This window comes from Leopardus geoffroyi, chromosome D4 (genome assembly GCF_018350155.1).
Source record: "Leopardus geoffroyi isolate Oge1 chromosome D4, O.geoffroyi_Oge1_pat1.0, whole genome shotgun sequence".
Taxonomy (NCBI): domain Eukaryota; kingdom Metazoa; phylum Chordata; class Mammalia; order Carnivora; family Felidae; genus Leopardus; species Leopardus geoffroyi.
The window spans coordinates 15154756-15285634 of record NC_059342.1 but is presented as its reverse complement, the minus strand read 5'-3'; the positions used below and the strand labels follow the sequence as shown (position 1 = coordinate 15285634).

Here is a 130879-nt window from a genome sequence, read left to right as displayed (position 1 = left end):
ACATCAGATAAACTTTAGAATCTGATATTCAAAACTCCAGAATACAGATATTAACATACAATGATCTCTCAGGTAGTTTAGAAATGTGACTTTCCGGTTAATTTAGTACTTTGATTAACTGTATGGGAGAAGCTAATTAACTATATGGGACTCACTAATGGGAGAAAATACTTGCAAATCACATGCCTGACAAGGAATTAATATCCAGAATATATTTAAAAAACGTCTACAACTCAACAAAAACAACAATCCAAGAGAAAAAGATGGACAAAGGACTTGGATAGACCTTCTCCAAAGAAGACACACAAATGGCCAAAAAGCACGAGAGACATCCTCAACAGCATTAATTGTCAGAGACATGAAAATCAAAATAACAATATGGTATCACTTCACACCCATTAGGGCTGCTGTTACAAGAGCAGAACAAAAAATCCCAGGAAATGACACGTGTGGTCAAGGTTGTGGGGAAATTGGAACTTCCTGTGCATCACTGGTGGGAACATGAAACAGCGCCAGCAGCTGTGGAGGACAGAATAGCAGTTCCTAAAGAAATTGAGCATATGATTGAAAGATGCTCCTTGACCAAACGATAATTAGTCTCCCCTGAACCTTCTCTCTCTTTTTACTATTAAATTGAAAACATTAATTCTGGTGTCGTTGACATACAATGTTATGTTCGTTTCAGCAATATAGTGATTCAACAAGTCTGTACATTACACAGCGCTCACAGTGATACCTGTGCTCTTGATCCCCTGCACCTGTTTCACCCATCCCCCCACACCCCCCTCTGGTAACTGTCAGCTTGTTCTCTGTATTAAGACTCTGTGTTCTGGTTTGTCTCCTTTTTCTTTTGTTCCTTTGTTTTGCTTCTCATGAAATTCGACTTTGAGTGAAATCATGGGATATTTGTCTCTGACTTACTTCGCTTAGCGTTACACCCTCTAGCTTTGCAACATGTTGTTGCAAAGGGTAAGATTTCATTCTTTTTGTGGATGAATAATATTCCACTGGGATATATACCACATCTTCTTTATCTAGTCATCCATCCATGGACACTTGGGTCGATTCCACAATTTGTCTGCGATAAATAGTACTGCAATGAAACATAGGGGTGCAGATATCATTCCGAATGATGTGTTTTCATACTCTTTGGGTAAATAAATCCCTCATAGTGGAATTACTGGTTCATATGATAGGTTTTTTTTTAGTTTTTGAAGAACCTCCACGCTGTTTTTGAAAGTAGCTGCACCAGTATGCATTTCCATAAACAGTGCACAAATGTTCTTCACATCTTCTCAGAACCTTCTATTTGACCGGGCCTTGTCCTCAGCCCTGTCTTCATTTAGCATGGTACACTTGTAGCAAGAATCCTGCTAACTCAGGTAAGACAGAATCTTTTACCCTTGATATCTGTTAAAGTTCTTCGTCCCACTCTGTTGGTAACTGGTCACCATGGTCAGTCTTCAACAAGAGTCCTAGGTCAATTTAGCATGAATTCCCCTACCCTTGATGTGTTTTTCCATTCACTGACCCTCTCAATCTGCTCAATGGCCATAAATCTCTATCTGTCCTTGATGTGTTCCGAGTTGAACCCTATCTCTCTCCCCTACTGTGACAGTCTTGACCCCCTTCTGCAATAATCCTGAATAAAGTCTTTCTTACCGGCCTAACAAGTGCCAGAATAATTTTATCTTTAACATGATCCAAAAATTCACTTCTGGGTTTATACCCAAATAACCAAAAGTGGGTATTTGTACGGATATCTGTAACTCATGTTCATAGCAGTATTATTCTCACTATACACCAAAACATGGAAGCAACTCAAGTTTCCACTGGTGGGCAAATGGGTAAACAAGATATGATATATACATGTCATGGAATATTACTCCACCTTAAAAAAGAAGAAAATTCTAATTTCTATGCCACAATATGAATGAATGTTGAAGACATTATACTAAGTGAAATAAGCCAGCCACAAAAAGACAAATAGTGCATAGTTTCACTTATACGAGGTGCCTGGAGATGTCAGATTTGTAGAGATGAAAAGTAGAATGATGGTTTCCAGGGGGCTGGGGGATGGGGAAAATGAGGAGTTATTATTTGCTGAATATGCATAGTTTACAAAAATTAGTTTCAGTTTGGCAAAATCAAAAAGTTCTGGAGAAGCGTGGTTGTGAAGATTGAACAACAATGTGGAATGTACTTAATACCACTGAAGTGTATGCTTAGAAATGGTTAAAGTGGTAAATTTTATGTTATATGTATTTTACCACAATAAAAAAAAGCACCGTGATTGACATTCTCAAGTGAAAAAAATAGTTCTCGACACACCGAGCTTCTTGTTCAGTTCATAGTATCATAATACAGTTTCCACTTATTTATTATGTGTTTCTCATTCAGCTTATACCACGGCATGATTTTAAAAAAAAAACCTTGTAAAAAACATAAACCAAAAAACCAAGAAAATCAGAAACAGGTGCATAAATACAGAAAACAAAATGGCGGTTGCCACAGGGAATGGGGGAGGGGGGATGGAGAAAATAGGTGAAGGGGATGAAAGGTACAAATTTCCAGTTAGAAAATAAATTAGGAATAAAAAGTGCAGCATAGGGAATATACTCAAGACTGTAACAAATGAAGAGTGACAGATGGTAGCTACATTGATCCTAGTGAGCATTTCGTAATACATAAAATTGTTGAATCACTATGTTGTATATCTGAAACTAATATAAGATTATACGTTATCTATACTTCAGTTAAGGAAAATGTGGTCTAGATTTTCTTCCAAGTATCCCCTCTTACTGATTAAAATTCTTTTTTTAGTTTAAGCCTTTATTTTTGTATTCTTGCTAAAACATTTCAGAACTAGTTAGCTGGCATTCTTTTTTTTACCCTTTATTTTAAAATTGCAGTGATTGAATACTTGAAATTTTCTTAAATAAATATAAAAGCTGCTCTTTCTTTGTAAAAATAATTTTATTTTTTTATAAATTTTTTTTTTCAACGTTTATTTATTTTTTTGGGACAGAGAGAGACAGAGCATGAACGAGGGAGGGGCAGAGACAGAGGGAGACACAGAATCGGAAACAGGCTCCAGGCTCTGAGCCATCAGCCCAGAGCCCGACGCGGGGCTCGAACTCACGGACCGCGAGATCGTGACCTGGCTGAAGTCGGACGCTTAACCGACTGCGCCACCCAGGCGCCCCTGTAAAAATAATTTTAAAGAGTACTTGACCCAGCAGAGTAATTAGTATGACTGTATTAATAGGTCTGGATTTGACCCGAGACCTGATTTGACTGGATTTACTTCAGGGAACAAACCCATTTAAAGGGTTGAAAACAAACTCAAGAAGATATCTCGTCCGTTTGTTCTAAGGAGGACTCACCCATTCGCAGAAGGTGGCTCTTTATTATTCTATATTCACTTTTCTAAGACTTTGATTCAAAAGAATCTATTCTACTTCTTAATAATACTATTCCTGGTTCAAATTGCCTGTGTTTAACAATAGACTCTTTATAAAATGTATTCCCTCTTTTTCTTCCTACTTAGGAAAGAATATAGTCTGTTTCTCTAATGCGTGTGTCTGAAGGAGAAATGTGCCCCTATCTGTCAGGGGAATCGTGCCAGTTTAAAGAGGAAGTCAGTTTATTCAATTTGTCATTTCCCCTGGTACATTAATGTCTTCAAGTAAGTGGGACAAAATGTCTCTCAAAGAGAGAAATTATCCCTAAGGGGGGAAAAAACTTATATCTTACAAGAGCCTTTCTTGGTGGCTGGTTGAGTGGCCATGCTTTCTACACAGTAAGCTATTTGGTGAACAGAGAAGAATTTCCAAAAAATATTTACTCTCATTGTTTAAAACTATACAGTGGCTTGCTTAAGACGTCTATGACCTAAATCAATTTCTTGAAAACATTTTGTTTAAACCCCTCTCTTTTAAAAATCGAGATTGTCTTCAGTTCACCTCCCTGGGGAGGAATCCTGAGCTGAAAGGACAAGGCTGCAAATGGTGGAATGACCAGTGAACATTTAATTGTGCGGACATCTTATTAGGATTTTAATTATTTTCATTTGTGCTCTGCTTACAAATATATTTTCGGTGATCTGTTTCTAACCCTGGTTTTTGAGTAATCCTGTAGTTATTTACTTTAGCTGTTAGAGTTCTTCCTTCCATTGGTGATGATTCTAATTCCTTTCCTACTTGATACAATTTGCCTAAACAAGATGTAGATTATCTGATTTACTCACCATTATATGCTGAGTTCCTACCCCATAGTGTGAGCTCTATAAGCATCTGTTAAATACATAAATGGATGAGTGCAGACCCACTAGCAAGAGTGATCCTACCTTCCACTGTACGATGACCTTCCCAAATCATCCCTCCCTACCAAATTATTTAATCTGATCCTCACGGGACCAAAAGCATCCTTGACTGAGACTGTAAGAGATAAAGGAAACAGAAGAACCTCTTTTTGGTTGAGATTATAGTAGACCTGGGTGCCAATTATATCTGGCTAGGAAAAGTGTTTTGTTTGGTCCACACATTTCAATCAATGTCCTATATTTAGGTATTAGAAATTCTCACATAAAAGCTCAGCTTGTCTTAAAAGATCATAAGATCTGGCAACACTAGGTTCAGCGTTGGCTGGACCTGGAGTGGCTGACTGATTTCAGTGGGTCGTGTGTGTGTCTTTTCTTCTTGCTGGTCTTCCCTACCAGGTTGTGAGTCCCCCAGAGTCATCCTAGCATGTTTTCTTTATAGCTGGGACTCAGCAGCCATGTGCAGAAGAATGCATAAATTATCAATGGGCCACAGACAGTCCTTAAGGTCAATTTCGAGGAGGGTTGAAATAGTTATAAGGCTTAGTCCTCTGCTCTCTTCCTCACTGCATCCAAGCCCATGGCTTATCCAAGCCTATGGCTTAACTACCATGTCTACCTTAAAGCTGGGTTGAAAAGCTTAGCCTGCCTCCTGGACCGTAACTGGAAATCTCTAACTGTCCCTTAGCAACTCGGACTATGTCAAGAGCTTAACACATTGTCTAGTCAGAGAGTACTTTCCAGTTGACCACCCAGTTTTCTGTAACTCTTACCATTAGCCTCCCATCCGCATAACCTTGACATCTCAGCAAGTGTAGGTTCCTCCTCTCCTGACAGGCACATTCCACGAGTTGCCAGGTCTTGTTCATTCCTCAAAATAGTGAATGTCTCTTTTCTCTTTCCTTCCTCTCTTGGAGGTCACGTTTTGTTATCTTGATAAACATTTAATTGCTCTTCTTGACTCAAGTCTCTTGACTTCCAATATAGATTTATTCATAATGCCAACAAATATTTGTCAAATGTTCACCACCCTCTTAGGAGTTAAGGGTTGAGCAGTGAGCAAAAGTGAGTCTCTACCCTCATGCAATGTGTAGCCAGCAAATGCACGAACACGTACATAATCATACAATGCCAAAGGGTAATAAATTATATAAAGAAAAGCAGAGTAAAAGAATCGGTAGTGATGCAACACAGAGGTACAACTTTTTAAAAAAAATAATTCTTTTTTTTTTTAATTTTTTTTTTTCAACGTTTATTTATTTTTGGGACAGAGAGAGACAGAGCATGAACGGGGGAGGGGCAGAGAGAGAGGGAGACACAGAATCGGAAACAGGCTCCAGGCTCTGAGCCATCAGCCCAGAGCCCGACGCGGGGCTCGAACTCACGGACCGCGAGATTGTGACCTGGCTGAAGTCGGACGCTTAACCGACTGCGCCACCCAGGCGCCCCAAAAAAATAATTCTTTTAATGTTTACATTCCTATGCAATTAAAGGGAACTTATCGCATATAGCTGCCAGATTAAACTGCGTTTTTCTCTTGGTGACGCTGAGTCTATACCTGAGACAGAATCATCACTTGAAGAGTCCGCTTGAATGTGCCTTTATGTTCGCCTGCAAAGCAGTATGTCACAGTAATCCAAGCCCATCCTGTAGCATTTTGTGTCTGGGATGAAATGCTTTGCTCCATCAGGAGGTAGCTTTCTACACCTACCACAAGGGGGAGCAAGTCTTCTCCGGGATTTAAGACCATAATTCCATTCCACACTTGCCGCCCAGATAGTTTAGCTCCTCCGTGCTTGGTTCCCATGAATTTTTCTATTCTTGGTTTTTTGTTTTTGTTTTTGTTTTCTTTTAATCTCCTGCATGTCTTTCCCACAACAAAAGGGAAATTCCTTCTTCACCTTATGTATAGCCCCTTAGAGTTTGCTTGACTCTATTCCTCTAGCCACTATTTCTACCAGATTCTTAATTCTCTGTTTTTAAAGATCTGGATATCTAAAATGGCACCAGAGCTTGTGGAGAATATTTATTGGTACAAATAACAATTCAAGGGGAAACCGGAAATGGCCTTTCAGTCAGCAGCTTACATGGACGGCAGGTAACATATTTTTGTCCCTCAGTTTACCTGAATTATCAAATGCAGTTAGGTATTGGATACTTGCCAAATAGGAAAAGTTCTTTACTAAAACTGGGGGTTCCAATACTGTACGTATATACAGGCTGGCAGGAAGATTAGAGACAATCTGAACTCAAAATTTCCAGTTGGCCAATAAAGGCGTTAAATCACAGAGTGTCAGATGATGTTGGTGGTTCAGGAACTCGTTTATGTGCATTGTTCTTCCCATGAGGCCATGCCACCTCTCTTGGGATCAAGAGGCAAAATCTGAACTAAACTAGTTTTCTCACAAGTCTTGCAATATTCTGCTGATAATCATTATAAAAATGTTGCTTTGAGTTCTGAATACTTCAACGCATCTTATACCCACACATAATACTATCTATGTTAATTGAAGTAGGTCTATCTGTGCTGATTTGAGATGCAGACTGAGTGAAGGAAGCAAGTCAAACAATAATAATGAAGACAATGGAAATAAGAGTCATACCCCATAAGGATGACTTCTGTTTATATAAAGAAAACTGTGTATGTCAACACACGGATAATATTCTGGAAGTATGTACAGTCAAAACTGCTCACCGTGATATTCTAGACAGGAAAGAAAAAGGAGGAGGTGAAATGCCTTCCAAGGAGGCTTTCAATTTACACTGTGCTTACTTCCATACTGTTTGAGGTTTTGCAACAAACATGCATGACTTCTGAATTTATGACCCTTTAGGGAGGCAAAAATCAAAATCATAAAAGGAAACACCACAGGAACATTATTAGGGGAAGAAAATGGTACTTTTATGAAAGGCCCTTGAACTTGAAAAAACAAAGACATCTTTATTTTCCCACTGAAAATACAGTCAGTGACTAACCAACACAATAATAAGAACTCAAGATACAGGCCTAGTGGTGACTTATAGTGAATCGAATTATGACTAACAAAGAATGGACTTTTTTTGCAGAGGGGTTAAAAAATTCTCACGAGCTACGTCTGTGTACGTCAACTACACGGATTCTACTATTCACCACAGTGGATATCCAAAAGAGATAAAGACATCTAGGCTTTTTTACTGCTCAAAGTTCAGGCACAGAGGTGTTTCACCCTCCAATACTTGGCCTAAAAGAATGGCCAAACCCTGGGAAGTTACTACTAGGAAGCTTTCTATAAACTTCTGACTAGTGTCTTCTTATGTCCACTAATCCCCTGTTAGCTTTGCTTATAAAAATGTAATTATATTAATGAGTGTCTTTTATCTAAATTGAGCTCTATAGTTTCTCCTTTCCTAAAATTAGAACATAAGAAATAATTTTGAACCCTTTATATATTTCATGTCCTTTATGTAATATTCATATGTTTTATTAAAGGAACATTTATCCCACTCCTCTCCTGACTCCTCACATTGCCATAAGGAAAATGGTATTCAGTCTCAACCTCCAACTTAGAAAGGTATTAAAATAATACTTCTTGCTTTTAAAGAATGTACTCTTTTTTAATTTTTTTTTTTATTTTGGAAGAGAGAGAGAGAGAATGCATGAAAACAGGAGAGGGGCAGAGAGAGAGGGAGAGAGAGAATCCCATGCAACCTCTGTGCTGTCAGTGGGCAGCCTGGTACGAGCCCAAGAACTATGAGATCATCACCTGAGCTGAAATCAAGAGTTGGACACTTAACCGACTGAGCCACCCAGGTGCTCCTAAAATAAACATTTCTAATCCCTTTCTCTCCCTGGCCATTTCTCCCTTGGCTGAAGGAATGGCTTATCTGATTGGTGAGTTCAGTGAGAATCTGGCCTTCTTCAGTGCCAGCTTTCTCCATTGGCTGAGATGTTTCGTGTTGAAGTTCTTGTCCATGAATGGCCTTGCACCTCGTCTATTGTTCTTTTTCTCTTGGATCGTTCTGTTCTTAAATGGAACATGCTTTCATTCTGCTGCTCTTCAGTGCCCACTTGTCTGCCATTCTCTACTTTCTCCACCTTAGATTGGTGGGGTCAAATCCTAATGAAAGGAAGACCCACAATGTACCCAAATCCAGTATTATCAGAATAATCCTGATTCTGGACTTTGATCCTCATTTATCTCCTTGGGTTATCTCTAAGTTGTTTATGACCCATAGGAAGAGATGTGCGTGTACTTGGTAAGCTCGAGAACTACATATCCAAGTGTCTAATATGTATTTTCTCTTGGGGCATCTCAAAATAACCTAAAAAAGTTGGCACACTCAAAGCTAACTCATAATTTTCTCCCTTGGATGAAAATAAATTAGCAAAATAGTAAGTCCCTTTTGGGTATCCTCTGTCATAGCAAATGACATTAGCTTATTTCTAGTTGTACAAGCCAGAAACCAGAAGTCTTCCCTAACCTCTTTCTTGTTTCACATATCCAATGCTTACACTTCTCTCCATCTCTGTCCCCTCCGCCTTATTCTAAAACACCCTCATCCTTCACCTGAATTACTGCCATTGCCTCATAATTGGTCTGCCCACATGTTCTCTGGTCTCTGTTCAATGAGCTCACCATGTTATGGCCAGCAGCATCTTTTCCATGCCATCGATGGCATTTTATTTCTCTTTTAATAGACAAAACTCCTGGCATAGAAAGCAGTAGGAGTGAGCAAACTTTTCCCTCTAAGGGGCTAGATAATAATGTTTTAAGTTTTCTGGGCTATAATTTCTTTGTAATAACTTTTCAACAGTTATGGTAATGATCAAACAACTATGGACAATATGCAAACAGATAGGTGGCTGTAGTCCAAAAAGAGTTTACATATAAATCCAAGTGATGGGCTGAGTTTGACTCATAGGCTATCGTTTGCCAACCCCTGCCCTAGAATATTCTGCATATCACAACCTTATTTACCTCTCTGCCACCACCAATGCCACTCCAATTCACTTCCTTCATGCTTTTATTTTATTATTTTTTTAAAATGTTTATTTAAGAGACAGAAAGAGAACGTGTGAACGCATGAGCAGGGGAGGGGCAGAGAGAAAGGGAGAGACAGAATCTCAAGCAGGGATTGGTAGCACAGAGCCAGATGCAAGGCTTGAATTCACGAACTGTGACATCACGACCTGAGCCGTGATCAAGAGTGTGATGCTTAACCAACTGAGCCACCCAGGAACCCCAGGAATAGTGTCTTTCTATTTTTTTATCATCGCATCCCCTGGCCCTAATGCCTACTACATAGTTGGCACCATCTAAATTCTTGTTGACTGACTGAACACATGAATGAATCATGGGTGAATTGTCCCCACTCCACCACTAGCAGCCTCCAACGTCCTGTTGTAACCTGTGCCTCTATTCTCTAGCCTTCTCTTCATAAAGTGTTTCTAGTGATGTTTCTCTCTTCCTCTTTCCATATCAATCTCCCTTTTTCTGCATCGTTGGAGGACTTTCTATTGCTGTGAATATACCTCCATGTCCTTCGCACACATCTGTCTTCTCTGGTGAGTGTTCTACCTTTGGCTCCCAGATACTCATGCCACAGATTGGTCGAATCTCTCCAGCCTCCTGGAACACATTTGTAGTAGAACATGGTTGCTTTTATTCATGTGTTGCAATGTGAGAGAACGTGCACAATGAAAAGCCATAGGAACATCTCAGTAGAAGAGTGGTAAAAAAGGATGTAGAAGATTGGGGGAAATGTTTGGTAATTTGAAGGTAGAGTTCAAGGAAGCAGGGCTTTTGCTCTGGATTGGTTGCTGCTAGCAAGAAGTGAGAATAATTCTTTGATTGGCGGGCTTCTTACTTATTTTCTAGGAGGTAGGGAAGAATGCGGCACAGCTAATGCTGAGATTGGTGAAAAGACAGTGGCAGTGATATTAGCCAGATCAGGTATCTTGGGTCTTTTTAATCATTTGGACAAATGTTTCTCTTTTTATGTACTCAAGACATGATTACAAAAGGTTCTTGTTTTTGCTTTGATCCAGGAAGTTTACAGAATAGCCTTGTTTTGTTTTGTTATTCTCTGAACTTGTTTATGTTCAATAGAATACCATGGCCTACTTGTGAGTGGCAGGCCTGATCCCCATAGCATGAAGGTCTTAGCATAGTGGCAGCTCCTGATTTTCAGGGTTGCTGTTCTTTTCCTCAGAATGGGTCCTCTCAGGGAAGAGTGGGTGCCCATGAAGGATGCCCAAACACACAAAGCTTCTCTGTGCTTAGTTCTGTGTCTGGTGGTCTGGATCCAGGCAGGCTAACCTTGGCCAACATGTAATAGAATTTCAAGGCTGAATACTTTTGTTTATCGTTTTTCATTTTGTCCTAGTTAAAAAGTCACATTAAGTTATGAAGTTAGATAGATAAAATTCCCCACTTCTTGAAAACCGCATGGCATTCTTTGGCCTGTGCTCACTAGTATCACACAGATAAGATAAATACAACAGCCCTCAATAATCTCCCCCAGTATATAATTAAAAAAAAAAAATCTCTTGGAGCGCCTGCGTGACTCAGTCAGTTGAGGGTCAGACTCTTGGTTTCAGCTCAGATCATGGTCCCAGGATCATGGGATCAAGCCCCGCATTGGCTCTGTGCTGAGTGTGGAGCCTGCTTAAGATTCTCTCTCTCTCTCTCTCTCTCTCTCTCTCTCTCTCTGTCTCTCTCTCATTCTTCCTCTGCCCCCTCCACACTCTCACTCTATATAAAAAAAAAAAATCTCTTGAGTAATTTTGCCAAGATCATCTGTACGTTATCGACTGAGAAGGCAAACAACTGAATTTTGGAAAAGTGCCAATCTGCTAGCACCGATTAATGGCTGTAGCCACTGCCCACAAGTATGGCATGTCCAAAGGATTTATGAGAGGTCACGTGTAAGGCAGAGCCTGAGGACTGTAGTAAGGAAGGGTCTGCATTCTGGAGGCAGAATCATATTACTATTAAATAGTCCATTGACGCAAGAGTTACATAAACTTGGGGCACCTGGGAGCTCAGTCAGTTGAGCATCGACTTTGGCTTGGGTCATGACCTCAGGGTTTGTGAGTTCAAGCCCACATCTGGTTCACTGCTGTCAGCCTGTGAGCTCAGAGACTGCTTCAGCTCCTCTGTCCCCCTGTCTTTGCCCCTCCCTTGTTCACGTTCTCCCAAACATAAATAAATATATTTGTAAAAAGTTACATAAACATGCATCGGGAGGTAGGAAGGAAAAGCACTTCATTTACCCAAATCCCCCTGGAATCAGTAAAGCATGAGTTCTGGAAGTCTCCGTTCAGTACGTATTTTTGAGAGGAGACTTGATCCTATTTGAGGCTATGCAAAGTAAGTGACTGGTCACCAGGACAATACTGAGGCCATTAGACTTCGCTTCTTGGCTGGAGGAGGTGGTGTTGAATGTGAAAAAAAAACTTTGTGAATTTCAAGTACCACACACATATAGTGAATGCATATTAACGTTATTATTATTTATCATTTAATTGCATAAAGTAACCTACAAGTGTGTAAATATTAGCATGTGCATGATTATCTGGAAGAGACAACATTGGAAATATGGTTCCTGGGGCACCTGGGTCTGGCTTCAACTCAAGTCGTGATCTCACGGCTCGTGAGTTTGAGCCCCACATGGAGCTCTCTGCTGTCAGCGCGGAACTCACTTCGGTTTCTGTCTCCCTCTCTCCCTGCCCCTCCCCAGCCCTTGCTTTCTGTCTCAAAAAAAAAAAAAAAAAAAAAAACATTAAAAAACTAAAAAACTACATGGGTCCTGAGAGAAAACTACTCAGAAATAAAAGGATTTAAAATGAGACCTCAGGAATATATGGCATCTCTAGCATTCACACTACTTTTAATTCTTTATCTGTCCTTAACAAGGTCCCTATCCCATCCCCCCCATATTTGCCACTTTTCTTGAGTTCTAATATTTTCTTTTTTTTAGCAAATGTGCTGACCCTGAATTTCACACACTAAAATCACCAGGGATGATTACTCAACTCACCTACAATAAACAGGTCTGCAACCAGAGATATACACCCTCTCTTGGTGAGGAGTCCCTTCTGTCCATGGTAAATGCTTCTACTGTGTTACAAATTCTTCATCTCCCCACCTCCTCAAGGGACCTTTTTCATAAATCCTCCCTCTCTCTCTCGCTGTCTCTCTCTCTCTCTCTCTCTCTCTCTGTCACACACACACACACACACACTTCACTGTTTCCTCCTCTCTATAAGCTGTTTTATTTCAACACACAATATGATCAAGTCTCTCTTATTACAAAAAAATGCCTTCCAAGAGCCATATTTTTAAGAGCCATATTTTTATTAGTTATTCTCCATTTGGGAAACAAGATGTAGAGATATCTTGTCTCCCTAACAAAAATAAAAAATATTTTCAACAGTTACCTAAACTCGTTGCCTCTCCCGTTTAAATACCCATTTACTCATCGACCCACTGGCATTTTTCTCCTGTACCAATTATTTCTTGGACACCATTTTGACCCAGATCACCATTTATGTGTAGGTTATAATTGCATAGAAAATTACTCCAAAACTCAGTGGTTTAAAACAAGAATAACTTATTATCTCCTTTGGTTTCCGTTTGTCAGGAAGTTGGTCAGGACTGAATGGTCACAGCCTATCTCTGCTCCACGATGTCTGGAACGCTCAAGGCTGAAGGTTGGAATCATTGGAAGCCTTGTTCATGCACATGTCTGGAGGTTGATGATGCCTGGGATTTTAGCTGGGACTCTTCACTGGAACCCTTACGTGTGGCCTTTCCCTTCTTCATAACATGGTGGCTGGGTTCCAAAAGGCAAGCACCCTGAGAGAGAGAGAGCCCAGCGGAAACTTTATGACCAGGCTTTGGAAGTCACATAGCAACACTTGGTCCATTGGACAGACAGCCACAGATTCCCTCTCAGACTCACTTGTATCACCCTGTTTCTCGCACGTATCTCTGTCTTAACACAACATGGGAATAGGAACTTCCATGAAATTGAGTTCAAGGGGAAATACAAACAAATTTGCAACTTAGCTAAAAAACAATGATAATCAAATGAAACTAAGAATTAAATTAAAAATGATAACCAAGACACCTCATCTATGAGATGCAGTTAAGACAGTGCTTAGATGAAAATTTCATTGACCTTAAAGAAAAGCTAATTCCAATGGTATTAAACTGTGTCAGACCTTAGAAAAGTAAGGAAAATTTTCAAGTTTGTTTTGTGAAACAAGAATAACAATGATTTTCAAAATTTTATCTTTAATGGGTAAAAGAAGCCTATTTATATGTTATTATAATTGATATATTTAGTCTGAGTTCTATCCTTTTATATTACGTAGCCTGTAGACCTATCTATATATGATCTGTATTCTTTGCTCAGTTTTCAAAGTTCTTTAGATATTTTCTTATATTTTCTCATTTTCTTATATTTTCTAGTCTTCAGGTCTCAATTCAAACGTCCCCTTCCCAGAAAGGACTTGTCCAACTTGGCTGAGACCTTCCATACCACCACTCTGTTTTCCACTCCTCTTTAAGTTTCTTCATATCATAATCAGTACTTGAAGTTAACTCACTGGTTTATTACCTTAATACTGGTAGTTAAAAAAATTTTATGCCTGAATGTTATTTGAAACTGTATGGTTTTTTTTTTTTTATTTTAACTTGTACTCTTTCTAGTAATGCCTCACTCATTTTAAGCATTTGGTAAGTTTGTTACCGCTGGATTGAACGAGTGAGGACTATACCCTTATGTAAAATGTGAAATATAAATGGTGATGCTGATGATGAGAGCTAATATTTGTGGAACATTTACTATAATGCCAGGCACTGTTCTAAGACTTGCATGTTTAACTCATTTATTCCTTACAATAATCCTCTGATAGGTACCATTGATACTCTCCCACTTTACAGATGAGAAAACTGAGGCACAGAGTGGGTATGTAACTTTGCCAAAGTCACAGAGTTCGTAAAGACTTGCTGAAGGTTAAGTAAGAAGTTACAAAGACTATAACTGTATTTCAGATGGGAACTATGTGTAAAATAATGTCATCCTAAAAGTGGAAGGATTGTACTCATAATATTTTATTTTGTCACTATTGTGCCCTATGTATAATTCTTATCCTTTTATTGCATTTTAAGTTTTGAAAGCAAGCACTTTAAAAGTACCCATAGATCATAGAAGGATGCTAAATTAATAGTGGCAAAAAAAGTAGCTTCTATTTACGCAGCACTTTCTATGTGCCAAGCGCTGTTCTTAGTGCTCTAAATATATTGCTTCTTTTCATTCTCACGATAGTAGCTGATGCTGTTATTTGCATTTTATACATGAGACATTGAAGCACAGAGAAACTTAGTGACTTTCCTAAAGCCACTGGGTTTGTAAATGGCAAAGCCAGAATTTGAACACGGTCAGTCTGGTTCACTGTCAGTGCTTACAGGTATTATGTTCTATTACTCAGTAAATGCTTATGGGTGATTAAAGGATCTCAGAAGATATATATTTCATTACAGGATAATATAATTTAAGGCATGATTTATTCATATACTTATCTATCCAAGTTCCAGGTTTATACTCTTGGATAAACCACGTGAGAACACAATCTAGGTTTTAGTGAATCATACTGGGTGAATTAAGAAGTACATTTAAGAAATACGTGATTCTCAGAGTCTATGATTTCTCTTGGGAACACAATGATCTTTAATTAAGGTAAATTTTTTGAGAATCACAGCCATGTTTTATACTTCTTCAATAATGTTCTTTAAATGGTCTCCTCAAGATGCAATATATATTGCATATTAGTAAAAAATACCCATGGATTTATAGAAGCATTCCGATATTTAAAGGAATAGTTGCCAAGACAAACTTTCCAAACCAGGAATGACTATTTTATCAAAAAACAGGTGATGATGCCTCTTCAGACATAACCTTCTTTAGAAAAATATAATTTATTTTATTTTCTACAGAGTATTAATTCCATATCTCAAAAGAAAAGAAAACAAGATGTGATTAAGTGCAAATTTCAAGACGAAACTTGGAAGCTTCCTCATATCCTTGACTACAACTTATCACGAAACAAAAGTAATATTTTCCAAAGGAAAATAAACAAGTGTTAACAATAGCAACTACGATATAAACCACTGTTGAACTGAGTATGTGCATGGAGGCTTAAGAGCTATCTTTAGATCCCGGTTTTTAGATGAATCCATTCACAACAAGATAAAATACATCACAGCCACCGGAATACATATTTCATTGTTTAAGACTTTCTGAATCATCAAGCGGACCTACTAATGAGGCATTGGTATAACATGAGGACACGAATTACTGCTTCTTTAAATTAAAAAAAAAAAAAGACTAGTTTTTTATCCAAAGAAATAAATTTGTACAGTATCTTATAGACATTTCTGGCATAGAAATATACAGTAATCACAGAATATAAAAGAAAGGAGATATCAAAAACTGCCACTACAGGGGGAAAAAGGACATTTTGTAAGGATAAAAAGGGTTAGAGAGAGTTAAAAACTGGAAGGAAATTAACCATTGAATGATAAGCATGCAGAAGGATTTTTCCCTCTTCTTACGTGTTCTTTGTGTTTCCGTATCTTCAAGAATCAGCTGCAATTACATTTAAATCTTTAAAGTGTTACAAACTTCTGCTACAAAAATAATAAAGGGAATAACGATTTATTTGAGAGGATTAGCAACTGAAAATAGTAAATACATCTCCTGTATGGCCTGACAACCGTAACTTTTATCATTTCAAGGTTAGTAGTTAGTTTAGCCTTAAATAGCAGTGATCAGCTCAGCACCTCAGGAACATTAATGATAAATTTATAGTGCCTTTATTGAAACATTTCTATAAAATTTAAAAAATATGTATCAACTCATATCTCCAATGGTACGCTAAAGAATCACCAGAGTGTGGCATCATCTATAATGTGACCTACCAATGAAAACTAACAGTAACAGGTCATAAAAACTCACCTCATCTATATAAGCAAGGTACATACCCCTGCTTATTATAACTATCCCAAATAACATAACTTATTCACGTTAACAGTTATAGATATTGTAACAAAAGAAAGATCATTAGCATCAGAGGGACCCACCTGCTCAAAGACTAAAGCCCCCATGTATTGTCCACTTTAACCGAACTTAGCTAAATATTTTTGGTGAGTGACAGAGCTTCTCTAGCTGGGTTTAAATCCAATCACAGATTTCTAGGCCAGCAATTATAGGTTCTGTCGTCTTCACGCAAGGACAGCTAGAAAATGTACATGCATCTCAGAAAAAAATATTATAAATCAATGCATATATGTAAATATCATTACCCATGCTGGGCTTCTCATTCTTGCCAGAGTTTTATGCCAGCGAAGAGAACTTTCTTCTAGGTCGTTTATCTTCACCAATCCTTCTTCTTAATCTCACAGGAAATCAAGGCTTACTTTTCTTTGGTCCTTAAATAAGCATAGCTCTTCATAGGTGAGGAAGAACCCCAACTAACAATTTTGAATCATTTCCTGAAAACTCTCGGAAGTTTCACTTGACCAAACTCACGCTATAGAAAATGACAAATCTTATCTTCAACAAGCTCCATTTCAAAGCAGTTTGAGGGAGAGGGGAGACAAACAAACAACCAAAAAAAAAAAAAAAAATTACAGGTGGAACCAATGGTGGGCAGGCAGCAAAAAAGATCATTTGAATTTAAATGGAGCACTTCCAAGAATTAGAGCACGGTCAAGCTTTTCCATGTTCTTCTTGTCCTTCAGTCTGATATGGAGATCCAGACGGGACTCCCACTTCCCAGTTAGTCAGCTGTAGTCATGCGCTTCTGTCCTCTGACTACGAGAATGGTTTCCCAGCCTCTGCATACAGAGGTGATCTGCTTTCATTGTGAAAACCTTCACAGGAGGCAAGAGAGTACATGTTAGATCCTTGATTGTATCTGATTTGGGGACCAGTGAATGGAGGCATAAATGTTTGCATTGCAAGAGAAAGACAGAACCGCCTGAAAACAATTTCATCCTCACTGGGGACTTCTTTTGGGGGCTTCCTACAAACTCCTCCGGAAATAGCTGACGCTGATTCACTTGCTTTGGGGACACACTTTATCATGGCCAAATTTTTTATGGCGCTTGATTGTGAGATCTAAGATAAGTGATGTTGCTTGGCAACACAACAGCCCCCACCTAGACCTTTTCATTTTGACTTACCTAAACTCAAATTTTAAACTTTCAGAAAGAGCACAGATGGTTTTAAGAGTTAGCATTTAATATTTGAAGGAGAAAAGTGTTCAATTCTAATTTATTCTCCTAGCACAAGAAATTCTAAGTTTTTGTGCTAAGCAATTCCATTTATATCCATGTGAGATGTCTTGCCATTTCCCTCAGTCTCCACCCCAGCTGTTCTCATCACTACCCACACTCAAAAAAATTTCTCTCTCTATGCGTTTGTGGTCTTAATTTCTTCTCTAGAAAGGAATGTGTGGTAATCCAAGTAATGCCTCAGCCTAACATCGTATCATGATTGGTAAAAAAGAAAGAGGGAGAGATGGAAGGAAAGAAGGAAGGAAGGGAGGGAGGGAGAGAGGAAGGAAGGAAGGGAGGAACGAAAGAAGGAAGGATGGATGGAAGGAAGGAAGTGAGTTTGCATTTGAACTGCCATTAAAGAAATTGCTTTACTACATGCGACAAATATGACTTTCTTTTTTTTTTAATACATTTTATTTTTAAGTAATCTGTACACCCAACATGGGGCTCGAACTCACAACCTTGAGACTAAGAGTTGCTCATGCCACCAACTGAGCCAGTCAGGCACCCTGAGACACATTACTTTCAAAGGGATTTATATACAGAGTAAATATTGTTAAGATTCAAACAAAATGTAAGAAGAGTGAGTGAATATTTCTCCAAAATTTAACAAGTCAACAAATGTTTGTAAAGAATTTAAAAGATATTTATCAAAATATAACTTGGGGCGCCTGGGTGGCTCAGTCGGTTAAGCGTCCGACTTCGGCTCAGGTCATGATCTTACAGTTGGTGAGTTCTAGCCCCGCGTCGGACTCTGTGCTGACAGCTCAGAGCCTGGAGCCCGCTTCGGATTCTGTGTCTCCCTCTCTGTCTGCCCCTCCCTCCCTCACGCTCTGTCTCTCTTTCTCTCAAAAAAAACATAAACATCAAAATATAACTTATTAAAACAAATTATTTATACATCCAGACATGAGCAAATGATTTATAATAGCATATACAATAGAGAGATATACTCAATATCCTATGTGGATAATAACATTAATGTTGTGGATTATTTATTTATTTAAAGTTTACCTATTTATTTTGAGAGACAGAGAGACAGTGTGAGCAGGAGAGGGGCAGAGAGAGGGGGAGAGAAGGAGAATCCCAAGCAGGTTCCACACTTGTCAGCACGGAGCCTGATGCAGGGCTCGAACCCACGAACCGGGAGATCATGTCCTGAGCTGAAATCAAGTTAGATGCTTAACCGACGGAGACACCCAAGCGCCCCAATGTTGTGGCTGTTTTAACGAGAAAGATGGCAACAGCGTATTGGATTATTAAGTTAAAAGTTGGTTTCAAAATTTGCATGTGGTACATGATCCTATTGTTTTGCAAATATAAAGATGTGTGTACATGTGTAATAAGGGGAGTACCCTATTTTCTTTTTAATTTTTTTTAACGTTTATTTATTTTTGAGACAGAGAGAGACAGAGCATGAATGGGGGAGGGTCAGAGAGAGGGAGACACAGAATCCGAAACAGGCTCCAGGCTCTGAGCTGTCAGCACAGAGCCCGACGTGGGGCTCGAACTCACGGACCGCGAGATCGTGACCTGAGCCGAAGTTGGCCGCTCAACCAACTGAGCCACCCAGGCGCCCCAAGGAGTCCCCTATTTTTAAAAATGGTATGATGATGGGTGATTTTTATGTTTCTCAATTTTTCTCCATAGACACCTAATACCTTTAAAAGGCACATAAGCCAACTCAAGTTGTTTATACGTGTTGTGCGGTGGACAAAGTTGATGATCAATTTCATACTGTGTCATTACTGTGCTGGCCGCAAAGCTAGGGTATGTCATCTCCAAACACACTCTTCTATGCGCTGCTTTGTGATGCTGAGGCTGTGAGGCTGTAAATAATCTTTCTCTTTTCCAGCAGGTTTCTTGTTATATTTGGCCATTAGGGGCACGTGACTGGAAGGCAAGAACGAGAGGAAGAGACATGTTTTCCATTTGCTTGTTTCTGTGGATGTCATCCCATTAACGACCTGTCACTGCAGCAGCAGCAACAATTTATGTCACTCCTCAGCCTCTTCCTGCACACCCAGAACATCCCTTTGGTAGAACCAGTGTAAAGTGGTCAGTGTCCTCTCCCAGTTCCTACCACCGTTTACCAAGTCACCTCTAAACACGTCATGTTTGAGTGGAGACCGGAGAAAGTTCTGCAGCCAGTTCAGACTTCAGGGCAAGCTGCTTCTCCGCTTGCAGACCCCCAGCTGCAGGTGCAAAGAGCCTAAGTGTGGACAGGGCTGCCCCTTGGGAGTCTCCGGCAAGCCCCGACAGGAGGATCACAGTGCAGAACTTTGGGGTGTGGGAGCAAGTCTAGGTTCCCCTTAACATACTCTTTGCTTCTTTTGAGAAACAGTCCTGGAGTGATTTTGGATTCTTGTGGAGACTGAACTCCTAACCACGGGACATCAAATCAACCACATGACCTGAACTGTCCCTCACAAACTGTGTATTATATGACCCATCACGTGGGAAGATTGGGCAAGTGATTAATCATCAAGTGGATGTGCTTTGAAGAGATGTACCACTACATCTACCCACACTCAAAAAAAATTCTCAAAAAATTTCTCAAAAACTGAGAAGGTGTTGCGATGCCTTCATTTGTCCTTCAGTGTCCTTCTCTGACACCTATTCCTGCTTCATTTCTCTTAACTTACCCATGGTCACAAGAGAAATAACTGTCAAATCTGGATTCGAACCCAGATCGAACTGACCCAAACGTCCATTAACCAATTACTTGATAAAGCGTGATACACCCATACAATGGAATATTAGTTGGCAATAAAAACGAATGAAGTATTCATACATGCTACAACATGGATGAACCTTGAAATCATTATGCGAAAGAAGCTAGACAAAAAAGGCAACATATGATCCCCTTTATATGAAATGCCTACAGTTAATAGGCATATCTGGACAGACAGAAGATGGATTCGTGGTGGCCAAGGGCTTGGTGGGGCAGGGAAGGGGGGCTGACCGCTAATGAGTATGGGGTTTCTTTTTGGACTCTTGGAAATCTTCCAGTATCAGAGGATAGCGATGCTGGAGCAAATGCAAATATGCTGAAAACCACTGAATCACATACCATAAAGGGATGGATTTTATAGTATGTAAATTTTATCCCAAGAACACGGTTCTGAAAACTGTAATTAAAACCAAATAATGAAACATGGAGATGAATAGCTTCATTAGTTTTTACCCTAGGAAAATGATGATTTTTATCTTTGTTCGCCAGCCTAAAATAAATTCAGAGAATGGTTTTCTGCATTTGGGGAGTAAACAGCTATTCTGTGTTATGTGTGTATACATTTTCCCCAAAAGGCTTTCAGGCAGAGAGCACTTCAATTTTCCAAGGTGTTGCTATATTGATCTTTGAGATCTTGCAAAGTATTTGTGATGCTGTGCTAAAAAATACAGCAGGAGGGCGAAAGTACGAATAGCTAATATAAAACAAATGCCCAGCTTCACTAAGAGTGAAGTTCATTCATAATGTAAATGAACTGAACACAAGGCCATCACCTCTCCCCCTCAGACTGGCCAACATTGGAGTGAGTGGTAACAAGTGAGGAAGAAAACTCTCCTGCATTACTGATGGAAGCATAGTCATAGCTTTGGAGGAGAACATTCTGACAGTATATACTAAAATTCATAATCCGTATATCTTTTCATGCAGTAATCCCACTCATTACATTCTAGCCCATTGAAATAAAAGTATCAGGGGGCACCTGAGTGGCTCAGTCAGTTGAGCGTCTGACTTCGGCTCAGGTCATGATCTCAGCTTGTGGGCTCGAGCCCTGCATTGGGCTCTGTGCTGACAGCTTGGAGCCTGGAGTCTGCTTCGGATTCTCTGTCTCCTTCTCTGTCTGTCCCTCCCCGGCTTACACTCAGTCTCTCTCTCTCTCTCTCTCTCTCTCTCTCTCTCTCTCAAAAATAAACAAACACTAAAAAATTTTTTAAAACAGAAATCAAAGTATCAGTGCATACGGGTATAATAACAAAGATGTATTTGACACCTTTGGAAACAAGTGAATGTCTACCATTTGGGGAGTTTAATATACTGTATGGTGATAACTTCATATAATATTTCTTAACCATCAAAAAGAATGAGCTAGATCTCTATATATTTCCCTGGAGACATATTCATGATGAAAGGGACAAGAGCGAGATGCAGAGAAATATGCACAACATTTCATTTGTATAAAACAAAGTAGCAAAATGTGTTTTATGTCTGCCCTGTGTACATGTATCTATATATGATTCTATGTGCATGGAAAAGAGTGTAGAAAGACATATACCAGATAGGATAATTTTTTGTTATCTGTTGCTGCTTTGGTGGGTGATACTCATGACTGAGACTCCAGCCTTACAGTGGTTTCTCAAGATCTGGGGAAGGGAGGAAGGATGGCTTTCTTTCAGAGTTACATGCAGCTGAGGCTGTGGGAGCTTTGCAGGTACCGCCTGGATACAAGAGAAATTTTTACCTGCTATCATTTCCTTACCTGAGTGCTGAACACTGTGTCTGTCCTTGAGAAGTAATGAATTGGATTTTCTGGGTATGTGTTCTATTAGTTGATCTGCCCCTAACAGTTAATAAGATTTTTCAACGTGCAAATAAAATGTAGATAACAAAAGGAGTGAAAATTTCCATTTTGTTATATAAATTACATTCCAAAACTTATTCTAAGTCAACTTAAACCACTTTTATTAAAGGTCTTCCAGCAAGATAAATTTAAAGATAAATATCCTATAAAGATAAAGTTCATTATGTATTTCAGATAGAGTGCTTTCTACTCTTCAATTTATTGTAGAATGTTCACATAAATACTCTCCTTTGCTACTTGCTAATTCTCATTGAGCGGAAAATATAACGTGATCAATTAAATATCCATGGCTGGCGATGAACCCAGGAGAAAATCCACCTTTTCATATCTTTTATACATACATCACTAGTTTCAATGCGTGAAAAAAGAGAGCTGTGTTGTATGTTAAAAAAAAAATTAATTGCCCCAATTCTAAAACTGTATTGTTAAAACAGTGTGATATGTGTGAGGTATTTTTTTCTATGCATTGAATATTTTAAATTAACAATGTATTTTGCCCCAAGTATTTTGCCAGCCACTGAAAATTCAAGGGTGAGCCAAGCATCTTTCCCATTTCCCTAGATCTTGGATTCAGTTGGAGCATTGCTCATATAAACAAAGAACAGTGGTAAAATGTGATGCAGTGGCCACAATAAAAGCAAATAAAAATGTTCACTTCATTTATAACTTTCCATTTTTCCACTGCCTCTTAACGTAATAAAGTGCAATGGTATGTATAAATGCTTTGATATGCTGATGTGTCTTTAACCACCAAATGTTACTATTGACCATTTTGAGAAAAGGGACTTTATAAAAATGGTGTGAGCTAAATGAATTGCCTGCTAATTCTAAATATTAGGGTTTTAAAGTGGAGAAAAACATACATGGAATCACAGGTATATATTAGATCTAATAAAATGATTAAAATTAGATATATTTCATAGTATGTTTAAGAATACATAAATGTTTTTCGATTAGAAAAGCTGTTTTAAAATACTCTGTCAGATTTTTCTCTCCTTTCCTCACTCCTCTTATTTCTCCATTTGCTCAGTGTCGGAATTAGAGTGTTAAAGCGTGTCAGGTGTTAAAATAAAATTTAAAAAAAGAAAAGGAAGGAAGAACAACAACAATAACAAAAAGGGAAAGCAAAGAAAAGTCAGAAACACAACGTTCACAAAATGCATATTTAACCAAATCTGGGAGATCAAGTCAGACCGCACTTGGTAAATACTCTTTGGAGACAGTAATACTCAAAGCTTGTGTTTGCTGTTGTGCTTGGAGTTTGCTTTGCGTGGGATCTAAGACACCAGATGACCAGTAATCTCACTTGCCCTTTCTTTTTCTCCTCTCTGCGGGCTCTGCACACACCTCATTTCCCCCGCAGCCTCGCCTGCCCCTGGCCATCTCCCAGCTCCCTTGCTCTCCTACAGATGTCTGAGATGGTTAGGATTCAGCTGGTCACACCTTAGCCTGTCAGGACCCGGCGCCTCCTATGCCAAGCATTGGTTCATCGCTTCATTTCCTCTCCAAAGGGCCCGGGGACAAGTCGGCCTTGTTAGAGGCCAGTCTCAGGGAGCCCAAGGCGGCGGCCGTTTCCCATTTGGTTACCTGTCATCTCCCCTTATGCTTTGGCAGTCTGAGACACCTACCTCGACCCCAGGGAGGGCCACGCCAGGGAGGGCCAGCCGTGGGCTACACCATTTCACGCAAGGCCTTTTGGATTTAACCTGCAAAGGTCAGCACCGATGGCCGCATACGGGTAGGCACAAAATCGTGGTAAATTATTCTTAAGTTTTAGTTTGGCTTAACTCAACTTCTGAGGGGAACTCCGAGGCGCCTGAGCTTTGAAAGTTTGACACACGTGACCGGTTTTCACAACAACCTTGGGAGACAGAGGGGTAAATAGGTCTTCCCGTTCCATGGCATTCCCTTCACTATCCATCCGTGTATTCACTCAACAAACTTCTTTGTCAAGACTCAGAGTACTCTGTATCTGGCACTGTTCTTGGAGTGGAGCTACAGAGAGTAATAAAGTACTGTTTTATGGGAGAGCCATATAAATTAGGCAGATACGGTGCAGAGTAAATGTAACAGATCGGCAAAGAAGAACAAAGGAGAGCGTATCCGATAAAGTAAGATAAGTGGCTGCACGCAAGGCCCACGTGTTCCAAGAAGGTGGTGCCCGAGTGAAGCATGAAGAAGAGTTTACCAGGAAAACAAAACACCCTGACGTATTCCGCCCCTATTCTGGCTACACTCCCCTAAAACCCTATGGGGTTCTCATTAATATTAATATTATTGCCTCTGCAGGGGTTTGAATCCAGGTTGAATGGCAGTGAGGAATGAGGCAACGTTGGTTAGCAAATGACTGGAAAAAAAGGGACAAGGCAAACTCATGCTGTCTGACTCATATTTAATGATTTTTTTTTTCATGAAACAATATTATTTCCTCAGGAGGGGCTACTTCTGATTTGAAGAAAGCACTGATAGTAGAGAAGAAGTGAATTATAAAATGGAGATAATTTAATGTCCTTAGAAGCCAGAGAACAAAAGTAAGTATGAGAATTTTTCTGAAATACTCCCAATATTCTAACTCCACCATGCAAAATAAGTGGACAAGAGTCCATTTATTTGTTAAACTAGGCTTATTATGCAGTAAATGTTTTGTAGTTTTTGCGAAGTATAGGCTACCGCTCAAACTTCACTAAACAAGAAGAGAGTTTAATTTCTAGTTAAATTCCATACTGAAGAACTTTCCTTTCTTTTTTTTGGGGGGGGGGGGATCATCAGAGACCTTAAAAACATACTCCTACCCAGCCAAAGAGGGTGTTTTAAAATCAACAATTAGGGGAAGTAAGTAAAAGAATACAAATGCATTCCTCTTGTAGACTTTCCTGGAATGAGAGCAGGAGCTACCTCACAAAAGATCACCAAGAAAAATTACCGAATGGAAAACCGGGAGACTAGAAATGTCTGCTCTGACAAAGTTTGTGGTGTAGTCCCAGACACTTTGAGTCATCAGGGTGAGGCCTTCTCTTTCCTTTTGTATAATGGAGAAAACAGTCATGATGGTGTTCCAATATATAAGGTTTTGGTAGACAAATAATACATGGGAAATAAATTGAAACATAAAATACTATGCATAAGGTACTAAAAAAGAATGCTTTTATTTTTTTTTACAAATCAAGTATTTTGTGTATATTAATAAAGAAGAATATTTATAAGAGCAGCTATTCCACTGAATGAGTTGATATAGATAAACACCTTAGGAAAACCCTAGGTCTTCTCATGGGCTGTTGTGTTGCCTGTAGTTTATTTTATTTTATTTTATTTTATTTAAAAAAATTTTTTAATGTTTATTTATTTTTGAGAGAGAGAGAGACAGAGACAGAGCACAAGAGGGAGAAGGAAGAAAGAAAGAGAGGCACAGAATCCGAAGCAGGCTCCAGGCTCTGAGCTGTCGGCACAGAACCCGACGTGGGGCTCGAACCCACAGACCGTGAGATCATGACCTGAACTGAAGTCGGATGCTTAACCGACAGAGACACCCAGGCACCCCACCTGTAGTTTATTTTAAATACTTCAACATAGATAGTATGAAAGATAGGTAGGCTAACTCAACTATAGTCTTCATACTAGAGTAGATTATTAGCACTTGAAGTATTCTAGTTAGGATAACTAGAAATCATTTCAAAGTTGCTAATCATGGTTGTATTGTTTCCAATAATAATGGCCTCTAATATCCCCATCTCCACCTGCAACAGGACAGAAGAGATGCCTGAAACACTTTTTTCCATGGTAAAAATGATATGAGAACCTGGTGAGCCAGGCCCGTCATGTTCTTCAAAGCAGTGGCCTAGTCCTAGGAGTCCTGTTCCTTCCCATGGCACGTGGGCACGACAGAAACCACACCTCATCCCCGCTAGATGACTAGCTGGTTCTCAAGACTTGCCAGTTGGGCCTCCCTCCAGAGAAGCATTCATGCAAGTCCTGGTGGACAACTGAGGACAACTGAGGATAATCCACATAGCCTGGGGGATAGGCTGTTGGAACGTTTTGTCCCTTGGTGGTGATAAATCTGTGGTGTGGACTTGTACCTGAGACTTGCTTCTGTAATAACATCCCACTTGGTACCTGGGAGAGGGAACCACAACTCATCACCACCTCAAGTGTGAGGAGACAGGGAGAGAAGGACAGGAACTAGAAGCCAACAAAAAGGAGCGGAACAATTGAGAATGGGCAAATTGGCTTAAGCCACTTTACCAAAACTCTCTTTTTAGTATTATTTGGAATATCAATCCAAACTTTTCTTACAAATGTAGCAAACACCTACCTACTATAAATAGCAGACTTATGGAAGAGACTATTACTTTGTATGTCACCATGTAAGTTCTTCTTTGAAAGTCTTCCAGGAATATATTTCTTGAAAATAGTGTTTCTTCTGAGAAACTAGTGTGACTCCATCGTTTTTTAATGTTTATTTAATTTTCAGAGAGAGACAGAGCGTGAGAGAGGGAGGGCCAGAGAGAGAGGGAGACACAGAATCCGAAGCAGGCTCCAGGCTCTGAACAGTCAGCACGGATCCCGATGCGGGGCTCAAACACACAAACCGTGAGATCATGACCTGACCTGAGCTGAAGTTGGACGCTTAACTGACTGAGCCACCCAGGTGCCCCTGATTCTATCTTTTTAAAATAATGATAGTCATATAGCCTATTTTATCTCCCTTTTTTCTCTAGTTTACTGAAAATTTTAAGTCTGATACTTCATTATATGTCCTTTGGGTTTAATTTTAGTCTTCCCCCTTGATATGGTTTTGCTTTTTTAAATTTGAGTCAAATTGTTCTGTATTTTATTATTACACTGGGGTGTTATTTTATTTTTTATCTTACATTCTTCCTATTGCATGGATTTGAATTACAAACATATACTTACAAGTGAACTTATCATATGATACGGATTTCAAACAACATGACTTATGTAGGAGAATCTTGCAGCATGAAAAAGATGACCTTTCTCTACAAGCCTATTTTCTCTCTCTCTCTCTCTCTCTTTTTTTTTTTTTAATTTTTTTTTTCAACGTTTATTTATTTTTGGGACAGAGACAGACAGAGCATGAACGGGGGAGGGGCAGAGAGAGAGGGAGACACAGAATCGGAAACAGGCTCCAGGCTCTGAACCATCAGCCCAGAGCCCGACGCGGGGCTCGAACTCACGGGCCGCGAGATCGTGACCTGGCTGAAGTCGGACGCTTAACCGACTGCGCCACCCAGGCGCCCCATCTCTCTTTCTCTTTTTAATTCCAGTTGGTCAAAATATAATATCATATTATTTTCAGGTGTGTAATATAGTCATTCAAGGATTCCGTACGTCACCCGGTGCTCATCACTCCTTAATCCCCATCACCTCTCCTCTGGTACCATCAGTTTGCTCTCTATAGCTAAGAGTCTGCTTCTTGGTTTCTCCCTCTCTCTCTCTCTCTATCTCTATCTCTATCTCTTTCTCTCTCCCTCTTTTTCCCCTTTGTTCATTTGTTTTGTTTTCTAAATTGCACATATGAATGAAATCAGATGGTATTTGTCTTTCTCTGACTTATTTCACTCAGCATAAAATTCTCTAGCTCCATCCATGTCATTGGAAATGGCAAGATTTCATTCTTTTTTATGGCTGAATAGTATTCCATTGTGGATATACACATCTTCTTTATCTGTTCATCTATAATTAGACATTGGGCTGCTCCATATCTTGACTATTGGAAGTAATGCTACTATAAACATAAGGGTTCATGTATCCCTTTGAATTAGTGTTTTCATATTCTTTGGGTAAACATCCAGTAATGTAATTGTGGGATCATAGGGTAGTTCTATTTTTTAGCTTTTTGAGAAAACCCCATACTGTTTTCCACAGTGGCCGTACCAGTTTGCATTCCCAACCACAGTGCAGGGGGGTTCCTTTTTCTCCACCTCCTTGCCAAAACCTGTTGGTCTTACGTTATTGATTTTAGCTAATGTTAATACGTGTGAGGTGATATCTTGTAGCTTAGATTTGTAAGTGATAATGAACATCTTTTCCTGTGTTGGTTAGTGATCTATTTGTCTTCCAACCCTATTTTTTCGGAGTAAATAATTGAGAATTCAGAGAAATTAATGAGCATTAGAAGCAACAGTATGAAAGTAAATTTTCAGAGTTGTAAACCATGAAAAAATAGAAAGTGTGTGCATTTTCAATAAGAAATTTCATCAATGGGTATCTATAATTAATAAGTGGTTTCCTCAAACAATATTAGAATAAATGTTCTCAGTATACGTCTTTTACAAATGTCTTTAATGTATGCTGTCATACCCAGTCTTTCTAATTTGAAAGTATGCTTAAGCAAGTTTTTAAATCAATAATATTTTTTTAAATCACTAGAGGGTTTTTCTATCGCCATCACTTCCACCCTTCCCACTCCCCAAGCTAATGAAAAATATGGAATCAAGTCCAAGAAGTGCAAAAGAAGGTTTAATGCCATTTTGAAATATGGGCTATTCTGCTTCAAGTGCTGAAATCTCTCCTTGCAGAAAGTCAGGAACTTGCATTCAAATGGGTTGAAGCCACTGCTCAGGTTAGCACTCACTTCTAACATCTTTGAAGTAGTTAGTGGCCCAATTTGTCCCCTTAACGTTTATTTCCTTTGTACCCAATGTCTTTGAGGTTTACCATTAGGATTAATTTCCTAATCTTCATGTTGTAGGAGTAATCTCTCTCATCAGTCTAATTTGAGTTAATTAGAATCTGTAGTTAGTTCTCAACCTGTGTTATAGTCGAACAACTGAAAAGACAGGCACAGACATAATTATTCTGTTTCATTGTCTGGAGTAGACAGAAAGCCAGTGGGGCTTCCTTATTAGGTTAATATCTACCTGACATCAAAATGTTTCAGTGATACAAATAGCAATGGAGACACTGGGCATTCCACACCCTGTCTCTTGTGGCCTTGCCCTACCCCTTACAATCCAATTAATGCAAAGGTGATGGGAGAAGAGAAATGTTGTACATGCCAAAATGACAATCATCATTACATGATTCACAGAATGATAGATGGTGATGGCTTTGGGTAAATTCATGCTTTTACTTTTAAAATAAATTATATTTTTGTCATGTTTTATCAACACCCCCCCCTTCAATTCATTATGAAAAAAAAAAAAAGTCTATGTTGGAATAATCTCTCTCGATGACCACAGTGACCTGATAGACATGGGAGTTAAACAAATATACAATGTTGTGGGTCCATCACCTCCAACTGGTAGTCAGTCTGGTGGTTGTGGTGTGGTTTGATACCCCAAAAGGGAACTTTGATTTCAAGCATAGGTTGCAAGGCCAACTTTTGCTGTAAAGGTTATATACATTGCATTCTTCAAAATCTGCGTGGTTTCATCCTAATCTGAATTTCAATGAAGGAATAGGCTATTAAAACATCAAAAGAGAGCATAATATTTGGTATTATTATATATACATAGCATTTGTTGTATTCAAGTGAACTCTAAGCCTCCAGTTCAATGGTTAAAAAATAGTAATTGTTAAGAATATAATCAGTCTGAATGGGTTATTAATGTTTACCAAACTGAGGTTTTTAAAAAAACCATAAGTTCCAACAACATTTGTTGTATATGTAGAAAGATCTAAAACCCACTCCTTAAGAAAATTCTAGTTGAAAATCACTGGGAGCCATTAGAACATGAATAAATGTAAAACAAATGAAAAACAGGTTTTAAGGTACCAAGATCAGGTGGTAGGGAAACAAAATAAATGTCAGCTACTTAAGAAATCTACATTGAATAAGAAACTACTTAATACTCTTTCAAAAGGGATATTAAGGAATTATCTTAAAGATATTCTCCTCAGAGTCCTGTAGATTCATAAAAGTATTAACTAACTTGTTTTGTTCTCATCTTTAAATAAAATATATAGCGTGAAAACAGTAGTTCCTATTAACTAAAAATAGATTTTAATTGACTGTAATGTAAACTTGTTTCTCAAAGGTAGCTGTTGTAGTCAGAATATTTTCAAGGGAGAACTTCTGTCGTGGGCTCACTTGGATAAATCGTACAAAACCAAAATTGTAGTAAGTAATGCAGTAAATAAATTGGATTTGCAGGGGGGGCCACAACATTGCCATTTACATTTTAATACAAGTTAAATGACAAAATATGATTAAATATTTTTATGAGAAATCAAAATTCTGATTGAATTTTGCAAACAAAATTATGGTTGAGTTGTGTCCTTTTATTACAATATGTTCTTAATCTATAAATGTTACATTCATTTTAGCTGCAACGTTTATATCTATGGGGCTGCCTCATGAGCTACAGAGGTTGCAATTTTATTTGCAAGGGGAAAATGAGGAAATTCCGTTCCATGTCTTTGTTGGGAAATGAGCACAATGCATACTTATCTTTATGTGTCTCCTTCAAGAATACTGATAAAATATGCGTGAAAGTTGGGAAAATAATATAACCTTTGGCAAATGTAAGGTGATAACAGAATTCTTACTGCATCTACCTAGATGATTTGAGCAGAAAACAATTCTCTGAGAATGCATTTTGTAATATTACACGTTGCATCTTGATGTAAATACAGAGTTAGCTTGCCCAGATGCTGTCTTTGTGCCATTTAGAAAAGAGCCCCGTTTTCCAGACAAATGCAGGTCATTGCTAGCGCCATTGCTTGATGGGTGATTGTGGGCTGGATCTTGTACTTAGGAGACCTTGTTTTGTGAACAACCTTTATGACTATACATGTGACTCAGCAGATGTGCTTTACTTTACAAATTCAAGTTTTCACTAAAAATATTAACCTTAGGGACACCTGACTGGCTGAGTTGCTAAAGCACTGGACTCTTGATCCTGGGGTCATGAGTTCAAGCCCCAAGTTGGGCATAGAGCCTACTTAAAAACAAAAACAAAAAAGCCTTACATAGGCTCTGAACACTTACTAACAGTTGAAATCATCTCACATGGAGAAACTCATGCCCCATGTGGTTAGATTCGTTGTAACTATATGAAATGCATATAATAAAAAATACATGCATAATAATTAGTGACAGGTTTATTGGATATGCCACAAATTCTGTAAACTGCAAAGATTGTTAAGTTTTAATTGCTAGTGACAATGTAGATCAGTGTTGTTCCATTGAAAATGTAATGTGAGCCATGTTTTACTTCAGAAATTTCTAGCAGCCACATAAAAATATTAAAACGGGTAAATTTAAAAAATTTCAGTAATGTATTTTATTTAATGCACTATATCCTAAATATTATTAATCTAACACGTGAACAATATAAAAAATTCCTGCTTTGTTTTTTTTCGTTTTTTTCCATGCTGTTTTTGAAACCCAGTGTATATTTTGCACTTAAATCACTTGAAAGGATTTGATTTTCATCAGAAATACTTCATCTGTACTTAGATTTCATAAAATTTATGGTTGACAAAGTTGTCCCAAGTATAGTTAACGTGTTTCTTTATTAGGAGAGAGAGAGCACGAGTGAGGGAGAGGGGCAGAGGGAGACAGAGAGAGAATCTTAAGCAGGCTCCACTCTTAGCTTAGAGCCTGGCAAGGGGCTGGGTCCCACGACCCTGAGACATGACCTGAACCGAAATCAAGAGTCAGATGCTCAACAAGTGAGCCACCCAGGTGCCCCAACATTTTTTAAAAGTAAAATTAAAAAGCCAATTCTTCAGTCAAACTACCCATATTTCAAGTGCTCAATAGCCACATGTGACCTGTGCATGGTTAGACTGTATAGCTACAATAAAAATGTTCAAGTATACGTTTCTCAATCAGCAGATACACTTTTGGATATGTTTCAAGTATGGCTCCTGAATATGTAACAACTTAAACAAAACAATATTCAAATAAAGACGTAAATCATTAATCAAATCCGAGAAATAGTATTTTAACAAAAGACATAGGCTTATAGAAAAGATTTTGTAGAGTAATAGATGTTTACTTTGTTCAAGTACTAGTTTCCTATATTTGCGTATTAATTTACTCTGCTGTCATCTTTTTCTTTCATAAAATGACTTAAATCCGTAATAAGCACATTCACAATTTCCTACTTTAAAAAAAAGTATCTTTTCCTACGTATCTTTTAACTTGGGACGTTGTACGTTTTTACTTTCAAGGAGTAAAGGAGAAAATTCAGTACATTTTCTTGTTCAGGACAGTGGCCCTTCCACAGATGAAGAATTTGGAGAAGACAGGTTTGATTTGTCACACTAACTTTTATTTCTTTTTAAGTTGCAAATTGGAAAATGAAATTATGAACACAATTCTGAATAGTCACACTCAACCATTCTCTTTCCTAGTCTCTAGAACAATGCAAAAATTGCAAAGATTTTCCAAGCATTAAAAAAAACAATGTTTACTGCAAGTTTTAGGGTGCTATTTTGCTCTACTTTTCTATCCTTCCCATATGTTCTGAAGAATGTTCACTTTTTAGTGATAAGATTTATTATTTTGATGGAAAAATTCTTGAGAATCTGTTCCATGACATTATTTTGTACTACCTTTGTCACCATTAACAGGATGAAAAACTTGAATATATGTTCTCTAGAGGAAAACAAAATCCAATATGATATAATAATCTTCCTTCTTCAAGAATATGGATACATATCATTCAGATTCCTGATTTTTCTTTTGCTTAATGGACCTTAAAAATGCATTAATGTCGGGGCGCCTGGGTGGCTCAGTCGGTTAAGCGTCCGACTTCAGCTCAGGTCACGATCCCACGGTCCCTGAGTTCGAGCCCCGCGTCGGGCTCTGGGCTGACGGCCCAGAGCCTGAAGCCTGCTTCCAATTCTGTGTCTCCCTCTCTCTCTGCTCCTCCGCCGTTCATGCTCTGTCTCTCTCTGTCTCAAAAATAAATAAATTAAAAAAATATATTTAAATGCATTAATATCATATGTAAAAACATATGCTAAATCTGTGCACCTAATAAATATTTTAGAAATTGAATATTTTCACTTTTCTTGATTTTATTCATTGAAAATACGTGTACCTGTTTTCCTTCAAAAAATCTGTAAATAACTTCCTTTTGTTTCACACTTCAATGGGATGAAAAAGATAAAATTTTTATAGTGGAAACTCATATAAATTATTTTCCTTATAAATTATTGTGATGTTTCAAAATTATATGCTGAAAAAAATAATACTACAAGCCTTCATTGTCTGAATGTTTTATATGAATTTTGCAACCCATGACCAGTCAGTGAGAGGATCCAAAACACAGGGAGCGAATTAATCGTTAAAGTTTCAGGTCTTACTTTCCTGAAACTTTTCAGTTTGCAAAATATATTCAGCGATATGGGCAGCTTTGTATCTGGACAGTTTTGTGTCTGGACTTGACTCGGTGTGAATTTGAATGACTTTTATGGTAAATGACACAGACTGGCCCTATGTTCACAGATTGTTCTTTCTCCCATTGAAAATTACAGAGTGCTTGTGTAATTCTCTTCAGAGAGAGCAGATGTCTCGTTATGTTCCTGTTCATGATGTCCTGTGATTACAGAAGCATTGTAATATTTATTCCAGCAATGTAATTCATGCCACCATAAATATGCCGAACTGTCTGGTAACTCCATGAAGAGGCAATGAATTGTAGCGACAAAGGCGTGTTCTAGGCAGAGAATGATGTGCAAATAAGAAAGCATGCCGGCTCATCTCTTTAAAAGAAAATAGCTTTTACAAGACAAATCTTATTGCAGGGAGTTTGTTAATACACCTGGCAATTTTTATACTGGCATTTTATTGTATGTAGTGCTGCATGTAATAAGGAGTACACCAGTTACAGTGTAGAAAAACATTCTTTTCACATATTTTTATTTTATGGCAATAGTTGCAATGGGATTTGAGCTCCAGAAAAGACAAAGGAAGCTCTATCTTGCTATTCATTGCAAGTTTATGTGCTAAATAAATCTTGTTTTGTATTTTGGTGTTCCTACTGGAAAACGTTTTTCATCAATGTGTCATGCCATATTTAGCCATACAAATGTATTTATCCATATGTTTCACAAAGAACATCTACTCATGTTTAAATTTAAAAATACTCTAGTTAAAGCATAATGATTTTTCATAGTCTTTATTTAAAAAAATATATCCAACCTTGTTCTTTTCTAATACAAAGCTGTTGAGAGTTGTCACTTTTTATGCAGAAAAAGAGTATATTCCTACCAGTAGGATAACTTCAGGTCAGCTTTGCCCCTTCACATTTCTGTATAATTTTGGATTTTTTTTTTTTTGAGAGAGAGAGAGAGCATGCAAGCAGGGAGAGAGAGAGAAAAAGAGACAGAGACAGAGAGAGAGAGAGAGAGAGAGAGAGAGAGAGAGAGAATCTCAAGCAGGCTCCATGCTCAGCACTGAGCCCGATGCGGGGCTTGATCCCACAACCCTGGGACCATGACCTGAGCTGAAATCAAGAGTCAGATGTTCAACTGACTGAGCCACCCAGGCGCCCCTAATTTTGGATTTGGGATTTTTGATGCCAAGGCTAGAGAGCTAGAGAGCTAGAGCTAGAGAATCCACTTGGGATTTTCTGGTACTCTCTTCCCCTAGAGTACTCTGGGTTTTTTTGCCTGCAAGTGCTAGGCTCATCTTCTTGTTAATGAAACTTAAAAAGATAAATAAATGTGTGCTTCTTCCTCCCTCCATTCCCATAAAAGCACACTCCTCCCACAGCATCATCTAAAGACCATAACGCGTTCTGCCAGGCTGACTTCCCTTGTCACCCCTCTGCTTCCCTCCTCGGTAAAGAGGAACAGAGTGAGAGATGTGTCCATTGGTGTGGTTCTCAAAACCTGTCCCATACCGGAAGCATTAGAAACACCTAGGGACTTGGTAGGAGATGCAGATTCTTGGGACCCACCCAACCTACTAAATTAGAGCACTAATTTGTGTTTTAACAAGTCCCCCTGGTGAGTCTGGGTTTGAGAGCTGTTGGCATACAAAAAGGCAGCACAGAATTGCCCCAAATCACATAGTCAGCCAGTAAAACCAGTAGAGAAATCATGTGCCCTGACTCCCAGCTTGCCCAAGACTCCACATAAGTGAACCTCATGTTCTTCTTGAGCTTTCTTGGGGTAATTTGGGAAACAGAACTTCTCCAGGACTTCACTTAAGTTGAAGAAATCTATGACGGCATTGATTGTCATATTTTAATAATGCAAACAACAAATGAGAGTATAATGAATAACGAACACTTCTTATTAAATATTTCTGGACTTTGAAGATCATATGAGAGATAATGGCTCCGATTAGACTCTGTTGTTTCTGTTTCTAGGAACATGCTCCTACCAACGGGAAAACCTAAAGATTTAAAAGCGCTCACTAAAATCTTTGTGAAGTCCACCGCAGTGTTTCTGAGAAGTAAGAAGTCTCTTGCAGGATCACACCGAGGTACTCAAATACCGTTCTTACTTTTCTTTATCTTGGTATCAGAGAATTCATTGAAAGCACATCGGGGAAATGGTCTTCAGTTCTCTTGGAACCTTCAGACGTTCCAATGCTTTAGTACTACGTCGTTTTATTGGCCTCAAACTTGTAAATGAACTATGGGCACCATCATAATTGTTTTACTGTTTGCAGCTAAGATTTACTCTGTATCTTTCTACTCATAAAATAGTTCTTTCTCAATTTGTTACTGGTGATATCTATGTATTTTCATTTTTTGTATATTTTTAAACGTTAACACGGTGGCCTGTCTTACCCCTTAAAGTATTTAGGGATCTGACACAGTCCATAATTTGGGAGGAAAAATGAGCCGCTTTGAAGTTAACGTTTCAAAAAATGATCCCCGGAGTATCCTACTATGGCACGAGCTTGACGTTTTCAAAGGGGGCCAGCCCCAGAGCCATTTTATCACAAAATAGTTTTAAACACCCTGTATGGCAATGCATTTCTCAAGTCACAAGTTGTGGAAAGAAGACAGGTTTTCAAGGGTGGTTACACTTAACAGGCTCGATTTCCCTTATACCTCAGGTATCTCCCCCCTGCCCCCCAACCCTGCCACTGTCTTAGGAACACTTTGTGTTAAATACAATGAAATTATCATCACCTGGGGGTTTGCTCTGACAGACATAATCCAGGTGAAACACATTTGTACGAGGCAGCCAAGTGTACGATGTGGTGTGCCAGTGATGGGATTCCTTTTGGTCTGTAAATTGATAGGCACAGCCAGAGGGATTATGTAAATAACAAGGGAATGAAATGCAGTACAGAGGACGTAACTCTATCCCAGTCTGCAAAGCAAGAGGCAGCATGTACCTGACACACGCTGGACCGGAGTGCCTAAAAATGGAAGCAGTTACTTTTTATAGTCGTGTTTCTCCAGGGGACCTATTCTACACAGTTCTGTTAGACAATCTCAGTCTTCCAGTGTTGCTGCGGGAAGGTCTAAATCATTCTGTAGTTGGCTGCTTGCAGCTCTCTTGGAACAAAGTTTCGGCTTTTGAAGTTAGTGTGCCCTGTTTTCGTATTTTAAAAAAGTCTGTGATGTGCCTCATGCTCGAAAGCAGTGGTTTCTTGCATCATCCCCTAGGATCATGGTAAATGCTTCTTCATCTCATTTATAGTTATTTATCGAGTTCACCTCTTTAAGACACAAGTGATCCTATTTTCTGAGAATATAATGCTAACAAAACCCAGTTCTGTAATAACCCAGTGGATGTGACAGATTCATAGACACCCGGGTGTGGTAAGAGCCCAGACAGTCTTAAAGGGTCTGAGAAGGTTTCCTAGATATAAGTCCTAGTAATGCTAAAACCTGAAGTCGTAAATCACCCAGTGAAGAGAAGAGGGAATGTGGGGAGTGGGGGGCAGTAAAAAAAAAAAAAAACAAAGAAAAGGAAAAAGAAATGGAGAGATTTACAGATAGAGAAAAATAGCATAATAGTATGTTCTGATCCTCAGAAGCAAGAAAGCTAATTCTGTTCAGAGAAATGACATCATATGATGAAGTTTAACATTTATGGGCAGGGAAGTGAACGGTTGGCTCGAAGGTAAGCAAGATGTGCAGCATGAAGCAAATTTAACACTCCTTGCTAAAAAGCTTGAATTTTAGCATCCAGATCACAATGGGAAGCCACTTACCAGGTTTTAGCAGGAAAGTGACAGGCAGATTTGGATTTCAGAAGGATTTGTCTGGCTCTGTGGAAAAAAGATTAGAAAGACCCAGGTACAGGCAAGATACATCAGAGTGACCAATCTTGAGGCAGTCCTGTCTGTCTGCATTTCTTGTTTTTTTCCAATAAGGAAATGTTTCGAGTGCTCATTCAACCATTTTTACCTGCAATGGGGACTTTTCTTCAAATAATTATCATAGAAACACAACTTGGAAAACTATCTCATAATTATATGGAAACAAATAGCTAAGGTCATTAGGTCTAATCCCTGCCTTCAGTACAAACCAAAGTCTTAAAAGTCAAGAACATTTACCTAACCATTATTTCTCTGATATGTTGCAATTGCCCCGATGGGCTATTCTGGTATTTTCTTGCCCTTATAAACAACTCTACAGCATAGTGCCTGGAAAACTATAGAAGCTCATAAATATCTGATGAAGTATTATTTAAAATAGTCTCTTCTGTGATCATATAGTCTAGTTTGGGTATAGAAAAATATTTGGATCTTTTTTCTACCAAATTTCTGCATATATCTCTTCCTTAAGGAAAAGCTTTCCTTAACATAGCCAGATCAATAATATCCTTTCTCTGAGCATTCAGTCTAGGTGTGTGTGTGGGGGGGGGGGGAGTGCTTGATGGAGGGGGTCTTTTAAAGAATAAACTTTTAACTGTGAACTTCGACATCGAACTAATTTAACTCGAATCATTCTATAGTGGCAAAACACTTTGGACATGGCCTTTCCCAATGCAATGGAGGAGAAAATGTTTCACCTCTAAGCAGTCATTCCTATTGTCATATATCACTACATCTATGGTTCTCCTTTCTACCTGCTTCAAAATGAAGGCCATTAAATGTGATGCTTAATTGCAAAAATATTTATCTACAGATTTACTGCCCACATATCAGGCATGTAAAAATCAAAAGGCTGCCTTAATCTTGGCTTTGAAACCAAGATTGCTCCAGGGAAAGTTGAAAGCTGCTTAACCCCAAATGCTTTTCAGTACGAGCTGATTGCTTAAGGACTATCTGCAATCTGGTGTGGGATGGGGATCTATTAGTCTACTCATATCATATTTGATGCAGAAAAATTTATCAGCCATCCTTTAAACATTTGCGTGGAAGTAATTTTTTCTTTTTTTTTTAAGTAGGAAAAACTCATGTTAATGTTTAATTTGCCCTCTTTAGATATGTCATTTGAGTCAGATTGTTATCATCCATGGCAAATAAGTATCTTAATGAGCAACTTGGGAGTATAAAGTTCACATGGAATCACGCATGACAAAGATTGAAAGGCAGGTCCATCTAGTCCAAAGCATCGTTTCTCAGCTGGGGACACAGACGACTTGAAACCCCAAATGCCTCCACCTGTCAGGTTCACACTGCTGATTTTTGGACGGATGGAGCTGGAGCCCTAGACTCCTAACATAAATCTGGGCTCTCTTCAGTCGATCCTGAGTCTCAGTTGTTATGTTGGGATTTTCAAATTGGAGCTATTAGTAGACTGTGAACTACTGAAAACAAAAACAAAAACAAAAACAAAAACAAAAACACACCAGTCATTTGTAAGGAATAGTTTTATATTTTGATCACCAATTATAGTCATTGACCTTTCTGGAGGATATTTTAGTTTACTGACCTGTTTTTTACTTCCCACTGCCAATAATTACCTAAAATTTCACAAACGCATGCAAATTATATATATAATATAATATATATTATGTGTTATATTACGTAACACATTATATATTGTATAGTATATTAGATATAATATTCCATATTATATATATTATATAATATATATACAATTTTGTGTTTCCTATTAGCTACATATATCCAAATTAACCCTTTTGGGGAAAGATTTTGAGGATAATTCTTAACATAATCATTGACTGGCTTTCACAGATTGTTTGACTAATTGGTAACTTCTATGGTATATTAACCCGTGTTATCTATTCACTGATTCCCTAAGCCACGGAAGTTATCTAAATAAGAAACCAATTATTTTTTCTCTCAAAGCCTTGTTCTTTTAATAGGATGACTTGGTTCAGAACAGGCACAGACAGTATAACTTAGGCACAGTCTCCTAAAAGACAGAGCAAACGGTACTCTAACAAGTCTTCTAACATCATTCAGGATCCTGGGGAAAGGTATATAGAGATGCACTATGACATGCAGAGGGGTTAAAGAATTGCAAGAGCTTGTGATTTGGAACCTAACACTTCTTAGGAAATTGTAGTTTTAATGACAATTCTGTTCAGGAAGCACTCTCAACATCAGACCTTTGAACCCAATGACTCATTGTCCAACCATGGCCACCATGACAGCCGGATTCAGAGAGATACCCGAAAAGAGCACCTAGCTGATAACAGAGCCCTGACATTTCTCTTTAAAAGTTTGTTCCTTGAGTTGCACCGCTTCTCTTTCACAAATCTACTATCAGGGTACCTATCCCCAACACAGTTATTTCTCGGGGATTATTACTTTCATCAGCTTTTATTTATTTTCCAGGAAATACTAACACATGATGTGATATGGACTATTTCATATGTTATATTTAATATTGTCTATAATATGATCTCATATATAAGCATAACTGAAAAAAATTCTTGAGCTAACACTACGTCTAGTTCACTCTAATCTATTCGATTTTAGTCTATTGCATTTAATTTTAAAAAAAATTTTTTTTTCAACGTTTATTTATTTTTGGGACAGAGAGAGACAGAGCATGAACGGGGGAGGGGCAGAGAGAGAGGGAGACACAGAATCGGAAACAGGCTCCAGGCTCTGAGCCGTCAGCCCAGAGCCTGACGCGGGGCTCGAACTCACGGACCGCGAGATCCTGACCTGGCTGAAGTCGGACGCTTAACCGACTGCGCCACCCAGGCACCCCGCATTTAATTTTTTTAAATGCTGATCTCAACCCACTAAATTCATACCATTTCATTTTCAGTTTGAAAATTAATTTGACTGATTATTTGATTTGTCATTTGAAAATAAGGTTTTAACCAAATTAAATTTTTTTAAAGACATGGTAAAAATAATTTGTAAACCTTGGTAATGATTTTCGGTTTTACCTTATAGGTCACAAGAAGCTGTTGAAGAATTTTAAGCAAAAAAAAAAAAAATGGGGTGGTCCTGTTGGTATTTTATTTTGTACCCAATTAATATTTTAATTAGGGGTAACAGGGAACGCCTGAGTGGCTCAGTCAGCTAAGCATCTGACTTCTGCTCAGGTCATGATCTCATGCTTCGTGGGTTCAAGCCCCGCATCGAGCTCTGTGCTGACAGTTCAGAGCCTGGAATCTGCTTCAGATTCTGGGCCTGCCTCTCTCTCTGTCCCTCTCCGACTCGCCCTCGATCTCTCTCTGTCTCTTAAAAATAAATAAACATTAAAAAAATTTTTTTTAAAGGGTAACAGAAACTAATGAAACATGACATTTCAATTATTTTTCCCAACTATAAATAAACTAATAGAAATTATTATTAAGTCTGATTTAAATATTTCTTTGCAGGGTGCCTGGGTGGCTCAGTCGGTTAAGCGTCCGACTTCAGCTCAGGTCACTATCTCGTGGTCCGTGAGTTCGAGCCCCGCGTCGGGCTCTGGGCTGATGGCTCAGAGCCTGGTGTTTGCTTCCGATTCTGTGTCTCCCTCTCTCTCTGCCCCTCCCCCGTTCATGCTCTGTCTCTCTCTGTCTCAAAAATAAAAATAAACGTTAAAAAAAATATTGAATATTTCTTTGCAAAAACAGTGACCTCAAATTACCTGTGATCAAAAACATTCCCTGGGGCTCCTGGGTGACTCAGTTGGTTAAGCTTCTGACTTCGGCTCAGGTCATGATCTCATGGCTTGTGAGTTCAAGCCCTGCGTCTGGCCCTGTGCTGACAGCTTGGAGCCCAGAGCCTGCTTCATACTCCATGTCTCCATCTTTCTCTGTCTCTCCCCTCCCCACACTGTCTTGCTCTCTCTCAAAAATAAATAAAAACATTAAAAAAAATTTTTAAAAAACCATTCCCCACTTTTTTCCCGGTTTTATGAAATATAGCTGACATATAACATTTTGTAAGTTTAAGGTATACAACATATTGATTTTTTGCACATAGATGTCACAAAATGGTGACCACCATAGATTTAGCCAACACCTCCATTACATCACATAATTACCATTTCTCTTATGTGGTAAGAACATTTAAGATCTGCTCGCTTAGCAAATTTTAAGTTTATAGTACAGCATCATGAACTCTAGTCACTATACTGTACAATAAATCCCAGAACTTACTTCCAGACTTATAACTGGAAGTCTGTACCCTTCCTCCCAACCCCCAGCTCCTGGTAACCACCATCTTAGTCTCTGTTTCTCTTTTTAGTATTTTAAGTGTTTATATATGTATTTATTTGGAGAGAGTGAGAGAGAGCACGCACGGGCGCGCACACACAAGTGGGGCAGGGGCAGAGAGAGAGGGAGAGCAAGAATCCCAAGCAGGCCCCAATGCTGTCAGCATAGAGAGCCTGACTTGGGGCTCGAACTCACAAACAGTGAGATCCTGACCTGAGCTGAAACCAAGAGTCAGACGCTTAACCGACTAAGCCACCCAGGGGCCCCTCTCCTTTTGGTATTTTATTTTTTTAAAAAAAATTTTTTTTCAACGTTTATTTATTTTTGGGACAGAGAGAGACAGAGCATGAACGGGGGAGGGGCAGAGAGAGAGGGAGACACAGAATCGGAAACAGGCTCCAGGCTCTGAGCCATCAGCCCAGAGCCTGACGCGGGGCTCGAACTCATGGACCGCGAGATCGTGACCTGGCTGAAGTCGGACGCTTAACCGACTGCGCCACCCAGGCGCCCCTCCTTTTGGTATTTTAAAACACAATTCTGGCTGTGCCATGGAGCGTGCCTTGGGCGAGACGGAGACATCTGTACAAGAACCTGGAGCTTCACTGAGCAACAGAGGGGGATGTGCTTCTTATCACACCTTAGCCCCCTGTGTCCAGGAAGCAATTGGAAGGCCAGGGTTTTAAGGTGGTGATTTTTCACGTGGCAACAGTCAGATCAAGGAAACAAAGAAAGCACTGCAAGGCAGTTATGAAATTAGTCTAGTCTTTTGGAGCTGAAGTTTAGAAACTTCAAACTATAGAGCCCACTGGCGTGTTAGCCCTGTGTATTTTATTATCCAAAGTGTTTAGGTATTTTAATCGCTCAAGTATTCATTCATTCAAATGTATCGAACAATTACCACACGCCAAGACTGTGCTAAGTGTCAGGGTTTTAGAGGAATAAGGCAAATCCCTGGCCCTGAAAATGATTCACGCATCTTCACATGAACGAAAACAAATCTCGTGTTTTCAGTGTTTATTTCCCTTTTGCACTTCCTATGTACTTACTAAAACTCAGAAACTCTAGCCTGGCTTTGCTTTCCTGACAGGCACCTCTAGTATCAGGGAAAAAAAAAACAAAAAACAAAAAACAGCACCATGGGAAAAAGCGAAACTTGAGAGAACGTATCCAGAGCCACTTGGTTCCAAATGGACCTTCTGAAGGAGATTGTCTACAGTGAAAACATCTTTTGAGGATCTGTATTTTGGTTTAAGAGTTAGCGTGCCCTTAGTCCCACAACGTAATCTTAGTGTATGTCTTTTTAAAACACATTGGGTTAACTATTAAGAAAACCTGTGGTTCATCACCAAGAACTGAAGGATGAATGAAAGACACTCTCCATTATTCATAGACACATCTCTAGGAATGTATTTAAGCCATCAGCAAGTAATGTTGGCAACAGCTGAAACAGGTTTACGAAATACTAAAGGACATATGATAAAGATCTGAGCAGTAACACAGAACCGAAATAAGGGTTATTCAAAGCACACGTTCCCCCCAAACTCTAGCCCACAATAACTCCCTCTGTGAGTAGCAGGCTTCGGGGGAAGATCAAAGAACTAACACTTGAGACTATATCAAGAAATCTGGTCGTTAAAGAGCCAAAAATGTAGATCTGAATCTTCTTTCAGATTAACTCAGGATATGAAGCAGAAGAAAATGGGCAAAAGAACTTTCCAGCGAAGTGAAGAAGAAAACAAAAGTAAAAGAGAAGAAAGCCTTAATCTATATAGCTCACAGCGGACCCTTAAAATATGGGCACTCAAATATTGTACCTGTTACCTGTAGCCTGTCACATCCCCCACTAAATCGCTGATTATTTGTCCTACATTCCTGAAAATTATAAAACCACTATAGAAAGTTTAAAATGCTAACTGACAAACAAGGAAGTTCTGGAAACTGTTCAACACTCCTGGTGGTAATCACTGCAGGGGGGCTGCATTAAATGGCAAGCCATTCTTGGGTATTCACTATTTCTATCTGCAGTTTGTCATACCTAATGAATATTTCTTTATTAATTCTTAAACTTGCAAAATAAAACAGTGAAACTAAATGATCTCTAAGGCACTTTAACCTTAAGATCTTATATATTCAACACTTTTGGAAGGATATACCAGTTGGTTAGATTATATATGACATAATACACACACACACACACACACACACACACACACGGACACACACCTGAAGTGTAACATTTCTGATAAAGGCATCATGAGATGGGTCTCGTGGAGCTCTGAATGCTACCACCAACTTGATCGATAATTAATATGTTAAATAAAAGTGCCAGGGTGCCTGGGTGGCTCAGTCGGTTAAGCGTCAGACCCTTGATTTGGCTCAGGTCATGATCTCATGGTTTGGGAGTTCAAGCCCTATATCAGCCTCTATGCTGACAGCACAGAACTTGCTTGGAATTCTGTCTCCCTCTCTCTCTGTCCCTCCCCCGCTTGCTCTCTCCCTCTCTCTGTCTCAAAATAAAAAAAAAATAGACTTTAAAAAGAAAGAAACATTTTTCAACAATAAAGAAAGTTCCAAATGGGCATTTGACTTCATACAGCATCTGTTGACAAAGACTATGTCTTTATCCCGAGGAAAATGCAGTTTTCCCTGGATTTAATCTGGATATTAGGATTTAACCTTTAATTTCTTGCACAGTGAGTCAGCATTCTTTGGTGCTGGTAAAGCAATAAACTAATCTGCACACTAGCTGTTATATAACCCATAAAAATAAAATCTACACCCTTCTCTTTTCCCATGGCGCTCTCATAACCTTGTACCTCCTTACAACCCCCAAAGACCATTATGTATGGTCTTTCGCAATCATGCGTGCACCTTGTGTATACACCTGAGGTCTTGTTTACATTTGGTTGCTGCGGTGGTACCCACAAGAGCATTTTTGTGGTAGGTGTTGCTGTTTGCACCAAAACTCTAATTCAGACTCGACTTGTAGACGCCAGAACTTAGGAGACACAAGTGAACTCCATGTGGCTACATTGTTCTGTATGTCAATACTGCTTCCCATAATTCTGTGACTTCTGTCTTCTGGTCTTAGTAGAGATAATTACCTCTTTGGTAGAGACTTGAGGAGACCAGTGAAGGCCTTGCTCTGAGAAAGAGGCTACGTGGCAAAAAAATGTTGAATGTGCTTGATCCTAATAGTTCAAGTCTTGCTAAAATGGTTGCCTTTTGTTATCCAGCAGTCATTTTGTGGGGGTTCATGGGAGAGAAACATCACAGAAGAGATTAGAACATTATCTCAAACATATTAATTCATGAACATATAATACTTTAGTTTATCTAAAATGTGTGAGTCTTAGGGGTGCCTGGGTGGTTCAGTCAGTTAAATGTCGACTTCGGCTCAAGGCATGATCTCACGGTTCGTGGGTTGGAGCTCCGTGTCAGGCTCTGTGCTGACAGCTCAGAGCCTGGAACCTGCTTCAGATTCTGTGTCTCCCTCTCTCTGTGCCCCTCCCCCACTCGTGCTCTCTCTCCCCCCCCTTTCTCAAAAAAATAAACATTGAAAAATTTTTTTTAAAAAATGTGAGTCTTAAAGCACCTGTTCACCTCTCAGTAAGTAGAAACATAGACTATTGGATGGTAGCCAGTAGATCCCAGTCCCAGAAGGAAATACTTTTAATGAACTCCATTACTCAGGCCTATAATCTCTTGGATTGTTATATAACATTTCACTTCACTATTTGAAAATGCTTGCAAACCACAGAATGTCTTTAGCATCACAAATAAGTTACTGTGCCAACATGCCTCTGCCGTCCTGCTGAGCCGCATTATTCGATGCGTTCTCTTAGCACAAAGTATTTTCTGAGGGACTAGATTCACTTGGTTGGAAATATCATACTTTCGATAACTTTTTCACACAAAAATCGGGGGTCCTATTTCATGCATGCAGTCAATCAGCACGTGTCTGTTCAGGTATTTGTCGGGAGCTATAGTGTAGAGAAGAAAGCGAAGAGAATTGAGAGATGGTTCACGTCTTCTAGCTGCTCAAAGGCAAGCGAAGGAAACAGGCACATCACCCTAATTATGAAACAGCATGATTAAGATTATAAGCAAGATCAGTGCAAAGTGCCATAACAATAGAGAGGTTAGCAACTGACGGAACAGGTAGAACTAAAGCTGGGAAAGTAACACTTGAGCTGTTTGGAGAAGAGGAACGAAGGTCTGTATGACGGAGGGCACAACCTCATAAATTACAGGAACTTAAAAGGTTATATTAGGAACATTAAGATGATGGTGATTTATATGGTAGTGACGTTTTCCAACCTGAAGTATGGTAGGGAGTACACAGTAGATGACAGGGAACGTAGAATGAGTCTGGTGTACCTATGTGCCAGGCAAGAGGACTGTTCTTACCCCATGCGAAACTGAAAGGCTTTGAAGGATTTTTGAGCAGGAAACTGGAGATACACTGCAACTTTATTTTAAAGTGATAATTCTGGGGGAGGACCGGGGCGGCTCAGTTAATTAAGCATCCGACTCTCGATTTCGGCTCAGGTCATGATCTCACGGTTCGTCAGATGGAGCCCTGTGTTGGGCTCCGCGCTGTCAGAATTCTCTGGAATTCTCTGGAATTCTCTCTCTCTCTCTCTGACTCTCCCTGCCCCTCCCCCACTCATGCATTTGTAGGCACACTCTTTCTCTTTCTCTGTCAACAGAAAATAAACTTTAAAAAGTAAATAAGTAAATTTAAAAATAAAGTGAGAATTCGGGTGCTCTTATTTAGTCAACATCTGTTAATTTTCAGCCGTACCCCCACCCCCAGCCTTTGTTTTGCATATCGTCCCTTCTTCCCTGTGCTCTTTGTGATTCTGGTGGGGCTGTCTTACCACAATTAGTTCAGGCACGTGGTACAAGCTTGCTAATCAGCGTGGTCCAGGAGTGCACCCTGACCCTAGAGAGCTTAATACGGGCCTTTGGAGGTAGGGAGGGCAGATAGCATCCATGCAATGGGGCATCATGCTGTTTTCGCTGGAATGTCTACCTACGAGGCTCATGTAAGCCTATGCTCCTTGACCATCTTCATCACTATGTGGCCAGAACCTGCCCTAAGGAGGCTGATTTCGAAGAGAGGTGAGCTGCGGGATGGAAAGAGAGAATTCTGATGCCATCTTTTGAACGCTCGTATCTAGCTAAGTTAAAATCAACTCTACTCTTCAATAAATTATTTTTGTTGTTGTTGTTTATTTCATAAGCATAGTTTGATCTCGGTATCTGTGTCTGTAGTTGAAAATGTTCTCACTAATGTAGAGTGAAAGTCAGATAAGGGTGAAAGCAGACAGACGTACTGAGAGGAATTAAAGTCATCTAGATGAGTGAAGATAAGGGCCTGAACTAAGACAATGGAGCTAAAGAAGAGAGTATACCTCCAAATGTATGAACCCTGAATGAGCAAGAGATTTGGTGAGTTATTAGATGTGAGAGAGAATGAGGAGTGACAGATGTTATCTATAAAACACTCTCCACCATAACACTGAGGCAAGTGAAAGGGTGCATTCTTAACTAAAATGAATGAATGAAAAAGCGGGCTATGATTTAGTTCTCCTTGGGGCTCCATCCAAGGAAATCCATATGGTTTACTGAACCCTGGTGAAGAGCCAAGATGAAGAAACAGAGGCTGTGTGTCCAGTTTTTCCCTGGTGCTACGGGAGTCAGGTTCCAAGCCCAGTGTAATCAGTTAGCATGGCACTTGATGTTCCTTCATCTAAAAGCTGGGCACTGTCAGATGTGACATGCCAGCTAAGCCGGGTGCCCACAAAAGGATGATGCTGGCTCACGGTGCTCTGCTTCTATGTTTGCCACTGCTTTGAATGGGATAGAAACTTAAACCCTCATCTTTGAAGCTGATCTTTGTGGGTAACTCCAAGCAGAGCAGCAATTCGATCTCCAGTTCCCAGAGGTATTAGTGATAGTGATTTCAGAGCGATGATGCCACATCTGTGCCAAAATGCAGCTGGAAAAGAAGTCCTTTGCCTCTATTCAAGAGCTCAAGATTAATCTTGTGTGATTTGTCCAATATGATGGAACGAAAAAAAAGCAGACTGAACAGGGGCTTAAAATAGATGTTAGCTGTTGAGAAAAAAAAAAAAAAAGTCAAGTTATGCAGTAGGTGGTATAAATCTGTAACCTCTAAAGAGCCCATTCAAATTTTCATGTAAAGCACCAAACTTCAACATAAAGAGAGTGACCAGGAGACCCACTGGTGAAGGGCCGTGGACAATAATGCCTCAAGGTACCCTGTTTAGCGTCATGGACAATCAAATAAGTGCTTATTAAAAACCAAGCCAAAGCAAATGATAATGTTTAAGTGAAATCATCATTTTTGAATTAAGTATGATGATATTCAATTTATGGTATTTAATGCCATGAAATATCATTACTCTTAGTCAATATACCTATTCCTGAGACTATGTACTCAGGATATTATTCAGCATACGAAAAAGGTATATGGGGGTGCCTCGGTGGCTCAGTCAGTTGGGTGCCTGACTTGATTTTTGACTCGGGTCATGGTCTCACAGTTTGTGAGTTCGAGCCCCGCATCAGGCTCTGCGCTGACAGTGTGGAGCCTGCTTGGGATTCTCTGTGTCCCTCTCTCTCTGCCCCTCCCCTGCTCTCTCTGTCTCCAAAATAAGTAAATAAACATTATAAAAGAAAAAGGTATATGCATAAAATGTCCATTATTGCACTCTCTATAATATAAAAAAAATAGAAAAAGTTTGACAAAGAACAGGGAACGAATAGACAAAAATGCTCCAAAAATGTCATAGTTATAAATATCATAGTTATAAAATCAGTTGGAAATACGGAAAGTGAGATGATTTTTGAAATAGAGAAACAGTATACAAAATCATATATATATTATGTGGACAAAAAGTATACATTTAGACAAAGACTAAGTTGACCCAAATAAAGAAAACAGAAACAAATAATACATGTATTAAAACTTAATTTACGACTGAAATGAAATGAAAGACAAACTATTCAATAAATAATGCTGGATAACACAAAGGCAAAATCAATTCCAGGTAGATTAAAAAAACTTTAATGTGAATCGTAAAACTGAAAACTTTTAGAAGGTAACGGAGAAGAAAATTTTTCTGGCTTCAGGGCAAGGAATAACTCATCAAACCATATAGTAAAAGCATTTACCATGGAAGAAAATTAATACCCAATTAACTTCATGAAAATAAGAAACCTATGTCTATCCAAAGACACCCTGCAAAGGGTAAAAATACACAAATTGAGAGGAGATATTTGTAACATATGATTGACAAAGGTCCGGTATGCAGACTGTAGCAAGAATTGAAAACTGGGTGACAGGCACGAATGTATACTTCATAAACGAAGAAATGTAAGTAGCCATTAAACACGTGAAAATTAAAAAAATAAATAAATAGAGAAACAAGTGAAAAGATTCTCAAGCCCATTAATAATCAAAGGTTAGAAGTTCAAACCACACTGAGATATGTTTCATACCAAGGTTGCTCTACACAATTGCATGGATCGCGCACTGCTCAACTCCTGGGAGCATCATCCTTAGCCACTCGAATATGATACCATCTCCTCCCCCTTAAACTGTGGAATGCATTGGCCCTGTTTTACAACCACCAAACTGGCAGAAATTCAAAAGTCTGCACTATGGGCAAGGATGTGAAGCAGTAAGAACCTCGGCCACTGCTTACTGAAGTGTAAATGAGCTCAACCACTTTGAAGAACAGTTTGTCTCCATTCAGGATGATTAATGGAAGGTTTAGAAGAGGAGTGGGAAAGAGTATTGAGTAGTGATGAACACAAAAATAAGCAGATATTCAAAATAAAATGTGAAATAGCACTGAAAGGCGTAAAAGTTTCCAGATGTACTTAGAAGCTTGGCAACAAAAGTGAGGAAAGTAGATCAAGATGAGATAAAAAAAAATCTGTCAGGATATATTACATTTTTTTTTAATGTTTATGTTTTGGAGAGAGAGACACAGCACAAGTAGGGGAGGGGCACAGAGAGAGGGGAACAGAGGATCCGAAGCCGGCTCCGCAGTGACAGCAGAGAGCCCGACACAGGCTTTGAAGTTTTGAACAGAGAGATCATGACCTGAGCCACGCAGGCTCCCCTACACTGGATGTTAACTAACTGGAATTTGGATAAGACCTTTAAAAAACAAATTTAAAAAAAAGGATTTAAAAAAAAAAAAAAAAAAAACCTGCCAGGATGGATGGCGTTAAAGTTCCGAAGACATCAGTAGAAGTGAAGTTGAAATAATTTTCCAAGCTATTTGTGTTCGTATACAGACAAGACATGGGCCAGCAAACTATGACCAGTGGATCAAATCCAATGTATTTATGTTTTATATCCTATTTATGTAGACCTTGGACCAAATCCAGCCACTACCCATTTTTGTAAATTACTGGAATAGAGTCACATCCATTCATTTACGTAGACTCCATGATTTCTTTAGGTCTGTAACAGTGAAAATTCATTGTTGTGACAGAGATCATAGGGCCTGCTAAGGCTAAAATATTTATGATCTCACACATAGAGAGAGTTTGCTAACCCTTAGACCAGACCATTAGGTAAACAAACAAACAAAAAAAAATTAGCATGCTTGGTGCAATTAGAAATATTGCAATCATATCAATATGAAATGATGAGACGATTCTTGATCACTATTCTGCAGAGGAATTACAGAGTTCACATAATACTAAGTTGAAGACAAACTGGACGATAACAAGGGCCAGAGCATGTTCATGCCAAATTGATATCAAGTTGTGACTAAATATAACAGACTTTGTGATATCTAGTAAGCATAGTGGAAAATCTTGGACAGATTGCCAAATATTTCCTATGAATTGGAAAAGTCTTCTGTCATGTGCAAGATAGATATAACTGACCCAACTTAAAACATCAAAAAAATAAATGGTGAGAGGTTCAGTTTTGCCACTAGATTTTCTGGATATTCTGTTGGCTTTTTGACTCTTCTAGTTACAGTGATACAAGAGCAGATTATTTGTCAGAGTGAGACTAAACCACCTTAACTGATTTCCAAAAATCCAGTGATCTAAGAATAAAAGCTGTCCATGTCTCTCTCCCATAAATGTGCCTATGAGTTCGCTCTAGGTTTTCAGAGATCCCTACTACTTGAGGTCATTCATAGATCAGATTCCTTCTGTCATTGCAATGCCATCCCTGAGAACTGAATCCTCACCTCATCTAACTTCTTGCTGGTGGAAAAGGGAAAGAGAAGACGGAGAGGGTAGCCTCCATGTTTGAAGTCCTGGACCAAGAAATGGACACATAACTTCTGGAACTGTGCTGTGTAGGCATGTATCAGTCTCAATTCTATTGATTTGGAAGATGAGGATAATGGATTCTGGTGGACAAGTAGCAGTCTCTTTCTTACAAGAGGTAATAGTCTTCTATCTAGAAGAATTCATGCTAAACAGAGATTAAAGAATATGATTCAAAATGTGAAGATCATAAGGTAATTTATAAATGGTGTTTGCTTGAAAGGAAAGCCCAGAAAAATTCTCCAGGGTTTTCTACTCTTTTTTTTTTTAAGTTTATTCACTTATTTTGAGAGAGAGAGAGAGAGAGAGAGAGCACAAGCAGAGGGAGAACAGAGAGGGAGGGAGACAGAATCCTAAGCAGGCTCCACGTTATCAGCACAGAGCCTGATGCGGGGCTCGAACTCATGATCCGTGAGACCATGACCTGAGCCGAAATCAAGAGTCAGATGCCCAACCGACTGAGCAACCCAGGCTCCCCAGGGTTTTCTACTTTTAAACTGAATTATGAGAAACATGCAGAGATCTTCTCACCCTTCCACTAGGGGATGAGAGGAGGAAATGTAATATCTTTCCAGTTACTGAAGCTTCGATATATTTAGCTTTTTGGATTATGAGAAGAAAGTTGGCAGAATGACAATGTGGTCACAGAACAAATTAACCTCAACCTAAGATAACAAAACCTGGCAGTTCAAAGCTGCCACAAAGAAGAATTCTGGCCAAGTGACATGCTCATGGTCTCCTTGCCTCTCAAGGCAAATAAACATAAAGTTTTGTGAGAAATATCCTTGTATGTTAACCAATGAGGAACACCACGTATCTTGTTTTACTAACCAGATTAATCACAGTTTTGTGGATGGAAAACTGTGGTGCTAACAACTTTCCAAGAATGCTTTGGACCAGGTATGCTGGTTGGGGATCCTGGCTCTTAACCGTAATAGGAGTATTTCTATCTATGGCCAATCAAGTTGAACCATCACGAGGAAATGTGGAACAATAAACCATTAGTTATTCAGAAGATAGACACTGGGTGGTCTATACCCAAGTCTAAGTACTTTTCTAACATCAATGCCAGTAACTTACAAAACTTAAAAATAATTATGTTAGATCCTGTTAATATGCAAGGCACTTCCCTCTGTACTGCATTTGGTACAAGGCTGAGTGAGGTGGGCCATTCCCTCAATTTCTAAGCCTCTGCAAGAATGACCCAGGGTATGTATGGGTGCTAGATTTAAAAATATAGCAAGATAGAGTTAATGCATTTTTATAAAATGTAGCAAGGCAAAGAAGGTAGGGAGTAAACTGATTTGGAATGGTCGGTCAGGAAGGGTCAGGAAGACATGAAACTGAGGCTATAACTGACCTCACCAAACTCAGTTTTCTTACCTGCACAAATGGGAAGAATATTTGCACTTTTCATCTGTATCTTTATAAAAACAGAGAGCAGAATGGGTTCATAATAATGCTAAAAACCCGTCAGTTGTCATCATAGCTATTTTTGTTGTGGTTAATATCATTCTTTGAAACTTTGATTTTGAATAATGAACAGGATTCCAGTAGCTACAGTTTTTGGAGTGTATAAAGTCAGGCAGATGGAATGGAAGCATCAGCTGCTGGATACTTCATTGGTATGAACCCAGAATGCAATAGGATTTAGTATGGATTTACTAAGCAAAATGCCTTTCTAATCCAGATGCCTAAAAGGGACTCTGAAGCCCCGTGGTTTTTCTGTCCTTGGTTCTATATTTACAAAGAGTGATTTTATTTGCTCAATTTTATGAATGTCCTGTTTTACACTCTTCAGGGAGAATACCACCAGCCTCTTTCTATAAGTTCCCCAGGGTAAAAGAATTTGTCCATGCACACACAGCGCTAGCCCAGATTTAGAAGCACATAAAAGTTTTTTGCTATGGGGACAGCCCCCACTCTAATGGTAGTTGAGATAAGAATAGGTATACAAGGTCAATTTCAATACCCTGGAAAGGTCTACTTGGGTAAGGCATGAGTGACTCACAATTTCATGAAACAGACTCGAATCTCTATACACAGGTGCTTCCTAAAATCCAAAGAAGCCATTTTTTTTGGCATTAGCTGTGTATTTCTTGACATTTCACAGCTTGGGAATTGAATTGGAAGCCTAAATTTGCACTGGGGGACAAAATTCTCATGGAAAATCAACTAGTTAATGCACAATGAACTTTCCAGAGCTCTTCCAGGACTCTGTACTGTTGAAGTTCATTTTCTTGAGGAACAGTTTGGATAGCCTACAGATAGTGTTAGATTATATGTGTTTATGGAGTTCATGATCCACTTATTTAAGAAATCATTCTTTATATAGGAACTTAAGGGAGATAAATGTGCCATTGCTCTTTGGTCTCGGAAAGTTCTATCCTGGGAGAGCCACCTCCCAATGGTTTAGAGGGAGGCTTTGAAATGTGGGCCCAGGACAATCATGATGCTATCGCCTGAGGGAAGCCATTTCCTATGTTCACACACCATTTGTTTTCAAAATGTTTAAACTCCACATTCTAAATTGCTGTTCCGTGCTTTAAAGCTATACTCGCCTGGCTTCAGACAGAAATAAATTCCCAATTCTCAGGATGTTGTACAAACCCTTTCCAAAACTAATCAGGATGACTTACGAAAAATTTTGGATTAGTACCTAGTTTTGTTGTATTCTTTGAGGGAGGGGGAGATGTGAGAGAAACCATCCTTTATCCTCTAGAAAATGATCAGAAACAACAAGAAAAGTATACAAAAGTTACCCTTTTGGAATATTCTTGAAGTGTTACCCGATACATGCTAATCATTATTTATGTTGTCACAATATCTAAGGATTGAGAATGAAACAATAGGACATGGGAGCAAAATATTTTTAAACGGCATGAAACTCATATTTCCCCAGGGCAACCATTCCTGGATCAGTTTGAAAGGAATAAAAACTGTTTCTCAGGGTTTTCATATCCATGTTGTTGTAAGGTCCAGAGCCCCATGGAAGAATCACCCATTATTTGGGGTGTTTCTTGGGTTGTCATCTGTGGTCAAGAACAAGCTTCTATTTTCTTCCCTTTTATATGTTTCAAGTAATTCATTGAGGTGAAATTTTCATACCATAAAATTAACCATTTGAAAATCAACAGTTCAGTGGTGTTTAATCCATTCACAGTATGGTTCAACTACAACCCCTCTCTGGTTCCAAAATATTTCTGTCACTCCAAAGTAAAACTCCTTACCCATTCATCAGTTTCTCGCCAGGCCCTGGCTACCACCAGTCAGCATTATGGCTCATCTGCTTCCCCTTTTGTGACCCATTCCTTTGAGTGAGGGCTCTTTCCAGTCTTTTATTGTCCACAGAATCACCTGAGAGCACCTTGTTGCTGCCATTTACAGCCGAATAAAGCTGATTCTAGAGCCAAAGGTACAACCTGTCTCTTGGTGGTCACTAAGCTTCCAGTACCTATCCTAGCTGCCGGAATACTATCCTATCTCCCTGGCTACCTTATCTTTCGGGCATTGCTCTGGGTCCTACATCTTTGCTGCCACAGTTGATATAGTAGAGTCTCCAAAAATGCCAGTGAAAATGTATTTTCTGGGTTTGTTAATGCCTCTAAGCCAACATCTAAGGAATATATCTGTCTCTTCCCTTTTACATGTCTCTTTATCATGTAGGTAATAGAGATAAATTGAATACCCCTGGGATTAGTTCATGTATATGTAAGATTGACTTTGCGTTAGTCAATGACTTTTCGTTGATTAATTTCAGCCTATTCTTTCCCTATCGTTATGATGTGAGACCACGTTTAAGAAAGGGAGTGCCGAATCAGGAGTAAATCTCCCCAGAAAATAACAAGTTGTGATCAGTTTCAACCCTCATCTCTGATAACCAAAGCATTATATAAACCGAGATTTATTTGTCCAATGCTATCTTCACTTAGACAATTATTCCCAGGAACATCGTAGCCCCTCCTTTAAGAATACTTCTAATGAGGGGCGCCTGGGTGGCGCAGTCGGTTAAGCGTCCGACTTCAGCCAGGTCACGATCTCGCGGTCTGTGAGTTCGAGCCCCGCGTCAGGCTCTGGGCTGATGGCTCAGAGCCTGGAGCCTGTTTCTGATTCTGTGTCTCCCTCTCTCTCTGCCCCTCCCCCGTTCATGCTCTGTCTCTCTCTGTCCCAAAAATAAATAAACATTGAAAAAAAAAAAAAAAAAGAATACTTCTAATGAATTAATATGGTCAGTTCTCAAGACAAATCCAAAAATATCTGAATACTAGTGAACTTTGAGGTTAGACTCCATCTAGAACTCTAAGTACAAATTTAACTTAGTCTTGGAGCAGTAATAACCTGGTATGACTTTGTGACTTATTAGCATAAATCAGCCAAGAGTTTCTATAAAGGGACAAAAGCTGAAATTTCTGGAACAGCTCCAAATCAAGGAAGCTGTTCTAAACAGATACACCTTGATGCATATAAGTAATAATGAAGCAAAAAAAAAAAAAAAACAAAAAAAAACTATAACAGACTAAGAACATTTTCTGATATTGATTGCCATTTATAAGAAAAAGCTTCCCCAAAGTATGTGCAAACTAAAAATAAAGTTTTATATTTTATATAAATAAATATTTATTTATATTCTAGTTGGCCTAGAAGTTTAATAAGCCAACTAGGTTTACTTTAAGAAAAAAAATTTTTTTTTTTTATTATATGAAATTTATCGTCAAATTGGTTTCCATACAACACCCAGTGCTTATCCCAAAAGGTGCCCTCCTCAATACCCATCACCCACCCTCACCTCCCTCCCACCCCCCATCAACCCTCAGTTTGTTCTCAGTTTTTAACAGTCTCTTATGCTTTGGCTCTCTCCCACTCTAACCTCTTTTTTTTTTTTTTTTTTTCTTTTTTCCTCCCCCTCCCCCATGGGTTCCTGTTAAGTTTCTCAGGATCCACATAAGAGTGAAACCATATGGTATCTGTCTTTCTCTGTATGGCTTATTTCACTTAGCATCACACTCTCCAGTTCCATCCACGTTGCTACAAAAGGCCATATTTCATTTTTTCTCATTGCCATGTAGTATTCCATTGTGTATATAAACCACAATTTCTTTATCCATTCATCAGTTGATGGACATTTAGGCTCTTTCCATAATTTGGCTATTGTTGAGAGTGCTGCTATGAACATTGGGGTACAAGTGCCCCTATGCATCAGTACTCCTGTATCCCTTGGATAAATTCTTAGCAGTGCTATTGCTGGGTCATAGGGTAGGTCTATTTTTAATTTTCTGAGGAACCTCCACACTGCTTTCCAGAGCGGCTGCACCAATTTGCATTCCCACCAACAGTGCAAGAGGGTTCCCGTTTCTCCACATCCTCTCCAGCATCTATAGTCTCCTGATTTGTTCATTTTGGCCACTCTGACTGGCGTGAGGTGATACCTGAGTGTGGTTTTGATTTGTATTTCCCTGATAAGGAGCGACGCTGAACATCTTTTCATGTGCCTGTTGGCCATCCGGATGTCTTCTTTAGAAGAAAAAAAATTTTTTTAACATTTATTCATTTCTGAAAGGCAGAGAGACAGATTACAAGAGGGGAAAGGGCAGAGAGGGAGACAGAGATCAGAAGCAGGCTCCAGGCTCTGAGCTGTCAGCTCAGAGCCAGCCACGGCCTCGAACCCACAAACTGTGAGATCATGACCTGAGCTGAGGTCGGACGCTTAACTGACTGAGCCACCCAGGTGCCCCAAGTTTACTTTTTGTTAGTGACTGTGTTCTTTTGGAAAAGTAATTTCTATTTCACTCACTTTAGCAGACTAGATCATGTGGAAATTCTCCTTAAAGAACACAACTAAAAATGCAAGATAAAAATATAACAAATAGCTATCAAAAGAATATTTGGCCCAAAAAGAAAGCAAGAGAAATCCCCAGTAGACAAAAGAAGAGAGGAAACTAAAAATTGGGACAAAGAAACTATTCTTGCCCTTGAGAATGTGTTGTCTTGATAGCCAAGTAAGGAGAGCAGTCAAGGTTGCACGAAGAGGAGATAGAAACCAAGAAACTCGACTTCCTGGAATGGTTGACGCTCATTAAAGAAAGTAATAGAAAAATATGCCCTCTGAATCACCGGGTGACTAGGCAACGGCATGGCCAGAGCTCCTTAGCCTAGGCTGTGGGTGTAAAAAAATTCTTTCTTCTTTGAGATTTCATAAACAAAGGCTTATACTCCCTGTCTGTGTCCTATCACTTAGCCTTGAAGCTATGGTCCCTCCCAAATGCTAATGAAAGAAGTATCAGAAGGCTAACAATCCAATGTTCCTTCTTCCCCCTTCCAGTACAGAGTAGCAGAAATAATTTCAAATCTTAAATGTAGTTCTGATAAAGTGGTGAATTAAGAACACTCACTGAAACGTCTCAGTGTGATTCTCCTTTCTGCTATGGAGATTTGTATAAAAATGAATAACCCTGCTCTATTTCATAACACATTCTTGGAAGTGTTATTTCTCCACATGAGCCTTCAATGACATTGAGACTTTGGAGATTGGTGCTGTGTTTTGTGAAATATAACCTCAGTGGACTGTTATGTGTTTTACCCAAGTAATTTTATTTGCACTGACAAATATTCTGAGGTTTCACTATTAGCCCAGAAGTACATTAGGTTTTTGTTTTGTTACCATTTCTGTGTAAAGATATAATACATCTGTGATTCTGTTGAATTCTTCAGTTAAATGATGATTTCAGACTCTTCATCTTATTTAAATCAACACAAGACAACACCAAAAAGAATACGATGATTTTTAAAATAATCAAATGAAATTCCAGAAAGAAAAAAAACAAAACAAAACATAGTCACTGAAATGAAAAGCTTAATGGATGCCCTAAATAGCAGATTAAAAACAGCTGAATAGAGATTAAGTAAACTCGAGTATAGATTTGAGGAAAAGGTTTAATACACCACACAGAGAAAGCAAGATGTGGGAAACAGAAAACAGATATTCAATAATACAGAAGTTACAATCAGAAGATACAACATACGTGTAACAGGAAGAAAGACTGAGAAATCGCCAAAACTAACGAAGGCCATAAAACTCAGATTTAGGTATCAAAATAAGCCCTAAAAAGGATAAAAATAAAACATACATTAGACATATCATAGTAAAAATGAGAATACCATGAAAAAAACAGTACTGATAAACAACTGACAGAAAAACAAAGCTGCCAACCTAGAATTATCATTTAACCTAACTTTCATTTTAAAAATTGAGAAAATTTTCTCAATAACTGACTCTGATAACGGCAGAACAAATAATTTGGACTGAACCCTCCACTGAAGAGCAATGAGAATCTCTGGACAAAATACTTATTTAAACAAGTGTCTTGTAACAAAAATTGCTAACCAGATAGTGAAATGCTCTCAGGCCAGAGTCCAGGGCAGGATGGAAGTCCTGAAAAGGAAGCCCACTGTTTGGACAATCTTCACATTGGGGGCATTTCCTCATTGCGGATATATAACATCTGAGTAAGGCTGTGCTGCCCATTTGACAATCTGGTGGCACTTAGCCCAGAGCATGCAGAGACAGGAAGGGTAGCCTTGATGAAACCCTTCTACTTTGATTCTAGAATACTAAGGCCCAGAGTTGTTTGGAGAGACCTAGAGATACCAGGAATCTAGCAGTAGCAAATACACACATTCTTTGGGAGAACATAACATCATTGTAGTTCTCTGATTATTTCTAGAAACAAATTTTTTAATCGAATGCTTCATGCCAAAGAGCGAGCAGAGCCAGAAGAGGGGAAGACGACATGAAAAAAAGCCATAAAGAACAAAGGACAAGATGTATTTCTCGGTGCAGAGGCTTAGGATATTGGGATTATCAGACATAGACTTCAAAAGATCTGGATTTAAAGGACAAAATTGAAAATTTCATGAGACCTGGAAACTAAAAAAAAAAAAAAAACGATAATAAAGGAAGATGTCTTGAACTAAAAATGGCCATTATCAAAAGCTGCCTGGGTGAATTATTTAATAAAAATTGGATGCAGATTGGGGCACCTGGGCGGCTCAGTTGGTTAAATGTCTGACTCTTGATTTTGGCTCAAGGCATGGTCTCGTGGTTCATGAGATTGAGCCCTGCATCGGGCTCTGCCCTGAAAGCATGGAGCCTGCTTGGGATTCTCTGTCTCTGCCCCTCCTCTGCTCGTGTTCTACCCTCTTCTCTCTCAAAATAAATGAATGAACATTAAAAAATATTGGATATAGATAAAGGAAGAATTAGTAAATCCATTTGGATAGAAGAGATTTTCCATAATGAAGCCTGGACAGACAAAATAAGGAAAAATGGAGAAGAGAAGGTACATGAGTAAAGGATATGGTGATATGATCTATAAAATGTGGCTGGAGTCCCAGAAGAAGGAGAAGTTTCAATGGAATCCCAATTGAAATCCCAGAAGCCTTTTAGGGAAATTGACAGACTGATTGTAAGATTTATGAAGAAATAAATAGGATCAAAAAAAAAACACAAACAACTTTGCAAAAGAACAATGTTGGAGGGACAACACTGCCCGATTTTAAGACTCATGATAAAGTGATAGTTATTACAACAGTGTGGTACTGGTCTAAAGACAGAGAAAGAGATTAATGGAACGCAACAGAGAATCCATAAATAAACCTACATATAGGTGGACAGTTGATTTTCTACGGAGGTACAAAGGTAACCTCATGGAAAAGAAATAGTTTTTTCAATAAATGGTGCAGGAACAATTGCCTAATTCATATGCAGTTGTTGATACTATTTTCCTTTTTTTTAAAAAAATCATTATTGGGGCGCCTGGGTGGCGCAGTCGGTTAAGCGTCCGACTTCAGCCAGGTCACGATCTCGCGGTCCGTGAGTTCGAGCCCCGCGTCAGGCTCTGGGCTGATGGCTCGGAGCCTGGAGCCTGTTTCTGAATCTGTGTCTCCCTCTCTCTCTGCCCCTCCCCCGTTCATGCTCTGTCTCTCTCTGTCCCAAAAATAAAAAAAAAAAAAAAAAATCATTATTTTATCTGCAAGCATGTCCCATTTTAATCAAAATATTTTTGTACCTTTTTTCTCTTCTATTGGTCAGTCTTGCAAAGGATTCCATCTTATTATTTTGTCCAAAATGTCAACCCTTTGGCTTTGTTGACTTTCTCTATTTTCTCTCTCTTTTTTTTCCCCCCATTTAATTAATACCTGTCTTTACTTTTATTATCTCCTTCTTTCTACTTCCTTTAGGTACATACTGCTATGGATTTCTTAGCTATTTAAAATGAATATTCAATTTGAAAAATTCTTCTTTAACCTAAGTTTTCAGGAACAAAAATTTCCTTTGAAGTGTTTCTCTTTTTTGCTGGGCCTCGCAGATTTTAATACATGGCAATTTTATTATTGTACATTTCTAGATATACTGATATTTTCATTCCAGTGTAAGTCATCAAATGTAAATCCAATTTAGCTTTATCTCCTGCATGCAGGGATTTTTTAATATTAGCAAAATCCATAAATGTAACTGACAACATACAGAATTTAAAAAGAAAAAAGAAACATGAAAAGCTAAGGTGATATGAAAGAAAATAAGTTTACAACATTCAACATATTCATAATAAAACAAAAGCTGTGACTAAAGTAAAAATAAAACAGAACCTTCTTTAAACTAACAGTGAGTTTTTACATATAAACAAACAAAACCCATTATAAAAATCTATCCAAATGAGAAAACACTAGCAAATGCCGGAGAATATAGATCCCCAGGGTCCTTTTTCCATTGAAGGCGGAAGCCTAAATTGATAGAGATGCTTTGGCGTTATATCCCAAAGGGTAACACTCATGTTCCTTAAGAACCAGAAAATTTGATTTCAGATATATACAGTCAAGAGAAATATACACAAAAATTTTTTTTATAGAAGCACTATTCACAGTAGCAATCCCCAAAAACCCATTATCAAAAGCCTGGATGAATAAACTATTATCAGAAAGGTATAATATCCAGCAGTCAAAATAAAGAGCCTCCAGTGATACTCAATAATATGGATGACTTTTATTGGAATAATATGGATGACTTTTATTGGTATAATATTTAAGGAAAAAATAAGTTCATTTTTATAAAGTTAGAAATAACTTTGTGGAGCACCTCGAAACACAATGGAAGTCAGTCAAGAGAATAATGAATACAGGTTTCATAATTCTCCCATTTTGGGTGAGAATGAGGGGACAGAGCAATCGGATGAAGGACCACAAGTATACGTGTAGGTTATCTTCCCAGTATTTTGTTTTGCATAATGGCTTGTTGGTACTTATTGTTATTATACATAACTAATTATAGAACCTTCCTCCCACCCAACCCCACCCTCAAAAAAAGAGGCCTCTGAAGTTCTAAAAATCCTTTCAGGGTCACTGCAAAAAAACAGAAGGCACACCTGGCTGGAGTTTTGAAGATGATTTAATGAAGGGACTCTTTACAGAACGTGGGCAGTCCACGAAGGGTACTCAAGACCTCAGAACCCGAAGATATAGACGTGGAAATGGTTCTCAGAGCCCAGTAAATAAGGGATTTGTAGAAGCCAACGCTCCACAGGGAGGGACACTCAGCAGGGCCTCGGTCTTGGGAGGAAGATGCCGCCCTGCCAGAACATGCCAGAACATGCCAGAATGTGCCAGAAAGCACCAGAGTGTCGCTCAGACAAAAAAGAAGCAAGGGAGGAAGCACTCGGGCTTTCCTCTCCTCCTACACGTCATTCTCCCATCAGCACCTCCTCCCCCACCTCCACCCCCACCCCACATTTCTACTGGTTAAACTAAATCAGAAACCAAGGGGCAAGAGAGGTAAGATTTGAGGCAGTGATGAAATGGAAGTGGAGTGGAAAAAAGTAAGATTGCCATGCACACAAACATGTAAATAAACATCTATCAGCAATCACATGGATATTGGGAGGGATGTAAATTAAGTGTTTCAAGTATTTGGACGAACCGAAGAAAAAAGTAAAAGCACCAATTAATTTTAGACTTTGATAAGTGACAAAATACCCTTAGGATCTCAAAGAGCCATTAAAATAACAATAAAGACAATAGGTAATCCCTAAGCTGATAGAGCGAATGAGGAATTAATTTTTAAATTAATTAAAATGAATGTACACTAAATGTAAAATTAAAATTAGTTTGGTTTAATTTTTAAAAATTTCAATGTTTATTTTTGAGAGAGAGAGAGAGACAGAGTGTGAGCAGGTGAGATGCAGAGAGAGAGGGAGACACAGAGTCCGAAGCAGGCTCCAGGCTCCGAGCTGTCAGCACAGAGCCTGACGCGGGGCTCGAACTCCAGAACTGTGAGATCATGACCTGAGCCAAAGTCCGACACTCAACCCACTGAGCCACCCTGGCGCCCCTAATTTTAAGACTAACATCTTAAGTTAATTTAAAATAATTTTTAGAAAAAAAGGTAAGAAAAGAGAGAAAAAGAACACAGAGTAAGTAAGACCAAAGTATTTCATAAGATGGTAGAATTTTTAAACATAAATTTGTCTGTATATTGTATTACATATCAATAAAGGAAATGATCCAATTAAAAAAGAATGTTTATAAAATTGCATAGGTAAATAAAACCCAACTATGGGCCATTTAAAGAACCATATGCAAGACATAAAGATACAGACTTTTTTTTTTTTTTTTTTGCTTTATTTATTTATTTATTTATTTTTAATTTTGTTTAAATCCAAGTTAGTTCACATGCAGTGTAATAATGGTTTCAGGAGTAGGATCCAGCAATTCATCACCTACACACAAAACCCACTGCTCATCCCAACAAGTGCCCTCCACAAAGCCCATCACCCACTCACCCCATCCCCCCACCCCACACCCCTCCAGCAACCCTCAGTTTGTTCTCTGTATGTACAAGTCTCATATGGCTTGCCTCCCTCTCTGTATCTTATTTTTCCTTCTCTTCCCCTAGGTTCCTCTGTTTTGTGTCTTAAAGTCCACATATGCATGAAATCATATGGTCTTTGTCTTTCTCTGACTTATTTTGCTTAGCATGGTACACTCCAGTTCCATCCACGTTGTTGCAAATGGCAAGATTTCATTCTTTTTGATTGCCGAGTAATACTCCATTGCATATATAAACCACATCTTCTTTATCCATTTGTCAGTCGATGGACACTTGGGCTCTTGCCTTAATTTGGCTGCTGTTGGTAATGCTGCTATGAACACTGGGAATATGCAGAGATTAAGTAAGGAGATGGAAGAGGACATATTATGCAAACCCTAACTGAAGGAAAAGCTACTACAGGGATAATCTCTCCAAGGAAACTCTAGGGCAAAATCATAAAGAGGAGCAGAGAGAGCTTATAATGATAAAAAAGTTCAATTTCCTAGGAAGACGTAGAGATGCTAACTTTATAAGCAGATAAAAATATAGCCCTACTAATGTGAACTGCAATGATCGAGGGGTTGTTTATTGCCAGCCAACAGAGAAACGAAGAAATGCACTTCCAAATAAATCATGAGTCAGGGAAGAAATCACAATGGAAATTTGAAAGTATCTTTAATTGAGCAAAAATGAAAATACTATATTCAACTTGTAGATGTCACTAAAGACACTCATAGAGGGAAATATAGAACTTTAGAGGGAAGAAGGATGAAAATAAAATGATGTAAGTGTCGAGAAGTTAGAAAAAAGGGACACCTGGGTGGCTCAGTCAGTTAAACGTCTGACTTCCGTTCAGGTTAAGGTCTCACAGTTCATGAGTTCGAGCCCCAAATGGGGCTCTGTGCCTATAACTCAGAGCCTGGAGCCTGCTTCAGATTCTGGGTCTCCCTCTCTCTCTGCCCCTCCCCTGCTCATGCTCTCTCTCTCAAAAATAAAACATTAAACATTAAAAAAAGGAGAAGAAGTTAGAAAAGGGACAGCAAAAACAAATGTTGAGAGAAGAGAATGAAAGAAAGTGAGGTTATGAACAGAAATTAGTCAAACAAGTGAACATACAGTAGAGAAAACCAACAGAGCCAAAAGTTCTTTGAAATACTACCAACATTGACAATCTCCTGACAAGAAGACAAGAATGTGAGCCTCTATGAGACTCTCAAAGAAGAAAACTATAGCAGAAGAAAGGGCTAAGGTAAAAGAATGAGCAATGGCCGAAGAAATTTTTATATAATTAAGTAAAGTAAAATAGGAATTGATTGAATAGGGCAATAATTATATAATTATGATTCCTTTGGGGCAGGGGAACAAAAATTTGTAACAGGCATATAACATGTAGAACAGGAATAGAGAATCAAGAGATAAAATTTTCAGAGTCCTTAAATTTTGTGTGAGATGGTGATTAAATGTATACATATGCTTCTAAGTGTGTTAAAATTTTTAGGTTAACCAATAAAAATAGATGCCTAAAGTTTGGTGGTACCGTTTTTGCATGATCAGAAACAGGAAATTCAAGAAAGAGATTCGATTTTGGGAAATGATACCAGGTTCAGTTAGGGTTCTTAAAATATAAACGAAAGGACTAGGTTAACTTAATTGAGTGCAACATCCTGTTTATAACAGAGATAGGTCGGGTCTATGTCGGAGCGCAGCGGTTCTCAAACCTAAGCTTGACTCAGAATCACCTGAAGAGCTCATTAAAGTACAGACTGCTGGGCTCTGTGTCCAAAGATTCTGATTCAGTAGGTCTGAGATGAGGTCTGAGACTTTGCATTTTGTAGAAGTCTTCCGTGAGAAGTGGATGTGGCTGCAACTTTGGACCTTGACAAAGCGGAGCCAGAACTGCGTCAGTGGTTCTGACAGCTGACTACGCTTCAGAACTACCACAGGGCCTTTGCATGCATACTGATACCTGGGCTCAAACCACTCCCAGGGAATCGGAATCTCTGCCTTGTTTTGTTTTGCCTTGTTTTATGTTGTTTTGAATTCCCTGGGTGATTTCAGTGGGCCAGCAGGCTAACACCACTCCTTGGGTCTTCTCCTTTAGGAAGTTAAAATCTAGGTCTTAATTTTTTAAACTAAAAGAAGAAACATTTCACATGTTTCTAGTTTTCTTGTTGTTATACACTGCATGGGTTCACATGAAACAAATATGTAGGCTCTTGAGTTTGGAAACCCAGGTATATGACTATGTGACATGCAGCTCAGGTGCCCAACAGGCAGCTGACATGTAAAGGCAGGAAAGTTCAGGAAAAAAGAAAAAAAGAATGCATGGCATTATAAGTTAGGCTATTGGTGATATCCTAATGTAGGGTGAGAGAAAAGGGGATAAAGATGGGAGGATATACAAGGTGGGCTTTGAGGTACTGATATTGCTCTGTTCCCTGACTTAAATGGTGATTTTGTTTTGTTCATTTTATGAGTATTTATTGAAACTTACGCTTATGATTTTTACAGTTTTCTATATATGTATGGTATGTTTGAGTTTAAATGTTTTTTTTAAAGTGTTGAAAAAGCTGGGGCGCTTGGATGGCTCAGTTGGTTAAGCATCTGGCTCTTGATTTCGGCTCAGGTCATGATCTCATGGTTTGTGAGTTCAAGCCCCTCATTCGGCTCTACCTTGACAGTGTGGAGCCTTGCTTGGGATTCTGTCTCTCTCTCCCTCTCTCTGCCCCTCCCCAGCTCACGGGCATGCGTGTGCATGTATGTGCATGCTCTCTCTCTCTCTCTCTCTCTGTGTCTCAAAATAAATAAGCTTTTCTAATATATGTTGAAAAAGTAAAAAGCAAAACCACAGCATTGACACTCATGTTTGTATTCACCCAGTTTAAGGCACAGTTTCCTCTGCTTACCAATGGTCACATCTCTGCTCCAAAACCTGATCATTCACATGAGCCCTAGTGTTTCAATTGCATGATTGAATAAATGTAATTTAAATTGGAGATTTATCTGGAGGAAAAGGAGTGTTGCATTTATGAAAACTATGTGTAAAACTGAGTGTTATACAAACACCTAACCTTGTCAAGTTGTTCAGCATGTGCCTGTGTAATCTACGCACAAGACCATGGTAAAACAATATGGGAAATGTCATGAAAATCTCAAAGTAGCCTACATTCACATTGCCTCAAAAATGCCGTGAGTGTCTTTAATTTCTCTCTCCACTTGGAGGAAACAAGTGCACTGTGAAGGCCATGCAAGATTATTTCAAACTCTGGCAGCTGACCCAGTTCTAAGAAATGTCTTTGGCCCGTAAAATTTAGCAAACACCTAGATAAGCTAAACTCAGGATCTGAGGGAGGCTTTAGCCTACTGTTTGTTTCAGTGACTTTACTAGTTGATCAGTGTCCTGATTGTGTCAGATAAGAGGGGCATCTGCCAAAACAAAGAGAGAACAATGGAAGGGTGTGTGAAGGGCAGGAGAAATCAGAGGTGAGGAGACATTGCTAATTGGAGAAGAATGGCGGAGGAACAGAAGTTAGCCCTCGAATACGTCCGCTCCTGTACTCCAATGCTGCCTTCCACCTCCATTTTTAACACCAGCACGCCAACCAAGCACAGATCCTGTCGCCACATATAAGACCCACTTTTTCCAAATTATTAAAGCCCCAATAGGCATAAGAACAATGTCGTGTCTGCAGAAATTGCAGCGATCCAAAGCAGAGGGATATATCCATTTCTGGATTAACCAACCGGCAGACTCATCCAGCCATGCTTAGGGCAGCACTGAGGAGCCAGGGAGGGAGATGTCACCCAGCATAAAAATTTAGCTCCAACAAATCGACCCTGGATTTTGAGAGCAGAAAATGTAAAAAGAAGCTATTTTTTATTTGACCAAATAATTATGTTTGTTTCACAAATTTGAGTGGTTTCTATTTCAACTACTCATGTGGGTGGGAGAAGGTAAGGTTCCATTATCTTTCCAGCGACTAAGTCTTGAATGGAGCTCTGGAGGGATTCCTTATAAAATAAGACAGTAGTTTCAGCAGTAGCTGGAGTCATAGTTTGTATGTTTCTTGGTATAATGACAGCTTTCACAAAGGGCTGGAAGAAGTTATTAGATTCAAGAAAAGAATAAATTATGTTTCTCTTTCTGTCCCATCCCTCTGCCCCATCTGTGTGTGTGTGTGTGTGTGTGTGTGTGTGTGTGTGTGTGTGTGTAATTTAGCTTGTCCATACGAAGGTAAGGAAGATTAAACATCTTTTGTTTATTACTCCCAACTTCAAGTCCCATACATATAAAAATGCAACAGGGGTGCCTGGATGGCTCAGTCGGTTGAGCGTTCAACTTTGACTCAGGTCATGATCTCACAGTTCCTGAGTTCGAGCCCCACATCGGGCTCTGTGCTGACAGCCTGGAAGCTGTTTCGGATTCTGTCAACCTCTCTCTGTCCCTCCCCTGCTTGCGCTCTGTCTGTCTCTCTGAGAAATAAATGTTTAAAAAAGCAATAAAAATAAAATAAAAATGCACACCCCTGAGTTCAGTCTTAAAGTGGGTCTCCCCTGTGCTCTCACCAAAGCCGTGTGCGGTGTGTGAAGGAGGGAAGTGGTCTGATAAAGCCTTCCATCCGTGCAACCATTCCCAGGAATACACTATTCCACAAGGCAAGCTCTCGGGACAGGACGATGCTTCCTTCAAAAGTAGAGATCGCAGGCCCTGTGGTTTCTGGGCAGAAAAACAAAATTTGCCCTTCAAGTAAGATTAAAGTTGGAGAGTTCCTGATACTATAATCACGGTGCTTCACCCATGAAAAGATACTTGGTAAATATTTGTTGAAATTAAATGGGCAGGTGTGGTAACCTGTTTCCAAAGCTGTTCTTTTTACCTACCTTCAGTAATGTCTGCTGTGAAGGGAAATCTTCTTATGTAATTATTCAGTGAAATAAAATCAAGGATGAGCATGCAGCTAGCGAGCTGACACGACCCGTGTGTTGGACAGCAAGTGAACCAGTGTTTGCATCCACAGACCACTGCAAAGCTGGAAACAGAAAGACAGCAGCAAAACACAGCTGTCTGGGTATGGCCGGAGCACCGCTCTGCAAGTTATGTAATAGCTGTTGTATAATTGTGCATTTAACTCAAAACACATTTTTAAAAGACAAAACAATTAGATTTTCCAAAAAGAGAGCAAGAGAAAGAGGCAGGGACAGAGACAAAGAGAAAAATAGTGAAACAACACAGAAGTTTCTATCTGGCCTTCAAGCACGTGGTGCGACAGGCATGGTCCTCGGAGACGGTGGTTTTAGAAATTGAGGGCTGGCCCATGAGCCCGATCTGGCCTGCCTCCTGTTTTTGTAAATAAAATTTTATTGGAAAACACCTATACCCATTAATGTATCTATTGTCTATAGTTTCTTGCATGTAGAGTCGAGTAAGTTACAACAGAAACCATCTGGCCCAGAGAAGCAGAAAACATTTTCTGTCTCTTTAAGAGAAAATGTTTGCTGACCCTGTCTTAGATGAGTAAAAGGGCTAATAACTGTAAGTGTGCATGAGGGTGACTATTCACTTAGGGAACCCAACTGGGAAATGAAATTCTGGTCTTGCATTTGTTGGATCTGTGATCTTAAGCAAGCTATTTGCTCTCTCCCTATCTGTAAAATGGGGAACCAAGCAAGAATGGAAAGAGAAAGAAAGTAAGGCTCCTGTGCCTGATTTGGAGCAACTATTTAATAAGCCTACGTTTCCCTACCTAAATCCCATATTTGGGAGAGCTGGCAATTTTTCCTGGAAAAAGAAATTGTCATCCTCAACTCTCAATAATCAGAATTAAGAGTATCCGTGGTTTTCCATCGTGTTCCTATTGTAACTTTTGCTTGAGCTTCAATACAATAAAGTCTTGTGTTTAAAATGGGACGAGTGCAGTTAATTTTTTTTTTTTAATGTTCCCAGACTGAAACATTCATTCTAAGAAATTGAACGACTTAGGGTCCTGTTTGAGTCCACTTTTTTGTACAACTGCCTGTATCAATCACTGATAAACACAGCCAACTTCCAAAACCAAGGGTTACTTTCATTTTAGATGGTTGTAACAGATGCTATTGCCATCTTGCTATACGGGTGACTGTGTGTGACAGTGTACTCGGAGATCTGTAAAAATCCTGCTGACCTTTCTGTTCTCCTATATAACAGAGATAACTCGGAGCTCCTGCAATCACAGTAGGTCTGCTTACCCAGCACCAAGAATACACTCGATTGGTAGGATCTTTTAAACGTGACTCGAGGTAGGGTCTGTATGGAGGGATTTTCATCCCACTCTGCTTTTCTGGAGCATGGACTGATTGGCTGACAGCATTGTCCTGAGGCCACCTGGCCAGGGACCTCCCCTCACCAGCTTCTTCTGAGACTCTTTTTCAATCCTCAAATTCTCTGATTCCAAGTCTGTCAGAGAACGGAAAGTTTCACGGTAGCATAAAAAAGCATGAAAAGCCAAAAAAATAATAACTGGCCTCAGTGGCCAGAGCAGCTGCACCGCATAGCCTTATCACAGGTTTCGGCTTTGTCAATTAATTCGTCTGCAAATAGTGCCCTGTCTCCAGATGTAGTTTCAATGCTGGAGCACTGGTTTCTTAAGGATTTAAGTTTAAAGTCAAGGGCTTCCTGCCCTAGGTGTTACAAATAAGTAGTGTCGTTTTCTTTTTGCTCCGAGTTTGTTCATCCAATCATATTCCAGTATGCAAATAAACCTTAGCCCGTGCAGATAAAAAGGAACAAATAAAGCCAAGGGCTCTATCAGAACCAAATCGCTGAGCCTGTCACCTGTGTTCCAGCAGCCGAACCAGAAATGTCGTCTTCAGGCACGCCAGACTTACCTGTCCCACTCACCAATTTGACATATAAATATACTAAGGTTAGTACAATTTATATTTGCTGCTTTGCTTCAGGTTGCTAAAAACTACATGTGTGGAAAGCATAAAAGGTCAATGTAAGTAAACCTTGTGTAAAGAGCCCTTTGCAAATACAAAAATAAAAGGCTTGCAAAATGCAGGTTTGGGTTTGGTATCTTGATCAAATAGTGACTTCTAGATCGTACCAGGCAACTTTTCCTAAATTTATTTCTTAAAATATTTCTAAGTGAAAGGAATTCTCTTCTGTGTGAAAGGTTCTTGCACCAGGGTTCAGTAGACTTTACTAAGCAGTTCTATTAACTTCAGTGTAACCCAGCATGCATGATAAGAGAGGCCAATACTTACTAGAGAAACTTACTGGAAAGAGCCAAACAAATAGGAAATGATCTTTTTTTTTTTTTAGGAAATGATCCTTTTTTTTTTTTTTAAAGGAGAAACCACACGCTGAAGTAAATGGTTTTTCTATATGTTTAATGAGTGCCAAAATCAAAGGACCCACGTCTGATAATTGGAGGAAAGCTCCTGTTTCGAAAACTCCAAATAGACTTGCATTATTTAGCATATCTAGGGAAAGAAAACATTCTTATTTCTTTCTTCGGCCAAGTTTGTTGCCATTGGAGCAGATGCATAATTGTTAACTGATAAATATTTAGAGAAACCAGAGCAGGAGCCAGACCTGGACTTAAAAATCCACAGCTAGGAAGAACGAGGAAATGGATCCTGTTTTGAGTTGTTCAAAAGTATCTCTGAACTTTGCCTGTTACACCCTGTTATATGCCTGCTTTCCTGTGAGAGTCTAGAACTCCCAAGCGAACAGATAAAACGGGCAAACAAACCAATCTGAACAAAATCACTTAAAATTGGCTTTGTGGTACACTACGGGCAGCAAGCGAAGAGAGGCACTGTTCCAACTTAGGGAGAGCCATTTTGCTTTCTGAATTAGCCAATGAAAAATCAAGAGCAATGTAACTTAATGATAAGGCAAAAGCCCCACTATTATTTATTTCTTCCCTTACTTGTAACCAGGGATGGTTTTGAAATCCTAAGGTCGGTTACATTTTCATTTTCATAAGCACAACAAATGAGGAAGTTGCTCAGCTGACTGATTCTTTTCCTTAGGAAAGTATCTGCCGAGATCAGATTGTGCCTTTAACATGGTGATCAGCAGCTAGAAAATGTGTTGAGGTGTCATTTTTTATGATGTTTTATTCAAAAGGAAAACATGTTTTGAATTTAATTTTATTCCAAATGCGAACATGGAAAAAGGGGGTGAGTCCATACCCTCCAACAATTTGCACTTGGGAAAGGTGTGCCCCAATGATGACAAGACTTCAGTCTTCCGAGCTTCCTTACTCCAAATTGGTCATTCACAAAACATCCAATCTAAAGCAGGCACATTAAGAAATGCATTTCATAAATGTCAAAATCATTGGCAATGACTAAAAATTATCTTACTACTATTATTACAGGGTCTTTTTTCCCCCTATGATATACTTGGGAAGATATTTTTGTAGTTCCAGAATGTCACATTTTAAAAAAATGGTGGAGCGCCTGGGTGGCTTAGTCGGTTGGGCATCCAACTTCAGCTCAGGTCATGATCTCACAGTCTGTGAGTTTGAGCCCCACATCAGGCTCTGTGCTGGCAGCTGGGAGCCTGGAGCCTGCTTCAGATTCTGTGTCTCCTTCTCTCTCTGCCCCTCCCCCTGCTCGTGCTCTGTCTCTCTCTCTCTCAAAAAGAAATAAACATTTAAAAAAAATTAAAAAACTGCTTTGCAGAAGTTTGTGATCTTCTTTGTTATGTGTATCTTGAGGAAGCTCTAAAGTGAAATATTCTTTCTACTGCATTAAGCTTCATTTAGTAGCTGTGAACTGAGCATGTAAAAAACAGTAGTGGATAAATGAAATGGACCTTAAAAATCTAGCATGCAAACACAGATCTGGCGATCCTTTAACACAGAGAGATGTTTTTTAAGATTGGAATCTCCTGTTCACTTCAAAGCCGGTAGAGGAGAACACCCCTCCAAGGAAAATGAGAGCCCTGAGTGTTCAAAAGAAGGTACAATTCAAAGAGCAGCCGTTTGCTCTTGTTTTTAAGAACTTTTCTGGGTAGAAATACCCAATGCAAGGGAGTGAATTTTGATTGCTCACACGTCTTCTCTATAAATCTGTTCTGCTCAGATAGCATTTTATTGTCTGATTTATTAGTTACAGCGTTTTTACACTTGGGAGGACACCAGTTATGTATGTAATTAAATCTAAATGGGTGAGCTTTTCAAATGCCTTTGCATTCGCTTTTTACTGTGCCCCACTGAAGAATCGTATTGAATTTGCACTTGCAGGAGGAGTTGGAAAAATGATGGTCATTCACTAAGTTGCCTGATTGCAAGCCATGGAAGGAGACATTTTATAGTGTGTGTGGAATTACCTTCAATGGCCAGCCCTTAAACTCTGTTATCTGTCTCTTACTATGTTAATGTCTTTCTCTATTGTCACCAGAAATATCTCGATCACTGGGGCAAGGTGGAGAAGAGGGACAGAGGAGCAGGGTTGAGTAACAAAAAAGTGATTGCAGCTCCCCATTCTCAAGTTTGAGACTGCTTTTCACCCAAACCAAAGAAGTCAGTGTTGCATATCTTTTATGACTTATTCTCTGTTACAGTCTGATTATGTTTTTATTGTTGTTGGGGTGGGTAAAACAGAGGTCAGCATTAAGAAGTTGTTTTAAAAAGATACAAACATTTTTAGAATTTAAAACCTTAATAACATCATTATGAATCCACATAAACTCAGATCCCATTCTTAACCTGATTTTTCCCCTTTGCAATTGTAAATGAATCCCATATCTACCAGCTCATCCGTTTTACTGAGGCTTTAAATGAAGATCTTCTTCGACACTTATGTGATTGTTGGGCAAACTACATTGCCTCCCTCTGCCTCGGTTTCCTTCTGTGTAAAATGGTAATAATAAAGGTCCCAATTTCCTAAGAGGGATAAAAGCATTAAATGAGTTGAAAGCATATAAAGCGTTTGAAATAGTGCCTGGCACATGGGAAGTGATTGATTAACATTGGCTATCCCAGTCCTATTTATTTTTCTGCATTCTTTCCAATTTTCCAGAATCTTCTTTTACTCAGCCTTTCCAAGACCTCAGCCTTTCCAAGCCTTTCCAAGGCCTGTCACATTGGTGCGAAGTTCCCAGGGTTTATCCACTATTTCAGGGATCAAAACTTTTCTCTTACAGGATTCAGTACCTTTGTTTTCCATTCTCACTTTGCAACATTGTTGTTTTACCTTAAAAAAAAAGAGAGAGAGGGAGAGAGAGACAGAGGAGAGACAGAGAGAAATAGAAAATTCAAGAAGATAAGCCTTCTCGGATGGGATTCAAACCCCAAAATGTTTACCTTAACTCACTGAACAATAAGATGTTCATACCAGAAAAGATGTTCATCTGCTAATGACATTTCATACACTTACAGACACAGGCACTTACACGCAGGAAATAGTTGTAGCTAAAATTCATTGTGTTTACTCTGTACTAATGACTGACTAAGTTAGTTGCATTGATTCTATTTACTTCTTAGGATAACCCTAGGAGGAGGTTCTTTTTCTTGTTTTTTAGATGAGGAGACTGAGGACCAGAGTGGCCAAGAAACTTGCCTTAAATCAAACAGCTAGAGGGGCACCTGGGTGGGTCGGTCAGTTAAGCGTCCAACTCTTGATTTTCGCTCAGGTCATGATCTCATGGTCCTGCGATGGAGCCTCATGTCGGGCTCTGCTGACAGAGAGGAGCCTGCTTGGGATTCTCTCTCTCTGTCTTTCTCTGCCCCTCCCCCGCTCATTCTCTCTCTCTCTCTCTCTCTCTTTCTTTCACAAAATAAATAAACATTAAAAAAAAAAACATACAGCTGGAAAGTGACACAGCTAGACTTTGAATGGGACAAGCCCTCACACCAAGTGTCTTGTCTAAGATCCAGACCATTACTTGGGAACATGGAGTTGCTGGATTATTCTGTCCTTTATTCTGACTCTCATTTGTCCATCCCTGATTACTGGAGGGGACTTGACCATGAGCCTTTCCAGCTGCTGCTCAGCTGTTCCCAGGCCAACAGGAGGAAGTTGACGGCCAACTGAGGAAAAAAAAAAAAAGGAGAACAATAGGGAAGCTTGGAAGCAAACAGACATTCTGCTTTGATTGAAAAGGTGGGGTTTGGGCTGGGAGAGGCTGTGATGCAGAGGATTTAGAAATAGGCCTGCAATGCCCATGGGAACTATGTGTCTTCAACTCCTATGGAATCACTTTTGTTTGGAGTAAGAGATGACCTTCCTAGATTTCTGGTATCGTCGCATAACACATCGGAGTTAAAGATACTTTTTTGGTAGAGAAGAGTTATGAATCACTGCACACTAGGGGCCACGGGCCAGTATCTCCTCTTTAAATTCTTACAGCAAACAAATTCAGGCTGCGTGCATTTCCAGCTACCCCATTCTCCTCCCTCCTCCCATTTTCCCTTCCGTTTATTTAACGAGTCACTGAATTACCACTCTGTGCTTGGTCGGATGTATAAGGAGGCTAATAGGGTTCTTGCCTTAGGGAGCTTGTGTTCTTGGAGGGTGTGGGGAAGAAAACAAGCAAGTCAGTGAATAGTTTCATCATAAATTTTGATAAATGCTAAAGAGGACAACTGACGGGAAGAGCTTGCTTTTGATGAGCTGTTCGGGAAGGTCTCTTTAAGAAAGGGACATTTAAGGTGAGCCTGATTGATGCAGAGCATAAAGTGTCCTTGGAGACCTGGGGGTGGGGGTGGGGGTAGGGGTTTGGGGGGAGAACAAGGAACCGGAGGTGAGGGCAGGTGAAAAGTCCTTTACAGGGAAGAGCCTGCTGTGTTCAAAGATCTATCAAAAAGCTAACAGGGCTGTAGTAAAGGGAGGCAGAGAATAGAGCAGGTGAGGCTGGAGGAGGAGGCTGTGGCCAGACGGCCTGACGGATTTTGTAGGAGGGAGACCACGGAGGGCTGCTTCAAACAGAACGGGACTCAAGTTCAAGACAAAGCTGATTGTGCGGAGGCACTGCTTTCACTTGGGAAATGTTGCTAACTCCCTTCTGATTGAGGCGATATTCTGTTTGCTTTTGGCTTGCAAGCAGTTGAACAAATAGCTGGGTGGCTGCAAGGGACGGTGGCTTAACAAGATAAACGCGGCTTCGATTTCCAGCTCTTCTACTTATTTCATGCTATGACCTTGGCCAGGCTTCTAATCTCCTTGAGTTTCAGTTACCCTGTCTGTAAATTGGGAATAATAACAACTACCTTGGAAAGTGGCCGTGAGAATTAAGTGAGGGAATTTGTGGAAAACGCCTGGCACTTATTAGCTGCTTGGTTCAGGCTCTCTTTAACCCTCTCCTTCCCAAGATGACTCCTGCAATTCTCTAGGGATTCTATTCCTGATGGACATGGAATGAATTCTTGCAACGCCTGCCAGAGTTGAAAAATGCTTACATCTACTGCTCTCATTTGAGGCTCCTAAGTAACCCGTGGGAGGGAGTTAGAACATGTTACTAGTGTCCCATTTTAAAGCTGAGGGAACCGGAGTGCAGACATCTTCAGTGATTTGCTCAAGGTCACACGGCCCTCAGGAGGCACGGACGGAATGAATTGGATTTCAAAGCTTCTCATTTCAGATCTGATACTTTTCCACACGATACCATTTCCCCCTACGTGCTAGCCGCGGTCCCACTCGCATCCTCCTGGATGGTCTCTAACAAGTGCTTTCAGACCCATTGCTTCATTTGTATTGTGCCTTCCTCACTCTGATTGAGAGAGTGGACATTTGGATGATGAAAGACGAGGTATGATTTGGGCACTAGATCCCCAGACAGGTGGACCAACAAGAGAGAAGGCACTCTAGGGTAGTGCTTCTCGAATTTGACTATGCAGGTGATTCAGGGAGGATTCTTGCTGAAATGTAACTTCTTTTTTTTTAATTTTTTTTTTTCAACGTTTATTTATTTTTGGGACAGAGAGAGACAGAGCATGAATGGGGGAGGTGCAGAGAGAGAGGGAGACACAGAATCGGAAACAGGCTCCAGGCTCCGAGCCATCAGCCCAGAGCCCGACGCGGGGCTCGAACTCACGGACCGCGAGATCGTGACCTGGCTGAAGTCGGACGCTTAACCGACTGCGCCACCCAGGCGCCCCTGAAATGTAACTTCTGATTCTGCAGTGAGGTCTGAGATTCTGCATTTCTTTTTTTTTTTTTTTTAATTTATTTTTGAGAAAAAGAGAGACAGCACGAGTGGGGGAGGGTCTGAGACAGAGGCAGACACAGAATCCGAAGCAGGCTCCAGGCTCCACACTATCAAAATGGAGCCCGATGCGGGACTCAAACTCACAAACCGTGAGATGGTGACCTGAGCCAAAGTCAGATGCTTAACCAACCGAGCCCCCCAGACGCCCTTCAGATTCTGCATGTCTAACAGACTTCCACGTTTTGCTGATGTCACTCAAAGTGTGGCCACTTGACCAACAGTAATAGCCTAATAGTTTTGGGTCAACCTCATAATTTTACCTGTAATGACCATCACCTAGTTGCTTAGGGACCTGACTTTCTCTTTCTCTCAGACACTTACATGCAGGAGCCAGGTGGTGGCCACGAGCCCATGGTGGAACCAACATTGATTTTGCTCCCGGGAGGTAACCATTCAGTACAAATGCAATGTTTTAGCTCATCTCTGAGGACTACTGTCTTGGCAAATCATTCCATTCTCTGGCACCTGCCTGCCTCAAGAAACCTAATCAGCAGCAATCCTAAAGTGAATAACGCATGCTCTAAGGGATAGTTTGAGCCCAATTTCACGAGGAGTCTCACTACTTCAAGTGTTCACGTGATTTCTTTAAACTGGACTTCACCTACTGGGTTCGTCAATACCTTCTTGCCAGAATGAGAGGGCTGTGACTCTTAGGGATTATGGGAAAAAGCTCCTTTGCAGAGGAACCCAAAGTTAAGGTCATGCCTCCGATGTGGCATGAGTAATCTGTGGGCTGATGTAATACAGATGCATAGCTGAAACCTCATGGGAAAACAGGCATTGATAAAATGGTGATACCTTTCTCTCAAAGCAGCAGTCACCTGGCTTGTGGTGGTGTTACTGATGGTGGCAGTTTGGGTTTTCATGATGCTGGTATAATTATGGCCAAATCCCTCACCCATTTACCAGGTTTAAGTAGCAACATAGAGCCATGTTCAAAAGAACACGGGCAATGGTTGCTTCATAACTCAAGCCACTGCTAAAATATCAGAGAGCAGATATTTGTGTGAACCCTGATGCCATAAACCGATATATTTTGAGCACGTCTGTGTATCAAAATCTCCCCCACACAGACACTGTTTGCAAGGGATGTAAATTGTTGCTAATATTTGGTTTTCTGATCACATGCTGTAATATCTCTACCTGATGACTGTATTGTAATGCTGAAATCGTTAACGAAAATTTGTTTCCTGGGAATCTGTCTGCACAAATATCACAGATGTCAAAACTTTGCCTGACAACTACCAACCTCCCCCTCCATCCAGGTCCTATCATGGGACTATTTCCACTGCTCTCCTGATCCTTACTACGAAATTGAAACAAGGCAAACAACACATAACTGAACTGCGCTCTGTATCTGGCACTCTCTTTGGAAGGGAGAAGGCTCCCATGCAAGCAATTGTATTGTTGAACCTTAATATCGTGAAATATACAGAGAAAAAAAGGACGAACTTTCTGGTGCTTCTGCATCTTACCTCTTTGATACGGTGTATGCGTGATGTGCAGAGGTCATTGATGAGTACTTTTGTCACCTGTGGGACGTAGGGAAATTGTGGTTCGAAACAGACATGACTTCTCATCTTTTCCTTTCCTGAGTTGAAAAAGCTGAAGGGCTTTTTCAAACAAGAGTAAAAGAGTATACATTCGTGTTACTGAAGTCAGACTATAATATAAAGCAGAAACGAAAGGAAAATTTTCTTTCTCCTACAATTGTTTTGGTCACTCCCATTGTTTCCATTCCTCTGACTACAGTTAAATATTTTCCTCCCTTCTGTTATTTCCTCCTTAATTTCCTTTTAGATTTTTTTTTCTTTTTCTTTTTTTTTTTTTTTTTTTTTTTTTTTACTTTCAGTCTCAACATTTTGCTTTGCTGCCTCAGGGTTTGGGGTGAAAGTAGTTGCCAGAGATGTAGCTTTGATTCTTTTAAATGTTTAACACCTCCGCCTGACTTTTGTTCAGCCTCTCCTATTATTCATGCCCCATCTTAATATCCCCCCTCCCCCTCCAAAGTCTTTGGTACTTTTGTAGGTGCCTAATGCTGAGAAGAGTTTGCACATTTACAGCATATGCCCCTTCCTGTACATTTACCCATCACTCCACATGCTATGACTCAGGTTCTCAGTTTTGGAAATGCACACAGGGGACGTAAGATGGGGAATTCCGTTACCCTCCCTCACCCTTGGTGTATCGCAAAAGAAATTCTCTGTGCATTGAAAATGTGAGCTATTAACATCCCTCTGCCACTGAGAAGGCGCTGGCTTCCCTTAGAGGATCTAAAGCCACTGCTGTAGCCCCAAAGAGGTGATGTGACCTTAGGGCACCTTGGATATCTATTGGAGGGAGTCAGGGCCTCTCTCCCCTTTAAGCCAACAGGTTCCAAAGTGTTCTATCAACAGGAAAGGCTAATAGGTTTTATTTGCCTATTAGTCAAATTCGGCTTGATCCAAGCCAGAAATATTTTGAGGAAAGGGCTTATTTATTTAGAATTGTAACTTTATGCCAAACATATTAAGACATAATTTTTACCCTGGAAAGCCCTTTTTTTTTTTTTTTCTCAAAATTATGATGTATTCTTGGGCACTAAACTGCATTCAGGAAACGGCCACTTCTTTTTAAAATCAAAGGTCATGAGGCATCCCTTAAAGGCTGACATATCTAAAATTTAAAAAGTAAAAATCAATTTTTAAGTTTCCTCCACATTCCCATTGATTGTTTCCCCAAATGAGAAGCACTTGATGTCTAACAGCATGCATAGGAGTCTCTAATTCCCAATCGATATTGTGAACTTTAAGCTGAGGTCTAGTTACATATATTATTCACAAGTATCCTGCGTCCCAAACTCATAATTAGCATGTAGTTAATACAACAGTTAAATAGGGCCCAAGATTTTTTTTTTCTTTTATACGATGATCCCTTTCCCCCCAAAACTTGCTGAAGGCAAACAGCAAATGGAAAATGAGGTGGTCACCATGATAGATCATTTCCACGGGCCTGAAATAGGTTTCATGATTATTATACCAAACATCCGTTAGCCTACACGGCTTCACATAACCATTTTATACAACAGAAAAGAAGATTATTCACAAACATTTGGCCACGCAGTTAGCTGGAAGGCAGACGTCAAATGTAAAACCCACAAAAGTAAAGCAGAAAGAAAAAGGTCATTAAGGTAGTCCTTGCCCAAAAACTTCTCCACGGCAGAGGAGAAGAAAAGGAAGGGAGGGTCCCTGGCCTTTACAGCCACCTTGGTCATCTCATTATGTATGCTGGGCTCTGTTTGTTTGCCGAAAGGCCCCTGTTTGGGGGAGAACGCATGCTATCTCGTAATCCGAAGACTGTATTGCTATCTCAGTATACTCTCCAGCCTTATGGACGCAGGCCTGGAATGTTAAAAATTGTCTCCCAGCTAATCTCCTGGGACTCTGGCTGCTCTGCTTCAAATCCATGTTGGGTACGTTAACATCAGCATTCCTAAAACACCCATTTGATCCTGTCATGCCCTTATTACATCCGGAACAGAGTCCAACCTTCTCACTCTACAGACCAGATCAAGATTCACTACAATCTGGCGTCCTTTTCCTCATCGAAATTTATCTGTGACTCGTTTCCACAAATTCTCTGCCTGTGTCCCGTGACCTCTTCCCTGTATTACACGTGTCCAGAGGCTGGTCCCTTCCTTTGCTCTTGTTCCCCTTCTTTCCACCAATCGGATCCTATCCTTCAGGGAGGCATTCTTCTGGCCCATTTCCTACCCTTTCGTGAGTTCCACTCTGCAATTTACTGACTAAAGCACTGCTCTGGTCTTTACCCTACAACCTCCCATTTTTTACTGGCTGATCCTGATGTGAATACATGCTCTTCTTTGATTGCAAGCCCCTTGAAGGCAGGGGCTCACTCTCTCATGCTTTCCCATGGTACCTTGCAGGTGCCTCAGGTATTTACTCACTATTTGGAAGAACGTAAGTAATTTCATAGCAGGATATGAAAGGCCAGTTGAGGAAAGAGGGGAAAAGAATGTGAAGTCCAATTGGACCAACTAGTGAAATCATCACGAGGAGATGATACTTTAAGTGAGACTTGAAGTATGAGTAGAAGAAAACAGTGAAACTCCAGCCTGAGGAACAGCATGAGTAAATAAATAAATAAACAGCATAAATAAATCAGTGAGGCTTGAAGTATGAGTAGAAGAAAACAGTGAAACTTCAGCCTGAGGAACAGCATGAATAAATAAAGGAACAGCATGCAGCAGAAGGGCATGGTGTTTGAGACAGTAGAATGAAACTAAAATACAGGGTAAACTGAGGAAAAAATAAAAAGTTGGAAAAGCATATTGGGGCTATTTATGGTTAGGAGAAGCATATCTGGAAAACCTAGAAGAACCACCTAAGTGTCCCAAGGAGTGGCCAAAATGTGAATTGGGTTGGTTTAGGAAGATTATGATAAGGGTGGGGGGGGGGGAGATTATATTTTAATGAGGCAGAGGTGGGGGGCAGGAAGAACAAGTCATCTTTTTATGATAGTATAAGACAAAGTGATACCAAAGGATGACTAGGAATTGTGTGTGTCATTAACAGGAGAGGGAAAATGTGTGTGTGTGTGTGTATGTGTGTGCGCGCGCCTGTGAGAGAGAGAGAGAAGGAGAGAGAGAGAGAGAGAGAATCTGTAAGCAGCATAAAGCTAGGGATGACAGTGAGACGAATTTGGGACATATTGTTTAAGATGTTTCCCAGCCATCCCTTGGGAAGAAAAATACAAGAAAGTAAGGACTAGGGATGCATAAAGGAAAATACTCTTTAAAAGTAATTACAAGATTCTCTAAAATGTGTTCATGAGGGCTAGAATGCTGATGCACTCGTTGGGCAAGTCAGTAACTTTTTAATTCTTTTTTTAAATGTTTATTTATATTTGAGAGAGAGATAGCATGTGTGTGTGAGCAGGGGAGGGGCAGAGAGGGAGAGGGGACAGAGGATCCCAGGGGGGTTCTGGGCTGACAACAGAGAACCAGATGCAGGGCTTGAACTCACGAGGGGCTCAAACTCACAAACCGGGAGATCATGACTTGAGACAAAGTCAGAGGCTTAACTGATTGAGCCACCCAGGTGCCCTAGGGCAAGTCAGTATTGAATTTATCCTTCTTCGAGGTGAACTCAGATGACATCATGTTTTTCATGAAGGACATTATCTGTGTGCCATTACCCTTTCCCATACCTCCATGGCTGTGTCCTTGAACCTCTAGTCTCATCAGAACTGCTATGCACCCCCTCCCCCTTTATTTATTCATGCACATTTTTTCCCCTGTCAATTCTAGGCTAGCACTACAGTTTTTCGAGCTCCTCTAAACACATGGGCTGATGCTGTTTTGACATACAAATAATTGTGTTGGTGTGAATAGGCAGATAAGAAAGATCATCCTTCCCTTTGTTGTTTTTTTTTCCAGCAAATCACAAATATCATAGTGTGCTCATGTGCAGAATATTATTGGTCTTACCCATGTGTAGCTACTGGATTGTTGGTCTTTTGATTCAATTTTAAGTTATTTATTCAAGAATCTTTGATGGACCTTAAAAATCACCTGAAGGCTGAGATTGTATTGGACTGTGTGGATAAACCAGAAAACCAGACCAACATAGTTCTCGACCTTATCTTACAAAGCTTACAGCCTAGGAGAGAGGGGAGACATTTAAAAATGACTTTTCAGAAAAGTGACAAGTTTTACGATGGAAGTTTAGGAGACCAGGGAAACAGTTTTGAGATCAGGCTGTCTAAGTAATCTTGTCAATTACAGAATATAGAATTAATTGTACTTAAGCATTTAGGGATACATGATAATATACAATTTACTAATTTGACAGAATATTAAGCTATGGTATAGACATGACTTCATAGAATAGCTAAGTTAGTGTAAATTCACAGGTTATTTGAAATATATACAATATGAGTAACTAAACTGAAAATGTATAATCTTGATAGCTACCACTGGGGAATTTTTAATAGCCAACTAATTTGTATTTAGTATAGCAACAAATTTAAACCTCGGTTTGGGGGAGGGGGGCAGTGTTTCAATACTTTCTTCCTCTGGGTTGCACTGTTAATAACTTATCTTTAAATATCAAGTAAGGGGCGGTGTCTGAATTAAGATATATGTTAAAAATATAGTGCGTATGTCACCCTTCATTTAAAACTGCATGTATCACAGTGATTCTGTGATTCACAATTAGATACAATAATTCACGTTGTAATAATAAATCTAATGGAAGGTTGTAATACATAATGTTCAATAGCATGCTTTTGGTGACTTTTATGTTTCAAAACTAAATAAGAAAAAGGAGAATAAACAAGAAATAATGAAATGAGAGAAGGGACAAGAAATTCTAGCTTTTTCCAGAAACAAAACATAACTTTATTTACCACAAAAGGAGGACTTCTTAATTAGGCTTTGCAAAATATTTTTACTCTGTAAAATGACACATCAAGACCCTATTAGGCTCCATAATGAAGCAAAGGTTGAAACTCATACTTTTTAAATGACGTACTAACATTTTTAAATATTACTATTCTTTCGTACGCAGAACAAAATCCCATGTTTTCTAGACCCTTCTGTCTATTTAGATGCAAGTCTCTTAGATATCACTAAGAAATCTAGTGCCTGATTTTATCTGAGGGCAAATAAATGATTAGATAATCTCTTTAAAAGAATACAACACTTATGCCTTGAAAAAGTCAGTGAAAACATGTCACTCACCAATTTTTTTTTTCTACGCAAAGTTCTTTTAAAACCTACCTTTAAAACAGTAAAATAAAGGATCAGAAAATAGTCACTTATGATACCAAATCTCCAGCAGCCCAACGTGAGAAACTTCAGAATCTGAAGTGAAGAATGGAGATGATTAATCGAAATTAAAGCCACCAAAGCCTCTGCCCATACCTCAAACTCAGATACAAGCACTATTTCTAGATTTTTTTCTCTGGTCTGTATTTTCTAGGGTTCAAACGACCTCATACCTCAGTGTAATTTCAAAGTATTGCTTTGTTTTAATAAGCGTGTGTACACACGCATGCACACGTGTGTGTGTCCGTGTGTATAAATGTCTTGAACGGCCCAAAATGCCTTGTAGGGTGGGGCAGGTGAGGTAGGTGAAGGAGGCAAGGTTTTAACATTGGCCTCACTTAGGCCTATTGAAATGCTGTAAGTCTGTAAATAACTTCTGAAATTTGCTGCATATTTAAACGCTCCTTTCTTTTCCTCTCTATAGATTTTCATAAACAATGAGTGGCATACTTCGGTGAGTGGCAAGAAATTTCCTGTCTTTAATCCTGCAACCGAAGAGAAACTCTGTGAAGTAGAAGAAGGAGATAAGGTGGGTTTCGCAGCACATAGGCCGGGTTTCTTTGTTGGTCAACATCCTGAGCTCCCAAACAGGCCACAACTTGTAACATGTCATGAAAATACCATTTCTGGGGCCCTGTGGGAAAATTTTCTTGGTACATAAAGGGCACCCAGTAGCCTTGTGATAATGATGAGCCTAGGTTTCTGGGTGTTGTGCTGGGTTTTTTTTACACTATTTCTCCTTGCTCGCTCTTCAATTTAAATAATACTGGGGTTTATTGTACAAACAGACTATATGTAAAGTGATCGGTCATAGACGGATAGAGTAGAGAAATCCCTTATTCTTATAAAATTGTTTTTTTTTTTTTTTTTTTTTTTTTTTTTGGAGCGCCTGGGTGCCTCAGTCGATTAAGCGTCCGACTCTTGATTTCGGCTGAGGTCACGACCTCATGGTTTGTGGGTTCAAGCCCTGCATCGGGCTCTGCGCTGACAACACGAAGCCTGTTTGGGATTCTGTCTACTTCTCTCTCTGCCCCTCCCTCACTTGCTCTCTATCTCTCTCTCAAAATAAATACAAATAAACTTAAAAAAAAAAAAGATTTAAAATTGTTCTTTTTTAAGTTGCAAAATGAAACTAAGCAAACAATGTAGGACGTTTGAAATGGTATATTGCCAAGTTAGTTGATTAAAAATCATTGAAAGAACATTGATTAGTACCTTTAAAAATTGAACTTTTAAATCCTGAAACTGAACCATTAAAGGTATTGTTGCTTTCTAGCTAATCACGCTAACAACAACAAAATCCAACTTTTATCATTCTTAAAAAAATTCTAAATATTAATTTAATCCTCAAGCATCCCAGTGGGAAACCTATCATCTGCGACCACTTTCACAAATGATAATGAAATAGCAGAACGGACAAGTTGGCTAATTTACTTTAGGTGATGTTGCTAATAAATAACAAAATCAGTGTTCAAATGCTGTCCTTCAGACCCCAGAGCCTGAGACTGGCAGGGCAACCTTAATTTCTGATTATTATAAAAGTAAGATAGGGTAGTATTAAATAGCCTGGGGCATGAGGAGAGTAAAAGCCTTCAAAATTTTTATATGAATATATACCTTAAAATGTATATGTGTTTCTCAGTCTTTTTTTAAATTTTAATTTAATAATTTAATTTAATTTAATTTTATAGAAAGAGAGAAAGAGTGTGAGCGGAGGAGAGGCAGAGAAAGGGAGAGAGAATCCCAAAAAGGCTTTGCACTCAGCATGCAGACTGTTACGGGGCTCTATCCCAAGACCCTGGTGTCATGACCTGAGCTGAAATGAAGAGTCAGATGCTCAACTGAATGAGCCACCCAGGCGCCCCTGTTTCTCAGTCTTCAGTAGTCCAAATGTTATCAAGCTTTAAATCTCTGTCTCGTAAGGTGTCAAAAGGTAAATTATTTCGCTACGTAAAAAGACCACTGAAAGATGAAGTCAGGATAACAATCCAAAGTGCATACCATTTGTGGCACAATGTTCGGTTCGCTGGGTCAGTGCCATGTTCCTACCCAGCTCCCACTCTTTCATTACCTTCTACCCACTTGGTGAGATCACCGAGGTGAGATTAAGCCTTGCAGATCTATTTTAAGATAGCCATAGACCTGAGAGGCTCGTTTGGGTTTAGAGAAGCGCCTGGATTCAGGTGGCAGTGTTACCAGAAGACATAAGATCCGTGCCTCAAGGGGCAAGAATGCAGAGTTTAGCCAGAAGGGTCTACAGCTTGAGAAGTAGAAGCCTAATAGAAGGAAGACAAATGTCACCTGCTTTCAGATTTCACTTTGTGTATACACCAGAGTTTATCTGTACATAAATTCTTCACGGGCTTCTTACCAGCTCTGGGGAAACAAACAAACAAACAAACCACAACTCTCTTGGTTTTGGCTTTTTCTCAGGCCTCCCCCAAAATGTAGGAGTCCCACCTTCACCACGCCCAGAATCAGCCTCCATGACTGCCAAGGTCACGGTGCAGCCCTTGGAACCCAGTTCAGATCATTATCTTCAGCGAGACCACAGCTGCTCCATACTTTATTTACCCTCTTTGAGTTTCTGTTGCTTTTTGGGTAAAATGAAGAGATAGGGAAAACTTGGGGGAGGTTAAATAAGAAAAGATGTAAAATGTTTTAACAGTGCCAGGCACATAAAAAAGCCTCAGTCTTTTTAAAAAAAAAAAAATTTTAATGTCTTTTTTTTTTTTTTTGGTTTGAGAAAGAGAGAGACAGAGTGCGATGGGGGAGGGGCAGAGAAAGAGGGAGACACAGAATCGGAAGCAGGCTCCAGGCTCTGAGCTGTTAGAACAGAGCCCGACATGGGGCTCGAACCCATGAACTCTGAGATCATGACCTGAGCAGACGTCGGACGCTTAACGGACTGAGCCACCCAGGCACCCCCAAAAACCTCAGTCTTTATAGGGTTTTACACTTCTTTAAAACACCCCAAACTTCCCAGGTAGCATTGCCCTCTTCCTGTGTCATTAGAGGACATCATATGCACCTATAGTATCACCCTTGTGTTGTATAGGTTTGGGTCAATTTGTCTGAGACGGCATGCTTCTTGTAGAGACCAACACTGCATCTCACCTTTATATTTTCAGGGTCTAACACTCTACAGGTAACAGATGAATGAGCTAATCTCCTCCGTCAAGCTCTGAGCTTCCATATACTCCACACACCTCATCTTAAAAATCTAGTACTAAATTAACTGTTGACTAAGGCAGTGGCTCTCACAATTTTGCGTGCAACAGAATTCCCTGGAAGGCTTGTTGAAACACAGATTGCTGGGCCCCACCCACCCCTAGAGTTTGTTTCCATAATTCTAGGGTGGGGGCTGAGAATTTGCATTTCTGACAGATTCTCAGGTGACACTGATGTTGCCGGTTGGGGTGGAAGTGGGGGAATATACTTGGAGAACCACTGAACTAGGTATTAATAAGTTGTATCCCCTCTGTTAGCATTTAATGGAGGGCATGGACTTGATAAGTAAAATGTTAGAGTTGGAACCTGCGCTGTGATGATCACTGCACCTCTATGAAATGTGACAAGACCAAACTTGAGCAGAGACATACTGATGGTCCCTGGTCACATGCTCCAGGAGACCCAGAAGTCTGTGTCCTTTGGGCTATTCCTAGAAATAAGAGGAAAATGTGTTCTTCACATTCAACAAAGAGGAATGACGTTTTATCAGAGACTTCCAGAGATCTACGCAGCACTGCATTAAAGCACCATATTACATCAAGTGTCCTTCTTGTTGCTTGAGTAGCTCTGGAGACTCTGGGGTGGTGGGGAAAACAATAAAGGGCAAGGTAAGGTACATTTGAGCCCCCTGACAGCTCTTTCTCTCCAGAGGTATAAATGCTACTCAGGAGTAAGACTGCAGAACTGGTTGCAGTTTGCAATTAACAACAGAACAAGTATTCCGGATGCTTTGGCTCTGGTGCCTTGGACATCTCTCTTTGCCACGGGCTTCCAACTTTAGTTTCATCAGTGAAACAAATCTGTGCCAGGAGTTCCAGCTGAATCTCCTCAGGCAGTCTGAGGACTTTTCTTGGCATCGTGGTGGCATTTACCTTCTTCCTAAACCGTAGTGAGGGAGAGCTGATGATCAAACCTGAAGCTTTAGAAACGTTGGTCATTTGTTTGCTGTGTGCTTTTTGGCAGTTTTACTCCTGCTCATAGCAGAGCAGCATTGTCTGTGCAAATGTAGATCAGGGACACTCATTAACATCCAGCAAAGCTTCAAATCAGGTCACAATGCTAATCGAGTTGCTGGATACTTGATCATTTGAGTTCAGTTGTTTATGATGTAAACTGTTCGGCGTAAGCAACAGTTTGCTTAATATTTAGCACTCTTGTCATCGTGTTCTCTTTCAGGGGTAATCTACTAACGTTTCTTTCTAAGTAATTATTGCTGGTCTCACAGTTTTGCCGACAAATGTGTACTAACTTCTAATGTTGCTTAGTGAAAGGTACAAATCTAGTAAATTACACAGTCACCGTAAACCTAATATTCTGGAACTGACTCTTTAGATAATGAGCCAAGAGGTTTTGGGGATTTAATTTATGAGCAGAATGGAGCTAACAATGGGCTATATACCGCCTTTCAATGGTGTTATAAAGAAAGGAGGAGGGGCAAGAACAAATGGAACTTACAAAGCAAAGCACTGATGTGGGTGGGAACTGTTTTCTTTTCACTTCACTGGCTCTTTTAGGCTATATTGACTAATCCTGAAAACTGCTTTTAATACTAAGCATGACCTAACAAATAATTGGTGGGGATAAAAGTAAATGTCCATTAAAGTAAGTGCTTATGACAAGTGTAAAAGTAAAACTGGTCTGAGAACTATTTTCTCCAAATTGGAATGGATTTAATATGGAAATGCACATCCTGGGAGTGATAGAAAAGTTTGTCTTTCCTTAACCATGTTTAAGAGGACTTTCATATTTTATCCTCATTCAATCCGCTTTCATACATTCAGCTTTAGTCCCTTACTTCAAAAAAAGGAACATTTTAAACACTCTAAGGCAAAAGCGTTGTTGATGGTGGCAAATCTGAATGTACCAAATTGTTTACTGGTTGATTAAAAAGCTAATGTCCTTGCAGATGCTATAGTCCCGGAATAAAAAGCCAAGAGATACTAGTCGTAAAACTTTTATTATGTTTGTAACAACAAGCTTCATGCCTAATACGGTTAATGTAAAGGCTCTGTTACATAATGGAATTGATTAAAGTATGATTTACGATGTGAATGTCAATATCAGCAAATTATTTATATCAGGAGCACTCTTCTATAAAATCAATGTAATATGATGAGTTTAAAAGATAGGTCATTAAATTATTAAATATTTATTAACTGCCTATAGTAGGCCCAGAATAGTAAGGAATAGCACAGCTTTTAATACAGATAGCAATAAATATTCATTGCAAAGATCACTATCAGGATATTCTTGCAAAGCTATGAAATTGGATTTTGGAGCCAGATGTGAGATCTCATTTTGGTTGCTAGGTTTCCTGCTGGATTTCATGTCCTGTAAAACAAGGTGCGTGGTGCTTAACCGTGGTAGAAACTGCGCGGTTATAGGGGCGCCTGGGTGGCGCAGTCGGTTAAGCGTCCGACTTCAGCCAGGTCACGATCTCGCGGTCCGTGAGTTCGAGCCCCGCGTCGGGCTCTGGGCTGATGGCTCAGAGCCTGGAGCCTGTTTCCGATTCTGTGTCTCCCTCTCTCTCTCTGCCCCTCCCCCGTTCATGCTCTGTCTCTCTCTGTCCCCAAAATAAATAAACGTTGAAAAAAAAAAAAAAGAAAGAAACTGCGCGGTTATGGAGGGTGTCATTTAGTGCGTAGAGCTTGGTAAACTCTTAGCTAGTAGCTACTATCAAGCTGGATTAGCCTGGCAAGAGTTTAGGTAGATTCTGATCTTTGACCTGGGTCTTTTTTTTTTTTTTAATGTTTATTTTTGAGAAAGAGAGAAACAGAGTGTGAGTGGGAGAAGGGCAGAGAGAGAGAGAGAGGAAGACCCAGAATTGGAAGCAGGCTCCAGGCTCTGAGCTGTCAGCACAGAGCCCGATGTGAGCCTCAAACTCATGAACCGGGAGATCATGACCTGAGCCGAAGTTGGGTCAGGCGCTCAACCGACTGAGACACCCAGCTGCCCCTGAGCTGGGTCTTAAAGAACATGTAGAATTTTCAAAGTAAAGGAGTGTGCTGGTAGAACATTCTAGGGAAGGAGAATGGCAGGAGCAAAGATGAGAAGCAGTTGGGCTAGACAGAGGAGAAAAAAATGTAAACACAAGTTTGGGTAGGTGAGGTGGTGCCCCGTAACGTTGGGTCTTGAAAATCAGGAAGAGGAGTCTGGCCTTAGGACCGTAGGGCAAGGGGAGATATTGCAAATATTTGAAAGGGAAAGGGATCATGTAAAATTGTTTGAGGAAGATTAGCCTGATAGCAGTAGAAAAGACAGTTTGGTGTGAGAGGATAATGGACATGGGAAGATTAGCAGCAGTATGAGATAATAAAGCCCTAAAATGATACAGGGTAGTGAAAACTGAAAGGAAAAAATTAAAATATACTAGAACTGAGAGTTGTTTTAAGGTTGTTTTGCCGCAAATATGATAGCACTTGCTACCACTTAGTGAACACTCAATGTAATGCCTGTCACATAGAAAATGTGTTTCCAGTGTTACCTTATTTAATTTTCAAAAGGACAGTCTCCCATCTTCGCTATTTTATCGTTAGCAACCTGACGCTGAGACTTACAGAATAGTGTTTGACATATTTTTGGATGGATGGAAGGATGGATATCCCAAAACTCACAGAGATAATAGATGAGGAAACAGAATTCAAACTTGAGTTGTTTTCTTCCAAAGCTATGTATTAACCACCATTACTCTATTTCTATGCCTGCAAGATAAAATAGAAGATAGGAGAAAAGGAGGATTATAACCCAAAGGACACAACCACAAAAAGGTCTTTATTTCAGGAATGTATTTTCCATATGACAGAGTTAATTGTCTTGAAGTCATTTTTTCCCATATCCCTTTGAGAGGCCAGGGATACACCATATTTGGTTAAGGCCAATAGCAGAACACTGACAGAAGAATCCAAGAGAAAGCTGGGGCACACAGGTCTGTTTAAACACAGAGCAGCATATATTTTATAAGCTGTGGTATCCACAGATCCTGCTGGCAATTTCAGACTCTTGTGTTTTTGTTTTTTTTTTCCCAAACACTGCTGTCTGAAAATAACTTGGAAGAGGTTAGAGCCCATGGCCTAAAACAACGTCCAAATATAAACGATCAATGTGATTAGCTGAATACCCAAAATATGACTATATACCTATTTAACCTCAAAGGCTAGGCAGTGAGATAAACAAGTGTGTGATGTATTACAGTGAAAGGATGTTTACTTGTGCTCGGTGAATATTATCACTGCATCACACCAGATTACACTTCTTTTAATTTTGAAAAAAAAATTTATGTATTTTTAGAGAGAGAGAGAGCACAAGCAGGGGAGAGGGGAAGGGGGAGAGACAGAAAGAATCCCAAGCAGGCTCCAAGCCGCCAGCACAGAGCCCGACGCGGGGCTCGAACTCACGAATCATGAGATCATGACCTGAGCTGAAACCAGATGTAGACAGATCCTTCTCTATACCAGTTTCACTCTGCTATGCTTTTTTCTCTCTACATAAGAGGAATGAACACACGATTATGATTTTTACCCTTCAACAGCAAAACCCAGTTCCTATACACCTGCAGTAGGTTCCAGATGAAAGTGTATAGGCTATAGGGTCACCGGCCATCCAAGAAGATACACACCATTTTAGTAGATCTTGAGCTTTCCCTGGAACTCTTGGTAACACAGTCACCAAAGCAGTATCACGTAGTGGTGAAGAGCAGTCTCTACAGTCAGAGGCGCTCCGTTTAAAATTCCCTTCTGCCACTTCCTGCCACTGACCTTGGGCAAACTTCCTCTCTCTCTTTGCTTCACTTTCTTCATCAGTAAAATGGGGAACGTATTTGTCTCACAAAATTCTTAAGAATCAAATGAATTGCGGCACCTAGGGGGCTCAGTCCCTTAAGTAACCCACTTCGGCTCAGGTCATAGTCTCACGATTTTGGAGTTTGAGCCCAGCGTTGAGGCTCTTGTGCCGTCAGCCCTCTTCAGATCCTCTGTCCCCTTCTCCCGCTGCCCCTCCTCTGCTTGTGCTTTCTCTCTCTCTCTCTCTCTCTCTCAGAAATAAATACACACTTAAGAAAAGAATCAAATAAATTAATGTGTGTAAAGTAATTAGAACATGATTTGATATATGTATGGGAAGCCTTTCAGTGATAGCAATACTTAAGTATTATAATATTTCTCTTCTAGGAAATCAAGCCTGAGTTCTGTGTGTGGAATTCATCATTCCAAAGATTAGGCAGCAGGTATATAATTCCAGTATACGATACTTGAGTTTGTACAATGTGCTAGACGTTGGGCTAATGAGGACACAGCATCTACTTATGAGGACCTTTAGTCTGTTCTATAGGGTTCCTGCCATTGGATTCGCTAACGCGTTTAGGCTACTGAATTGAATTCCCTTTGACTTACAGGAGGATATTGACAAAGCAGTGAAGGCCGCAAGACAGGCTTTTCAGATCGGCTCTCCATGGCGCACCATGAATGCTTCAGAGAGAGGGCAGCTAATATACAAGTTGGCTGACTTAATTGAAAGAGATCGTCTTCTCCTGGCAGTGAGTATTAATCAAACTGGGCAGGTAGCTAGATCTCTAGAAAGTACTCGTTGTTTGGATTGGCACGTCGGTTATGTTTTAGTCATCACTGCGTGCTCACTACAAACAAAACGAAAAGACCTCGACCAGCTCCAGTACAGAAAATCTTATCAGTGAGCTTATTCTCGAGTAGTAATCTGCACTCTAGTTCCAGACGATGTTAATTTCTACTCGTGTAGATTCTACAGTCTAAACCTTGGCAATCCAAGTTAAACCAACCTACACGAATTTCTTTTCTTTATTCTAGAATTCCTTAGAGCCTTCAACGAGGTCACATGCAGTGAATAGCCTAGAATAGTACACTGGGTTTCTCCAACTTACTTGAACACGGGACTCTTTTTATGGAAAATCTCATACAATTTGTCAAAGGTGCCCAGAATATTTCTCTAAAATAAACCTATTTCTCTTTAATCTAGCCCACCAAGACACTTAATAAATAAATGGCTGCTTTTTCCCTTCCCGAAATGTATGCATCCACAATGGTCTCGATTAAATGATATTCTCTTTACAGTTGAAAAAGGTGAAGAAGAAGGAAAGAAATCCAATCGTGCATGGCTTATAATAATTATGTTTTAATGTATACTGATAAAAAAAACATTTTGGCAGTTAGATGAGTCAGTAAGTAAAATGGGCAGGGTGTTTCCTTATTTTCTTCTTAGGTATTATAGTGAAGCCAATTGAACCCAAACCAATACCAACCAAGATCAAGTTTCAGAGCAAATTTTTATTACCTTTAGAATCTTTTACTGGCAGTGACAAAGAAGCCTCTATACTTATTTTTAAATCAACAGGAGCAATTATAGTTAATCAAAGAACTATTTATTATTTAAAGGTTCAGCGTAATTCAAAGTATGCAAAAGTGTGGACTTAGGAGTTACACACAATAATATTACAATAACCAAAATGTCCTGGAGGAAGAAAGCAGAATTTGCCAAAACTTGACTTTTCTTATTTAGCTGCTCTGTGGATTGTAGAGGGCTTGCTCCCTCTGTCTGATAAGATCCTAAGGGGGAAAGAAAATCAGGACACGAAAATCACGTTTGATCTAAGTTTTGAGATGGCTCACAACATAATGCAGAGACAGAAGATTGTCTGATAAACGAGGAGATGTTTTAACAGTTTGTCACCTGGACATTCCTGCCCTGGCCGGACATGAGGTCCCAAAGAGCTCTTAAGAGTTCCTGCTTAAGGAAAGGAGGAAAGGAAGACAGGTCATCTGATACCAATAGACGGTTAGAGCACTAGACCAGAAAATGCTGCACTTTACAGCCTGACCACTCAAACAAGAATTATGATAATAGTGGCAAAACTGGGAGTTTCACAATTAAAACTTCTACTGAAGAAAACTCATGAACTAAAAGATACAGGGGTCACTGAAGTTTGTGTAACTTGATTGGTTATATCCAAATGGCATGCAAAAATTAAAAATCATTGAGGCACTATTTTTTTTTAATTTTTTTAATGTTTTTTTTTTTTTATTTTTGAGAGAGAGAGAGTGAGTAAGGGAGGGGCAGAGAGAGAGAGAGGGAGACACAGAATCTGAAGCAGGCTCCAGGCTCCAAGCTGTCAACACAGAGCCCGACCCAGGACTCGAACCCACAAACGGCGAGATCATGACCCGAGCCGAAGTCGGACGCTCAACTGACTGAGCCACCCAGGCGCCCCAATCATTGAGGCACTATTAATAGTCCCCTACATTTAACTGTCCCACAGTTGTATTTATGCACTAAGTGAAATTTTGTTGGAGCTCTGATCTAACATAACTAGGTGCACTCACTCTCACCAACTTCGTGTCTATCAAATTGGAACAGATTCCTAGAAAGCTGGTCAGCTGGAGGACAGTCAGAATGAGATAGAAGAAAGAAACACTAGGGGTTAGTAACCAGAATCTCACTGCCCTTTCTATCTGGATCTTGGTATGTGACCTTCAGCAAGTCTAAGTAAGTCATTTTAGCCCTTTTCTGTTTTACCCCCTTTGTTAGAAAGGGAAGGTGACATAAGATGGCTTACAGGATTTCTTTCTGTTTCCGAAATTCTCTAACACATGATCATTCAAAATAATAACGCTGTATTTTTTACTCTAAAATGTTTGTGGAAGTTTATGTTTGCGGTTTGATTTCTTTTTCAGACAATGGAGTCAATGAATGGTGGAAAACTATTCTCCAACGCATATCAGATGGATTTAGGGGGCTGCATAACGACATTACGCTACTGTGCAGGGTGGGCTGACAAGATCCAGGGTCGCACGATACCCATCGGTAAGGAGCTTTGAGAAACCACCAGGGATGGGGGGTAGGTGCGAGAAGATAACTGTAGAGCTGAATTATTCCAAACCCTTCTTTTTAAAGATGTCACCCAAAAAGGCAGTCTTATTTTCACCTTGACTTTGAGACGATGCAGCTCTGAACTTCTGCTAAGATTTATCACATAGCTTTTTAACATCGTTTCTGCATAGTCACACAGAAAGTACCGCTACAGATGTGTTAGACAATTTTAAAGCAAGAGCAGTCTTGTGCCCACAATCACTGAATTAGGGCAGTTGTCTCTCTCACGGCACAAACTTTTCAAAGCTGGCCTCAAATTATTTATTGTGTATTCCAGTAGTGGCATTTATACCCCTCCTATAATGTAATTATTTAAGTGTCTTTGCATGTTCCAGAGTGAGTCAGTTATGGTCATCTGTGCCTGGTCTAACTCAGTAGTTATAGCAGATTAATTAAACAAACCAATTCACATTGATTTATTTCAAGTAGCTTCAAAGCAAGATGAGACTGTGTTTACAGCCCAATTTAAGAATTTGTGTGAGTAGATGTGTATGTACGTGTTTTATTATTTCAGTAGAGAATGCACATAATGAGATATGAATATAAACAAGCATCAGTTTGGAAAACATGATGGGTAGAATTTAATTCCTATAAATGCACTTACTGGTTGTAGAAGTACAACACCCTCTGGGCTGGCCCTCCTGGGTATTTTCAATCTCATGACAGCCTCCAGCAGGTTAAAAGTGATAGCCAGGAATTAAAAGGTGGGGAGTGAGACCATGGTAAAAAACAAGAAATGTGGCTATGTTAGAAATTCTTGCTTTACCCTTTGACGAGGGAGAAACCATTGTAAGTACAAATAGATTTGATAAGGAGCTTTCTTGCTATGATAGCCAGGAAGTTTTTGTGAGAACAGAATAGAACAGAACAAAATGTGCCATGTAACCTCAGAATGACCACATCAAACTTTGAGGTATATCAATCAATGAAATCCAGATTGCAAAGCAATGTCTTTTACTTCTGACACTTTTTTTAGCAATGTCTTTTACTTCTGGCATTTTTTTTTTCATGGATTAATAGAGTCTGCTTTTATTTTTTGGTAGGAAAAAAAAGCCTTTAGAATAAGCAGTGGGCTTGTAGGGAGATATATATTTTTTTAATTCTACTCTCTTCTAATTTTATTAGTTTTACTTCAAAAAAATTCTGCCATTACTGATAGAAGTTAGAACTGTCAGAAATAGCACTCTAACAGGTATTTTCTTAGTCATACACCTTTTACCTTTTTTCTTTTTCTTTTTTTTTTAAGTTTATCTATTTTGAGAAAGAGAAAAAGAGAGAGAGAGCGCACATGTGCATGTGCGTGTGCACGTGCATGAGTGGGGTTGGGGCAGAGAAAGAGGGAGAGAAACAGAGAATCCCAAGGAGGCTCCGCACTGTCTGCACAGAGCCCAGCACAGGGCTGGAACTCACAAACCATGATCATGACCTGAGCTGAAACCAAGAGTCTGATGCTCAACTGACAGGGGCACCTAGGTGCCCCCCTTTTACCTTTTTTCTTAAGAAAGAAAGTAAACTTTGAGAACAAGGATAATTTAGCATAAATAGCCCTTCTACATGGGTGAGAGATAGAACTAAATATCTTTCAGATATTTTCTGGTTTCACATCTTTTCCTTGACCTATATCAATTTTATGGTTCCTCTCATTTCAAATTACTATTTCAGATCACAATTTTTCATTTTGTAAGTGGTTGGAGATATGTTTTCTTGGTTTCCTAAATTTTTGGTTTTGTTTTTATTATTATTTTTTTCAATGTTTGTTTATTTGGAGAGAGATAGAGATGGAGTGTGAGTTGGGGAGAGGCAGAGAGAGAAGGAGACACAGAATCCAAAGCAGGCTCCAGGCTCTGAATTGTCAGCACAGAGCCAGACGTGGGGCTCGAACTCATGAGCCATGAGATCATGACCTGAGCTGAAGTCAGATGCTTAACTGACTGACCCACCCAGGCACCCTTGTTTTTGTTTTTAGTTATTGTGTATACCTTTCTGTAAGTATCAACCCAAACCACCATCCCATGTATGTCAAATATACTTGTCCATAAATGATTGTGTTTTATTTTCCAGATGGAAACTTTTTTACTTATACAAGACATGAGCCTATTGGTGTATGTGGCCAAATCATTCCTGTAAGTTGGTTTTCTATATCATTTTCCATTTTAAAAAAGAAAAAAAAAGATTCTATTTCATTTGGTAAAGAAGCTTTATCCAACATAAATACGTTCTCAGAGATTTGCTAAATGTGGACCAAATGTAGTAACTGATGAGCTTAGGTCTCCCTGTGACTGAACGCTTTAGGTACAAATGAGTTAGTCCAGAATCGTGTCTATATTGTGGTGTATCTCTTGAGTGTTTCAGTACTTGAGTGTGTTTCAGCATTGACATTGACATTTATTGTATGGTTTGTTTTTAAAATGCTGTGTTATATACTCTTTTTAAGACCCGTGTTTCACATGTAACCAAAGTGGTCATCACCAACTTCTCTGCTTCTATTCTTCACTTTTTATCTCCTCATTGAGACTTATCATGGAGAATAGTAGCAACCAGTGTTCATGTCCTAAATGCCTGTTTTCAATTAAAATGGAAGGAACTGTTGGAATGGAAGGAACTGTATGGAATGTATCCTACATTTAGTAGTATTTTTAAGCAGAATCATGAAGATTTTCTTTTAAACCCCCAAAAGAGGAGGCTACCTAACTGATTTCGCCAACATATTCAAAGAGGCCAAATAAAAAGTTGGCAGAGTATTCTGAAGTTTTTGATTATTTTTTAAAAATGTTTATTTATTTTGAGAGAGAGAAAGACAGCAGGTGCGAGTAGGGAATGAGCAGAGAGAGAGGAAGAGAGAGAATCCCAAGCTGGTTCCAGGTTGTCAGCAAAGAGCCCAATACGAGTCTCCATCTCTGAATCATGAGATCATGACCTGAGCTGAAATCAGGGGTTGGTTGCTTAACTGATGGAACCACACAGCCACCCGTGAAGTTTTTAAATGAGGAAGTCACAATGAATTAGCTTCTGCTCCAATGAGACTGAAATGCATACATGCAATTTTTTGAATGAAATCGCTCATTACTTCACAAATCTCAATAAAATTAATAAAAACTATGAAATCCTGGGCACTAATAATGGCTAATATTTATTGCATGACTATGATGAATCAGTCTGTTAAGTCTTTGGTCTACTTTCTTGAAGAATCCTCAGGATGACCTTCCAAAGTAGAGAGGATTTTTATCAGTACTTACAGATGAAGAAATCATCCAAGGAGAGCATGTAACTTGTCTGAGTTCACTGGGCTAGTCAGTGACTGAGCTGAGATTTGAACCAAGTTCTTAGCCACCAGATGCTAAACTTTAATGTCTTTAGCGAGATATTTGTCTTAGAAATAAACACATACCCACATACCCCCATACCCACACACACACTCACATACATATAATTTTTATTATTGAAGTATAGCTGGCATACAGTGTTATATTAGTTTCAGGTCACTGTTAAGTCTTACTATTGGGTGTGTAGTTACAATAAATGATCTATAAGGAGGGAGGAATAATCACACTTTTCAAACACGTACAGATAACTTCTAGTGTGTTTAATAGCAAGGTTTGATTTTTAAACCATGCAGTGATTTTTTTTCCCCTCCAGTAGATGAAGAACTCATAATAACAGCCCTTGATAAAATTGTATGGCTCTCTTCCACTCCCGTCCCACATCTAGCTTATTTGGAGCTTTTTAGCATTTATGAGTTTGCTTTTAGCAATTAACTGAATTCGAATACACCAGTTGACCGCACAAAACTACCACAATTATTATTTCACATCGATGGGTAGTGGATAATGTAGAAGTTAGATTGGCAAAGGTAGCTTTCAGTGATACAAAGAATCTATTGTTATATATTGCTTTCTAGTGGAATTTCCCGTTGGTCATGCTCATTTGGAAGATAGGGCCTGCCCTTAGCTGTGGAAATACAGTGGTTGTCAAACCTGCAGAACAAACTCCTCTCACTGCTCTTCACGTGGCATCTTTAATACAAGAGGTGAGTTTCCCCCATCAAAATATGCACAAGAACTCAGGAGCCTTCATTTACAATAAGAAGACCTCACTTCGTGCTCCCCTAAACTACCTCCCAATGGCTCCTGGCCAGTGATAAAGACAAATTTAATATGGCTGCCAGTTGAGATTTTTTGCAATCATCCCAAATGAACCTCTGCCCAAATGGAGATAAGATGCCAGATTCAAAGGCTTCATGTCAAACAGTCACCTTATGATCACTTTTGTTTGTTTCTTTTTAAAAATTTTTTAATGTTTATTCATTTTTGGGAGACTGCGCCCCTTGTTTATTTGTTTCTTTGGCCTAACTCTCATGAATGTGACTTCATGTTGAAACTGAAGTATCCTTCTTTCGAATATTGAAATGAAAATTGGTTTATAACCGGTACCGATGGCCTGGAGGTTCTGCTATTTAAAATTTAAAAAAAACTAGTCCATTAGAAGGTTGGAGGCCTCTCTGCTCACTTGTAATATTGTGCCACATAATTTTTGAACACATCTACCCACAAGGGGACATGTTTATGTTCTGTTTTCTATTCTAGTTTCCTCTGCATTTGCCTTCTTGCTTAACAAGTGGCAAAAAAAATTTGCACGTGAAATTTATTTCCATCCGCTGTCTGGATTGTGTTAATATCTTTTTTCTTGCAAACAGTTTATTGCCCATTGTCCTTCATGTCTTTCCAGAACTTAGAAAACAAACTTTAGTTACTAGACACTTAAATTTTAAAAACCTGAGTGTGAATCTTAAAACTATTCTTCACTTTAAAAAAAAGGCAAAGATATATCAAAATGGGGCACGTTGGTGCCTACAACATGAAAGGTGACGGTGCCCATCTCAGGTACACACTGTTTTCTACCTCATCATTTTTTTAACCAGGAATGAAATCAGTCTGTGCCACTTAATCATGCACGGGATGACAATTCTTATCTAATGTTTTACTGATTAAATATTGCCAGTAGGCTTTTGCCACCCAGTTGGTATGCCCTGCACAATCAATAGCTAGAAACTAAAAATGTAAGATCCTTTTAGATTTGCCGATAGGTTAATAAACGCATTGCTCTCCTTCTATGTGAGTAATTTACCAAGTTCTTTTACCCATACTATCTTTCTGAGTTACCGTTAGGAAACTTGAGACAGCCATCACTGGGGCAATGACCCATAAAAGTCAAACATGGTCTTACCCCGAGGAGAAATACTTCCCCAGCAATGCAACTCTTGACGTTATTTTAAGTGGGCTGAGAAATGAAATAATAATAATAAAACCACATAAACGAATCTTTCCTGGTAGAGAAACTCATAAGCTCGGCATAAAGAGGCAACTTTGATCCCATACACTCCTCTTTTTTGTCGTAGAATGAGATTCTCAGTTCTGTTGCAAATATTTTACTTTGTATCTTCAGGCAGGTTTCCCTCCAGGAGTAGTGAACATTGTGCCTGGTTATGGACCTACCGCAGGGGCGGCCATTTCTTCCCACATGGACATAGACAAAGTGGCCTTCACAGGATCTACAGAGGTAATCAGTTACTCGGGCCAGTAGTGAGGAATGTCTGTATCTCCAGGTGTCAGCAGCGTGTGTTTTATGTAACTGTTTTTAAGCCGACGTTTCTTTAAAACAAAAGTTCTTTTTAATGATTTGTTCCTTATTCAAGCCTTCAGACGTGTTTATAGAACATAAGCAGATGTAGTTGAGATGAAACGGAATACCTGTGACAAACTCGGACTACAGTGAACTGCTTTTAGAATGTTCATTCCTTTCCCTGATGAAAACTATAGCCGATTGGATCCTGTCATGTGATTAGTATGGTTTATGACAGAAATTCTAAACAGAGCCACAGTGATTTGTATGAATGAATGTAATTTTACCCTGTAGATTACGAAAATTAAATTGCAGAACATCACCCTTAGCTCCTTATTTGGGGTTCTCTGTTTCTTGATCGTTCTGAAAGGGAGCCAGCAACTCAGCTTCCTGAATGTTACTGCTGGTTTAGCCTAACTTTTATGCCTTTTTGGCTCCAGTGCGACCTTCTGGAAGGCTAAAGAACAGGGTCTCAGCCATGGGCACTGCAAGAAGAGGCAGGAAGGAGAGAGAGAGAGAGAGCGCGCTTCCTGGAAAATGGAGTTTGGGAGAACGGATTCCCACCTATTGAGATGATTTCCTATTACAAGCAAAAGACAGTGGTAAAATCATACTGTACCAAGTAAAACACAATTTGAGTCCTCTTATTGGATTATGTGACATTGTTAGAAGATGAGTGCAAACCTTTTACTGGTATTCAGTAGAAAGTTTGAAGAATGAGAATGCTTTCCTATAAAGTGGCTGTTACAAATAAGATACACAGCAAGACGTGATAAGATGCTATGATGTGTGTCGACTGCTCTGAGGGCATTCACAGGAAGGAATAAGGAATGGTGAAGTCTACGTAGGTGTTAGGACTTGCTCTGAATTTTGAAGAGGGGCTACTTTTTTAACTCCCTTGGAGATTGAGAAGCAAGAAGAACATTCTAGGTAATGAGGAGAAGCTAATTGGATTATTTTATACTCCTACTTAGCCACTCCAGTATAAAGAAACATCTACATAAAGAATTAAAATGGTGGAGGGGCGCCTGGGGGGGCTCAGTCGGTTAAGCGTCTGACTTCGACTCAGGTCACGGTCTCACGGTCTATGGGTTTGAGCCCCGCGTCGGGCTCTGCGCTGACAGCTCGGAGCCTGGAGCCTGCTTCAGCTATTCTCTCTCTCTGCCCCTGCCCTGCTCACACTCTGTCTCTCTCTTTCTCAAAAATAAGTAAAACATTAAAAATTTTTTTAAATGGTGGAAAATCAAAAGTTACTCTTCTTGATTTTTTTAAAAAATTAAATACTTATGTACTTTTTCTTACATTTCATAGACATAGAATAGAAAAAGTTTACATTCTGCAAACCCCTAGTTGATGTGAGGGAAAGCAAATCCTGCATTCGGTGGGACAAAATAATTGGAAATGAGACATGGCAATAAGTTAGAAAGTGGTAAAGTCACAGATCAGAATCATAGCAGAGGAGATAAGGGCAGGAAGGTACAAACTCCTCAGCTGAGCATTCTAGACCTTCCCCCAAAGGACTCCATGCATATTTCCTCCTCTAGATCCCATGCCCACTCATTTTCTAGTTCATCTGGGCTGTTGCCTGACTGCCTCTCTGGAACCACTGCCTATTTGTCTTGGCCCATCCCCAGGCCCCTGCAGCATTTTGGGGGACTTTACCTGCCAAAAATAGAAAAACTTTGAGGTTAACAGCCTAGGCAACATCTGGGCTCAAATTCTGACTCTATCCCTTTACGCAGTGTGTCTTCCAAAAGTTAGGTATCATTGCTAAACTTGCATTTCTGATTTGTGAATGGGAATAATAATGTCTACCTTAGTGTACAGAATAAAATTGACAGAGCTAATGAGTAGTAAACACCTTACTAGCAAGCACCCTACAGAGGACTCAGATGTATCGTTTCCTTCCTCCAGGCTTGTGCCCACTGGTGGCCACACCTACTATGATAAGGCTGCTGCCACGTGTTACCTCTATGGCTCTCTCTGCAGTTCCGGGGGCATGCTGAATTTTTAAAATGCTTATTTATTTGTTATTGAGAGAGAGAGAGACGGGGAGAGGCTGAGAGAGAGGGAGAGAGAGAATCCCAAGCAGGCTCTGTGCTGTCAGTGCAGAGCCTGACACGAGGCTCCATCCCACAAACTGTGCGCTCATGACCCAAGCCGAAATCAGGAGTCAGATGTTTAACCGACTGAATCACCCAGGTGCCCCCATCCTGAATTTGAACCTCCCCTCCTGTGTCCCCATTAACCATGGTACATGATTATAATAGCTCGTGCTCTTTGCTTGGTCGTGGATCTCTCTCCTTTGCTGACCATCCTCAAAGACTATTTTATGCATTGTTATCTGCAGAAACCAGTACAGTAACTACTTCTGAATAAGCATTAATCAAGTGTAACCAAGATGATTTTAGAGGCCACGCAGAAAACTCAGTCTTTCTGGGCTCTCTTTTAGCTTCAGGTTTGTGTTTAGCAGATAGCGAGAAACTTGCCAAGGGCCGTGAAAGAGGCGAACAGGGGATTCCATCTTGCGTGGTCCTTATAGCAATGACACTCTTTCTAAAAATCCTTCTTGTAAGAGAAGAATGTTCATGCCTCATTCGATTCATTTAAAACAGAATCCAACATACACTGTGCACAGTGAGATAAGCTCGGCTATTTTCACGAGCATCTGCTGTTTCTGCCCCACATGGCAGTGCCACGTTATCATGCCGCATATTGTTGACCATGGTCTTGAAGGTTCTTATCCTTCTCATTGCAGAGCTTTTTTAAGAAAAATGATAATCCTTTACTTTTTTCCAAGTAAAGAAACAAAATCACAAGGCAAAAATTGATGTTTCCTTCTTTTAGCGTTAGCTAGACCTTTGAGAAAACTCAAACAAACCTTTTGTTTGCCATCTAAACTTGTCCTAAGCAGATGTGTAACCTTCCTCTCTTACTCATACTTCTAGCCATTCTTCATTCTCATTCTTCTGACATATGTGGCTTTAAGAAAAATATCTCTAATCTTATTCCCTTCCCCAAGGCAAAACTTACCTACTTGAATCAAGTTTCCCCAGTAAATGTTTCTAAGTTAAAAAATTAAGAAAAAAAAAAAGATGCAGAAAGAATTAAATTCAAAGGAGGAAAAGAAAAGCATATTATGTAGGAAATACAGAATTCTTAATCATCTTAAATGAAAATTGAATAAGAAGTATATTACAGAAAGAAAATGGTATATAAGAAAAATTTCAGTCAGGATTTCCCCACTGCAAGCATGTTAGTTTCTCTTTATTCACCCATATTAAAGGGTTTGTGCACAACATCTTGAAATAAGATAAAAACATTGACAGATTAATTAATGCTTTACTCTGTAATGCACAGTAGCATTCGGCTCAGTAACCACGTACAAATCAAACACACACTCAGCAAGCATCTACTTATCTTTTGTTCCATTGGGATAGAAACTTTTTATTTAACTCTGATGTGTCAAATAGGAAAAGAAACCCAAAAGCAAGATAAAATGAATCATCTCTCAAAAAAGAAAAGCAAAGATCATTTAAGTACATTCGGACTTCAATAAAACTAATGGAGAGGAAATAGTTGTAAAGCAGGCCAGGTTTTAGAGATGGAAAAATAAAACAACTACAGAAAATAATCTTGATGGGATGTGATCCACAAAGAAAAAAAATGAAAACAATGTCTTTCTCTGAAGAGAGGCAGCAAGCATTAAAGAAGAAACCAGAACAGTAGGATTCCAGCTAGCTGAAGTAGCAGCAGAGAGCACAGATCCAATTTCTTTTTTCTAGCTCTACTGTTCAAAGGTGTGGAGGGAGAGGGGAAGGGAAGAATGCAGGGGGGAGACAGAGAGAGGAAGAGAGAGAGAGAGAGAGAGAGAGAGAGAGATACCTGTCAGTCAGTTCATAAACAAACCCCCACCGCAACAGATAGTGCTAACAAGAAATACGCAATGATAGGACTTTATCACTGCTACCAAGGAGGTGATACCTGTCTGGGAAATTGATATGGACACAAATAATACAATCCGAGGTAGACACTGAAGCAATCCTCATGAGCGTTGTATGGGGCAAAAGAGGAAGAAAAGGTCATGTCTACCCAGAGTCAACAGAGCAGGCTTCAAAGAAGTGTTCAGATATCAGCTGGACCCCAAGGAAGGGCAGGACTGGAGTCAACCCAGGTCACAAGGAGCACATGATGAGAAACAGAGATGAGATTTGGGGGTTAGTGAATATGACCGTTTGGACAGAGTTCTCTGGATTGCAGTAGAGGGATAAAATTAAAGTAGGTAAGTTTTGGCTGGACCGTGACATCTCAAGTCCATCAGTAGAAAGGGGAAGTTCTGATTAAAATGAAAACTACCTCCTGTCCAGTGGTGTTCATCAAGGTCAGCGGTGGATCTTTTCTCATGAGCGTTTTTCAGATTCATCACATGTGTGCTCGGTTGGAGGAGCCTTTGATATCTGAAGGTGCCAGTCTCGAAAAATGCCACTAATGTCTCTCCCTAATGAAACTTAACTATGGCACAAACATTGTCTAAATTTAGAATGCCAAATAAACCCACCTTCACGGGAGCAGACTAAGCCTCCTCCTTTGTAATGCTCCATTACAGGTTGGCAAAATGATCAAAGAAGCTGCCGGGAAAAGCAATCTGAAGAGGGTGACGCTGGAGCTTGGTGGAAAGAGCCCTTGCATTGTGTTTGCCGACACCGACTGTGAGTGAAAGCCACTCTTAACTTTTCACCCCTCACCTTGGTGTCCCGTAATGCCGTACGGAGAACCTGAAGTTTATAAAAGGGTTTGCCCCTAACGTCAAAATGTAAGGCATTAATGAGAATCTAGAATTACTCGTGAAAGTCTCTCAAACTGTCCTAAAGTACAACACCTAGATAAGTCTAACACAGACACTCTTTCCTCGTGATTTGGAATAGTTTGCTATTTCCTCAGCTGAACTCCAGGCAAACTAACTGTTTTGCACTTAGGAGCCATGGTGTATTCTTAATTAAGTCTATGCCTTTAAATATTAGCATTGGGTTAGGCATGGTGAAATTGTGCTGGGACCAACTAGGGAGACAGTAAATTTCACATTTGTCCTTTCCCTTCGCTCTGGGTCATACACACATTAAATGAAATGGCCGGGGGAAAATGACGCCTATTATTCAAGGAATTTCTCCCTCTCTTTCTCTTCCTAGCAAGTGTAGTCAAATTTACATATATTCAATCTCCAATCATGATCTGACTCCACTAGACAATATCCCAGGTTCATTCTCAGTATATTACCGAGTAAAATCCCATAGTTATTTTCTAAATGGATGTCAATTAGCAGAAATAGGTTGTCAAGCATTCATCTAGCTCTTTCTTTAGCAGTTGAGGTATGTGGCAATGAACAAAAATGGCTGAATGTGGTCATAACTGAAGCTTTTCAGACCACACTACCTTATTATATAGTCTACAAACGAGATTCCTGATTTTTACCAAACCCTTCTGTGAACTGTTTCCACTACAACGTAAGTAGGTGTGGTTAGTTCACAAAAGAAATACAACAGCACTCGACTGACATATGTTCAATTAAGTTTTCAGCATTTAAAAAATTAAAATGCAGAGAAAACTTTCTTCAGGTTGTTTAGGACTTAATGACGCAACCTTTTCCTCCCTTTCAAGACCCATTCTACCATCTCAAATACATAGGGAAGAAGAGCTTATAGGCATATATGAAATAATACAGTACATTTTAAATAAAGTTGGAGAATGTTTTTTCTGGACCAGGGTTGTAAAGCTTGGTGAATGATTCTGAATATTAATTTTTTTTTCAGAAATAACACTTTTCCTATTGATCAGGGTGTCTAAAAATAGTTTTAAGTTATTTAATGCAATTGATAGTTCATATTTTCTTTGTCATGTAGTTAAAACTTGGAGCCTGAAATATTCATAGTCACCTAACTAAGTATAAATGGAGATATTTATAAAAATTGTTTGCAGGGGGATTGGATCTTGTGACACTTTCTATATTCTTGGTAATACCTATATCAAAATTGTAATAATAACCACAATTTTTTTTAGATTCTATATTTTTTGCTATCATTTCCATATCACAGAGAAGATTAGAAAGGGTACTTTGTCACCTGGATGATAAGAGGTGGGATGTATTGAATTTATGTCTGAGTCTGCAACCCATAAGTTTTCTACACCACCATATTGCCTCTGACGGATATGTATAAAAATATGTAACCTTTAGAAAATAACTCTTCTTCAATGTGATTGTCTTCTTTGCAGTGGATAATGCCATTGAATTTTCCCACCATGGATTATTCTACCACCAAGGCCAGTGTTGCATAGCTGCATCCAGACTCTTTGTGGAAGAATCAATTTATGATGAGTTTGTTCGAAGGAGTGTTGAACGGGCTAAAAAATACGTTCTTGGAAATCCTCTGACCCCAGGAGTCAGTCAAGGCCCTCAAGTGAGTATAAAATGGAAGGAATAGCTTTCACAGAGGACAAGAATAAAGTGCCCTCTTTAGGCTTACTTATTACTGAATAAGATTATTTCCTTGCCACAGATCTTCCTAGGTGACAATACTGTATCAGTTTGGTCTTTAACAAAAATAAATAAATAAATACATACATACAACGCCCGATTTAAAGAAAGCATCCTTTCTTGTGTGCTGCCCACTCTTCATGTCTTGAAACAGTTTAGAAGCATGTTGGAAATGAAAGATGTGAGGAGAAACAACAAATGCTGTAGGTTTCTTGTTTTTCTCCACCTGCACACCTCTTGATTCCTGTATGTGGTCTCCGTCCACTTTGGAAGTTTGTATACAGTCCTATCATTTATATCTTCCTCTGAGTCAGTCCTTTTTCTCAGTTTACATCTCACAGATGTGGGCAGGAAGCATACCTCTAACCTCTCTTCAGTCTTCAGTTACTCTGATTGGCCTTCTAATGGTGGCCTGGGTGTCCTAGAAGGTCCTGAGTTCCTGGCTCTGTGACAAACTTCTCATTTTAGGTGGAGAACCCTAGTTCTCCAACAACCCTAGGCTTCCCAGTTTTTTCTGTCTTCTTAGACCCATTATCAACATGAGAGTCTTGTTCTTGCCCCAAAGCTATCTTTGCCCTTTCCTTCCTTCCTGTTCATTGTCTGTTATGCAAGCTCCTGGATCTTTGGTTCTAAATTTACTCCAACCCTCTGGGATCTTGATGTAGAGCAGTGGTTCTCAGTTGGGAAAGGGGGTGTTTCTACTGGTATCTAGTAGAGGGTAGAGGCCAGAGATGTTATAAAACATCTTACAACGCAACAGGCGAGCCCCACAACTAAGAGTTATCTGCCATAAAATGCCAATAAGGCTGCTGTTTAGAAATCCTTCTCTAGAGTGTAGACATTAAGCTTAGAGTCTCTATTCTTTCACACTAAAAATTATACACTGTTCCATGCTGTTGATTTTAAGCAAACACTAATCTTAACTTACTAAACCAAAAATAAATGTGGTTTACCAAAATGCTGAATTTACTGGGATAAGTACCTGGCAAAGCCAAAAGGAACAAGGAGGATATGATACCTGACCTCATGGAGTTTACAGTCTGGAAAGGTTAAAAGGATGTTTTGGGTTCTTCTGCTCATGCAAGATAGCCAAGTAGGAAAATCTTAGGATTTAGACAATGCCAGATATTGAAACCTAAAAGCCCTAAAATAACTCAGCTGGCAAATGAAGTAATACGTTGATTTATCTCAGTCACATGTGTTTTGTTTTTATCTTTGAGTTAATGAGTACATAGAAGTCATTGATGATTTTGCTCATATTAGGTAGGTTTTCAAATGGATGCCAAGACATATAATAAATTTGATTTTGATTTGGTCTCCAATTCTAAAAGAAGGACGGGATTCTAAGTTTTCAGTTTGATTATTTCTCTCTATAGAGAGATGACTACCTATCTATGTAGAAGTAAAGCCTTTTTCCCATTTGATGTATTGATAGATAGATGATAGATAGATAGATCTAAAGAGGAACAGGGAAGGAAAGAAAGGGGAAATGAAGAGAATAGAATATGTAAGATACTTAATATTACACATTGTTGGGCAATACACTCTCCCATTGGGGGGATCCGTGCAATTCAACCAGAGGCTCAAAAATTGATCTAGAATACCTCATTCTTCCTAAGAGAAGGGAGTTAAAATAGACTTTAAGAAAACTCCTATTCATAGAATCTTTTTTTTTTTAACATTTATTTATTATTGAGAGACAGAGACAGACAGAGCATGAGCATGGGAGGGGCAGAGAGACAGGGAGACACAGAACCCAAGGCAGGCTCCAGGCTGCAGGCTCCGAGCTGTCAGCACAGAGCCCGACGCGGGGCTTGAACTCGCAGACCGCGAGATCATGACCTGAGCGGAAGTTGGACGCTTTACTGACTGAGCCACCCAGGCGCCCCTAGAATCTTAAGTAAACAGTGATCTAACTGCTTAATATGAGGCCTTAATCTCTATAAGCAAATAGATTTTCATCGCAAGTTTTACTGAGTAAGTAGGATAAGCAGATTTTTGAGAAGACTGAAAAGGCCTTGAAACTTCTTCACCCTTAAAAATATCTGTTGTTATAAGACGAAACTTACAGAAAGAGACATTTGTGCACTAAGTACATTTATAGATACAAGTATATGTAAATACATATTACATATATACACACACATATATACATATGTGTACATATATATGTGTGTGTATTATATATACATATATATAAATTTCTTAATGGGTAAAGTGATTTTCCAGTTTGATTTCACAGACCAAAATGTGCCTTTTTCAACACCTGGACATATCTATATTTTCATTTGAAAAAGAAGTAATGATACCAATATTAAATGTTGTAACATTATCAGCGCAGTTGCATTTGTCTTAATGCGGAGAGATGGGCTTTGGAAATAGAGGTTGGATTTAAAATCTAACCTCCCTGAGGCTCTGTTTTCTCATCTGTAAAATGGAAGTAGTAACACCAATCTTGTGGGGTCATTGTGCAGTGAAATGCAATAATCTATATAAAGCATCTATCTAAGTGCCTGGTTCACATACATGCTCAAATGTCTGTTAAATAAATGAGAATTGCAGGCTCCCATTTACAACTGTGGTGACAATTATTATCACAGATCAATAACTCCATATATCTGCTCTCATTGCTTTTGTTGATCTGTGATTTCCAAATAAGTTGAAGGATGTGTCCATGTCATTTCCCCCTTTTTCTTCTTTCTCAGCCCACGAACCCTAAGGAATGAAAGAATTTGCGCATTCAAACACATCAAAATGTATACTCTGAGGCTATTACAACGCCATGCCCTATTACATTTCAGACTAGCCCATGAGCTAACGGCCCATCGCACAGTAGAGAGCCCCTGCTACATCCTAGCATCATTGAGAAGTTCCTGAGGGCCAAAAGGAGAGCCAAATTCAGATATGGCCAGTCTGAAACCTTCTGAGGGAGATTAGTATGTATGGTGAATCAAAATCAGCGGGACTCAACTGAGTACGTCCCTAAGTATAACTGAAAACTTCCCTCACTAGGCCTGGCTCTAATGCAACATGCCCAATCTTTCCTGTGCATTTGAATCACCAGAGGATCTGGTTGAAAAGGCCAATTCTGACGTAGTAGGTCTTGGGTGAGGCCTGAGAAATGCATTTTCGCCACCAAGTAATGCTAAAGTTGCTGGTTAGAGAACCACATTGTCGGTTGCCAGACAGTAAAAGATGAATTCCTATATTTTTAGAGGTTATTGACCATCGGAGTCTTCCAATAGTCAAATCCTTTCAGCCTTTACCTCCCAGTGCATAAGCCAGACTAGCACGGTCACCAAGTATCCACTCTGGTCATAGGCAGGGAAAGGTTATGGCTTAGGGCCATAACAATCACGATTGTTTTGAGGCCACAGTCAAGTGAATATTTTGGAATAGGCCAGGGAAGCTTTGCACGGAGACACAAGGATGCTTGGTTATTCGCTGACAAACCAGAATATTTTCACCAGGCAGAACTAACAGCACCACTTAGTCTGGCTGTAGAAGGTATTATGCAGCAATTTAAATATCAAACCAACATTTCTTAAACCAACCCTACGACTTCCTTAATTTGCTGGAAATGAAGGAACATTTTCTTTGGAGACTATTCAATTAAATATCGTGCACTACGGAAGATTGAGCAACGTCGTACCGAATATTGTGCCAGATTTTAGAAAACCGTTTCTGGTTTCAGATAGCACGTAATCTAATTGGATATGGGAGCTGGTTTGTGTGGTCAGAGGTCTTTGAAACCTTTTTCTGGGATTTAGAAGATGGGGGAGATTGCAGGGTAAAAGATGATAAAGAGCAACACTTTTTAAGTAGTGAGAAAAGACAAGTTGAGTTAGCAAGAGGGTCCCCCCCCGCAACTTGACTCCTGGATCTTCAATCGTTTTCCTTTAAAAATTTTTAATAATGTTTGTTTATTTTTGAGAGAGAGAGAAGGGGAGGGGCAGAGAGAGAGGAAGACACAGAATCCGAAGCAGGCTCCAGGCTCCGAGCTGTCAGCACAGATACGCGGGGCTCTAACTCACGAACCGTGAGATCATGACCTGAGCCGAAGTCATGACCTGAGCTGAAGTCGTGACCTGAGCTGAAATCGGATGCTTAACCGACTGAGTCAGGAAGGCGCCCTTAATCTTTTTCCTTTAAAACTAAACCTTAACCTGCTGAGAGGGACCTGAACTGAAGAGGATGACCAGACTGTGGTCAGCATGGATCTGGCCAGAGGAGATAGGAATGAGGAGAACCAAAGAGAGGTCTAGGGATCGGCAAAGTCCCAAAACATCTGCTTGCCAATTGCCATATTTAATTAAACCCATTCCCAAAGTTCTCTTTTCCTTTCACTCTTTATTTCACTTTGGACTACAGTAGTCAAGTATGTTTGACTATCAACAGGCATTTTTCCAGGATAAATACGTAAATAATGTAAATAAATAACACTTGATGGCAGTGATCATGTGCTTTTCTTATGTAACTATAAAACAGATACTAAATACAAATATTTATCTTTAAGTGTGCTTTCCAGAAAAGTCAGGAGAATAAACACAGAATTAATCTGAGCCTCTGTCAGGTATTTTGATAGGATATTTGACTTCATAACAATATTCGAGCATTTTGAAGCCCTCATTAACAGGCTGGGTGATGTATTACTTCCATAAACTTGCTTTCTTAATTCATTCACTTATTTTCCGCTCTGTATGATATTTTTCAAATAGATTGACAAGGAACAATATGAAAAAATACTTGACCTCATTGAGAGTGGGAAGAAAGAAGGGGCCAAATTGGAATGCGGTGGAGGCCCCTGGGGGAATAAAGGCTACTTCATCCAGCCCACAGTTTTCTCTAATGTTACAGACGAGATGCGCATCGCCAAAGAGGAGGTAAATGCTTTCATCCTCCTCTGTTCCCTTTGTTGCCGTGTTTTCTCTACGTGTGTGGGTACAAAGCGTCCCTTTAAAATTCTCGGTTCTTTGAACATCGTTATTGGTTTGCATGTAACTTTCCATTTCTGGTACCGATAAACGTTTATTTATGATCAAGACTCAAAATAGTAAGGGAGTCATGAGGCCTGCCAAGAGTTTCCAGCCAAGGACAGATCGGGATGCTTAATAACTTCTAGGTGATTCTTCCACAGCCTGAGAGATGAAGAAAACTTCATCTTCATTGTTACTTTTTCTCCTCTGGAAATAATATATTTGAAGATTATTGGATTGATTATTAATGATTATTATTACATGATATGAAGGATTTTTAAAATTTTTTTAAGTTTATTTATTTATTTAGAGAGAGAAAGAGTGAGAGAGTTTGGAGGGGCAGAAAGAGAGAATCTCAAGCAGGCTTTGCACTGCCACCACAGACCCAGACACGGGGTTCGAACTCACGAACCATGAGATCATGACCTGCGTCAAAAGTTGGACACTTAGCCGACTGAGCCCCCCAGGTGCCCCAGATAGGCAGGATTTTTTTTTTTTAATGAAGGCACTTAATTGTGATATGCACTGGGTGTTATAGGTAAGTGATGAATCATTAACTTCTACTCCTGAAACTAATATACACTATACTTTAGCTAGAATTTAAAAAAAAGAAAATACTTGAAACAGAATTAAGCCTCTTATTTTGAGGTAATTGTAGATTCAACTGCTGTTATGAGAAATGACGCAGACGGGTCCCATGTGCTTTTTACCCTGTCCCCTTCAAATGGGAACATCTTGCACAACTATAGCATAACATTACAGCAGGTACGTTGACGTTGAAACAGGCAAAACACCGAATGTCTCCTCACCGCATAAATCCTTCATGTTTCCTTTCGAGTCAAATCTGTGTGCCTCCTGCACCACACTATCCTTCACCCTAGGCGTTCCCTTAACCACTTATCTGTTCTCATTTCCATTACTTTGTTGTTTCAAGAATTTTACATAAATAGATTCATTCTCCATGCAACCTTTCAGGATTGGCTTTTTTGGTTTTTTTTTCTCACTCCACTTAACTTTCTACAGATTCAACTACGTCATTGCGTGTAAGGACAGTTTGTTCTTTTTTACTGCAGAGTAGTACTCTGTTGTATGGATGTACCACCATTTAACCATTCACCTACAGAAGAACGTGTGGATTGTTTTCCATTTGGGGCTACTATGAATAACGCTGCTATAAACATGGGTGTGCATGTTTTTGTAAGAACCTGAGTCTTCCTTTCTCTGGGATGAATGCCCAGGAGTACAATTACTGGGCCGTATGGTAGACGGAAGTTTTAAAGAAACTGGCAAACTGGTTTCCAGAGTGGCTGAACACTTTCACGTTCCCATTAGCAATGTATGAGCAACCCAGTTTCCCTGCACCTTCGCTCACATTAATGTTGCGATTGTTTTTGATTTTAGCTGTTTAGCACTATGTTGAATAAGAGTAGCAAGAGCGGACACCTTTGCTTTGTTCTCTATCAAGGGGGAAAAGCATTCAGTCTTTGCCATTGAATGTGATGTTAGCTGTGAGATTTTCGTAAATGCCCTTAATCAGGTTTGGGAAGCACCTTTCTTTTAATTTGTTGAGAGCAAAAGGAGAATGGTTTTGTCAAATGCTTTTTCTGTGTTAACTGAGATGATTATGCAGTATTTTTTTCCTCCATTCTACCAATGTGGTGTATTATATTAATTGATTTCTGAATAATGAACCAGCCGTACATCTCTGGAATGAATCTCACTTGGTAATGGTGTGTAATTCTTTGTATGTATTGCTGAATACTATTTGTTAATACTTTTTAAGAACCTTTGCTGTGGTTGGTATTTGTCTTTAGTCTGAGGGATATTGGTCTATAGTTTTGTTTGTTTTAATAATAAGAACCATTTAGTGATTACTTATTATATGCCAGATATAGTGCTAGGTGACTTATCAGGACCAATATAAAACATAAATCTGGGGGCGCCTGGGTGGCGCAGTCGGTTAAGCATCCGACTTCAGCCAGGTCACGATCTCACGGTCCGTGAGTTCGAGCCCCGCGTCAGGCTCTGGGCTGATGGCTCAGAGCCTGGAGCCTGTTTCTGATTCTGTGTCTCCCTCTCTCTCTGCCCCTCCCCTGTTCATGCTCTGTCTCTCTCTGTCCCAAAAATAAAAATAAAAATGTTGAAAAAAAAAATTAAAAAAAAAAAAACAAAAAAAAAACAAAAAAAAAACATAAATCTGTTCCTATGAAATATATTAAATATAAATATTTTATTTATATCATCAATACATATTTATATTTATGACATTTGTATTCATTTTTTATAAAGTATAGTGTATATAAATATATTTTTATAAATAAATATAAAATATTTACTATAATATAAAATATTCTCATTTCATTCTCACATCAACCTCTTAAGAGGAGTATTATTATATTCTTTTCTTTAGTCTTTTCTTCCCAGAAACAAATGCTCTCTTCTATTATTTTCACCTATTTAGAGTGGTAGTATTTTTCTAATAAAAACCTCAGGGCATTTATAAGGTGTAAATTCCTATGTTACATTTTTATGACTGGTTATTAAATAAAATTAAACATAATGTTTCAGTCCAAGAATTTTCCTAAGTAATGACATGGTAGTTGTTTTCAGCGTCTACACATTATACATATTTTATTACCCCTATGAATATAACATGTCAAACTTTTTTGAGCCTTTTTGTATTGTTATGTGTTCTGGGTCTTGAGTTCGCCTTTGATCCACAGACTCAACTATGATTTGGGATTCTTAATAGTCCTAAATAGTAAATGAAAAACCTAAGTTCTGGAGCAGAAAGGGGTAGGTCACATGGCTAGCTAAAGGCAGCTTAGGAGTACAGCCGATTCTCATGACCCCCGTTCCCCGCTCTTTCTACTGTGACCTACTTTTGCTCATACCGACTTCGTTATCCATCCAATTCCACTTAACCGGACATTGTAGAACCCCATGGAGCATGTGGGAAACTTTCTGCTAAAAGGTGATAGAATGTTAATGTTACAAGGAACATTATGAATGATTTAAGCCAAAAGTCAAATTTATAAATGAGGTAATTAAGATGCAAAGAGCTTAGGTGACTTCTTACTGTTACAGAATTGTAGATAGCTTCATCAAACTAGAAGGATCTCTTAAGCCCACCTCTCCAATCTCCACTGTGTCCATCCGTTTGCTTCTGACTAATGGCTAGCCAGTGTCTCTTTAAATAAATCCATCAATGGGTAACTCATTATTTCTTAGGCTTTTCCATGTTTAGACAATGCTAAGCATTAGAAAGTTCTGCTTCTGGCGGCCTACGAATCCCTCCTCTTATGTTCTATCTATTGGCCTCATATCTGCACTCTGCCCTTTTCCACATAAAAGCCATCCGTATAATCGAAAACAATGTTCGTCCCCTACATTACTCCTTACCTTCCCTATGTTCTTGGCCCTGTTTTCAGCTCTTACACTTCGTAATTTTCCTAGACAAATATATTTCAGCTAAATATTTTGTGAGCACAAACCAATTGACATCAAGAAGATATTATCCAGGGGCGCCTGGGTGGCGCAGTCGGTTGAGCGTCCGACTTCAGCCAGGTCACGATCTCGCGGTCCGTGAGTTCGAGCCCCGCGTCAGGCTCTGGGCTGATGGCTCAGAGCCTGGAGCCTGTTTCCGATTCTGTGTCTCCCTCTCTCTCTCTGCCCCTCCCCCGTTCATGCTCTGTCTCTCTCTGTCCCAAAAATAAATAAACGTTGAAAAAAAAAATTAAAAAAAAAAAAGAAGATATTATCCAGAGATATGATATGTAACTAGGAAAGGCTAATTTGCACTTGGGAATTATGAATAATCTACCTCACGGAGAGAGGGGTTTTAGCAGATCCAGAGATAGATTCATTGACCTTGGGCTACGAAGGTGTTACACAATATGCACTACAGCAGCAAGGCCCTGCCAACTCAAACATACTGAATCAGAATCTTTTCATTCAACGAACTTGTATTTCATGTTTGTGATACAATAGAGAATCTGGGAGAGTCATTTTCTCTATCCCCCAAAATGCTATCAAGGAAGAGGGGAAGTGCAGAATCAGATCTGCAAACGGTAAATAAATAGGAAAAATAAACCATAACAAAACAGATGCATACGGATAACCAAACAGTTTCTCCACATCAATTCAGCCCTCCACTGATTTTTTGCATTTATTTGCATATAATTTTTGCATGTGTTGACAAATATTTGTCTTATTAGAGCTGCTGTTCTTGCATACCATGGGAAAGAACAAAGAAAAACACCATTCAATCCAGGACGCATTTATTGTGTCCCTATAATATACATAGTAGAGTAGCTTTGCTTGTTTCAAAGAAGACTTGAGCCACGTGCTGTACTCAATTAAAATTATGTAAGATATTAACATACTTATTACGGTCGCTGCTATATGTCTGGTTCCCAGGTTACGGTATTATAATTAGATTCACAGCCTTAGGATTTGCACTCAGCCTCTGTGGAATGGTAGCCCCCAACTCCCAATACTTAGGTCAGTGATGAACACTGATTTTTGCCTCCCCTGATTTCCATTTCCCAGAAAATTCTCATAACACTCCGGAGGACCCCTCTTCCTTTAGTTTTAATATATGCTTTATAGAAACGTAATACAGGAGCTTAAGTTTTAAGAGAAAACTCAGTCGCTTTTCTCCCATCTGGGGAGGAGACAAAGAATAAGTCGACTTCGGGCTGAGCTAACTAGAGAATCCAGCAAAAGTGAAAGAGTAGTTTAAGCTTGAATGAGCAAACTGTGATTTTTGTTTCCTATCCTGTGATTACAGTCATCGTTAATGAAACCATGTTTTGGTTAGTGGTTGAAGGTTTAAGCTCTTTCAGTAATAGACCATTTGGTTTGGTATATGTGAGTTGCATACGATTTGGCCGAAGAGTAGGAGCTGAACAAAAATTCATGTTGTTTCACCTAATTTGACTGATTGTGAAAAGATCTAAGTCCAATAGATTTCAGTTGACGGTACACTGATAGCTAAAACAAATAATTATAATTATCATCCATTGTTGCTTTACTCATTTATCCAGTAGAACAAGTATTGGTTTCTTGGGTTTACTGTTTAGGTAGTGATTTGGATGATGAAGAAAACGAGAGAGAGAATATAACACATTCCTAAAGGTAAAAGAAACTCAAAGTTAATAACTTTCTACACAATGGTAAGTCTTGGAAGTCTAATTCAAACACCAAGAAAATAAATATTGCCTTATTTATCTGTGCTCCATTTTGTTCCAAAGGGAATTTAACCCATGGCCATTGCCTGTCCTAACCCGCCATCCCAGGACCTACCATTTTGATTCCTAAATTTTAAAATACAAAATAAAATCTTGATCTGGGATAGTTTGTAGGGGAATAAAACTACAATACCATGTAAAACATTTAGTTTTAACCTGCTACTCTGATTTATTTCATTCATTTTCTTTTTACGGTATAGATATTTGGACCAGTGCAGCAAATCATGAAATTTAGATCTTTAGATGAAGTGATCAAGAGAGCAAACAATACCCTTTATGGCTTATCAGCAGGGATCTTTACCAAAGATGTGGATAAAGCCATAACAGTCTCCTCTGCTCTGCAGGCTGGGACAGTGTGGTAAGTCAAATGCACATCATCTTGCCTTTTCACTGTTAAGTGCGTTAACATGTTACTTTGAACGTTTTTATTTCTTTATTTACTTATTTATTTTTGAGGTATTCACATTATATTAGTTTCAGGCATATGACACAATAATTTGATATTTGTATCCACTGCAAAGTGATCACCACAATAACCTAGTTATCATCAGTCACTATACAAAATTAATTTTTTTTTTTTGTGGTGAGAACTTTTAAGATTTACTCTCTTGGCAACTTTATCAAATATACAATACAAAGTTATGAACTAGAGTTGCCATGTTGTATATCATATCCCCATGAATTATTTATTTTATGCCTGGAAGTTTGTACATCTTGACCCCCTTTCACATATATCTTCCACGCCCCAAACCCCTGCCCTTCTGGCAACCACCAGCATCTATAAGTCTTCTTTTGTTTGGATTTTTTAAAATTCCAAATGTAAGTGAAATCTTACAGTATTTGTTTTTTCTCAGATTTATTTTACTTAGTATAATACCTTCAAAGTCCATCCGTGTTGTCACCAATGGCACGATCCCCTTTTTTATGGCTAAGTAGTACTCCGTTTTATATACGTATACATCTTTATCCAGTCACCTGTTGATGGGGATTTAGGTTGTTTCTATATCTTAGCTATTGCAAATAATGTTGCAGTGAACATAGGGGCATATACATCTTTTCAAACTAGTGTTTTTATTTTCTTTAGATAAATACCCGGAAGTAGAGTTGCTGGATCATATGGTAGTTCTATTTTCAATCTTTTGAGGAATCTCTATGCTGTTTTCCATAGTGGCTCCACCAATTCACATCCCCACCAAAAGCGCAAGAGAGTTCCCTTTTCTTCACATCCTCACCAATACTGTTATTTCTTATCATTTTTGAAACTAGTCATTCTAACAGGTGTGAGACAATATCTCCAGTGGTTTTGATTTGCATTTCCCTGATAATTAGTGACGTTGAGCCTCTTTTCATGTGTCTGTTGTCCATCTACATACCTTCTTTGGAAAAATGTCTATTTAGATCATCTCCCCATTTTTTTTACTGGACTGTTTGGTTTTTGATTGTTTGTTGTATGAGTTCTTTATGTGTTTTGGATGTCAATCTCTTATTAGATAGATGATTGCAAAATACTTTCTCCCATTCAGTGGCCTGTCTTTCATTTTGTTTCCTTTCATTTGGTTTCCTTTGCGACGCTTGAGTCTTTTATGTTGCTGTAGTCCCCACTTGTTTACTTTCACTTTTGTTGACTTTGCTTGTAGAGTCAGATTCAAAAATTTATTGCCAAGACTGAAGTAGCTTACTGCTTATGTTTTTTTCTAATATTTTATGGTTTCAAGTCTTAATTTAAGTCTTTAATTTATTTTGAGTTATTTTTTGTGTATGGTGCCCAACAGTGGCCTAGAGCCAGTATTTTGCATGTATTTCTCAACAACACTGATTGAAGAGACTGTCCTTTTCCCATTGTCCGTTCTTGCCTCATTTGCGATAAATCAATTCAGTATACATGCATGGGCTTATTTGGGGGTTTTCTATCCTGTTCCATTGATCTGTGTGTCTGTTTTTATGCCAATACCATACTGTTTTAATTATTATTGCTTTGTAGTATAGTTTGAAATTGAGGAGACTAATGTCTCCAGATTTGTTTTTCTTTTTCAAGATTGCTTTGGCTTTTAAGGATCTTTTGTGGTTCCACACAAATTTTAGAATTGTTTGTTCTGTATCTGTGAAAAATGTCATGGACATGTTGACAAGAATTGTATTAAATCTGTAGATCGCTTATGGGAGTATGGACATTTTAACAATAGTAATTCTTACAATTCATGAGCACAAAATATCTTTCCATTTATTTATGTCTTCTATTTCTTTCATCCGGGTTTTATAGTTTTCAGTACACAGGTCTTTTACTTCCTTAGTTAAATTTCTTCCTAGGTATTTTTCTTTATCATACAATTATAAATGGTATTTTTTCTTAATTTCTCTTTTTTGATACTTCATTTTTAATGTATAGAAACACAACTGATTTTTGTAGAGTCTTTTCATGAAGTCTATAAGGTTTTCGATGTATGAAATCATGTCATCTGCAAGTAGTGACAGTTTTACTTCTTCCTTTCCTATTTGGATAGCTTTTCTTTCCTTTTCTTCCTAATCACTCTGGTAAGGGCTTCCAATATTATGTTGAAGAAAAGTGATAAGAGTGGATATCCTTGTCTTGTTCTTGATCTTAAAGGAAAAACTTTCAGCTTTTCACCATTGAGTATGATGTTAGCTGTGGGTTTGTCATATATGGCTTTTATCACATTGAGCTATATTCCCTCTATCCTCACTTTCTGAGAGTTTTTATCATTAATGGATGTTGAATTTTGTCAAAATTTTTATGCATCTATTGAGCTTATCATATGATTTTTCCCCTTCATTTTGTTAATGTGGTGTATCATGATGATTGATTGGCAGATATTGAACCATCCTTGCATCCCTGGAATAAATCCCACTTGATCATGGTGTATGATTCTTTTAATGCTAATGCAAATGTTGAATTTGGTTTGCTAATATTTTGTTGGAGATTTTGCATCTATGTTCATCAGGGATATTTGGCCTATAATTTTCTATTTGTTTTTTTTTTTTTTTTTTTTTTTGGTGGTGTCCTTGTCTGGTTTTGGTGTCAGGGTAGTGGTGGCCAAATAAAATAGTTTGTCTTTAAGTTTTTGAAAGAGTTTGAGAATGATAGATATTAAATCTTTGAAAGTATTGTAGAAGTCACCAGTAAAGTCGTCTGGTCCTGAAATACATTTATTGGGAATTTTTTAAAAACTGATTTAATTTCCTCATTAATAATTGGTCTATTCAGATTTTCTATTCTTCATGATTCAATCCTGAAAAACTCTGATTTATATTTTTTGGAATTTATGTATTTCTTTTTTTTAAATTTTTTTTTTCAACGTTTATTTATTTTTGGGACAGAGAGAGACAGAGCATGAACAGGGGAAGGGCAGAGAGAGAGGGAGACACAGAATCGGAAACAGGCTCCAGGCTCTGAGCCATCAGCCCAGAGCCTGACGCGGGGCTCGAACTCACGGACCGCGAGATCGTGACCTGGCTGAAGTCGGACGCTTAACCGACTGCGCCACCCAGGCGCCCCTGGAATTTATGTATTTCTTCTAAGTAGTCCAATTTATTGGTGTATAATTCATGGTATTTTCTTACGATCTTTTTTATTTCTGTGGTACTGGATGTAACTTTTCTTCTTTCATTTCTGATTTTATTTTTTAAATCTCTCTCTTTTGCTCTTGGTGAGTCTAGGTAAAATTTATCAATTGGTTTATCTTTTTAAAGAACATGCTCTTGGGGCACCTGCATGGCTCAGTCGGTTAAGCATCTGACTCTTAATTTTGGCTCAGGTCAAGATCTCACAGTCCTGATTTCAAGCCCAACTTGGGGCTCTGCACTAAGGGTGGGATTCCGCACCCCATCCTCCCTCGTCCCCTTCCCCACTCTCACACACAGGCTCTCTCTCTCTCACAAAATAAATAAATAAACATTTTTTAAAAAATAACATGCTCTTAATTTTATAGATCTTTTCTACCATTTTTCCAGTCTCTATTTCATTTATTTCCACTATGATCTTTATTATTTCCTTCCTTCTACCAACTTTAGGCTTCATTTTTCCTTTTTTTTTTTTTTTTTGGTTTCTTTAAGTGTAAAGTTAGGTTATTTATGTATGCACCCATGGAAAAAGGTAAGTTCAGGATGCTCTTATACTACTGTTTTGAGTTGCCCCTCACTTGAATTTTTTCAGACTTTGATTTTTTTTCCTAGACTCACCTTTCCTATTAGACAAGCAGTTGCTGCCTTAAAAACCAAACCACCCCAAAAACAAACAAAACAATACAAAACAAAATAATAACAAAAATCAAATTTGTTTTAAAATTTTTAAAAAAAATTTTAAAAACCTGCTATATTGGAAGAAATTTGGAAGGGTATTTTCTGTCTGGCCTCCTAAATAGCTCCCCTAAAATATTTCATTGTCTGGCTAATATAGTATAAGTGTTACTAATTTCTAGGTAGTTGGCACTATGCTATACACAAAGCAGATGAAAGTTCTGCTTTCATCAAGTTAATTAAATGCTAGGACAATATTTATTCAATGTCCCTATGTCAGAAAACATTTAATTCTTATTTCAGTTTCTTTTTCTAAGATTATTAGAAATGTCTGAAGGTCTTAATTTGGGAAAACATAGTGAGTTTTGAGGAACGTGTCTATTCCTTTTTAACTGATTTATACCCATTTTGAGAGAAAAAGAGAGAGAGAGCTGCACAAGCGGGAGAGGGGCAGAGAGAGAGGGAGAGAGAGAGAGGGGGAAACACAGAATCCAAAGCAGGCTCCAGGCTCTGAGCTGTCAGCACAGAGCCAGACGCAGGGCTCAAACCCATGGACCGTGAGATCATGACCTGAGCTGAAGTCGGATGCTTACCCAACTAAGCCACCCAGGCGCCCTGTGATTTATATTATATCTTTATTTATATCTCCGAATTTTATACTTTAAGCCTATGCCTCACAAACTGTTACACTTCTGTCCAGCCCCCAATCTCTGGACGGCTTTGTTGGTAATTCCCCCCTCCCCAAACCTCACTTTGTTCCCTCAGTCTTGTCAACATTCAAAGTTTATTTTCTTTCTTGATGATAAGTCACATCTACTCAGGTTAAAAATCCACTGGACATTGAAAGGTATTTATCTTTAAGAGACAGCCAAGCAGTCCTTGCCTCTCTCCGTAGCTCTGAAATCTTTTTTTCCTAATCAAAGAGAGTCACCATTAATGAATACACTCTATGCAAGGCATTATTCTGCATTCCTTATGTTCATTATCTCGTTTCACCTTACAACAACTGTGTAATTGTTAATCTGTGTAATTTGTGTGATTTGTCAATGAAAAAACTGAAGTTTAGTGAAGTTCAGTCATTGATCAAAGCTAACACAATAAATGGCAGCCGAGTTGCAGACCTATTTCAAGACTCTAAAGTAGTGATTCTCAACCCAGCTGTACATTAGTCATCTGGGGAGCTTTAAAAATAATAAACTGATTCGGCATAGGGTGGTGCGCATAAAATCCATCAGTTATATCAATCTCTGTGATTCAATATGGATTTTTATTTAAAGAGTATTTTTCAAAGCTCCCATGTGATTCTAGGACTGGGACTAGGACTGAGAAATTGCTCAAAAAGCCTGATTCTTTTTATAATGGGATGTTTTCTTTCAGAGGCTTAAAGTCAAGCAATAATCAGTCAGGATAGTGATTACAGTGGGATTTTCCTACGATAAAATTATTTGTAGGATTCAGCATTCCTAATGCATGTATGTATATTATCTCCAGTCACTAAAAACTTACTCAGTACCAACCATTCCAAGAAGCACATTTGATGCATCATCTTACTTATACCTTGAAATAACCCAATTAAATATTGTCACTTCCATTGTACAGAGAGAAAGCATATATTTAGAGAAGCCAGACACCTTTCCCAGGGCCAGCTAGGTACTAAGGGGCAAAGCCAGGATTTGTGGGCTTGGAACCTCCCTTCTTTATAACAAGAAAGGACTGTGGAAGGAGAACCAATTGGCCAGGCTGATTGTTTTGAACTTGCAGTTTTCTCCAACTGGATATTTCTTAGTTCTCCATTTACTTAAACTAAAATAGTTTCATTTCCAGTATAGGGTCAAAAGACTAAACTCATTTTCGGCACCTTTCAACAAAGACGAGTTTCAGGTTTTTGACTTCGGAATGCTATCTGCCTGCTGGATCAAGAAGCTTAGGACATCATTCTGCCCAGTGGCGTGGAAATCCCCAGTCAGGAATTCCTCTGCTATTAAAACAGAGGCATATTCTTACTGCTACTTCTTCTAGAGCATAATTCTAGTTCTGGCATTGTCCCAGACATAGTTTCCACATGGTGTATTCAAGACAACTACTGAATCCCAGGGTTGCTGGGATTTTACCCATAATTTCAGAGTAGGGATCTTACTTTTGCAGTTTAAAGGGCAATTAAACAAAACTGAGACAAGTTGTCTTTTGAAAGCATACATTTTTTTAAGGAACTATGCTCCAGAAGGAGAGACTTGGATAAGAATCTGTAGTCCAGTGAGAATATGGAGCTCTGGGAATCGGGATTGTAAATGCTTTACTGAGGAAATTTGTGGATATTATTTCAGGATCAAATTAATAACCAAACTTCATGCGTAATACAATGTATTTAGAAGTCACATTGTTGTTTGCCTATTATAATAACATCAAAGGAGAGGAAATACTTTAAAAATATTGTTTCTCCTTTAAATAATATATTTTTCCTCTTATATATAATGAGAATCATATAGGTAATTAAATTTTGCTGTTGACTTTGGCCACCAGGAAATTTAAACAAATTGTTCATGTCCTGCGAGACTACATTCTAACCTTTCCTCCTTGTCTTGACTTTCTACTGTAACTTTTTTTTTAATTCTAATTATTCATGTTTTTGTAACTATATTTGTTCATACAAGCATCTTTAAACATTTTATGAAATATGGCAAGGAAACAACAAATTAGTAGTGAAATCCAACTCCTGCCAAGGCCTGTTGTATGAAAGCAATGAATGAAAAAAGGAAACTGAGGAATGTGATACATGTTACAATTGCAAAAGATAACTGATTCTAGCCTGTTAAGTACACGGTCCTCCAGAGAATTATAAAGCTTATGAATATAGGCAGTAAAGAATATCCACCCACCAAACTCCATTCTCTGGCAAACCATATCCTTTCTCCTATGCTGTGTTGGCTATCCTATTGTCATTCAAAATGGCTCTCTACACACAGAGCTGTACCATTCTATTTCTTTCTAGGCAGTACTTATCCATATACTGATACTTCTGCATTCTGATTTATAGTGCTGTTTTTTTGGTTAAATAACAACGAGTATGTAACATGGAAATTAACAAGGTTGTTAAAGAGCTTTCTGAATTTCTAAAATTCCAAATTTAGGAGTTATTTCATGGGTTATGTATGATCTACATATAATTCTTTTCTTCCTCAGGGTGAATTGCTATAGCGTGGTATCTGCCCAGTGCCCCTTTGGTGGTTTCAAGATGTCTGGAAATGGAAGAGAACTGTAAGAACCACTTTCTATTAAGACAAATGTTTACCTTGATAAAAATGGTTGTCACTCAATGGAATTAATCCATAGTTGCTATTTGAATTAAAACCTACCTCTGTTCTTCCCTGGAAATTCCTACTGTCAAATAGCTTTTAAAAGCTGGATTTAGCCCATGAGTGCAAAAAAGTGATGGCATAGGGGAAATATAACATATTAAGCTCCTACTATTCATAAGGGACCATGCTAAGCACTTTACCTTAGTTATTGAAATAATGCCAACTTTTACGATTTCTTCCTGGATATAAGAATGTAATCCATCTGGGAAACATTTCCACAAAGGAGGCAGAAACTACAAATTGGTGACTGTAAGAAGTGTGAATATATAAGAACACTCCAGTCATTTAAATATGCCTCTTAAACAAGTAAATCATGTGACTTTATCTCAAAAAGCTTTTCAGCGTAAGAAGAGTGATTCTCACGTGTTGAAATATTTTTGATGTGGAATCTAAAATTTAAAAAATTTTTTTTTTCAACGTTTATTTATTTTTGGGACAGAGAGAGACAGAGCACGAACGGGGGAGGGGCAGAGAGAGAGGGAGACACAGAATCGGAAACAGGCTCCAGGCTCTGAGCCATCAGCCCAGAGCCCGACGCGGGGCTCGAACTCACGGACCGCGAGATCGTGACCTGGCTGAAGTCGGACGCTTAACCGACTGCGCCACCCAGGCGCCCCGTGGAATCTAAAATTTTAAATTACCTCAATTAATTATCTTTTTGTACTAAAATATAAGCTGAAAGGGAAATTTAACTAAGGAAAACATGTTTTATAGTCATGACTATGCTCAGAATATATATACAAAATCATTTACAAGCCTTTAGTTTTTAGAAACCTGGGTGTATAGACTTTTTATAATGTGCATATACACGTGTATACACAGAACGGGGTGACAAATGTTTGGTTGATTTTATTCAAACAATTCTAACCATTTTATTTCTTAAACATTTCTTGTATTTATCAACACATTTTAAAAGTCATGCGGCAAAAAGACACATCATATACAAACCCTATGGAATCAAACATAGTTAAAGCTGTTCATTCTGTAAATAGCAAGAGCAAATGAGTCTCGGTTTCTAAAGGTCATGAATGCATTAGGTAGCCATCTACTTTGTCATTTGAATAAATCAGTGAAATTGAAATGACGCAATCTCCTTGGAGAACCAATAAAAAAGAAGGATGATAAAATGATCCATCCTTCTCCTCAATACACATTTGTTAAGTACTTGCCCAGGAGCCCCAGAAACATGATACCACATCCCATCCTCCACATAATTGTGGTGGCAGGAGGAATATGTCAAAAGATAAGTAGTGCAAAATAACCTATACACAACATGAAGTAGTCATAAACTGTGAGTTCATAAGTCATGAGGTAGAAAAGTAGATAAAATGCAGAGCACACAGCACTGAAGGACAGAAAACCTGGGCACCACCAGAATATAACATCCGTGGCATGGCTCTATCTGCCACAATTTTCATCCATCAGGTAAAATCAGCAATAGTGGGTGGGGATAGGAGTGGGAGAATGATGTAGAAGGTCTACGAGCTCCTTTCCATACTTAAGATTCTATAGTGTTAACCCCTGTGATAACTCAGTGGATAAGAACTTACTGGCAGTTGACCCTACAGAAAATACAGGACTCGATCTAGGGCAGGAAACAAATGTAGGATGTCAGTAAGCAGAGAAGAGGGCATTCTTGAACACAACGTTACATGTGACACGTGGAGGGGTTTGTGAATTTGGATGGCTGGCGAGGACTTGTGGAGTTGGGGAGTATGATACCAGAGTTAAGTAGGATACAGATTAAGAAGTCTTGGCTTACATTTCATTAGTAGAGCAGTGAAAAGCCATGGCTATCTGTAGAATGGTGTTGGGGAGGTGGAATGACAAAGGATCAACATATAAAGGGAGCATGGCCCGGTAGAGGAAGCTTAATTGGACACTAAGCGACCTGCACTTGTATCCCAACTCCACCTTTTGCTGGCCATGCAGCCTGTTTCACGTTGTCCAACTTTGGAGCCTCCATTTCCTCTTATTCAAAATGGCGATGTTAGCAAGCCTCTTGAGATAGTCTTTTGAGAGTGAAATGACACACCCTGTGCCTGTTCGCCAGCATTCTGTCACAAGGTGAGGACTCGGCAAATGGTTCCTTCCTTCCCTGGTTTCTTTTCTTTACAGTATTCATTATTAGAGAGTCCCTTGGCAGAACTACTTTGTACAAAAAGCTGTAACAAAGGTTAGATTATTTTGAAGGGCGGAGTTCGTGGCTGGCCCAGCTACCTAAGACATTTCCCTAGGAATATTGAAGATAAAACGATCAAAGGGGACAAAATAACTAAGAAGGACCAAATAGGTCAATTTTGTTGATTATAGTTTGGTCCAACTTTATGGTTGAGGCATACAGAAATCAAATAAGGGAGGGCATGGAATGTCAGAATTAAACTTCAGTAATTTCTTAAAATTCTGGGAAATGAATACAGATAATTCCTTTTTACATCTGTATAAATATAAAGAAAAGAGTCAGTCTGTAATTTTTTCCTTCAAAAATTCCAGTTGAGGATGCTGTTAATTTCTACTTGAAACCAAATTTGGTGAACTTAATAAACAAGTCATTTGCTACAAGATGTTTAAAGAGAATTACTGAAGCAATAACCTCGCACGACTCCTAAGGGCTCAGTTACAATTTATCCTCAAAGATAGGAAGGTATAATTGATCAGTTGGGAACAAATTCCTTAGAGAGCCAAAAATAGTGGTACACGGACCTCAGTGTGGTGGCAATACAAAGCGCCCAAACCAGGGTTTGGGTCTCAGATCATGGTGCTGGCCCTGCAATGAGTCAAATGGTAGAAATTCCTTCCTGTGTGTAATTGTACTAATTTTCACTTCAGTTAACATAAGTCACTTGAGACTTCACTAGTATATCATTGCAAACTCCATTGGTTCTCAACACCTCACAAGCTCTTTCTTTCCTCCTGTCCCTTGGAGAAAAGGGGAGCATGAAATTGTTGTGAACTACTGGACTGATAAACCAAGCTCGCAGGAATATTTTTTGTTTGATTATGTTCACCAAGTCAGTCTAACATTACCTCTGTGCTTACTTAAATAGTGCCAGGCTCAGTTCTTGGTACAGAGTGAAAAAAAAAAAAAACAAAAAACAAAACAGATGTAGCTTATTTACTAGTACTTTATTACTACAGTGTGGACCTTGGGTGAGAAGCAAGGTTATCATGTGTAAGTTTGTTGGAAATACTACTACTGAAACAGAATCAGCATTTTAAAAAATTTATTTTTTTCAACGTTTATTTATTTTTGGGACAGAGAGAGACAGAGCATGAATGGGGGAGGGGCAGAGAGAGAGGGAGACACAGAATCAGAAACAGACTCCAGGCTCTGAGCCATCAGCCCAGAGCCTGACGCGGGGCTCGAACTCACGGACCGTGAGATCGTGACCTGGCTGAAGTCGGACGCTTAACCAACTGCGCCACCCAGGCGCCCCCAGAATCAGCATTTTAATAAGGTCCCAGGTGATTGGTACATTGAGGAATTTAGCACAAAACTAGTAGCTCATAGACTGGCAAGATAATGAGAAATGCAAACAGATGTTTTTGTGTTATATTATAGACAGGAATGTCTACGCATTGGAATACTCCGGAGTGGGACTTAGTTCAACTTGCGTATGACAATAATGACACTTAGTACTCTCCTGAGAGTTTCAAGTGTCCCTGTAACAAAATACAATGGAAAGCCTATTGGCAGAAATCATGGGTTAATTTATCTAACTTTGTGAGATAAAATACTTACTAAAATATTATCCCTTAATGGGTTTCAGACAACTGAGGCTAAGCCCTTTAATTACTTTGAAGAACATGTTCATTGAAGCTTTTAGAAGGTATTTTCAGAAGCTTAATTGCCCAGGAAAATAATCAGTGTAAGAAGATTAGGTTACCCAAGAGAAAAAGATGTCTTCTACATACCTGTCTACCTCACCAGAAGGGAGGGGTAGAAAAGGATCAAGATCATTTTCTTCTGCAAGCCTGCATGTGCCTGAGTGTTGTAATTGTAAGAGTGTTCCTGTGTACATGCGATGTAGTCCTATCATCAAAATAATCCAGAGAATAAGGAAGCTCAGTGCTTTTCGTTATTTCTTCAGCAGAGGGTAAATCACAGGTTCCAAAATGGGTAGGAACTCTCAATGAACCCAATAATAGGATACCAGGATCCTAATTGATTAACTCAGGTTAATTCTTGGTCATTTGGTTTGGATTTAAGAGTTATAGAAGCAAATGGCAGTGGTTGTCTGAATAGAAAAACCCCAAACCCACAAGCAGCCCAAAGGTCTGAAATTGGGCCAATGAACCCTGTCTTCTCTCCTTTCAAAACAAAACAGAAAGAAAGAAAGAAAGAAAGAAAGAAAGAAAGAAAGAAGGGAGGGAGAGAGGGAGGAAGGGAGGGAGGGAGGGAGGGAGGAAGGAAGGAAGGAAGGGAGGGAGGGAGGAAGAAAACCTGTAACAATAAAAGTCAGGATTTGTTTTGTTTTCCCAAAGTCAAGAGATACTGTTAATACTACTGCTAGAAAATATTTTGTGTCAAACCGTATCAGGGCACTTTAGAATGAAAATAGAAGTCTGGCCATTTTTTGGCCCCTCATCACTTCCAGGCCAATCACACACAGTAAAAACACTAAGCTAAGCTGTACTTGAATTTACAGTTTTACTCCACTACTCAAGTGATTGTATATTACTACTTCTCCTCTTGTACTAATATGTCTTGTTTATTTGAACCTAAACTAGAAATGATACAATTCTTCTTGGACTGAACCGTCTTTTTTCGTGTGGTGACTATTTGTTTACAGTCAAATAGAACAATGTCAAAACTGGACAATTTCTGTGCAAATCAACAGAATGTACATGGTCATTTAAAACGCAAAAAAAAAAATTATTGAAAATTTGCCCCACAAGGGGATTTATGTGAGACCAGATATCTTATGGGTGGCTGGCTGGCTACTATTTGAAATGTTTCTGTACACAGAAAATATTTTGCATTGTCCCTAACCAGATAGGCAAGAACAAATTTGTACCAAATCATGGACTAGTACAATTGTACTGCTGTGCTAAATTCTGTGGGTTTTCCCCCTGTCTAGGGGAGAATATGGTCTCCACGAATACACAGAGGTCAAGACGGTCACAATGAAAATTTCTCAGAAGAACTCATAAAGAAACTACAAGAGTGGAGCAAAGAACCCTCAGTGGATAAGCATCTCCTCCAGTCGCTAATATATCGTAGTGGGTTTTAAATACAAAACTGTTCTTTTCTTGATTTTGTTTTAAAACGTAAGCTAATCATATTAGCATTAAGATTATACGTAGAACACTTGACGTGTAGCTTATTCTGAAAGAATCCTTTTTCTTCTGATATGTGACCCCTAAGTCACATGGGGATGGATTTGAGGCAAGATCTCTTTAAGCTCTGTGATAGTTACGTGCTTCTCTTTGTAGCTACTTGTCCGGAATAATCATGTTACAGAAGAGGACCAGTTGCCATATAGCTTCTTTCTCTAATGACTCCTTAAAGTCCTCAACACACCCTTGAACTGCAGAGCAGATGTGTTCTGTTCCCAATAGTTTTGACGTCACTGGAGTTTGTTGAAATGTTTCCTAGAATGTCATGTCTGCTTGTCAAATGAAGTCCTGCTTGAAATACTTAGCTGTAATCTAAACGTAAAGCTTAATAAAAACAACCTTGCATGATTTTTGTCAAGTTTGGATTTTTTAAGTAGAAGTTTTGGTTATGGGGATTTACTACTCTCCCTGTCATTCGAAAGCAATGTTAAATTGGGCACAAATATGTATTTAAGAAGAAAAGTCAAAAACACTCATTCTCAAATAGGTAAAGAAAGAGATTTTCTTTTCCAGAGGAATTCTTGAAATCAATAGTAAACATTTAAAGTAAGTGGCTTCAGTCTTTCAGCAAGTATTTATTGAGTTTGTAGATAGTTCTGTGCACTACATTAGGTATTATTAAAAAAAAAAACAGGTGAATAGTGGATGTTCCATTACCTCAAAATGCTTTGATTTAATGGGGAACAAAAACGCCATACACCAAGAAAATTTTTTTAGTGATGGGGCATAGAAAGGGAATGAGAATTGAAGAAAACTGAAGAGCGTGATAATAATGTACCAATGGGGTAGAGATGACCTTTAACTGAGGGAATTGGGAAGAACCTCATGGAAGAAATTTAACAGGATATGAACCTGAATAATGAGCAGATTTGCAGTGAATAAGGAGGAAAGAGGCTCCATATCATACTTTCTCTCAGGGCATATTCCATTGGAAAAAATGGAAAAATTCTATATCATATTTTCCTCTCCTGGAGTTTCAAATTGCACATTGCTGTTTTCTAGGTTCTGAGAAGTTCTAGCACCTGCTTAGTTTTGTTTAATACATATTTTCTTCTAAATTTATTTAACCGTAGACCTTCCCTTTCTCCTGTCAGTTAAAACTGATTAACATTAAGGAATCCACATTGCTGGACACTGTTCTACACAACAAATTAGCACTGAGTGCTCTGAGGAGAGCTAGAGATCAAGGCGGGGCAGCTGGAAGAATGAATGTCCTCAGTGTAAATTAACATATTTGTGCCCTCATACAAAGAACTTCTGCCTGGGTTCCCATGTAGAAAGTAAAAACAAGTGGGTATTTTGTGTGCACATATATTCTAAAAGGCTCTTCGTTCAGTAACCTAAAATGTTTAGATTAACATTTTTTTCAGATTCAGATTTTATAAAAATAATTATTTATCATCTTACATCAGCAGATACCTCTGTAACACTGTTGTTAGGACATGTAACAGCTGCCACAATGTATGAACAAACGCAATTCTTTGGCTTCTCA

At 39.1% G+C, this 130879-nt stretch overlaps 1 protein-coding gene and 1 long non-coding RNA gene across 2 annotated transcripts; one reads left to right on the top strand and one right to left on the bottom strand.

The window, feature by feature from the left end:
* Positions 1–12639: 12639 nt before the first annotated feature.
* On the bottom strand, positions 12640–17486 carry LOC123593109. The gene is made up of 2 exons (XR_006710127.1): positions 16675–17486; positions 12640–13161 (listed from the first exon to the last, which is right to left on the bottom strand). It is a non-coding gene; the product is annotated as an uncharacterized LOC123593109 (long non-coding RNA).
* A 52190-nt stretch (positions 17487–69676) lies between these two features.
* On the top strand, positions 69677–129735 carry ALDH1A1 (aldehyde dehydrogenase 1 family member A1). The gene is made up of 13 exons (XM_045468162.1): positions 69677–69806; positions 83362–83466; positions 91558–91698; positions 93866–93995; positions 96123–96184; positions 97960–98088; positions 99504–99617; positions 104287–104389; positions 105948–106132; positions 110928–111092; positions 116638–116795; positions 123872–123946; positions 129129–129735. Exons 1-13 carry the CDS (start codon positions 69741–69743, stop codon positions 129199–129201), a joined length of 1506 nt encoding a protein of 501 aa, XP_045324118.1. The 5' UTR covers positions 69677–69740; the 3' UTR covers positions 129202–129735.
* Positions 129736–130879: the final 1144 nt, after the last annotated feature.

Coding starts and splice junctions, on each gene's coding strand:
- ALDH1A1 (XM_045468162.1), top strand. CDS start 69,741: ATGTCGTCTTCAGGCACGCCAGACTTACCTGTCCCACTCACCAATTTG. Junction 83,467..91,557: donor AAGTAGAAGAAGGAGATAAG/GTGGGTTTCGCA, acceptor TTTGACTTACAG/GAGGATATTGACAAAGCAGT. Junction 123,947..129,128: donor TCTGGAAATGGAAGAGAACT/GTAAGAACCACT, acceptor CCCCCTGTCTAG/GGGAGAATATGGTCTCCACG.